A 144,179-nucleotide genomic window follows, 5' to 3' on the forward strand; every position below is an offset into this window, starting at 1 on the left:
CTCTTCACGAACTTAACGATGCACTTGAACACGATCTGTCAGGTAGCGAGCGGACATCATTGCGCCCTACAGAAAAGCGGAACGATTCGGGTCAAAACAGTAACAATGGACATTTCCTCAAAGCGAGGGAAGAGCCCCGCCCATTTCCAAAACCAGCGAACTACCCGTTTGCTCCCAAGATTCGGCCTTAAAATATCAGAAAAATCTACAAAAAACAAAAGAAAGTTTCCGGAATCCCCTTCCGACTAAGGCCAATTAGAAATGTTTCCTACGCTAGGGCTGTCAGACTGATGAACCCCTGGAAGAAAAGGGGGAAAAAAAAGCCCTGGCAGGACTGTACCTGTGGTTACACCCACAACGTAGCTATCAGGCCTTGCACCGTTGTGCCGATTCACGGATTCTGGCAAAGTGGGTCAGCAAGTGACGCCAGGAGTTTAGCGAAGGACCTTAATCTCACAGTCAAACGCCACCTAATGGGATTTGCCGTTCAATTTAAGATGGTATTCACAAAGGTTAGGACGGGGACATGCTCGCCTTGGACACGCCTGCATCATCGATCCCATAAATCTGGGTCCAGTCCACAGAACCCAAGCACTCTAAAGTACTATCCGCTAATATCCCTCGCTAAGCAGCGAACAATTGTGCTACAGGATTCCATTTCTACTTAATATAAGCATCACATCAAGTTCACTGGGCTCAGAATCAAGGTAGCGAATATACAACACCGACTGCACTCACCTGCACCCTCCGCCCTGGTTTCTCACTCTTCCTGGAAGAAACTCCCAGCCGCCAGCGCGCGCCACGCTTCCGCCCGGCTAGCCATTCCTTCGCCTTATAAGGACAGGCGGCGCAAGAGGCTACACGCGTGCGGCGCATGCTCTGTGATTGCGGGGTTGAACTTGATGCTTCCCGTACTGAAAGGTTCTGCGTGTGATTCGCGTCTTTTGTGTGTGCAAGTGTTCAAACTTGGGTCCACTGAGTCGAACTGGTACCAACAAATCGCTGAGGGCTTATGGCTGTGACCCTCCGCACGATACAGTTCCAGCTTGGGAACATTTTCATTATGATACAACAGATGTTGCGCAATGCTAGGTGGTCAGTCTTAGCCAGTCATTGTAATACAAATCAGCAAATATAAACGGAGAACTGTACTATACACAGTAAACGAGTATAAATAATGTATTTACTAAAACAGTTTATAAAGCCTTTATTTGTAGTACTTTGAAGTTGTTATAGAGAAGTTAATAGTGATTTAACCTGTAAAATGAAAGACGGGTTTATCCACCCATTTTATACTCCTAAATTTTCTCTACTGGTTGCTGAGCCTGCCCTAGCAATAGTGGATCTAAGATATCATCCATGGATTGGCGATGCAGTCCTTTGCACAATCTTAACCACACTGGATCAAATTAGGGTCAGCATAAATAAAGCAATAGGTTGTGAAAATAATAATGGAGAAATGTACAAGAACATGGAGAGAATGATCATGGTAAGCACTGCTTCACTGTAAAAAATAATTAAATATGAAAAAGACAAACATGGAGCTACTAAGGAATTGCATTTGACATACAACAAATGAACCAAAATCATATTACCATATTTTAATCTGATTTAGTGAGAGATTTGTTGCCCTTAAAATACAATTATTATATTAAGCCTGTAGATTTATTAGCTGCTTCATTGTCCAGCCACAGAAACCTAAAATTAAGCAAACCCTACTGCAAATATTAAAACATAATTAGAAAATAGTTGTTGACACAATAAAAAAGTTATTGTCAGTGCACTGTTGAGTTAAAAGGTGTACAATCGTGAAAATGCAAGTACAACCCATGCTATCTTTTTATTTTTTAACACGTGGACATATCAAGAGTTGATGTTCATTTAAACAGTTTCTATAGATAATCATAATACAATATAACAAACATCATTCTGCATTAACATCCATCCATCCATTTTCCAACCCGCTGAATCCGAACACAGGGTCACGGGGGTCTGCTGGAGCCAATCCCAGCCAACACAGGGCACAAGGCAGGAACCAATCCCGGGCAGGGTGCCAACCCACCGCTGGACACACACAAACACATCCACACACCAAGCACACACTAGGGCCAATTTAGAATCGCCATCTGCATTAACATTTTGTAGTCAATTGTATAATTTAAATTAGCAGTAATGCAATTTTCACAAATTGAAAAAGTAAGCTCACCCCTCCATTTATCATTACCAGAAATATCTCAAATTAGAATGGGGCGCAAATGATTAGAACATTATTCGAGACAATCTGGAAACCCATCTAATTTCAATGTCAGAAATTTAGTTTGGTTTGCTCTTTGTAGTTGAAGTTTGCATTATCACTATGCAGAGATTGAAATAGAGTTCTCCAAGTTCTTCCACAAAAGGTTAGGGATGCCTTAAGAGTTTTGTAAAATGATCTCCAAACTGGAAATCAACCATTTCACTGTCTGGAAGATCATCTACAAGCAGAGAAGATTTCAGACAACTGCTAACTTGTCTAGGCCAACCCAGTTTGTTCAGCCCATGAGCAGAGTGTGAGATGCTGAAAGAAGTCTCTGAGAACCCCAGAATTTCAACACTGGACCTACACAAAGCTCTTGCCACTGCTAATATCAAATATCTAAATTGGAGGCTGCACAAATTGATTTACATGGGAGGTGTGGCAGGAGGAAACCCTTGCTTTCTAGAAAGAACATCAGGGCAAGACTAAAGCTTGTCCATGAATGTCGAAGGGAAAGATCAGGACTTCTGGAACAATGTGCTCTGGAAAAACAAGGCAACAATTTTATTTCGCATTTGACTGGAAGAAACTGATTGCAACTGTAGAACATAGTGGTGGAAATGTTATGGCTTGGGGCTGCTTTGTTGCATCAAGGTCAGGGCAGCTCACCATTGAAGTACTTGACGATAGTGTGAGACCATCTGTTAAAAGACTGCTGCTTAATCACAAAGTGGACCCTGCAGCACTAAACATACCAGTAAATCCACCAAATATTGGCTTATAAGAAAGAAATGGAGGGTTCTGGAATTGCCAAGTCAAAGCTCTTACCTGAATTCCAGTGATGTGTTTTCAGGGACGTGTTTTGAAATGGGCTGTGCAATCAACACACGCTTCAAACATCACACACATGAAAGAATTCTGCCTGGAGGAGTGGGAAAACTTTCTCCCAATGTCAGACACTGCCAGTTATAGGAAATGACTGCCTGAGGAGGCAATACCAGCTATTGTGTTACATTCACATTACAAGCCTCATTGCTCAATTCTGATTTTTTTGCTCAAATTGAATTTGCTTGGTGAGACAACTCGTGGTACTGAAGAGGACAAAATGAATGCTCTAGCAACCAGTGTATGCATCACATTTTGCTCCGGAGGATGAAAAACAGTAAGCCCGCTGTACATGATTAGGTCAAAGGGTGGAAAAAAGACAGAGAGCTAGCTTTTGCTATTTTTGCAGCCATTGCTGGCACTGCTGTATTAAAGAAATGCATGGATGTGAGTAAGGAGCCAGCAACTGTAGGAGCGTAACTATTCTCAATGGATTCCTCGATTATTGTTTTGCTGTGCTGCCCGATGATGACAGCACTCCGCCCAAGTATATAGGCAAAAACACATGAACTCTGATCTGACCATTCATGTTGCATGGCCACAGAGTATACATATCCGATCTAGGACCACATATTAAAATGATTCAAATCTGATTGGAAAAGATTAGATTTCTGTGTCCACACAGCCCTGAAAACATCAGGTTTGTATCACGTTAAGGCAAGTAATCGGATCACTTCAGCATTGTAATGTGAATGTATAGAGTCAAGGGTGGACATAATTTTTCCACATAGATATATGACATACTTGTTCATTTTTCACTGAATAAATTATTGCAAAGTCAAATCTTCATTATTTTTTTCAAGTACAAGATACACTTTAAATGAAGGTCAAAATTTATATCCAAATACATTAAAAAAGAAGGACATTTCATGGGATATACTTACTTTTTCACATGACTATATATCAGAAGATGATTCTTTACAGTGCAAAATCAGCACCAGTGTAGTTTTTATTTAAAATGAAGTAGAATTTAGGTAATTAGATATTGATTCTCAATTATATATGCCCTCTGTACAAGTAATGAATTGGGCAAGAGTACAATATATGGATCAAGGGAAACAACAAAAGAATAATGAATGAATACTGGAAAGATATTGCAAAAATAAATGAAAACAAAGTAAATCATTATTTAATAACATTCATTTTAATTAGCACAAATTTGGTTGCAGAAGAATAATTACTAAGAATCTCTCTTTTTCAGACGACCACCTTTTCTCCCAGTACCTGTGGTACAATGCCTTCCCCACTCTGCTGCAGCACCCTATATGTATTTCTATCCGCCATATCTCATAACCACTATGGGGTTCATAGGAAAGTCTGAGGTGGGTACCTGATCACAGGGATTCCCAAAATGGAAGCAACAAACAAGGAGTTGTAGCACATAGGAATCTTTTTTTCAAAAGACTTGTGTTTTCATAAAGCTCATCTCATTAGAAGAATGCTACTGTTATGCCACATCTCTTAAAAAAAGGAAAATTCAGTAGACCACAAGCACTTGTGATGCACACCATGTCATGCAAAACACAAAGCCAGGCCTAAACCCTCTGAATGGTAAATAAGGTTAGCATTACTCTTTGTAAGATTTTACACTGAAGTAAAACACGTACTTAGGGACACCATCTTGTAAGGACACGTGAACATACATACGAATCATATCTCTGCCTGGAGGGTGCGAGGGACTGTCCTTTAGTCACTTATTTCTTGTTAACTTTCAATGTGCTCCTTCATTTGCTGCCCCCTCCAAACACTTGTCATTGTGGTCTCTCATTAAAGATCCTCCCCGGGCCCGAAACTGATAAAGGTCATACAGCCTCTCTGCCCAATGCTCTGTTTCTTCAAAACCTTCACAACAATTTTTCCAGTCATCTGGCACTTGTTCTATTCCATAATGTGCCCCAGCAATAGCTGCTGCCATGGTGGCAATGGTGTCAGTGTCCCCACCCAATGCCAGGCTATATGCAATTGTTCTCTGAAGGCCATTATAGTGAGGTGGTAGTTCAGGGAGTGGCTCCAGACAATGCAGGAAGCAAAAGATGGCTGTAGGGACTGAATGAAGAGCAGCAATACCATTTCCTGAGAAAACAGGAAGAAGAAGTAGCTGAAACCCAGTTATGTGTTCAGAATGCTATTAAAGTCAGAGAGACTATCACCCCCTACTGTCTGAATATTGCTTGTTAACATCATACTTTCAAAGAGGATAAGCTATACCTAAGCCTAAACAAATGAATGCTCTATTCCAATGAAATGATTGTAGACAGACACTTAACAAACATCAACCCCAACAACCAAAAAAAAACAAAAAAAACACATACAAGAATTTCTGGCTTGGATAATGGAGAGCCGCTACTGTCAATAACAGACTTGCAGGTGGTAGTAAGGTACTTTGAAACAGTTTACACACAGTTACTGAGCGGCATTTTCTGAAGAGTATCACATTTTGTATCACAGCCTCAGCCTCATAATTCTTGTCTATATTGACATTATAAACAAGATGGGTAACACTAATGTACAAGAAGCAAACCTTGAAAAATATTTAGATATTTAACCTCTATAAAAGCACGGAAGCTATTAATAAGGCCAATGAATGATCAAGTTTCATCATAAACATTGCAGAATTAAAATCAAGGATGTTCTAGTAAAAATAAATGGGTTGATCACAAAGTTTGGAGCCTGGACTTGAAAGGGGTATTCTAAGGTGCTGATTTTCTAAATTGCTATAGATTCATTCCTGTGTACTAAAATACAGTGGGGCAAAACAGTATTTAGTCAGCCACCAATTGTGCAAGTTCTCCCACTTAAAAAGATGAGAGAGGCCTGTAATTTTCATCATAGGTATACCTCAACTATGAGAGACAAAATGAGCAAAAAAATCCAGAAAATCACATTGTCTGATTTTTAAAGAATTTATTTGCAAATTATAGTGGAAAATAAGTATTTGGTCACCTACAAACAAGGAAGATTTCTGGCTCTCACAGACCTGTAACTTCTTCTGTAAGAGGCTCCTCTGTCCTCCAAACAGGTGCCATTAATACAGGTAACGAGTGAAGTCGTTATCAATATAAAAGACACCTGTCCACAACCTCAAACAGTCACACTCCAAACTCCACTATGGCCAAGACCAAAGAGCTGTCAAAGGACACCAGAAACAAAATTGTAGACCTGCACCAGACTGGGAAGACTGAATCTGCAATAGGTAAGCAGCTTGGTGTGAAGAAACCAACTGTGGGAGCAATTATTAGAAAATGGAAGACATACAAGACCACTGATAATCTCCCTCGATCTGGGGCTCCACGCAAGATCTCACCCCGTGGGGTCAAAATGATCACAAGAACGGTGAGCAAAAATCCCAGAACCACACGGGGGGACCTAGTGAATGACCTGCAGAGAGCTGGGAGCAAAGTAACAAAGGCTACCATCAGTAACACACTACGCCACCAGGGACTCAAATCCTGCAGTGCCAGACGTGTCCCCCTGCTTAAGCCAGTACATGTGCAGACCCATCTGAAGTTTGCTAGAGAGCATTTGGATGATCCAGAAGAGGATTGGGAGAATGTCATATGGTCAGATGAAACCAAAATAGAACTTTAGTTTGGAGGAGAAAGAATGCTGAGTTGCATCCAAAGAACACCATACCTACTGTAAGGCATGGGGGTGGAAACATCATGGTTTGGGGCTGTTTTTCTGCAAAGGGACCAGGACGACTGATCCGTGTAAAGGAAAGAATGAATGGGGCCATGTATCGTCAGATTTTGAGTGAAAACCTCCTTCCATCAGCAAGGGCATTGAAGATGAAACGTGGCTGGGTCTTTCAGCATGACAATGATCCCAAACACACCACCCGGGTAACGAAGGAGTGGCTTCGTAAGAAGCATTTCAAGGTCCTGGAGTGGCCTAGCCAGTCTCCAGATCTCAACCCCATAGAAAATCTTTGGAGGGAGTTGAAAGTCCGTGTTGCCCAGCGACAGCCCCAAAACATCACTGCTCTAGAGGAGATCTGCATGGTGGAATGGGCCAAAATACCAGCAACAGTGTGTGAAAACCTTGTGAAGACTTACAGAAAACGTTTGACCTCTGTCATTGCCAACAAAGGGTATATAACAAGTATTGAGATGAACTTTTGTTATTGACCAAATACTTTTTTCCACCATAATTTGCAAATAAATTCTTTAAAAATCAGACAATGTGATTTTCTGGATTTTTTTTTCTCATTTTGTCTCTCATAGTTGCGGTATACCTATAATGAAAATTACAGGCCTCTCTCATCTTTTTAAGTGGGAGAACTTGCACAATTGGTGGCTGACTAAATACTTTTTTGCCCCACTATATGTTAATTACATTTTTCTATCATTACTAGTTTATAATGTATGTGTTTTGTTTCAGAATAAACAAGAATGCCAAAAACTGATAAATCAAGTACTGTATAATCTTTGAATTTGTAATTCTACAGAACAAAAAGCCTTTGGAGATTCATTCTCACCCAGTTACAGTAATCCCTCGCTACTTCGCGGTTCACTTTTCGCAGATTTCACGATTTTATATGTAAGCATATCTAAATACATAACGCGGATTTTTCGCTGCTTCGCGGGTTTCTGCGGACAATGGGACTTTTTACTTGCTTCCTCACTTGGTTTGCCCAGTTGATTTCATACAAGAGATGCTATTGGCGGATGGCTGACAAGCTACCCAATCAGTTAAGTTGCAGTTAAGTTCCTGTGTGCTGCTGATTGGCTCAGCGACGGAGTGTTGCATTAACCAGGAAGTCTCATCTCACTCATTCATCATTAACGTGCTAATGCTTCAGGGGCCGTGTCCAAGCACCAACAGAAGATGCAAATGATTGCAGAAAAGGTAAAAGTTTTGGATATGTTGAAGGAAGGGAACAGCTTCACCGCTGCAGGACATCGATCCTTTTTATTTAAAAAGGAGGAAAAGCATATAAGATCTACGGCCGCAGTGTCCTTTAACCAGGGTGCAAAACGAGTTGCAAGTGGACGTGATAAGGCAATAGTCTGGATGGAATCTGCTTTAGGAATCTTTGCAACAAGGTCGACGACGTCATTACTGCCTACAAGCTGCTACGTGTACTTCGCTATACAGTAAGTGTAAACTTATCTACCGATTTCATATTGCTTAGCAGTTGTCCCTGTTTTTAATAGAGTAAATGGTGGGTTGTAAACAATACAGGGAGGGTTTAAAAACGTCCAAATACACGTTAAATAATTAAATAAATATAGTGTCCCTACTTCGTGGAAATTCAGTTATCGCGGTCGGCCTTGGAACCTATCTCCCGCGATAAGTGAGGGATTACTGTAATTTGTATCTAAACAGGTAAACTTCATATAACACAGTCAAGAGATGGGCTGCAGAGTTCTGTCATGGAAAGATGTTTATGTTAGATGAACTCAGATCTGTCTGACCTTTGATGACAACAACAGAAGAAAAGGGTGCCATCGTGGAGCAAATCGTAATGGAACCCTTGAGAATGTGTGAGGTAACAGACTATAGGCGTTAGGTATTGGTTCATTCTTCCTAAAGAATTAAACAGGACCAAGGTTTGTGCAGATTGGGTGCCCAGAATGTTCACTCCTGAAATGAAGCACCGCCACATTCAGTGTTCCGAGAGAGACTATTGAGCTAATGAATTCAGACAGCAATAAATTTAAGAAACTTTTCATAACTGAGAATGAAATTTAATTGATTGCTATCGTCCACTTAATCTGAAGTGATGCTACATCCTCCCTCTTCTTCATTCCTGGCACCATATGGCTATCACTTCCCCAATTGAACAAGATAACTCTGTAACACAAGCTGTGTGGCTAAAGTCCAACACCCATTGTGATTCCTACTGTACTCTATCACACTCTCTCTCCTTCTAGGACTTTCTAGGGGGCACTGCTGAAAATACACCTTTACTTTTTGTAGTTTAGACCTGGTACCTTTGTTTTTTTTTATTTTAAAACAATCTGTTGTACCTACTGTACTGTGCTGTCTTTTAAATTGAAAGAGTGGTTCTCAAACTCAGTCCTGGGGACTTCCAGTGGCTGAAGGTTTCGTTTCAACCAGTACCACAATCAGTGAGTCCATTTACCTCTAAGTGATCTCATTTAATGAAGTGATCTGTTCTCTTATTCTGCATTCCGAAAAGCACAGCAGTGTGATTTTTACATTTACAAGACATTACAAATATTTGCATTTTTACTATTGCTTTAAATGCTTAACTTTCTTTTGTTGCTTTCCTATTCATTTGCCTTTTTTCTGTGAAGTTTGCTTCCTTAACTGCAATGCCTGAAGGGGGTAAACAAAAAGTGCCAGAACCTTATGTAATAGTGAGTTTCGAGCCCAGTCGATGAGCTTTGGGTCTCTTGGTGTTTCAGAGTGCGCAATCCTATCAACATTGATCAAATAGCACTGAGTGGCTTTTCCCTTTAAGTTTAAAGCAATGTAGTATATTTAAGTTCAGTCACAGAGTGTGGCTTTGGAGTTTTAAATGGTGCTATTCACTGACACTTGTTTGAATTAGTTGTGGGGAGAGAAGTTGTACACTCATTCACTGTTAGCTGTTGGGTCGCAACTGCACCAGTGAGATGGGTGCATACTGGCCTACTTCAAGACCTGATTAACTGTATCTTAGTAATGACAAATAACAACAAGTGGAGCAGATACCCATGCCAGTGACACTGAATGCTGAAAACCAGCAAGTACCATTAACATAATCATTAGCAATTAAAACATTAAATAACTTGAACACTTGGAAAAGTAGACTGAACATCATGATTATGATGATGAAAATCTTAAAATTATCGCTATCTGATATACATAAATGCTTGGTCCACTGTAGTGTACAAATTTTCCCAATATATTTTTGTAATTTTTACACTGACTCCAAAACACAGAAACTGGGTAGGAACAACTTGCCTAATTAGACTAGAAGTCCAATTAAAAAACACGTTAGTTGGAAGAAAAACCTAATTCTACAACTTTTTGTTATTTTCTTCAACCTACTGCAAGGATTTGTGCAGACCCTTCCATGTATCTCAGTAGTTCATTGTGATTATCCTGTAATTCCCACTGTTAACTGTGTTTGCTTTGTATCCTGTTGCATCACAATTTATTAAAAGTACAGTATAAATAATGACTGGTTGATGACAGCTATAAGATCTTCCTAGATTTTATTTCATTATACCTGATAACTCCTTCTTGATTTTAAACGACTAGGGGGCTCCACCCCCTGCTAACTTCGCTCACTCACCCCTGGGTTTGGTTTACCGGATATACAGTTTAAAGAGATTGCTATTTTCATGGAAATTGGTACAAATGCATTATTTTCACTTTTACTTTAAAACGTTTGTAAAAACAATACTTGGCTTTTATTTCCGGCCCCGGGCATGTTTAAATCTTTCTCGCAGGACGTATAACGCTGCTCGCACTGTGAAGGTGGGGCGGCTGAACGCACGCTAAGGAGAAGCGGTTGGATTATCTGCTTGCTTGTTGTTGCTGCTGCTGCCGGCGAGCTGCGTCTTCTGCTTGTTGCGCTGCACGTTGATCATTTAAAAGCCTGTACAGCAGCTGTCCTTTGGACAGTTCGCGTCTCTGCCGCTTGTGTTATGAAGGGGGGGGGGGGGGGGGGCTGAACACACGCTAAGGAGAAGCGGTTGGGTCATCTGCTGGCTTCCTGCTGCTGGCGAGCTGCGTGTTCTGCTTGTCGTTGTTTTAAGAACTGGGAGCTCATGAAGTGTGTCTGCCAAAAGCATTCCAACAACTGCTAGTTTACATGTCTGTGAGCTTGTTTTAAATGTTGTCTCACTGCCTTGTCTCACGTGACGTTAAAGTGTTTCACGCAGGATGTCAAATTGTCTTCCGAGAAGATCACGTCTCGTCTCCCTCCTAAGATTTTTTTTTTTTATAAGAGAGATTATTACCAAACCCTCTGTATAGCAGATTGTCCAGTCACCAGCACTTCAACATCACTCACCAAGTTCACTGACCACCTCCTCAATTGCTACAGAGTTCCTCTGAAGAAATTCTTTCACTTTCCTCAGCCGATTTGAAAAAGGATAATCTCCTTCATTGAGCCTTAAAAAAAAAACAGTACAATTGTGTATTATCATACCACACTTGGCTTTGATTGGTACCATTAAGCGCAAGCTCAGTCTCCTGATGAGTCTATCCTAGGCTATACTCACTCACGAGCATCACTCAGTGACTTTTGTTCTCCCTCCACAACTTCCATTTCTTGAATAAGAACTTCCAAGAACTCGCTCCAACACATGACGCCCTGGAGAGCAAGGTGTACAGCCAGGGCTTGAAGGACGGCTCCGTTGTAGCCAAGAGAGGAAGCGTGAGTCAGCTGCGCACATCGCCTGGCATACTAGGAATGAAAAAAGAGGTTAGATTGTTTCCAGTTGGATCTCTTTATGTGGTTAGTCCTTTAGTGGTGACTCACTTTTTCCAGCACAATTAACTCTCCATTTATTCACTAAAGTCATAAATAGGTTAAATGAAAATACACTTATATAAAACAGTGTTGGAACTCTTTGCCCTCATAAAAACACCTTTGGTTTTCAACTAGTAAATGGCAATTAAAAATGATGGGCAAAAGCAAAATTGAAATTTACATATAGACACAGTCTAATAATTACTGTTCTTGTGATGTTTTATTGGCCTCTCTTTGTCCCATTAATGGCAAGCCATTGTAGGCTATCCCAGGTAACACTGGCCCTCAATGTCAAGTTGACAAAAGGTTTACAAAATTGGTTCTATTAAAAGAAGAAAGACTAACATCTTTACTGTTGTACTTTTGACTGAGTTTTGTATGCTGGGTGCTCTATGTGTTCACTTGGGTTTCTGCTACAGTCCAAAGACATGCAAGTTAGGTGAACTGGTGTTAGTAAACTGGACCCTGGTGTGAGTGTGTGTGTGTGTTCAACATGCAGTGGACTGGCACCCTGTCCAGATGTTGCTCCTGCCTTGCACCTGGTGATTGCTGGGATAGGCTCCAGCATCACCGCAAACCTGCCCTGGATAATAAGCAAGTCAAGGAAGTGGCTGGATGAATGTATATAAATAAATAACTTACACAATTAGTTCCACTAAAACTTACATAGAAAAAAGTTTCAGAGTATATATATATATATATATATATATATATATATATATATATATATATATATTGTGGTGGATGGCCGGTTTCCCATTCCGGCCCTAACCCCCAGGAGGAGCTCTCCCAACAGCGTAGACGTGCCCCGAGTTCCAGCAGGGCCTCATGGACTATGTAGTTTCTACACACAGCCCTGCTGGATACCTTGGGGGCCACCAGGCCTCGCTGTAGGGGGGCTCGTGGGCTCTTATGTGCCCTATAACAAGGGGGTACGTCATCATCACGTGACAGGAAGAAACGACGTGCTCCCGGGTTGAGGAAAAGGACTGTTTACCCTGACCCGGAAGGAATAAGGAACTGTGGACTGTTGGACAGGAACACCTCCGGGTCAGGGGGTATAAAAGGATTGTGGGAAAGCCCAGACACTGAGCTGAGCTGGGAGGTAGGAGGGCTAAGTGTCTGGGCGAGGAGGAAAGAGAATTGTATTGAAAGTTTATTGTGTATGAATAGTGTGGTGTGGAGAGTGCTTGGTGCATGTTGTAATTATAATAAAGAGTCTTGGACTTTTACCTGGTGTCTAGAGTGGTACCTGAGGGTTCGAGAGGTGGAGCAATACCTCTACTGCGACAATATATATACAGAATTAAAAGTATACATCGATGACAAAACTGGCAAACTTTATATTGGTAATAATGTGCAGTAAGCCAGTAATAAAAATGTCTCTGTCCTCTATCTGAATGGCTCCTACAAACATCAAACAAGCTGGATTTTTGAATATTAGAAATAAGCTTAACAGAAACACAGCTATATTCTGCCATACTAAACGTTTAAGCAGCATCTCTCCAACTTCTTACCATGAAAAACAAAAGAGAGTTACAATGCACTTGAAAAGCAAATCCTTGGAACTAAAGCTGTCACGTGAATGAAAGGAAGCACCATATGCACATTATCTGAGCATATTTGCTGACAGAGCATCCTTCTGCAAAATAACAAATATCCTTCATTTTCTAACTGGATAAACGACCACAGAGACCACAACACTGCCAGCATCATTTTTATATGGCAGGATATCCTGCTCTGCTGTCAATTAATTCAAAGAAAAAAAATATCTATAAATATCTGCGAGGAAATGTTTCTCTTTAGATGGACTGCACCAGATTTATTCAACAAATTAAAATAATTGTCTCTTTCTATAATTATTTAACAGGCTTCTAGCGCTCAATCAGTTAATCCAGCTAATACTCCATTGTATGATGGAACTACAAAATCATCACATACAAGGTCATGGGGGAAGTAAGGGCAATGGTGTAAAAAGTGTCATTGCTTTTTAAAAATGCTGCTAAACTAAAAGTTTTGTTTTCTGTTTCTTTTTTTAAGAAAAAGTTAAGAACATGAAGCTCATTGCTTAGCACTTCACAAAAACACAAATTTGTTTAAATCAAAATAACAAAATTAGTATTAAAAGCTGTGAAGCAAATGCACAAAAAGCCATTTAATTTTGACCTTGGCATAGTCAACACAGCTCATGCTAAAGAGTGGAGATTCTACAAAATGACACAATGGCAGGATAGACTCCAAGATACACAAATTACTACACATTTCAACACCAGGGTGGCCGTTAAGATCATATGGTGCCGCCAATGCCGGAGTCATGCAGTCCCAGCATTTTGATTTGCCTAAGACTTCTACTCAGGAATTTCATAAAATATCTTAATAGGTCTTGATTTGAACACCATTTACAGTTACACACATTTTGGGGAGGTATGAATGTAGTGTGCCATCTGGGTGGGCAGAGAGTAGTTCTTCTTCATAAATGCAATCATTTTCTAATAATGCTTTATTTTGTTTCCAAGTGACTTCATACCCGTGTTTTCCTCTACTGGTGTTAAGTAATCACTCATGAACGCCACAATTCAACTAATACTACTGCAATATTAGAATCTCTCAAGACAAATCTGGTAAAAATATTTGATATTTTTGACACATTTTATTACTAAAATTATTACTTATCTCAGATTTCCTGAATAATCAAGCTTTGAAATCTTAGGAATGCCTTTTCAAAAACCCTAAATTTATTGTGCCATAAAAGAAAGCCGGCCAGACTCAAGAAGACTCATTTAGTACAATAGCATTTCAGACAAGTGGATTCAATTTCTGTTTGTTACTGAAGTCATGAGATGATGATTGCACGGCTTGTTGTGGTGAGGAACAATCATATGTACAATGCTGCTCTCAATATTATGTACTGAACAGTTTCAGGTGACCCTACAGAAACAAAACATACATACTGTACATTGCTCTCATTTTTTCATGCGTCACACAGTTTAATTATGTTGCTACCTTCTTGACGTCATGGATATCAGGATAGGCAAGTGCGAATGGTGCTGCCCTCATAGCACCACCATTGCCAAAGGAGCCCTTTCCGTTAAACTGTTCCCGTGCCGGCTGGAAAACATCTGAACATTTGGGGTTCAATAGCTTCTTAAAAACACGAATAACTCCAGCCCCATAGCCCCTGTGAGGAGAACGCCGATATTCTTCTGCAAACCTGATAAACAGGAAATGAATATTTATCATGGACACCTATTCAGTGAGAGGCTGAAACATGAAAAGATGGAAGTTTTCTTTTGCTGGCCTTACCTTCTTGCCATATCCATATCATCAAAGTCAGAGCGGGAAAGAAGAGACTGTACAACACAGCGTGTCATGGCCGTGTCATCAGAATATTGCAGGATACCTGTGGGAACAAACAGCTAATTAAGCAGCTTTACAAGCCTAGTGTCTCATCGATTTCTAAGCTGACAACACTCACATTTGCTCAAAAAGCCTAAACGTTTCTAAACACTTTATTACTTAAGGGGAAGGTTTCAGTTTTACTCCATTGTTTAATGTGAACAATATGTAATGTCTCTCTAAACCCCCTGGAGAATTTTAAGAAAGCTTAGAACATTACAATAATACCGAATTTCAGCATAGCCTTCACAACAAATTTAACTATTGCTCAAACACAAAAATGTAATTAAGTGATTCTGCACAATCCTAATCTGACATAGAACTGAGGATGACTGAGGTCAAGAAATTTTTGCAGACCAACCAAGCCAGTGTTTGAATTGCTGAAAGACCAAATGAGTTTTCCTTGTCATAATAATATGCACATTACACTGATTTGTGTTTATACTGGTTATGAAGGTTAAAATAAACAAAAAAAAAAAATCTCATAACAACATAAATATTTGTTTATGAATTTACATATATCACATTGTTTCGCTATTTTTTGCATTTTTCATAGGACTGTTTCTTGAATATTTTGATGAATTTCCATTATTTTTAAATTTACATATTTTCATGATAATATCCACATAATAAACATCCCACATCCATCCATTTTTAAACCCACATAGTTCGCCTGGGATTGCATTTAGCCTGAACTAATAAAAGCCAGTTAGTAAATGACACCTGACTGCATGCCAGTCAACCACAGGAAGCATTTTGTCACATCCATGCCAGGCCAGTTTAGAATCATCGATTCACGGAGTCTTTGTGAAGTGGGAGGGAGAACCTCAGCATACCAAGAGAAAAAACGCTGGTAGTGAACAGGCCAAGTATTTGGATCTTTTCACCTAAATGTATATTGCATGTTTTCAGCAATATCAGCAGTCAATTCACCTCACTCCTGCCAGTTGGTCTGCTTCCTCCTGAAAACATCACAACATTCTCCTCTTTCTCTACTCTCTCCACTCTTGATGTGTCCAACCTCCTCTCTAATCACCCCACTAACTGTCCACTTGACCCCATCCCCTCTCTCCCTCAATCATTTCTGCAGTTACACATGTCATCAACACCTAACTCGGCACAGGCACTTTTCCTACATTGTTCAACCAGGCCCTAACTCCCGGTCTAAAGAATGTCACATGCGACTCGACTCGAATGGGTGATCACAGACCAGTCTCTCTACTCCCCTTTCTATTCAGAACATTGGAATGTGTGGTCTCTAACCAAGTCTCTTCATTTCTTCTAGACAACAGACTGCTCGATCCTCATCAGTCTGGCTTTAAGAAATGTCATTCCACCTTGACAACACTACTCACTGCAGTTGATGCATTACAACTGGCTAGACATACCAACATGGCATCTGTCCTCATCCTGCTAAATCTCTGATCTGCCTTCAGCAGAGTCAACAACCACACCCTCCTTGCCATCACTGGAACTATCCTCAGCTGGTTTGAGCCTGATGTCTTGGGCAGATCCTAACATGTGCCCTGGCAAGGAGTGATGTCAAGGGTGTACCGGGGGTTCCCCACAAGGATCAGCACTGGGCTCTGTCCTCTTCTCTCTAAATATATATCTCCTCACTAGGCCCTATCACCCTGTCCCATGTTCTTCCTTATCAGTGCTATGCCTATGATACTTAGCCGTACTTGTCATTTCCTCCAGAGGACCCACACGGTGCAAGAACATTGACAAACAAGAGGAGACCATTCAGATCATTAAGTTAACTTGTTCAGCTAATAGTGAAGATGTCACAGTATCTCATCCAGATACTTCTTAAAGGTTGTCAAGTTTTGCTTCAACTATATGACCAGGTAGTTGTTCAAGATTCCCACAACTCTTTGCATAAATAAGGGCTTTCTGGGTTCAGTCATAAATGCAATTCCCCTAAATTTCCATTGGTGTCCTCTAGTATGTAATTCGCTGTTGAAAGACGAAATCAATGACCTTGAGAATGTCGTAAACCTGGATTAGGTTTCCCCACGGTGTCCTCTGCTTCAGACCAAACAGGTTTAATTCTTTGACTCTGTAGGAGAATGTATGACATTGTCTTTAAGTCCTGGAATGCACTTGATTGCTCTTCTTTGCATAGCTTCAGGTGTCAGCTTCTCACTGATATTGCAACCTGAATGATGAAACACCATCTCCAACTCAACCTGGCTAAGCTGGACCTTCTTGTTATCCCTCCATCTATTCAGCACACCATCTCTCTTTACCTTGGCTCATTATTACTAACACCTGCCATGTATGTACGCAACCTTGGTGTGGTGATCGCTGACCAACTGTCCTTCAAGGACCACGTGGCTAGGGTTTCTGTGTCTTGCAGATTCACTCTATACAACATTCACATTATCAGACTAATATATGACCAGAGTATGCTGCACAACCCCTGATCCAGACTTTGTGATCTTGTCACGTTTGGACAACAAACAACACTCTGCTGGCAGGAGTTCTGCCATGTGTCATCAAGCTACTGCAGTGGCACATCAGGTGTCCAACCAAATGTCAATTCTTCTTTTTCAGATCAGTACATTGACTCCCTGTAGCAGCACATATTGAGATCAAATCCTTAATGCTTGCCTACAGAGCAGTCTATAGGTCAGCACCTATATTTATGGAGATACAGTACTTGCACTGCCCTATCCTCCTTCTACAGGACTCAGGTCTAATGAGGAATTGCGTATATTTTCATATATAGCTCTTAGCGGGTTGAACGATCTGCCCAACCTCCTTTTGAAATTCTGACTCCCTCAATGTGTTTAAACAGCTTTTGAAGACTATTGTTTGGTGAATGTCTAACAGTAAGGCAGTTTTTGGAACCAGCCAGTATTTTATTCTGACGTCTTCACTTGTGACGATCAGTTTTGAACATTTGTCCCCAAACAGTCCCCCAGGCTTATGTTCCCCTCTGTTGTAATCGTTTCGAATAAATCGTTTGCTGATAAAGTGAATGTAAACGTAAACTGCGCTAACCAGTGTTTATCTAAAACAAAACAATGGAGATAGATTCATGACGCAGGTACTCAAGCGCCCTTCAACTTCGCCCCGCATTGCATGACGGGATTTGAAGTCCCGCATTTTCAGAATACTGGCTCTGTTAGGCCTGGCAGGAGATCAGTACGAAGTAAAGCGAAAAGGCGTTCAGAACAGAATTTACAAATGATATCAGGTCTCGGGGACCAACTGCTCACCATCTCCACGGTTCTCCTCCAGGCTCCCGAGATGCTGTATGACTCTATCTAACGGCACCTCCTCAGCGCCCTCAAACTCCGCTCCCAGACAATCGCCGAGCAAAGCTCCAGTCAAAGTACCACGGAAACGAGAAAGAGATGCTGGACCCACCGCTCCGAGACGACCCAGAACAGCCGACATGCCCTCGATTCGTAGAGCCGAACCCGACTGGATGGTACCGCTGAGGCCTCGTACCAGAGGGGCTGTTCGCGCGTCTGCTACTTGACAAGACACTGGCGAAGCGCATACGGCTTCGGCGGCACTCTGCGGCCGCGGCGGGTATTGCAGCAGCATAGAGACGACAGCGGTCAGAGGGCGTCCTGTACCTATTAATAAAACACCAAGGTGAGTGACGACTGTCGTTTTCGTGTTTTTAAAAGGACGAGGACGCAGTCGTGGTTCGGGTCAGATGTGACGTTTGGATTAATACTGCTGGGGAAACAACTTGAAGGATCAGTCACCAAGGATCTCAGCTCGACGTCAGGGGTCCCGGAGAAAGGCGTGAGTTCTTCGTACATTCAAAACAGAAATGCGTGTGTGTGGCTCCTGAGTCAACATGCATGATCCGTAAATGTCAATATGGCGTTAGCGGTGCATTCTGGGGTACATGAGCCGTACCACCTGCACTGGACTGCTAACGTGTGAGTTGACATTCTTGCGGATACTCAGTCAACCTGATAAAAGAAATTTCCAGTAAAACATTATGGAGAGAAGAGGGAAATGTTTAATTCAGATCACATAGCGAGTCTATTTGTTATTGTATGTTCTTCAACACCAATACTTATAGGTGAATATACTGTAATGTGAACTACATCTTCTTATAAGCATTTCTGTGTATAAAGTTATACCAAACTTGTGATTAAATTGGGTCACCTTCAGATTTCATAACAAATTGGTCAAATTAGCACACAAGAGAGCTCGATATGTTTCTACAAACAATAAAACATTAAGAAGTACCCCTAATTAGATATCATACTTAATTTTACTAGCACTAACAGCTTTACCAACTGTATATTTTAAAAATGTTAAGCAAAGCAAGCTTGCATCCCAATTAATTTTCTTTGATAAAGTCAAGATGTTTGGTTGGAGAAGTGTTTACTGTGTTGCCACAATCAGAAAGCACTAGCAACACCCTAACCCTAAAGCTATGAGTAATGATATTCTGTGAACCTTAAAGATGGTCAACAACACTGTTGTGCAAAAAATTAAAAAGAAAATCACTCCTGTTAAACATTATGAATTAAAAACCAGCAACCAAATTACTCTACCGCATCCAGTTCTTTTAGAGATGTTTCAAAACGATAAAACACTATTTAAAGAAAAATGTAATATATTTTTTAAATTGCTTATTTAGACTTGAAAAAAAGATAAATTACACATATAATTGTTTACTTGACTCACACAGTTACCATCTCTAGCGCTCCGTCCATGTCTGGCATACTAAAAACTCTCTACCTCTTTCACAGCTCCTTTGACTCTGCCAGCTCTGCAGTGTTGAGGGTGACGTCTGTAAAGAAGACCTCAGAATGAGGATGGAGGGTGCCTTCTCATGTTGTGGGCATGACCCTCAATCAGGCCAAGAATAGACCACATAACATCTACTGTAAGAGGAACCTCAGTAATGAACCCGTATCCCGCTGGTCCTCATTTAACAGGTCATCCATTTAAATGTACCCATTTTGCACACTGATCCTTCCACATGAGCTTTTTTTCCAAACCCTTTCATGTCCTCCTCCTATTGACCACCTACACTATGCAAACTTGTCATCTGCAGCTCACTTCACAGAGGAGAGCCACATTCCCCATCAGGGACTTTGAGCTGTATCAGGAGCCACTGTGTCACTTGCAAATACAGTTAGGTCCATAAATATTTGGACAGAGAGAACTTTTTTCTAATTTTGGTTCTGTACATTACCACAATGAATTTTAAATGAAACAACTCAGATGCAGTTGAAGTGCAGACTTTCAGCTTTAATTCAGTGGGGTGAACAAAACGATTGCATAAAAATGTGAGGCAACTAAAGCATTTTTTTAACACAATCCCTTCATTTCAGGGGCTCAAAAGTAATTGGACAATTGACTCAAATGCTATTTCATGGGCAGTTGTGGACAAGTCCTTCGTTATGTCATTATCAATTAAGCAGATAAAAGGCCTGGAGTTGATTTGAGGTGTGGTGCTTGCATGTGGAAGATTTTGCTGTGAACAGACAACATGCGGTCAAAGGAGCTCTCCATGCAGGTGAAAGAAGCCATCCTTAAGCTGCGAAAACAGAAAAAAACCCATCTGAGAAATTGCTACAATATTACGAGTGGCAAAATCTACAGTTTGGTACATCCTGAGAAAGAAAGCAAGCACTGGTGAACCCAGCAACGCAAAAAGACCTGGACGTCCATGGAAGACAGCAGTGGTGGATGATTGCAGAATCATTTCCATGGTGAAGAGAAGCCCCTTCACAGCAGCCAACCAAGTGAACAACAATCTCCAGGGGGGGGTAGGCGTATCGATATCCAAGTCTACCATAAAGAGAAGACTGCATGAAAGTAAATATAGAGGGTGTACTGCAAGGTGCAAGCCACTCATAAGCCTAAAGAATAGAAAGGCTAGATTGGACTTTGCTAAAGAACATCTTAAAAAGCCAGCACAGCTCTGGAAAAACATTCTTTGGACAGATGAAACCAAGATCAACTTCTAGCAGAATGATGGCAAGAAAAAAGTATGGAGAAGGCGTGGAACAGCTCATTATCCAAAGCATACCACATCATCTGTAAAACATGGTGGAGGCAGTGTGATGGCTTGGGCATGCATGGCTGCCAGTGGCACTGGGACACTAGTGTTTATTGATGATGTGACACAGGACAGAAGCAGCCGAATGAATTCTGAGGTGTTCAGAGACATACTGTCTGCTCAAATCCAACTAAATGCAGTCAAATTGATTGGGAGGCGTTTCATGATACAGATGGACAATGACCCAAAACATACAGCCAAAGCAACCCAGGGGTTTATTAAAGCAAAGAAGTGGAAAATTCTTGAATGGCCAAGTCAGTCACCTGATCTTAACCCAATTGAGCATGCAATTCACTTGTTGAAGACTAAACTTTGGACAGAAAGGCCCACAAACAAACAGCAACTGAAAGCCGCTGCAGTAAAGGCCTGGCAGAGCATTAAAAATGAGGAAACTAAACTTCTTTTTTTATTTCAAAACATTCCAATATATATCAGTAAATCGTTTTTTAAGCAATTAGACTCAACAATAACCTCATTCATTTGGAACTCAAAACACCAACGTATCCGAAGAGCGACCCTACAAAGACCTCAGACAGAAGGTGGCATGGCTTTACCTAATTTTCAGTTTTATTACTGGGCAGGAAACATACAAGCCATAAAAACCTGGACACAAATAAATGAACATACACAGGCTTGGCTCACAATAGAAGTAAAATCCTGTAGTACTTCTTTATACTCCCTGCTCTGTGCTCCAATAAATGCAAGTTATCGCAAATATACTAATAACCCAATTGTGCTTTACTTACTCAGAATATGGAACCAAATTAGAAAGCATTTTAAGATGGAAAATCTTTTATCGGTGGCACCTCTGCAAGAGAACCACCTCTTTCAACCCTCGCAAACATATCCAGTTTTTAATACCTGGAAAAGTTTTGGGATTAAAATGTTCAGAGATCTTTATATAGACAACATATTTGCATCTTTTGAACAACTGCGTTCCAAAATCAACCTCCCAGCTACACATTTCTTTCATTATCTTCAAATTAGAAATTTTGTTAAACAGAAACTGCCCGATTTTCCTCACCTCGTACCCTCCACCATGCTGGAAAAAATACTGCTCAATTTCGAGGAATTAAACACCATTTCCGCATTATATAAAATCTTATTAGAGTCCCTACCTTTCAAAGACCCAAGAGGACATTGGGAAGAAGATCTCTTAATCAATATGTCAGAAAAGGAATGGAAGGTAGCAAAGCAGAGAATTCACTTGAGCTCCATATGCGCAAAGCATAGAATTATTCAACTAAAAATTATATATCGAGCTCATCTGTCTCGCTTAAAACTGTCCAACATTTTTCCAGGGCAAGATCCAACCTGCGAACGCTGCAACCAAGCTCCTGCCTCACTGGGTCACATGTTTTGGGCCTGCACCAAACTAACATCATTTTGGACCAAAATTTTTAAGTGCCTTTCAGACAGCCTTGGGGTCACAATCCCTCCTAACCCATTAACAGCTGTGTTTGGTGTTCTTCCAAACGGACTTGAAGTGGAGAAGGACAAGCAAACGGTGATTACATTCACTACACTTTTGGCACGCAGATTTATTTTGTTTAATTGGAAGAATCCTAAATCTCCTCTGATAAGTCAGTGGGAAACCGATGTTTTATATTATTTGAAATTGGAAAAAATCAAATTCTCAGTTAGAGGATCTGTACAGAATTTTTTCAAAACCTGGCAGGATCTAATCAATATTATTTTAGAATAAGAGAAATAACTATTACCGCATTTATTTTCCTTCTCCATTTTTTACTTACCTATATATATTTCTTCCTTTCTTTTGTTTATTGTTGCCTTATTAAAAAGCCCTAAGCAATTCTCCTTTGGCTAAGCTCTCCTTCTCAGGGGTGGGGTTTGATTTGTCTTCAATTTTTTTTTTTGTTATAAATTGATCTATTTGTATGGAATGATTACAATAAAATTAATAAATAAAATTTAAAAAAAAAAAAAAAAAAAAAAGGAGGAAACCCAGCATCTGGTGATGTCCATGAGTTCAAGACTTCAGGCTGTCATTGCCAGCAAAGGGTTTTCAACCAAGTATTAGAAATGAACATTTTATTTCCAGTTATTTCAGTTGTCCAATTACTTTTGAGCCCCTGAAATGAAGGGATTGTGTTAAAAAAATGCTTTAGTTGCCTCACATTTTTATGCAATCGTTTTGTTCACCCCACTGAATTAAAGCTGAAAGTCTGCACTTCAACTGCATCAGAGTTGTTTCATTTAAAATTCATTGTGGTAATGTACAGAACCAAAATTAGAAAAAAGTTGTCTCTGTCCAAATATTTATGGACCTAACTGTATGTCACGAACAATATCCTTGTATTTGGTCCCTCTGATAAATTCAATATTAAACAACAGGCCACTTGCCAGTCTAAAAATCTTGTTTATTGCATTTCTTGCAGGAAGTGTCCAGCCATCTACATACTAGATGAAACAGGGACACGGCTAGCAGGCCATTTCAGGGAGCACATCTGAGCTATTAAAATTAAAGACCTTACGAAGCCTATTGTAGGACATGTCACATCCCTTGGTCTTAGCCACACAGAGCTCTCTGGTTTGTGTTCTTTCACAGGGCATCAAAGACACTTTTCAGAGAAAATCAGACAAAGTTAAGCTCATTCTCATCTAGGGATTACATTTGTCTCCAAATTTTTAATTGCTGCATTCATCTTCTCTAATGGCAGCTTCTTGTCACCCACTGTCACCTTTTCTTCTTTCATCTGCCGTGGTTTTTGTTCCCCCCTATATATATGTTACATGTTCTTTCTTTTTCCTTTTCACCTGATGAAGATTCTATAGCTGAAGCATTGTCGTTTTTCTTCTTCTCTTTTCAGATGTTACTTGTAGCCTAATTGTTTTAAATATAATTATTACTTACAAAAAGAAGTCACATGGAAGTTTTTTTCCACTTATATTCTTCTGAAGGTATTTCACGGTGGAATATCCAATTGAGGTCTGGTAACATAACATCACTCCACTTTCCACTATAGTTTGTCTCCATTTGAGTGATGTCATGGTGGATCCTCTTCCTATGTCCATCAGAGATGTTCTTGGGGGAAAAAAATCCAAATGAGAGTGTAAAAATTTATTTTTAAAGACAAGTTGCACTCAAGTACACCTCCGCTGGTTCCTCAAAAGCTCAAAACGCAAAACATCCAGTGCATCACATTAAGATTTTCATGTAGCCTACTGGTGGAAGAACTGGAGATCAGATTTCATTGTTGCCAGTTTAATTACCACTGACAGACAATTCTACAAGTAGGCATGGTGGCGCGGTGGGTAGTGCTATTGCCTCACAGCCTTGTTATTCATGGTGGCCTAGTTTTTTTTTTCCACTCTTGAAAAATTGACAAATCTAAATTGGTCTTGCCTGAGTAAGAGTGGATATGTGTGTGTGTGTGTGTGTGTGTGCACCCTACATTGGACTGCCATCCCATTCAAGATGGCTTACTCTGATATGCTGCGGGTAGCCCCTGGCGCTTACAACCCAGAACTGGGTGAAGCCAGTTCAGTAATGGATGGATGAGGGTGGTAGTCATATTTATTTTAAAAAATGGAGCTGTTTCAACTACCCAAGTGAAATATTACTTTCCCTTTCAGTCCACTGTCAGTAACAGCGAACAGTCACTGCTAAAAGATTAGTTGTTTCTTGTTTTAATTTATAATTCATAATCCTATTAATAACCTCTGCTCAAACAAAATATAATGTGAATGTATTTTTGACTTCCTCCCACATTCACCATCCTTAACCAATGCATCGATGTTTAAGACAACGCATTTATCATTTTACAAGGTCATTATTGCAAATTGTAAAGAATACAGTGAGCGCTCAGGTCCATAAAACCCCGTGCAGACTCGAGGTGAATATGTATACTCTGTGTGGGCAGTGACCCAGAGCAGGATTTGAACCCTGGGCACTACATCCATGAGGCATCAGTGGTAAAGGCTGTGCCACCCCATGCAAAGAAACTTACTCAAATGAAAAAAATAGATGACATCAAATAAAAAAATAAAATGAACATTAGACAGACATTCCAGCACTGTAACATTCTTTGGAGTATGTGAATTTCCCCTTGGGATTAATAAAGTATCTATCTATCTATCTATCTATCGTGTAGAATTGACTATCTTCCTCTTTCTTTTTACAGAGGCACAGACATGGCTCTTCAATCATGTGTGTAATTCGGTCAAAAAAAAAAATCCACTCCTCCAGAGCATTTTGAAAAATTTTCTTTTATTTCTTTTTTCTGTCAAGTGCATTGTAGTTGTAAATACTGTATATGCAAGTCCAGTCAGCCAGTACTCACTGAAGAGCACTAAACATAAAATACAATTTCTTTCTTTTGTAAATGTTAATGCTGTGTCTTCAGGACAAGGTCAGGCTTAAAATAAGTGATAAAGGCCTTCTGACCATTGCTTAAGTATTAGTCATATGACCTGTTTAAGTATACATGTACTTCACAGACCGAATAAGACGTGTTAATCACAGCATTCCTCTCTTTGGAAAGCCAATTGTCTGTTATTTCTTAAATATTTAATCTTTCTGTTCAGCCTTCAGTAGGAGTATGAGCCGCCTAACAGGTACTGCAACTTGCAGCGCTGGTGCTTTGTTATCCAGCTGTCCATGTTGACATGAATCTAATGTGGCACAGACTGGCTTTGGCACACAAATCCTTCTTAAGGAGCAGTTGCAAGACTATTTTCATTGACATTTAACTTTAATTCAAGTGTCAGTTTGTCCTCACAGTGCCTCTCTTCGTCATGCAGTTTCTGGGTCTCCTCTGATAAGACTGATCAATCACAGGCAAAATGATCTCCAGAGATGTCTTCATGATGTACTATTTAAACACATGGTGAACAAACAGCCAAAACTCCACGCAAACTTGATGGACCAATTGTCAATCAAAAGGTTGAGCTTATGTGCACCCAACAAACTAATAGCAGAACATCAGCTCCCTTCTTTTACAACCCATTGCAAGCACTAGATCTGTGGTCTCTATGGGCTTAGTGCTCTCAGCCTGACCATAACTTATGCTCCATATCAGGTGTGGCCGTAACAAAAACTGGAGAGATCCCATTTACTCCGAAAAGCAATCTGGTGCTGGACTGGACAAGTGGAAGACTGTCTGTAACAGAGTTAGACGAGGGTGTCACAAGTCCAAACATTGCTAAGGTAAAGCAAGGTGCACAAACAAGAGAGACCTATGTAGAAGCAGTACCTCCCGCAAGAAGGTGCAACCAAATTGAAGAAGGAGAGGAGCTTCTTAACAAAAGAAAGAAAAAGAACAGCTGAACATCCTTCCATGCGTGCCAGAGGAAGCTGACCCAGAAGGATTGAGACAAAGCATCACCTACAGCTGGTGTCAACAAAGACCAAACCATAAATAGACCTACTTAAATTCTGAGAACTGCTGTGACTTAGTAGTTTGGATAAAGTCAGCTAATGTATTCTGGGTATTGGCATCCTGGGCGAAGGGTATGTTTGTAGTGGTTAGTTCCTGTTTATAAATTCAGTAGGAGGGCTCAGACCAGCGTCTCTCTCTCTCTCTCGCGCACACACACACACACACACACATACACACACACACACACACACACACACACAGAAGAGTTGTGTGTAGAGGGGTAAACCAGTGCAAACTAGTTGTGAGCAAATCAACACCACCATCGCCGTGCAAGAGCTACAAACTTAATGACTGGCTAAAAACTCATCCTTCTTGACCAATTAATTGAAAGATCAGAATTCATAAGTTTTGTACCTTTTTCTATGGAAGAGAAAAGATCTAACTAAGCTAGCGTTGATTTATGTTTTGTGTTGTTTGTTATTGTCCTTCGTCTGTATAGATTTGTATATATCCATCTTCTATTATCCTTTTGTCACAAATAAACTATCATTTAGTTTATTGCAGTAATTGTTCTTGGGTTATTTGTTGAAATATAATCTATCACAACATCATCAAGTTCTTCCATCTGAAGCCTGAAAACCACGAAGACCGATTGAGATCATTTATGTTAGGTAGAATGCCTAGTGGGGGCTGGGTGGTCTCGTGCCCTCGGACCCCCTGCAGATTGTTTCTCCAGCCGTCTGGAGTTTTTTTTCTGTCCTCCTTGGCCATCGGACCTAACTTTTATTCTATATTAATTAGTATTGCCTAATTTTATTCTTATATTTTGTCTTTTTTTCTTTCTTCATCCTGTAAAGCACTTTGAGCTACATCATTTATATGAAAATGTACTATAGAAGTAAATGTTGTTGTTGATGACATCTGGACCACACAGAAAGTGAAAGTGATTCAATGTGGACTTTTGCCAATTTATGAATTATATTCATCTGTGTTTTCATAGTCCTGGAATCCCTACTGGAAGGCAAAATGGAGATCCTTCACACACACTGATCAATAAAGTTGTTTCCTGATTCACCTACCAAACCTGCGTGCTTAGCAGGTTTCTTCCATATTGATTAGAAAGAATAAAGAGACAGCATTGAAATGGAATGCAGTCAACTTCCAAGAAGACAAAGAGGAAAAAAAGAGGTCATTCAAAAAAGCATATCAAACATTCTTTTAATTAGCAGAAAATACAATTCAAAAGCAATAGCTTTAAATTCTGATTTGATCACAGTAACACGGACATTCGTCATTAAAAAAGGGAAACAAAAGAATTGTGCTGGAGATAAATGGAGTGCAGATGAGAGAAAAATTTCCAGTATCTTCAGTAAACATCTCCTGTTAACAACAGAAGACACTAATTCACAGTTCCTTAAATTGTCCAGTGAATGCAACAATAATGATTTTCTTTCATTTTTTTAAACATAAAAATATAAAATCACAGGTTATTTCTTTGCATCTGCTGTTGCAAAGAGAACTGAGATGTGCTGCTTGGGTGCGACAAGCTCCAGGTCAGAATTCACAGAGTCATGGTCTGCAAGCAGATTCTGGCAGGATGGCTACTGAAAGAAATTGAAAAATTCTGATGGCTTCTCCAAAGTGGTAGAAGAGTCTCCGTAAAATGAAAGCCAAGTGTCATCCAGCAGCACACATCAGCTCTCTCATTCAAGCACAATCTGAGTAATGGTTTAACATTGATATACATTTTACTGTCTTTTGCAGCACATGAAGTGTACACAGCAGAGAAGACCACTCTTGGGGAAGAAACTGTATTAAGCGTCAGGGGGAAATGAAGAGTCCTGCAATATGACTGCAACTTACAAGAATGGTCAGTGCATTGCAGTGCCCTCTCGTGCACAAAGCATGTGTCCAAATGTGTGTGTGTGTGTGTGTGTGTGTCCCTGTGTGGACACATCCAGTTATTTAAATCCAGTGATCTCAGACCTGCTCTCCTTTTTCCAGTTCAGGTAATCAATTCTTTCAACAGTCTAATTAATATCCATAGCAGCTTTTAAAAGTCCAGTTTTGCACTAAAACACATTTCTCTCAAAAGTGACACAATTGCTACATTTCTGATTGCTTCCTGCTTTCTAGAAAAACAGCTTGAAGTAACTTAACTTAGTGTTTTATTCTTGTGTAACAGTAGAAGAGACAGAAATGGCAACTGAGTCAGTAACATTCAGTAGGGGTCAATTAAAAATGTAAAAAAAAAAGAAAATACCCTGATTATTCAAATAAATTAAAAGCATATGGCAACTAAAACAAAAGCAACATGGGAAATGCTAAATTATAACTTCAAAATAATAAAGGTGCAGACAACACCCCCTGCTAAAATGCAGGAGCAACAGGGAGGAACCAGTCACTCCATATATGCAAGGTCACAACGAAAGCAGTGGAGGCAGGAAGGGCAACCCCATGCATTCATAAAGCCTCTTAAAAATGTGGAGAACAGAGAAGTGCGCTGTGACCCGGGCACCTTGCTGCTGGCTCCCCAAATATGCTGTAAAGCCAACGGTGACTTGACTACTTCTCAGATCTACACTGGTGAACTAGAGGCTCCATGTCAGTTGACACCATTTAGTCCAGAGCTGGGGTTCAGCAGGTGTCCTTTCTCTGTTAAACTTTCCACTGTTGTCCCAAGGATCCAAGACAGGTGAAAATGCCGAGCTCCTTAATTCAGCACTTCAGACCTGACAGTGCATTTCAGGAAAGGTGTATGCAGTCAATGAGGCTTTTTCACCTTGGCAGGCCCCCCTTTGCTGGTGTCCGGCAGTAGTCCTGTGCGTAGAGGGGTGCCATTCAAGAGGCTATAAAAGCTCTTCCCTGGTCTGTTTTATACCCTTTAAAGGTCCTTGTCCATTCCGGACTGAGCCATTTTCGTTTCGAAGTAGCTTGCCCTTTTCGCGGTCAGGCCAAGTAAAAATGGTTTCATCACTGTCCAACTCTGAATCAGAGTGCATGAGGCTTGTATGCATTTGTGTTGGAGATTTCAAGCGGCCTCCTGTTGAAGAAACAAAATACAAAGTTAACTTGGCAACCTGCTGCACAGTTAAGTGTACAGTGCTGAAGTGGGGTCACTGGGCTTCAGCCACAGCACATGCACAGTGGCCCCAAAAAATGGACCATGGACCAGACAAGCTTCCTGGATCTTTCTCTCTCTTGTCTGTCACTAGACTGGCTTTGCACTGAACCCTCAACCTTCATGTTGCATGTGGTAAACCCACATACTGGCTCCTCACGGCTTTTTCAGGCCGAGAACCACTGGGCTACATGAGTCACCCTGATACTAGCTGGTGAACAGCTCACTCAGGCCTGTTTGCAAGGATTGGTCCTATTCTCCCAGTTTTCTTAGATACATGTAACTAGACAAAGAGCCCGTTTCGACAACGGGCACGAGTTTGTGTCAGCAGTGTATGAAGAACAAATGATAAGTAATGAAGTTGTTTTGTAATGATTGTAGTCCGCTTTACTCATTACTGTACAGGCTTGTACTGTTAGTTGATGAATTTTCCAGGCCTATAGTATAATATTGAATGATGAATGTTCCAGCACAATATGGAATAGTAATAAGTATAAGCACCACAAACCTGATATAGGTGTATTGAAGGAATGCGTAATTGAATCAGAATGTGTAATTAGGCCTCGAGCTGTAGTCGAAATCGTCTTTCAAGCCTCTAGAGCTTTAATCGAAGTCGCCTTTCTCTTTGAATTTTTGCGGCCGTAAATCCGCCGCCTGCCACAATGTTGGGGTTGGATGTCGGTCTCGTAAAGTTTTTCGGGCAGCTGCGCAGAAGGCAACTGCGCCTTCGGCTTTGGACGGATGTGAGTGAGTGAGGAGGCTGGCGAATTATGTATTAAGATTAGAACAATGATAAGAGTTATTTATCCAAGATAGTGCTAAAGATTTACCGAGACACCAGACATGGCAACGTCACAGTCCTTGAAGAGACAAGTCAGTCTGCATCTCCATCCTCTGCCATGGTGAGAACTTCTGGGTAATGGCCAAAAATATGAGATCATAAATACAAGTGATCAAATTTACATTCCAGAGTGGGCTGTTGAGCATTGTGTGTGATAAGATGCAGAGCCTGACAATGTGGGAGGATTTCCCAGGAGAAACCCTAATTTTCCAGAATAAGAGAAAGACAATCTCTGGATGCCTCCCATTGTGGGTAATCCTGGAAGGCCTGCTGGGATAAAACCTCTGGACTGACTTGGGACCATCTGGAAATTCCCCATGAGAACCTTTGTAGCACTAGGGTGTTGCACCATGTTAACCTTTATGGATGTAGTGAGAAGCTAACCAAAATGATACCTTTTATTGGCTAACCAGAAAGATTACAATAGCAAGCTTTTGAGGCAACTTGGACATCTTCTACTCTGTCTGTTTATCCTGGCATACTGCTACCTCTGAAGAATAAGTTGAGTGAAAATGAAGTAAAGTGAAATGAACAAATAGGATAATGAGGTTAGAAATCGGATGAGTGGGTGATATTGATAGATAGATAGATAGATAGATAGATAGATAGATAGATAGATAGATAGATAGATAGATAGATATGAAAGGCACTATATGATTGATTGATAGATATGAAAGACACTATATGATTGATTGATAGATATGAAAGACACTATATAATAGATAGATAGATAGATAGATAGATAGATAGATAGATAGATAGATAGATAGATAGATATGTATGGCACTATATGATTGATAGATAGATATGAAAGGCACTATAAGATAAGAGATGTGAAAGGCACTATATGATAATGGCATATAGGATAATGAGGTTAGAAATCGGATGAGTGGGTGATATTGATAGATAGATAGATAGATAGATAGATAGATAGATAGATAGATAGATAGATAGATAGATAGATAGATAGATAGGACTTTATTTGTCCTTTTATATTAGATTTATGTCCATGAACAATGCCCTACCTCCTTTAGATGCTGGCTTTAACTGCATGCTTTCCTGGTCATCTGTCCCATTCAAAATTTTGTATTTACTTTTCCGCTTTGACTTTCCTTTTCTCCTGAAAATACAAAAAATTGATAATTAAGTCCAGACTGCTTTCATTCTCACTCACCCTCTCCCCAAATTTGTATTTTTTCTCAAGCTGTCCCCTCACCTGCGACAGCAGCACACAGCTCCCCAGGCCAGCACCCCTGCGGTGACCACAATGAGGAAAAAGGCGATGGAGACATAAAGCACACTCCAGTCTGCAGAACAAAAAGGACAGTAGGAATACAGCAGTCAGTTTGTCGCTTCTCTAAAGTCTGTACAACACATCCTTTCTTCATTATTTTGAGCCATTTGCCTCCAGTACAAGGTCCCATGGTGACGCAAAAATGGGCACGAGACAGGATGCCACCCTGGCTGAAAGGCCAGATTAACAGATGATACAATTATATGGTGACTGAAGCAAGCCTTACTGAAGTTTTTTTTAATAAATGTTCTGACTCGCTATACTGAACTGTAAATTGAAAAATACAACAAAATTAAATCAATTAAAATGACTGATTAAGAAGCAGCTACTTGTCAACCAATTTGAATTAAACTGAACTATAATAAAGAATAGGACTGAATAGCCAGCCACAGTCAGCACAACCTGGACGATTACTAGCCTTGTCATTTTCTAACCCGTTATATCCAGACCAGAGTCATGGGGGTGCTGGAGTCTATCCAAAACTAGCATAGGGCGTAAGGCAGTAACAAACCCTGGACAGAGTGCCAGCCCGTCACAGGCCAAACACATACCCACTAGAGCCAATCACTAACGCAACTAACCTGCATGTGTTTTGGAATTGGGTTGAAGCTCACACAGACATGGGGAGAACAAATATCTCCGTGCAGGAAGAACCCAGGACACAAACCCTGGTCTCCTTATTATGTGCTACCCCTAGTCGATTACTTTTTGACAAAATATACTGAACTCTGTAAGTATTCAAATAATCTCTTGTGATATTTTGCATGTTTTACTTGACAAAAGTGCAAACTTCTAGGCATTCATTTAAACTCTGAATCTTTATTTTATCCTTTTAGAATTCCAGATAGCTAGGAATGTCCAAGAACAACCTTTTTACTAGCCTGTGGTAATTAGGATTGCCAAGGGCATCAGCCTGGGAAAAGAGCACAAACATGTTTGGCAATATAAATATGACAGAAGTTTTAATATTATCAGTCATTGTTAACACCATGAGGAGAGAGGCCTTTAAGGTTACTTCCACACTACATTTTTATTTAAAAATGTCGTTCATAAACGAAAAAACAACCTCTGTCCACACTTTTCATGTCATTTATGAAAGCATCTTCATCCACATCATTGAAAGCTCATATAACAAACATTCACCTACACTTGGCATGAGTACACTGGCAGAAAATCCTTGTTGGGATGATAATATGGCCAACTATGGGATTTATCACAAAATTTCAGTTTGTTGAGCCAATAGCCTCCAGCACAAGGTTACATGGTGGCGCAGCAACACGCACGAGGCAGGATGCCACCCTGGCTTAAAGGTCACCTCAATAGTGACAGGTAAATTATTTGCCTTTTACACATTTATGCAGCGTTCAGAGTAGATGAAACACAACTTAGATGCATACAGGTAAGTAACAATAGCCATGGAAAGCAACTCCTGTGTGTCTGCAATGTCGGAGGATCCAGTCAGGGAAGGTCTTTGTAATAAGCACAAACAAATCAGAACACGATTATAGCCTGCATTTTCAAAACTTTTTTTTTCACCCATCCATTCTGGAGAGCATTTTTAAAAGTCTCTGGTTTCAGGGGTTAAAAATGCTAGGGCACATGTTTTGGGCCTGCACCAAATTACCATCACTCTGGCCAAAAATGTTTAAATGCCTATCAGACAGCCTTGGTGTCACAATCCCTCCTAATCCATTAACAGCTGTGTTTGGGGTACTCCCAGGTGGGCTTAAAGTGGAGAAGGACATACAAACTGGAATTGCCTTTACTGCACTATTAGCACATAGTCTTATCTTGCTCAGCTGGAATAATCCTAGCCCACCTCTAAGTCAGCGGGTAACTGATGTTATATACTATATGAAATTTGAAAAAATCAAATTCCCTCTTAGCGGATCTGTTCAAATCTTTTTTAAAACCTGGCAGGATTTAATCAATAACATTTTAGAATACACATTTATATTGGGGAGAAAGACTCCATTCTTGTCACAAAGCTCAAATCATCTCAGACTGGTTTCTTGAACATGACGATGAGTTCACTGCACCCAAATGGCCTCCACAGTCACCAGATCTCAATCCAATTGAGCACCTTTGGGATGTGGTGGAATGGGAGATTTCCATCAAGGATGTGCAGTCAACAAATCTACAGTGACTGTGTGATGCTGTCATGTCAAAATGGACCAAAATCCCCGAGGAATGTTTCCAGCACCTTGCTGAATCTATGCCATGAAGAATTATGGCATTTCTAACGGCAAAGGGGGGTCCAACCTGGTAGTAGCAAGGTGTACCTAATAAAGTGGCCAGTGAGTGTATGTCTGTGTTTAGTGGAAGGTCCCAGGAGCAATAAACTCCTTCTGTGAGCTTCCTCCAAAAACTAATCTCTCCCCCAACCCCCAACCCAACAAATGAATTAAGGAGATCAAATTTCAGTTTGGAAGAGGCCGAGGTGCTATGTGCCAAACACTCACCACAGTTACTCTCGCCATCGCCAAGCTGTACGCGGAGCAGATTCTCCATCCAGAAGGGATCGCACACACAGTGCTTGGTGAATGAATCGCAATGGCCGTGCTCAGAGCAGTTCCGCTGGCAGGCTGTAACACAGACAATATGTTAACACAATTAAAATATGGGAGATAAATTCAGTGGCCATAGGGGCAAGCTTTCAAATCCAGCTACCATAAAAACCCAGGAATGAAATATGTAAAATATGTATTTACAAATATTTAGGGTTCGTGGAAATGTCTCACCTCTTACTGCCAAGTATACATTCAGTTTACTTACCCACTGTGTCAACCTGCCGAGCTCGGAATATCAAAAAGTCTGCTTTTTGTTTCCAAAGTTTACTGCGAAGCATTAAAGCAATTTCTGATCCCTTCAGAGGTGGATGACCTGGGCCATTGTGTACAAAAAACACAATTTGGGTGCTGCTTGAGAGAAAGACAAAAAAAAAAAAAACAGTCTGTAAACTTCTAAACGCCCCTCAACTCAACACCCAGGCCTTCCAACGATGTGCCAGCTCATTTGCCACTTCACCTCTGTTCCGTAAATGCCTGGATTATTTGTACAGTGATGTCACTGTCAAGGACTCCCAGCAAGACCCCTATCTGACGGATTAACATGCCCTTTTGCCTCTCTGTCATTTGACCCACTGTCACGTCCAGAATCATCTCCACCAAGTCAGAGTGGTGAGGGTCTGAAACAAAAGGAACTGAATCAGTCTGGACATTCCATGGCTGGGCTATGACAGACTGGTCCTTCTGGACTTTCCGGAATGGCAGATACCAGTTTCATACAAGTCAATCATGGAGCCCTTCATCTCACCTGGGCGAACTTCTATGGTTGCCTGGTCAGTGCTACTTTCCCTCTTGGCATCAGTCACTTGAAGTTTAAACCTGTATGTCCCCTCCACGAGATCAGTCAAGAACAATACTGCCTGGTGATCTGAATTGTTAAGCACTTTCTGCAGGAGGGTTAAAAGTTTTAAGACTGTAAGTATAAAACGTACCCAAACTTGTGGTTATTTTGTTCCGTTAAAGTGAAATCCATCAGCAGCCCACTCACCCCAGCAGCAGGACTTGCTTCATCCCGGGTCCACAAGTAGCTTACTATTCCCTTATCATCTGCTGATTTGGAGCCATCAAGAACAGCTGTATTGACAGGCAGGGTTACCACAATGCTACCAGAGATCTTTGCCACTGGAGGCTGATTCAGCTCTGTGGAGGACATACAAACATCAGAGGCCTGGAGATATCAAGTAGCAATTAGTACAAAAACAGTGGACGCCGCAAACCAAAAGCTGCTCTTGCCTTCTTTGACAATGATGCTCACACTATCTGTGCCCTGCAGGTTGCGCTCATCTCGTACAGTTAATGTGAACGTGTATGTCCCCACTTGCAAGCCGGTCACCGTAGCAACAGCACTGTCTGCATTCTCGATTTTTGCTCCTTCGGGTCCCCTGAAAGATAAGATGTACTGAGCTCTGCCCATTCTGCTTTATGTTCGTGAAGAATGTACTCACGGGCACACTGTCCATACCTGGTTTGTTCCCAGTGGTAAGATACAATCTTTTGGTCATCGTGACTTTTGCTTGCATCCAGTGTGGTGCTGTCCACAGGTAAGGTCAGCTCTTTCTCTGGACCAGCATTAGCAAGAGGGGGTTTGTTATTTTCTGAGAAAGAAATACAACTGGAATAACAAGTCCAAATACTCACAGCTGACATATTTTATAATTCAGTTCCTCCGATTATACCTGGCTGGACAATTACAGTCACCTCTGCTGTGGACTGCTGCCCAGCGGAGTCTGTGACTGTCAGCTGAAATGTATAGTCTCCCTCCTGCATAGCTGAGAGTTGCAATGTGGAGGTCCGTACACCCTAAAGGATATAGGAGATATAGGAGTTTGGGTTACTTCCATGGCTACTAACATTTATTGACTGAATATGTCTTGATGCGGCATGAGCTAGATTCAGTAATAAAACATCTGAACATTAGAAGCAATTTTTGTGTGTTGTAGTATGTAATGTCAATCAGCTGTAATTAGACCATTAGAAAAAAATTAGATGAGAACAGACCTTTCAGCCCAACAAAGATCGGCAATCCTATTCAGCTGGATTCCCCAGCATACATGGGTAAATTAAAAAGTAAAGGCAACAGACAGTAGCTGACACAATACAACACTTTTCAGCTTCGCCTTTTAGCCAAAGTTAGGATCACAGAATGCTGCTGGTTTTTTTTTGGGGGGGGGATTAAGGGTAAGAAAGTCTGCCTCTGTATGCTGTGTGTGCTCCCACCTGTTTTTCTGGGTTGTGTGCTTTACATCAGCCATCCAGAGAGCTTAGGTCAGCCGGTCAGTCATCTCTTGTGGTCCCTCATACTAAGTGTAAAACTAAGGGGTGATGGGACTTTTGCAGCTGCTGCACCATGTTTTTGGAATTTTTTACCTTACTACATTAAGGGCGCACCTTCAATTGATCTGTTTAAATCGAAGCTGAAGACTCATTTCTGTTCTTTAGCTTTTCATGATCTTCAGTGATAACTGGTAATCCTAATTTCTTACACAGTGGTTTGTTTCACTTTACTGTTGATTGTTTTATGTTCTATGTAAAACACTTCGGCTGCAGCATTAGTGATGTTTGTATTAAATGTGCTGTGTAAATAAATTGACATTGACAACACTTCCTCTGTGACTGATGGGTAGTTTGAACATGCACAGCACAACACTCTGCCATTGGTCTTTTTGAAGCCAAGGTCAAAGAATGTCCCAACGCTCTGCTGTGGGATTGCACCATTATTGAACAATGCGCTCTAGTGAGATTTCTTTGGGCAAACGGAGTGAAACTTTCTGAAATTCACCAATGGATGAAGATCAGTGAGGTGTTTGGAAACCCGTCTTACGCAGACTTTACAGAACCCCAGGTCATCACACACTATGACATGTGCAGATCCACAGCTGATATCTGAACGTGCAGCAACAGCAGACAATGTAATCCATGTTGGTCTTCTCTAATGAAGACATTCACCATGTTGATGTGGGCTTGCGTGCTCAATGCTGAATGGATTCATCAGATTTAGCTTCATTGGTTACACTTCTTCCCACTTTAAATCTTTCTACCCATTCAAAAACTTTTTGTTGAGTCACATTGTTTCCACATCCATACTGAGCCAACCTCGTTCAGTGAATTTCAGCAGATTACATTCCCTTTGGCCAAACAAATGTCACATTAATAAACAATGTATCATTAATAAACAATGATACAATCCCGCAGCAGAGCGTCCATGTTATTTTGAGCTTGGGCCTTAACTAGAATAACTGTGGAATGGTGTGCATGTTCAAACGACCCATAAGCCATTGCAAATATGTTGTATTGTGTCAGCTTTTATCTTTTAATCCTTACTTTTTGATATGTCCATAATATATACAGTCATGGCCGAAATTATCGGTACCCCTGGAATTTTCCCAGAAAATGCACCATTTCTCCCAGAAAATTATTGCAGTTACAAATGTTTTTGTATGTACATGTTTATTTCCTTTATGTGCATTGGAACAACACAAAAAAACTGAGAAAAAAAGCCAAATCTGACATCATGTCACACAGAACTCCAAAAATGGGCCGGACAAAATTATTGGCACCCTTTCAAAATTGTGGGTAAATCGTTTTATTTCAAGCATATGATGCTCGTTTGAACTCACCTGTGGCAAGAAACAGGTGCTGGCAATATAGCAATCACACCTGAAGCCAGTTAACCCTTTGCGGTCGTTAGGCCAGAAAACTGGCCTTAGTAAAAAGTGCGCTATAGGTCGTCAGGCCCCCGCTGGTGGCCCTGCAAGTTTCTGACCGATTTGCACAGTCGCCTGGTCGAGAAAAGTGGCCTGTGTTATTCCTACGTGCTTGAAAAAAATAACTGCTGTAATTATTGGCGTATTTTCAATAATTAATTACGACTAATGTAGCGTGACGTTGAAAATTAAATACGACTGCAAAGGGTTAAAATGGAGAAAAGTTGACTCAACCTTTCTGTTGTGTGTCTGAGTGTGCCACACTAAGCATGGAGAACAGAAAAAAGAGCAGAGAATTGTCTGAGGACTTGAGAACCAAAATTGTGGAAAAATATCAACAATCTCAAGGCTACAAGTCCATCTCCAGAGATCTTCATGTTCCTTTGTCCACTGTGCGCAACATAATCAAGAAGTTCACAACACGTGGCACTGTAGCTAATCTCCCTGGACGTGGACAGAAGAGAAAAATTGATAAAAGACTGCAACGAAGGATAGTCCGAATGGTGGATAAACAACCCCAATCAACTTCAAAACATATTCAAGCTGTTCTGCAGATTTAGGGTGCAACAGTGTCAGCTCGAACTATCCGTCGACATCTGAACGAAATGAAATGCTATGGCAGGAGAGCCAGGAGGACCCCACTGCTGACACAGTAACATAAAAAAGCCAGACTGGAGTTTGCCAAAATGTACCTGAGGAAGTCAAAATCCTTCTGGGCGAACGTCTTATGGACAGATGAGACCAAGGTAGAGCGTTTTGGTAAAGCTCATCATTCTACTGTTTACAGAAAACGGAATGAGGCCTACGAAGAAAAGAACACAGTACCTACAGTCAAACATGGTGGAGGTTCTAAGATGTTTTGGGGATGTTTTGCTGCCTCTGGCACTGGATGCCTTGACTGTGTGCAAGGCATCATGAAATCTGAAGACTACCTAAAGATATTGGGGCGCAATGTAGGGCCCAGTGTCAGAAAGCTGGGTCTGCGTCAGAGATCATGGGTGTTCCAGCAGGACAATGACCCCAAACATACCTCTAAAAGCACTCAGAAATGGTTGAAGAAAGTGCTGGAGAGTTCTGAAGTGGCCAGCAATGAGTCTGAATCTAAATCCGATTGAACACTTATGGAGAGATCTCAAAATTGCTGTTGGGAGAAGGCGCCCTTCAAATCTGAGAAACCTTGAGCAGTTTGCAAAAGAAGAGAGGTTGAAAATTCCAATTGAGGGGTGTAACAAGCTTGTTGATGGTTATGGTTTTTGTCCAGCCCGGTTTTTGAGTTTTGTGTGAAATGATGTCAGATTTGGCTTTTTTTCTCTGTTTTTTTGTGTTGTTCCAATGTGCATAAAGGAAATAAACATGTGTATACCAAAACATTTGTAATTGCAACAATTTTCTGGGAGAAATGGTGCATTTTCAAGGAAAATTCCAGGGGTGCTGATAATTTTGGCCATGACTGTATATATATATATATATATATATTATATATATAGAGAGAGAGAGAGATATGACCTCAATTGCATAACTGCATAATAATGGCAGTCTAGGCCAATGTTTCTCAACCCAATTTTGGGTCGCAGGTTGCCAGTGGGTCACTAGTTGCTATTGTTTATATTGGTAGTGGTTCTCATCAAGTTGCCACTTCAACAAATGTACTTGACCCCTCCATTCTGATGATTACAATTGATTCACCAAGAATAGGGTTGTGAAGACACTTAAATGGGAAAAACTAGGTCACGACTCCAAAAAGGCTGAGAAAAACTAGTCTAGGCAAAATGAATGACACAGGACTCAATGTAACCGAGTAGTGGTTCATAAGGATCATCTGTTATACACTAACTGAGGAAGGGCTAAGCAGTGGAAGGCACGCTGCATATTTTGAGTAGATGTGGTCAAATGGCTGACTTGCTGTGTTCTGTAATGAAGGAAATGAATGATAAGTTATATGCTACAACTGAGGAAAAGGTACGGTGGCACCATGCCCTGCATTGTCAGAACAGGTTTTGATGGATATCTGCACTGAACTGAAGAAGAAACATCTGTGTTCTTTAAAAATAGAATAGGGCAACACCAAGTCTTCATGTAAACTTGGATGAGAGGGTAATAAAACGCTTACCTGCATCTCCACCACCTTGCCTTTACTTTGGGGACTCAAGGACCACTCATATGCCACTAACCCATGGTCATCTGTGCTCTGGTTGCCATAAAGTGTTATCGAATTCTGGGGTAGAGTGATCACTTGATTCGGCCCAGCATTGGCCACAGGAGGGTAATCCACTGCTTTGTTCACTGTGAGACTAGCCAGAGCAGAGTCACTGGCACCATCGGAATCGACCACCGTGAGACTGTAAAAAGAGAAAGAGGGCGAGGGGTAGGAAGCAATTAAGCACAAGGCACATACAGTGTCCACCATAATGTTAGGGAGAAAGACACATTTTCCCTTGATTGACCCCTCTGCTCCAAAAGTTTAAAATTACAAATCAAACAATTCAGACATTGTGATTAAAGTGCGCATCACAGACTTTCGTGTAAGGGGATTTGCATACATTTTGGTCACATCATGTGGAAATGTCAATACTTTTTCGACACGGTCCTGCCATTTCAGGGCGCCATCATTTTTGGTACATCACAATGGCGGGTCTATTAAAGCAGACATATTTAGTACTTTGTTGCATATCCCTTACATGCAACGACTACTTGAAGTCTGTGATTCATAGACATCACCATGTGCTGAGGGTTTTCTATGGTGCTGTTCTGTCAATCCTCTAATGCATCCATTTTCAGCTCCTGCTTGTTTTGGGGACTTGTCCCCTTAAGTTTTCTCTTCGGCATACGGAAGAGGTGACTGGCATGGCCATTCAAGAATTTTCCATTTTTTTCCTTTGGAAAAACTCCTTTGTTGTCTTAGCTATATGTTTGGGGTCAACATTTAAAAAGTTCAGTGAAAAGTTAAAAATGAACAAATCACAAAAATTCAGAAAGAAAAGTGATGGAGAGCAAAAGGGAAAAAAAGGTTTCTTCTACAATTGTGGCCTTCTCATGTTAAACTTCAGTTACTTTCTGTACTTACAGGTTGTGACATTTTTCAAAGGCAAACTTACATAGGCTTTACTTAGTTCATTTAGTGTGTTCTGTACATACGGTTTGAAACTGTTTGCCCTTCATGCCTTACCAACTGCAAGGCAAATCATAAACCAGAACTAGAGGTCAGAGGGATAAGAAACAATTAGAATGTTCCATTTATAATTTAGCTTGTGGGGTTATAATACAACCTCCCATTGACTATGTGCCTTATAGGCATACATTTCAACATACTGTAACTAAGAAAATACTTTTATCAACTTAACCTAACCAGACTAACTGACAAATGGCTCTTACAGAGGCAGACCATATAGAAAAAGTGTTGTCATTTACACATGGAATGACTGAAATGCATGCAAATCCCCTTAAATGAAAATCTGTAATGTTGACTTTAACCATGTCTGCATCGTTTGATTCATAATTTTAAATTGGAGGAGTAATCCATCCATCCATCCATCCATCCATTGTCTCCCGCTTATCCGAGGTCGGGTCGCGGGGGCAGCAGCTTGAGCAGAGATGCCCAGACTTCCCTCTCCCCGGCCACTTCTTCTAGCTCTTCCGGGAGAATCCCAAGGCGTTCCTAGGCCAGTCGAGAGACATAGTCCCTCCAGCGTGTCCTGGGTCTTCCCCGGGGCCTCCTCCCGGTTGGACGTGCCCGGAACACCTCACCAGGGAGGCGTCCAGGAGGCATCCTGATCAGATGCCCGAGCCACCTCATCTGACTCCTCTCGATGCGGAGGAGCAGCGGCTCTACTCTGAGCCCCTCCCGGATGACTGAGCTTCTCACCCTATCTTTAAGGGAAAGCCCAGACACCCTGCGGAGGAAACTCATTTCAGCCGCTTGTATTCGCGATCTCGTTCTTTCGGTCACTACCCATAGCTCATGACCATAGGTGAGGGTAGGAACATAGATCGACTGGTAAATTGAGAGCTTCGCCTTGCGGCTCAGCTCCTTTTTCACCACGACAGACCGATGCAACGCCCGCATTACTGCGGATGCCGCACCGATCCGCCTGTCGATCTCACGCTCCATTCTTCCCTCACTCGTGAACAAGACCCCGAGATACTTGAACTCCTCCACTTGGGGCAGGATCTCGCTACCAACCCTGAGAGGGCACTCCACCCTTTTCCGGTTGAGGACCATGGTCTCGGATTTGGAGGTGCTGATTCTCATTCCAGCCGCTTCACACTCGGCTGCGAACCGATCCAGAGAGAGCTGAAGATCACGGCCTGATGAAGCAAACAGGACAACATCATCTGCAAAAAGCAGTGACCCAATCCTGAGCCCACCAAACCGGACCCCCTCAACGCCCTGGCTGCGCCTAGAAATTCTGTCCATAAAAGTTATGAACAGAATCGGTGACAAAGGGCAGCCCTGGCGGAGTCCAACTCTCACTGGAAACGGGTTCGACTTACTGCCGGCAATGCGGACCAAGCTCTGGCACCGATCGTACAGGGACCGAACAGCCCTTATCAGGGGGGCCGGTACCCCATACTCTCGGAGTACCCCCCACAGGATTCCCCGAGGGACACGGTCGAATGCCTTTTCCAAGTCCACAAAACACATGTAGACTGGTTGGGCAAACTCCCATGCACCCTCCAGGACCCTGCTAAGGGTATAGAGCTGGTCCACTGTTCCGCGACCAGGACGAAAACCACACTGTTCCTCCTGAATCCGAGGCTCGACTATCCGACGGACCCTCCTCTCCAGGACCCCTGAATAAACTTTTCCAGGGAGGCTGAGGAGTGTGATCCCTCTGTAGTTGGAACACACCCTCCGGTCCCCCTTCTTAAAGAGGGGGACCACCACCCCAGTCTGCCAATCCAGAGGCACTGTCCCTGATGTCCATGCGATGTTGCAGAGGCGTGTCAACCAAGACAGTCCTACAACATCCAGAGCCTTGAGGAACTCCGGGCGTATCTCATCCACCCCCCGGGGCCCTGCCACCAAGGAGTTTTTTGACCACCTCGGTGACCTCAGTCCCAGAGATGGGGGAGCCCACCTCTGAGTCCCCAGGCTCTGCTTCCTCATTGGAAGGCATGTTAATGGGATTGAGGAGGTCTTCGAAGTACTCCCCCCACCGACCCACAACGTCCCCGAGTCGAGGTCAGCAGCGCACCATCCCCACCATATACAGTGTTGACACTGCACTGCTTCCCCTTCCTGAGACGCCGGATGGTGGACCAGAATCTCCTCGAAGCCGTCCGAAAGTCGTTCTCCATGGCCTCCCCAAACTCCTCCCACGCCCGAGTTTTTGCCTCAGCAACCACCAAAGCCGCATTCCGCTTGGCCTGCCGGTACCTATCAGCTGCCTCCAGGGTCCCACAGGACAAAAGGGTCCTGTAGGACTCCTTCTTCAGCTTGACGGCATCCTTCACCACCGGTGTCCACCAACGGGTTCGGGGATTGCCGCCACGACAGGCACCGACCACCTTACGGCCACAGCTCCGGTCAGCCGCCTCAACAATAGAGGCACGGAACATGGCCCATTCGGACTCGATGTCCCCCACCTCCCTCGGGACATGGTCGAAGTTCTGCCGGAGGTGGGAGTTGAAGCTACTTCTGACAGGGGGCTCTGCCAGACGTTCCCAGCAGACCCTCACAACACGTTTGGGCCTACCACGCCTGACCGGCATCCTCCCCCACCATCGAAGCCAACTCACCACCAGGTGGTGATCAGTTGACAGCTCCGCCCCTCTCTTCACCCGAGTGTCCAAGACATGTGGCCGCAAGTCAGACGACACGACCACAAAGTCGATCATCGAACTCAGGCCTAGGGTGTCCTGGTGCCAAGTGCACATATGAACACCCCTATGCTTGAACATGGTATTCGTTATGGACAATCCGTGACGAGCACAGAAGTCCAATAACAAAACACCGCTCGGGTTCAGATCGGGGGGGCCATTCCTCCCAATCACGCCCTTCCAGGTCTCACTGTCATTGCCCACGTGAGCATTGAAGTCTCCCAGCAGAATGAGGGAGTCCCCAGAAGGTATGCCCTCTAGCACCCCCTCCAGGGACTCCAAAAAGGGTGGGTACTCCGAACTGCTGTTCGGTGCATACGCACAAACAACAGTTCGGACCCGTCCCCCCACCCGAAGGCGAAGGGAGGCTACCCTCTCATCCACCGGGGTAAACCCCAATGTACAGGCTCCAAGTCGGGGGGCAATAAGTATACCCACACCCGCTCGGCGCCTCTCACCGGGGGCAACTCCAGAGTGGTACAGAGTCCAGCCCCTCTCAAGGAGATTGGTTCCAGAGTCCAAGCTGTGCGTCGAGGTGAGTCCGACTATATCTAGCCGGAACCTCTCAACTTCGCACACTAGCTCAGGCTCCTTCCCCTTCAGAGAGGTGACATTCCACGTCCCAAGAGCCAGCTTCTGTAGCCGAGGATCGGACCGCCAAGGTCCCCGCCTTCGGCCACCACCCAACTCACACTGCACCCGACCTCCTTGGCCCCTCCCATAGGTGGTGAGCCCATGGGAAGAGGGACCCACGTTGCCTCTTCGGGCTGTGCCCGGCCGAGCCCCATGGGTGCAGGCCCGGCCACCAGGCGCTCGCCATCGAGCCCCACCTCCAGGCCTGGCTCCAGAGTGGGGCCCCGGTGACCCGCGTCCGGGCAAGGGAAAACGGCGTCCAAAGTTTTCATTCATCATAGAAGGTTTGAACCGCTCTTTGTCTCATCCCTCACCTAGGACCAGTTTGCCTTGGGTGGAGTAAATCAAGGAAAAATGTGTCCAAAACACTACGGCGGGCACTGTACATGTTGGGAAACACATGAGTTTGTAGAGAATAATGTGTGAGACAGTTGGAGGAAGAGTACTGATTATTGGTATTTTCACTTAATTCTATTATTACTGCCTCAGATTAACTGAATCTACGCACTGGAGATGTTCTCACCATTACAATGTTAAGATGCTGCTTTCTGCTTGGGGAAATTTTGCTTTTCAGTTTGTCCCAATATTGACATTGAGCACAGAATCAAATGAGCCAAGGCACGGAAGTAAGAGTACCTGAAAGTGTAGTTGCCTGGCACTAGTTTGACCAGCTCGAGGATAGGTGTCTCTGCAGAGACCTTTTCTTCCCTGAGTGGACCCTTCACTTCTTCCCAGTGGTAGGATACTATCTTATCATCGTCAGTACTCTCTGAGTGAGAAGAAGAGAACAAAGTGAGACTTTTAATTGGCAAACCAAACAAACTAACTGTTAACATGCAATTATTATTATTTTTTTTTTTGTACAGAGGTGACTGCAAGATAGTTAATCAACAGCAACCAGAGAACTAAATTTAGTGGATAAAAGGAAATAAAATGCTGTCACTCACGACTGCCATCGATGACTGTCGAGCTGGTGGGCAGAGAGATTTCCTGAAACTTGGGTGAGACGACAGCTTTGGGAGGCTGATTTACTCGTGGCTCTGGAAGACGAGATAAAAAGTTCTATATTGAAATGTATCCATCCATTGAAGAAATGTTTGCATTCAGTTTTTACAAAAGAAGGTTGTGAGGGTTCATAACTTGTTCCTATAATAATGGATGAAAGGCAAAACAAACCTGGGCAGGACACCAGTCTGTCACATATTCATACATACACTACATGGCCAAGAGTTTCTGGACAACTGATCATCACACCTATATGAGCTTGTTGGTGATCCCATTCCAAAACCATAGGCATTAATGTAAAGTGGTGTGCGCCTGTGTGTCTATAACAGCCTCCACTCTTCTCTTTCCACAAGATTCTGGAGTATGTTTGTGGGAATTTGTGCCCATTCACTCCAAAGAGGTAAGGTACCAATGGTACCATTTCCATTCACCCAAAGGCGCTATGTAGGGTTGAGGTCAGGGCTCTGTGCAGGCCACTTGAGTTCCACTATCTCTGGCTTTGTGCACAGTCATGCTTGAGAAAATGATGCACAATTGTCTGAATGTGTCTCTGTCTGCTGTAGCATTAACAGGACCCTTCACTAGAAGCAAGAAGCCAAGCCCAAACACCTGCCATTATCCCTCCTCCACCAAACCTTACAGTAGGCTTTATGCAGTCCAGGAGGTAGCGGTTCTCCTGGCAGCTGCTAAACTCAGAGTTGTCCATCAGACTGATCGACAGTGAAGCCTAATTTATCACTCCAGAGGACATGTTTTCACTGTTACAGTGTCCAATTGTGGCATGCATTACTCCAGACAACACTTGGCATTGTACATGGTGATCTTAGGCTTGGCTATTGAAACCCATTTTATGAAGCTACTTCTGCACATTCTGGAACCCTGCTGCAAGTGACGCTGCGGAGGAGAGTGGATTTTAATGGTCTATAAATGGCGGCACTTGGCTTCCCCGCTCTGCGAGTTTGAGTGGTCTACCACTTTGTGGCTGACTATTGTTGCTCCTCAGCTCTTCCACTTCACAGTAATAGCACTTCCAGCTGGCCAGGGCAGATTGAGTAGAGCAGAAATTTCACATAATGACTTGTGACAAATGTGACATCCTATGACAGTGCTGAACTCTTCATTCTACTATCCAAAGGGCATTGCATGGCTGTGTGCTGATTTTTATGCACCCAATCACAATGTAACACCTGAACAACTCCATCATTTAACGGGGAGTCCACATAAATTTGGTCATATAGTGTATAAGGGGGTGATAATTGTCTCTTAATCCAGACAGATATTCTTTAATATAAATATATTACTATTGATTAAGTATCACATTTTATATCTCTACAAGTTAAATTTCTTTGTTAAGAGGAAGTTCCAACTGAGTAGGTGAGGACACAAAGTCAAACCAGCGGTACCCAAGGATTCTCCAAAGAGACACGGTACTGAAGAAGTCCAGTCTTCATTTCAGCTCACCTTATAGCCATATAGCAAAACAGGAAGCACCAGGACTGTAAAGACTTGGACCTTCATTCTTTTGCAAAGATATTGGGGGTGCCACACACCCCTTTGCAGTGACCTCATGACTCCCCCCACCACCCCATGCTCTCCCAATCTATCTACTGACTTCATAGGAAGAGTCACCAGAGATATGAATGTCACTGTCGAGGTAAGTAAACCTCTTGACAAGGTTGACATTCACTCCACCGACAGACACACGATTGATAGCTATGCCCAAGAGGTCATTAAAGGCCTGGATTTTGTTTTTTATTCAGGACACTCGCAAGCCCAGACACTTAGGCTCCTCACTCAGTCTCTCAAGCGCCCTGATGAGAGCCTGTTTTCCTCCATGCTTTGCTCCATGAAGATCACAGCATTGTCAGCAAAGTCAACATCAGTGAATCTTTCTTCACCAACAGATGTCTCATAACTGCTGGTGTGAATGGTGAATAAAATTCATGACGTAGTGGTAGACGGTCCATTTACTGTTTCCGGTGCATTAATGCACTGGTATAGCTGCGTCTCAGTATTGTGGAGATGTTTTTACTGTTCTATAGTAATTGACAATGGTGTGTTTTTAGAATGAAGGAGGACTTTGTTCACAGAAGCTTATTTCTTCAGTTTCTGGCACTTCTAGTGTACCTCTCGCAGTTTTCATGCAGACTTCTGCCTTGTGCGCCACTTGTGCAAGAGTCAGGATTTTATTGTCCTGAAGCCACACAAAACATCCACTGAGTTACATAGTTAAGTGCACAGTATATCATATATTTACTCATCTTTTTGGAAATCAACAACGGGTGGATTGTGCTTTGGATAATTTAATTATATTTTTGTTAAACTGGCAATGTAGCATTTTGCTTTTAAGATAACTAGCTGGGTAGCCGACATGGGTACAAAAAACATACACAGTCCAGCATTTTCAAAGTTTGCCTGCTCCAAGTATACAGCCAGATTAGAGGAGCTCGCCTATCAGCTCTTGCTGCAAGGAAGCCACTTCTGAGCCAGATGTTGGAGATTTGTGGGAGACCACCAGCAGTTCACCACAATGCAAACCTTCAGACTGAGATGCTTTGTGGTGCGAGTCCACGGCAATCCAATACCCTCCAAAAATGGGGCGGTTAAGACGGTTTTGTAATGAAGAACGGCCAAACAAATCCTCAAAGCTGACATTACAGACTGGTTAGTAATGATAGCAAAGTTTGGACGTTGCCATCAATGCTAAAAGTTGTGTTGCTGCTTACCAAATTAAAAGGATGTTTTAAACACAGTGCACTTTCCTCCCACGTACCAAGGACTTGTGTCTTATTTTAATCGGCAACTGTAAACTGTCCCCGAGTTAGTGTGAAAGTGTGGGTATGTGCACAAGCGGGCCCTTCAACAGACTGGCAACCTGTACTGGCCAGGCTCTGGCCTTGTGCCAGATATTAAGTTACGTTAAATTAACTTGCTTTGTTTAGTACTTTATAAAACAAATTGCCACACTACCTGTGTCAAGGGCAAGTAAAAGAATGACTTAAAAATATTTGCTATCTCTTGTTTCACATGCACCTTCAGCATATTTTGTCTGTATTTGCATGTGTGAACGTCTCTTCGCTGCTGTTCCCGTAAAGCCTGCTTCTCAGACTCATTATTGTCATTATTTGTGAGCTGCCTTTCTTGCCTCCTTTTCAGTTTTATACTTTTATACATTTTTTACTTTTAAACTTTTCCACCTTTGAAGGTGACTCTCTCAAGAGTGTGCCTTTACTCCTTCTCAAGTGTCTCACTTCGCCTCTTCTGTCATGTCACCAAAGCCAAACTGACCAATCAGTTTGCTCTGAGGGACTGGACACACAGACTTTAGTGTTTTATTATATAGTACATATATGTAGGTTGCATGTATGAATATCTTTATTTAACCTCCTTGGCTTTAACCCTGGGCTCAGAATTCTATGTAAATACGGTTAAGCCCGATTCAGGATGACATGTAATGATCTGCTGCCATCTAGTGGATGAAATAACATCATGATGCAAAAGAATCATGAATTTTCTATCTATTCTGACACTTTACAGTAACTCATCAATATTTATGACTGGGGCAGATCCTTCAAGTAAAACACAATGGTGTGTAAATAAGAGCAAGCTGAAACTGAACCATTAGTGATGACAATGTGAATTGGTCATCAGATGCTAATAAGGACGGTGCGCTGTACGACTGAACCGCAGTGATATGGCTGGTGAATTTGGTCACCTGAAGATTCACCATGGTGAAGAAAGGCAAAACGACTGAAAACATGAAGAAAGACAAGAAAGACGTTAGCCCCCTAAGCACTGTTCACAATGCAGCAACTGTCATTCGTGTCAGGGGAAATGTGGAAGTCACTAAGAGTTTTGTTGTGGCAACCTAAAATAACACAATGGGTGCATCAATTGTGTGGGTCAGGTACTGATGTTCTAAACTCGCATACACAAGCAACAGAAAAAAATGTGAAAAGTATGCAAAGAAACACGCTTCTACTGTCTCGACCACGAAATCGGGCTGTGTGTTGGTGACTGTCTCAAAAACATGTCACATGAAGGATGTGTGCTAAATCTGCATCAGTGCAGCAGCGAACATTAGGCAGACCTTTCCTACTGTATTCATGTTGACGTTTTGATATCTACACGTTTCCATTACACGTCATAACATTTTTTCTTGAAATAAATTCAACATTTATGACTCATTTATTTTCCCCAAAAAGTTAAAGATAACGCTAAGAGGACTTTAAAAAAGGAAAGAGTGCTGGACAGGGTCAGTCCACTGCAAGGCCCACTCACGCACGCATCTCCAGTCACATAGGGCCAACTTGGAATCACAGGGTTAATCTAACCGGTGCATCTTTGGGGATATGGGAAGAAAACCAGAGTAGCTGGAGGTAACCCATGCAAACAAGCAGAGAATGTGTGGGCTCGATGGAGACAACGACAATGACAGGGCACAGGATTCAAACTTAGGACACTGCATCAGTGAGGCAGCAGCTGTGGCCACCATGTCACTCTCCATATTAAATTTTAGGGGTTGGAAGCATGAGCTGAAAGCGCATTGCCGCACCCTCCACACGTGGAACCCAAATGCAGCAGGTGACACCTCAGCACCACACTGGCACGGAGTTTTTTTTTTTTACGGTGGCTGGAGTGCCAATCCTACTGCCAATCCCCAAGTTTTCCCTGTAATTTGGAGCACCTGCTTGCAGGGCTGGATACAGGTTAACATCATACCCAGGATGAAGCAATTGCAGGTTAAGGGCCTTACTCCAGTAGATTAGAGTCACTTCTAGCATTTTACGGGATTCGAACCTGCAACCTTCCAACTGCCAGTGCAGGTCCCTAGCCTCAGAGTTTATATTAATGAAACATTTTTAGATTATTCCTCTATAATGTATAAATTGATGGGGCCCATACTTTCAACCAACACACACACACAAAAGAACAAAACATGCACTCTACATCAAGTAATACAATGACAATGTAATAAGACAGAGCTAAGATGTCAAGAGGCCCCACCTGGATTCACAGTTACGTTGACAAAGCCTTCTCCTCTGGCTCCATCACCTTCTGCTATCACTTTGAACTCATAAAGCCCCTCAGTCAGCTGCAACAGAGAGGTGATTATTAACCCAGCAGCCGGTCAGTGCCCTGCTCCTGAAGCCCCTGAGGTTCTGCAGATGCTCATATTATCCTCGAGACACTGCTTAGCATGTTCTGCTTGCCTCACCTTGCTCAGTTTCAAGGTCTTGCCATGCTTGCCCTCCATCACACCACTGTAATCTTTGGGATGGGTGATCAATCGCCAATCAAATGTATAAGTCATTCCTGTAAGTAAACACTTAAGAGTGAGTGTCCCAAAAAGAGATGACCATTTCAGCAAAGAAATGTATGGATTTCAGCAAGCTGGGCATACCTTCTGTAGGCTCTGGGACTGCAAACGCATTGAGTTCCACTTCATTTTTGGGTAAAGTGACCTCAATGTTTTCACCTGCAGACACAATCAGTTGCCGAGGGACTGCATGGAGAGATAAAGGAGAAGAAGAGCGGGAGATCAGGAACTGTAGGCCATGTAATCCTAAAACACCATGGCGGGCCTGAAGAAAGCATCACTCACCTGGCTGAGTGGTAGCTCCAGCAGGGGTAGTAGTGGGAGATGAGGCTTCAGTAGATTCTCCAGTGGTAGTGCTAGTGTTGCTAAATGGCCCAGCAGCAGCTGAGTCTGACGCAGTGGAATTATGATCCAACGGATTTGGAAGATCTTCTTTACTCCCACCGGGTGGGAGGGGCTGTGTGCTGTTGTCTGACAAACCAAGGGCTACAGGACTGGATGACAGCACAACACGAGTTGGCTTTGGCGAGGGAACTGCCTATAGAGACAGACAGGTGCAAGAAGTTATGCTTTTCCAATTAAGAAGATTGACAAGCATTCAGAATGGAACCCACCTCTTTAGAAGACTTGCCAGCTGAGGGCTGTGATGAGCTGGCATTTCTCTTCATTCTTTTCATCTTTTTTTCTCCCGTACGAAAATTGTGAAAAGCCTTTTTTCTGTACATGCTGCAGACAGAGACTTTTGTTTAGTTTCAGGTATCCCATTTATTAGAGATTTCAATTCACCCTAATAGTGTTGATCTCCATGATGTCCCACAAGATCAGGGTTCATTACAGTTGTGTACAATATTTTGTAGACCTGGGTGATGGGCAAGTTAAATGATTTGCTCATAAGGGTCATGAGGCCAATCAGAAATGGGGTTTGAACCAGCACTCCTGTGCCATACAATTAAACTGCTAAATTGCCCACCTCTCACAATGAAAACTTACCTGCGGGACACCATTTCCACCAGGGAGTACTGGTGCCAAGTCCTTTCTGGTTCACACTGTCCTGGATTTAAGCATGCTAAAAGAACACAGCGCCCTCTAAGGGTCCATGCTGCGTCACAACCTGGTTTCTCACAGCAAGCCTGGCTGCACAATCCATTCCCACTAGCATGTGTCAGTTTCAGAGAAGACAGAGGTCGCCAGTTCCCACCTCTCAGAGACGCACCAAACACAGCTCTGTTCACTTGGCACCATGCTGCATCTAGGGATTAAACAAATAAAAGATGTCCTTATTTATCCAAAATGGCATCATATTTTCTTAAATACAGTCATGTGAAAAACTAAGTACACCCGTCAAATGTTTTTTGTAACATATGTAGACATATCAAGATTTGGATAACCCTAATAACTCTAATCTTCATTTAAACAGTATCACCTTTATCTATAGATACAATATAACAAACATCATGTCACATTTATATTTTGTAGTCCATTGTATGTATAATTTAAATAAACATAAATGCAAATGTCCGATATGAAAAAAGTAAGCCCATCTATATGTTTATCAATACCTAAAATACCATAAATTAGACTCGGGTGCACCAGATCAGGTACAAATGATTAGAACGTCATTAGGAAGGACCTTGGAAGAACCAGTCTTATTTAAACTGCAGACATTTAGTTTGGTGGGGTCTTTGTTGCTGAAGTTTGTGTTATTACCATGTTGAAATTGAAAGAGCTCCATGAGGCTTCAGAAAGAAGGTTTGATATGTCTAGGAGTCTGGGAAGAGATTCAAAAAGATCTCCAAACTACTGGACATTAACCATTCCACTGTCTAGAACATCATCTAGAAGTGGAGAAGATTTCAAACAATTGCTAACTTTTCAGACCAGGTTGTCCCAAAAAGTTCAGGCTGTGAGCAGAAAGCAAGATGCTGAAAGAAGTCTTTAAGAGGCCCAGAATTTCATCACAGGTCCTATAGATAGCTTTTGCCAAGGTTGATGTTCAAGTGCAGGAGTCTATCATTAGAAAAAAGGCTACACAAATCAGATCTACATTGGAGATGTGCCAGAAAAAAAAAAAAAATCTTACCCCTAGTGAGCGAAAATCAGAGCAAGATTAAAATTTACCCATGAAGACCTAGGCACAGACCCAACATCTGGAACAATTTGTTCTGGACAGATGTCTTCTGGAACTTTTTATCTACATGTTCGGTGAAAACTAAAGACAGAAGAACCTGATGCCAACTGTAAAGCATGGTAGTGGATATGTTTTGGTTTGGGTTATGTTTCTGCATCAGGGTCTGGGAAGCTCACCATCTTGGAATAGAATCTGTATTCTTCATTGCGCCAGAGCATGAAGATAATGTGAGACCATCTGTCAGAAAGACTGAAGCTCAACTGAAAATGGACCTTGCAACATGACAAATGACCCTAAATATACCAGTAAATCTACCAAGGAATGGCTGAAAAGAATGAAATGGAGGGTTCAGGAATGGCCAAATCAAACCCTGGAACTAAATCTCATCAAGATGCTGTGAGGGGATTTAAAAAGGTCTGTGCATGCAAGACACCCCTCAAACGTCACATAGCTGAAGGAATTCAGCATGGAGGAGTGGGAAAAATCTCAACCAGTCAATGTTAAGAAACTGCTAGGCAGTTAGAGGAAATGCCGACTTGATGAGGCAACATATAAGAGTCAAGATGGGGCTTAATTTTTTCCACAGAAGGAAACAGCACATTTGTTCATTAGTTGTGGAATTAATTACTGCATATTAATATCACCTTTATCTGTAGTACTAAGGTATTGTATTGAAAAACACATTGGAAACTTCAAAAGACTTTGTTGGACAGTTATCTTATCCAAAGATCTTGACCATACATTGTTCTTCTCTCTTGTTAAATGAACCCTAGCCTGAAGGAGTCTTAATTTTTACATTTAAGATTTCTCACTTAAAGATGTACCAATATTGTTTCTTGTCCTAGTGTGCATATAAACAGAGGGAACTCCAGTTTCTGTATTACATCTTGCCTGAAGAAGGGGCCCGAGTTGTCTTGAAAGCTTGCATGTTGTAATCTTTTTAGTTAGCCAATAAAAGGTGTCATTTTGTTTGACTTTTCACTATCACCTTTATCTAATGACTGTTTAAACGAAGATCAAATCTTACTCTGTCCACACATGTAGGAAAAAAAATTTCGGACGTGAGCATCAGTAGGCTTTGTGCCCTAGGAACCAAGTTACCCAAAATATTCTATAACATTTCAGGAATTATTTACCACTCTCATGCTGATCTTTCTGATCATAAAACAGGTCATTATTATAGCAATTGACGAGAAGAATTCATAAATAATTGCAGAATTATGGGATTTGAGGGTTCCTCCTGAGTGCCTCTTTCTCTTGCAAGATTTGGCTCAAAAACTAAACCACATTGTCATCTCATAGCAGGTTTAAGTTTCGAGTTTGGTATTTTTCCAAAGAGCCATTTTAGCTCTACAAAATGTGACACACACACACACACGCACACATCATTGGCATACAGCATCAATATTTTTGGTATCAGGAGACCCGAAAATATCAAGATCCATCGAAAACCCGAGACTGAAATTCTTGACGAATCTAAAGCTTTCGCTCCTCCCCCATAGATGATAGGTTATAGTGGGGGAGGGTGCAAAGGAAAAATGATTACTTACTTTTTCACATGCCTGTATATGCATAATTACATGCTTTTAGTATTAAGAAAGAAGACGTGAGAACATTACACTGCAGATTTCTGACCACAGATGAACTGGCAGTGGCCATCTACTTGAGGCTGCTTGTACAGTATGTTTATTACATGGGTGTATGTGTATACGTGTGTTTTCATGCGTGTGATGGAGACAAGGAGGTGCGCATGGTTGAATGACTTCCAACTGTGCAAGCTAAAATGAAGACACTACAGACAGAAACGGTGCAGGACTGGCAGAAACGCCTACAGGCCAAGCTCCTGCACGTCTGAAGACCATCTGCATTTGGCTGAACAGGATATTAAAATTTGAAAATATCCGCTTCAGGCGGGGTCTGTCTGTAAGGCTCTGATATGCACCATCAAACAGGGCAGATGGTCTCCAACTGAACCTTCTCCGTTTGTATCCTGCATAGAATACACGTGTACAGACGTGGACAATTTTCCACAAACAAAGAAGAACCCACAAATGTCTCTGAAAGAACTTGAAACTGACAAAGCTCATTGGCACCCATCATTGTTTATTTCGTATTTAAAAAAAACATTACTTTGGAGTTTTGATTCAAAAGAATATTTCAAATAGTAAAAAAAAAAAAAAAATGAAAATAACGTGGACAAAAATGATGGGACCCTTAACCTAACATTTTGTTTGCTTAACTTTTGGAGGCCATCACTGCAAACAAGCGTTTCCTGGAGATCTCCATGAGATCCCTTCATCTGTCTGCAGGTAGTTTGGCCCAAACTTCTCCAGCTGGGTCAGGGTTGAAGGGGGTCTTTTCCAGGCTGCATGCTTCATGTCTTTCCACAGATGTTTGAATGGATTCAAAGCACGGCTCACAGAAGGCCACTTCAGAACAGTCAATTGTTTTATTCTTTGCTGTTCTTGGGTGTTTTTAGCTGTGTGTTTTGGGTCCTTATCCTGTTGGGAGTATCCATGACCTGCAACTGAGGCAGAGCTTTCTGACACTGGGCAGGATGTTTCACTCCAGAATGTCTTGATAGTCTTGAGATTTCATTGTTCCCTGCACAGATTCATGGCAGCCCATGCCAGATGCAGCAAAGCGGCCCCAAAAGATAACCAAGCTTCCTCCATGTTTCACAGCAGGTATGGCGTTCTTTTTTTTGAAAGCTTCATTTTTTTCATCTGTGACCATGCGGTTGATGTGACTTGCTACAAAGCCTCAGTTTTTGTCTCATCTGCCCAAAGAACATTTTCTTAGAAGACTGTGGCTTGCCAGTATGCAATTTAGCAACTTCCAGTCTGGCTTATTTATGTGAAGTCCTGCTGGGTTACTTCTTCCACTGAGCCCACTGTCACTCAATAATAATATTAATATATAATGCCTTTCCCATGCTCAAGACACTCAAAAAGCAATGGATGGTGCAATCAGACACTGGACAAGCATTTTAATGGCAGGTGTAAATGTAATCCAGCTCAAGTAGTTAGGTCCATAAGTATGTGGACGGTGACACAATTTTCATAATTTTGGCTCTGTATGCCACCACAACAGATTTGAAATAAAGCAATTTTTACGTGATCGAAATGTAGATTTTGAGTTTTAATTTAGGGGGTTTACCAAAAATATCATATGAGACATTTAGGAATGACAGTTTGTGAGTGGGATTTTGAGGCAGTCTTCCAGTTAGTAGGCAGAGGTTAGTCTGCCAAACTCAAAAGGGAAGAAGGAAGGAAATTGCAAGACGATGGCCGATCTAAGCCCAGGCATCATCGTCTGATAAAAGGAGAATTAAAGAGACGGACTCCATTAACGCCGAACTGGAAAGGTATAAACGACTCACCTGTTGTCGTCATGGACATGGTTGGTGAGGTGGCCACCTGCCCGCCTTTTTAAAACTGCCCTTGAGTCCTGACTAGCTGATCATCTCATGAAGGTGAGACCTGAACCTTTTCTGTCATGAGGATAATGCTGTCTTCTTCAGTAATGGTAGTGGTATGGGAGGCATGTCCTTAGAGGGACTGCTGTTAGGTGCTGGGATGAAATCCTCAGAGCCATTGCAAGACCTTACGCTGGTACAGTGGGCTATGGGTTCCTCCTGGTGCAGGACTATGCTAGCCTCATGTGACCAGAGTGTGCAGGCAGTTACTCGATGATGAAGGCATTGTACCATTGACTGGCTTGCACATTCCCCAGACATGAATACAATTGAGAACTTCTGGGACGTTATGTATCGGTACATCCAACACCACCAAGTAGCACCACAGACTGTCCAGGAGCTCACTGATGCCCTGGTCTAGGAGGAGATCCCCTCAGGACACCATCCGCTGCCTCATCAAGAGCATATACAGACACATTGGTGTCATAGACACTACCGAGTCACATTAGGAGTTGCTGTGATGAAATTCATGCAAATTGGATAAGCCTGAGATTTCAATTTTGGCCTTTGATTTTCGGTCTGATGTTTAAATCAGCCCTCAATGGGTCAGTGATTTTGGTTTCCATTGACCGTTGATCATTTTGTTCTGAACAAATTACATAGAATTACTCAGTAGAGATTTTCCAGTTGAATATTTTGTTCATCGATATCCGATGTGTGATTTAATTGTTACCTTAATTTTTTTGACCAGTATATACATATCCTCTTTAATAAAACCCCTGTGTTCGTCCATGTGTCCGTGTGTGTGTGTGTCTTCTGGTGAAGTGCACATGCGCGGGGCACGGTACGATGCTTCAAAGCAGATGCTTCAAAGGCCGCCTGACGCGTCACACAAGACAGAGAGGGCGGGACCTATAAAATATTGCGCGGCCGATCCAATCGGATTTCGGTAAATGAGGTACGACCTAAAACATAACACACGAAAAATCCAATCGGGTACTGAGACGCGGAGAGCAGCTTCCCCAAAGAGGTGGGATTAGTGTTTGTTGTTGTGCAAGTGTTCACTCTGATGATGTCAGATTTGCGATTAACAAACTTGGCCCGGTAAAGTGCCAGTCGTTGAAGGGGTTTTCCTAAATATACGAATTTTCATGATATTACAATAGGATGACTTTTAAAAGTAGATTTATTTTCACGCACATAAAATACGTTGCTGGGGAGACGCCACACATACAATAATCAGCTGCACGCCAGCACAGATTAAAATACTTGCTGGGGAACTGCACAGTACTTGCTGGAGAGACGTATTACTGAGAGAGAAAATTAAAGGCACACAATACAGTGACGCATATTATAGCCACATATAAGCCAGGATTACTGTAACAGAAAACAGACGGTCCCTTGCCATTTAATGTAGACTTCCTACTAATGTTTATGCACTACTGTTCTAGCGCCCGTTATTGTAACGGGCTTAATGTCTAGTATACAGTATATATATTTTTGTCCTTTGGATACTGTTGCACTTTTTTCTTGTCTTTTCTGTGACTGCAAGTTTTGGAAGGAGAAAGTCAGAACAACCTAGCTTCATCATTACCAAAAGAACTTCAGTTAATACTCAACTGTCATTGTAGCATTTCTTGCCTTGAGCTTTGGTGGGATTGTTACAATATGAGGAGATAATTTTTAAAAATCTCCATCAAGTGCTCAATGATCCCACACACCCACTACATTGCAAATGTCATTTTAGCTCTGTGGTAATAAACAGATTCTTACCATTTTGAATAAAAACACCCAGATAAAGGACAACATTTGTACCCTGAACAAGTAGGCAATTTAATGAGAACAGGCAACTGGAATACAGCGCCATTATTGATTTGGCAGATTCATAAGGGCCACTGTGTAAATGGGTGTCAAGTTTATTTAGTAAACAGCGCCTTGCAAAAGTATTCATCCCCCACCGTGCTTGTCTTGTTTTGTCACATTCTATCTTGGAATTAAAATGGATTTTTGCAGGGTAAGTACCATTTGATTTACACAACACGACTACCACTATGAAGGTGCCAAAATAATTTTTTATTGCGACACCAACAATAATTAAGACAAACAAACGGAAATCTTACGTGTGCATAGGTATTCAAAGTAAGCCAAGACTTTGTAGAGCCACCTTTTGCTGCAAGTCTCTGCCAGGTTAACACATCTCAGCACTGGGATTGTCACCCATTCCTCAAGGCACAACTGCTTCAACTCCTTCAGGTTCGATGGGTTACGTTGGTGTCCCGCGACCTTCAAGTCATTCTGCAGATTCTCAGTTGCATTGGGGTCTGGGCTTCGACTCGGCCATTCCAAGACATTTCAATGTTTCCCTTTAAACCCCTCCAGTGTCGCTTTAGCAGTATGTTTAGGGTCATTCATTGTCCTGCTGGAAGGTGAACCTTCATCCTAGTCTCAACTCTCTTGCAGAGGGTTACCTTAAGAATTATACTGTATTTAGTGCCATCCATGTTTCCTTCTTTCCTGACCAGTTTTACTGTCCCCACAGCACTATTCTGCCACCACCATGCTTTAATATGGGAATGGTATTCTCGGGGTGATGGGAAATGTGGGGTTTGTGCCATACATGCCATTTTCCATGATGGCTAAAAAGTTCAGGTTTAGCCTCATCTGACCAGAGACCCTTCTTCCATGTGTTTATGGAGTCCTCCACATACTGTGGGCCAAATTCTGTACATGTTTTCTTGTTTTGGTTTTTTTTCAAGCAATTACTTTTTTAGTGGCCACTCGTCCATAAAGTCCCGCTCTGTGGAGTGTATGGCTTAAAGTGCTCCTATGGACAGATGCTCCATTCTCTGCCATGGATCTTTGCAGCTCATTTAGTGTTATCCTTTGGGCCCTGCTTGCTCGGTGTGACCAGGTGGGGCTGCTCCAGCCACCCAATCACAACTCGAGCAGACACCAGGACACAAGTTCCAGCACAGCACACATTTTTATTCATGTGGACAAGAGCTTTCCCTTCACTCTCCACAGCAGCACAATACAGTTAAGCACAAATCACAGTACCACCAAGCACAGAACTTTTCTTCTTCTTTCTCCTTCTCTCTTGTTTCTCTTCTTCATCTCTTCCTCCCGACTCTGGCTCCCACAGTAGTGGTGGCTGGCTCCTTTTATAGAGCACCTGTAAGTGCTCCAGGTGTCCAGTGATAAACTTCCGGCAGCACTTCAGGATGTGGCAGAAGTGCTGCAACAAAGGGCTCTGCCGTTCTTGCCAATATGAGGCACCAGTACATCCTTTTTGTGTGTGTGTGTGTGTGTGTGTGTGGGGGGGGGGGTTATGGAGGTAATGCCATGAATTTGCACTCTTCCCCCGGTCCATCCATAATCTTCGCATCCTGGTGGGTGGCCTTCTCTTGTCAGGTTTGTAGTGGTGCCATATTCTTTCAGTTTTGTTATAAGTGATTTAATGGTTTGCTGTGGGGTATTCAAAGTTTGGGATATTTTTTTTTGTAACCCAACCCTGATCTGTACTTCTCTCCACAGCTTTGTCTCTGACCTGTCTGGTGTGCTCCTTGTTCTTCATGCTGCTTACTTAGTGGTGTTGCAGAGTCAGGGGCCTTTCACAACTGGTCTGCGTATACAGACATCATGTGACAGATCATGTGACACACAGGTGGACCCTAATTAAATAATAGTGTGACTTCTGAAATTCATTGGATGGACCAGATCTTATTTAGAGGTTTCATAGTAAAGGGGATGAATACATATGCACTCACAAATTTTCAGTTTTTACTTTTTTATATATATATATATATATATATATATATATATATATATATCTATATAGGTACAAGGTGTTTTATTTTCATTCCACTTCAAGAATTTTGACTTTATTGATAAGTCCATTACATAAAATCCAAATAAAATTCCATTTTAAGTCCACATTGTAATGCAACAAAACAGAGAAAACACTGGCACTGTATGTACATTTGATTTAAGTATGCATGTTGGCGTTCAGATACAGTATACGTGGTTCTTTGTAATGCATTTCTCCTTCAATGTCTTTTTATTTTTAAACATGTCCATGTTAAGTTTTTGTTGATGCACAAATGAAATGAATTTCTCTTAAAAGGGATAACAAAGTTAAAGTTAAGATAGATTTCCTGTTTTTGATGTGTGCAGATGATTTCAGAAGCTTATATTTCACAACATTTTAGCAACAAATGCATGCATGACAAATGACATGTGGATTATGCAAGAGTAACGGGAGATTGTTTCTTTTTCTGATGTTTTTTACATTATTTACTGTTGTACCGCATTGGTCACCATTGGCTTCTATTATTTCACAAACTTCATGAGATTTACTCAGCTGTCACTTCTAGCTCCATGGGTATATCTCTCTATTATATTAAAAACGTGTGTCCGCGTTATTCAGCCTTGACCACTCCCCTCCACACCTCTCGCCCAGTCATTGCTCCTACTGCGCACATCCTCTCTCCGTCCCACCCCGTGACACACTCAGTGCTAACTCCCCCATCAACGCAGTCAGTTATAATGGCAAGGCAGAAAAGCAAATTATCTATTTAAGAAGGTCGAATTTTAGAGTGTGATAGAAAAAGAGTGGCAAGAGCTGATAATTAGTGTTGCAAAAACGAAAATGGACAAAGAAGAGCTGAATATAATAAAAATCAAGAAGAAAGAGCATTATCCAATAAATGAAAAAGATAAAAATATCCTGAACAATATGCAAATAGAAATGCAAAAAAAGCAACATTTATAAAATGTAAGTTAGAGGATAAATTCATAATATTGTTTTTGACGAGGTGTTAATGTAATTTAAATTTGTATTTACTTTTTATTACACTTTACTTCTATTTTTACTCTTTTACTTAAAACTATGTTTAATTATCCATTGGTATTTAAAATAGACAGTTGTAATGAAATGCTCAAGTAGCTGTCTGTAATAACTAAGGACCAAAACTGTCTTCCTCCCGCGCCCTGCATACTCTTCTGTATAACAACTTTTTAAATACATTCGCTTTCTCTAATGACGCCCTTTGAGACGCTCAGCCGCGAGATAGTGGCGCTTGCCCCGGGGGGTTGGTGAGTGAAGCGAGCAGGGGGCAGATCCCCCTAGTAACATATATAAAACAAGAAAAAATGTAACACCAGGGTGGAGTATCCCATGAAATTCTTCACAGGGTCTGTTCAAATGTAGCTAATCCTAAAGGGCTGCCCCCAGTACACTTGCTAGCTGTCGGTGTAATTACCAGTCAACTCGCTGAGGTGTCAACACTACTTCTGCCTGTCGCCATTTCTCCAGATTGGCTTCATTAATTTGTAGTCTGCAGCTGACACTAGCTAGGAGTGAAGCCTTTTGCGGCTGTAACTTTTGATCAACTGGTTTTTGCAGATTTTTTTAGTGACAACTGGATTTAGAACTGAAAACAAAGTAACTAACAACAGTTAATACTTTGCCAAACAGGTTTGTAATGAGGTGACAAAGGAATCTGTCAAAGAAACTGGAACACATCTCTGTGCCGCGCTACATATTCAGACTCATTTTCCTAAAAAATGCAGATTACGAACTTCTGTCTATTTGGACAAAAGCGTACGCCTCTAACAGTACCGATAGTATCCAACACCCTCATGCATGAGCAGATATTTTAATTCATAAATGGAGCATTTCACTGAAAAGTTTGCAGATGTTATTCCAACAAAAACCATGACTGTCCCGACATTTTCCCGAACAGTTGATCAGCCTGCACTTGGGTTACCAGGCAGGAACAGAAGAGCTCAGTTCTCGGGTTCAAACAAGATGGGCATTGTGTGCAGACACCTCACCAACCCCCCCCAAGAAATGCCACGGGTCTCTCTTTACAAATGAAATCTGTATGGATATTCATGGAGCTTGACAAAGCTCTGCTTTATCACAACAAAAAAAAAGTTTTTTAAAGAATGAAACAACGTGGGAAAGGTAAAATAAATGAACTTCTCTATTAGAAAATGACTCAGAGGTTGACCTGGGGAAACGTGACCAGTTCTGAGTGATGTACAGGGTAAAAAAATGTATTTAAAATATAAAAATAACCACATTTAAATGAAGTAAAATGCACTGGTCATTTGATTTAAAAATAAAGACTGATCTGATGGCAGTATGGCAGTGCAGTGGTAAGCAGAGACCATTGTGTCTGGGGTTGGCACGATCTGCCCATTGCTGTAGGGGTCTCTCTCTCAGTACTCCTCTTTTCCTCAGATGTGTGTTAGCTCAATTAGCACGTCTACATTGGCCCAGCACTGAGGTGTGCATAATTGTGCCATGTGGTGATCTGGCACTCTTGCCCATGCTCGGGCCCTGGCTTGTACCTTAGGCTGCCTGTGACCTTGAATTTGGAGTACGTGGGTCCATACATGGATGGATGGCATTCCAATGTTCACTCACATTGCTCTATGTTTCTTTTTATGCTTCCCTTGCTGATGTTCAATTCAGATTTATGCCTTTAATTTATTGTGCAGCTACATATTTCATCTTCACACTGTTGTACTTCTCTTGCCAGTGACCCTTTATTGTTTACTTGTCACCAGTTTATTTCTGGACTACCACAATATACTTTTCATTACTACTCTTATCATCATCAATTACTTTTTTCATCTTTTTCACCCTGCTGTCTCCAAGGCAAAGCATTAACTTCCCTTTCTTTCATTATCTGTATGCACACATAATATTCTCAGACCTGCATAACCTAACTGAAACTTCCAGGGGGAAGGAGTCTGTTCAAACATCATCCACCTTAATAAAAGTATAGGTATCTGTGTTTCTGTCTCTGTGTCTGTCCGGTTGCCATGTCTCTGTCATTCCAAAAGGCACATCACAAACATTTTTAACAATAAAATGTATTGCATTTGTCAATCCAACAGATGGTCCAATACAAACATTAATGCTGCTTTTGCAAATCCCATAACAAATAGCATACAGTATAACTGAGCCATACACATTGTGTTTGTTATTCCAACAAATGGCGCATCACAAACATTAACACTGATTTTACAAATCCCATACCAAATGGCATATAACAGAGACATATGCATTGCTTTTCTCATTCCAACAGATGGTGCATCACAAACATTTTTAGTATAAAATGCATTGCATTTGTCATTATAATAGATGGTGCATCAGAAATATTAATGCTGCTTTTGCAAATCCCAAATGAAACGGCATGACAGAAACATATGCATTGCATTTTTCATTCCAACAGATGGCACATGACAAACATTAATGCTGATTTTACAAATCAAATGCCAAATGGGGGCAGCATGGTGGCGCAGTGATAGCACTGCTGCCTCACAGTAAGGAGACCTGGGTTCGCTTCCCGGGTCCTCCCTGCGTGGAGTCTGCATGTTCTCCCTGTTTCTACGTGGGTTTCCTCCGGGTGCTCCGGTTTCCTCCCATAGTCCAAAGACATGCAGGTTAGGTGCATTGGCGATCCTAAATTGTGCTTGGTGTGCGTGTGTGTGCGTGTGTGCCCTGCGGTGGGCTGGCACCCTGCCTGGGATTTGTTCCTGCCTTGCGCCCTGTGTTGGCTGGGATTGGCTCCCTGTGACTCTGTGTTAGGATATAGCAGGTTGGAAAATGACTGACTGACTGACAGACCAAATGGCATAGAACAGAAACATATGCATTTAATGTCATTCCAACAGATGGTGTATCACAACCACTTTCAGTAATAAAATGTGTTGCATTTGTCGTTCCAAAAGATGGCGCATCACAAACATTATTGCTTCTTTTACATATCCCATACCAAATGACATATCACAGATATATATGTATTGCATTTGCCAATCCAATGGATGGTGTATCACAAACTTCAATGCAGCTTTTTTCAAATCCCATAGCAAATGGCATATAATGGACGTATGCATTGCATTTTTCTTTCCAACAGATGGTGCACCACAAACTGCAATGCTGCTATTACAAATCCCATACCAAACTGCACGTAACAGAGACATATGCATTGCATGAGGCACTGTAAACATTAACACTGAGGTCTATGTTGATTGCTTAGATTTCAACCCATCTTAGCTGGGTAGCACAGTCAGTTAGGTTTAAGATGTTAGGAAGCCCTGTATATGATGGCATCCACACATCCATGTACCCAAAAACAGAATTACACAGGGCCAATTTAGAATCATCAGCCAACCTACAACACACATATTTGGCAAAACCCAGAGGGGAAAAAAAAGAAACACAGAAAGGGGAAAAAATACAAAGTCCACACAGGCCATGATCAGGATCTGAATATAGGTTGGTGGATCAGAACCAACCACTGTACCACCATGCCACCTCACATCACCTCTAATCCCTTATGGATCTCTATAGCTCTTGCTCTGCTCCACATTCCCACATCACTCTTCTCTGTAGCCTCCTCTTGGAAAACATGGAATTTTTTTTCACAGTTTTCTGAAGTCCTTTAGGAAATTGTGAAAGTAAACCATCCTATCCCATATCACTTTTTTTAGTTATGTTCTGAACACACTATTCCCATAGCTCCCTAAATATGTTGGATTCGCTGTTAGAACGACAGGCTTACCTGTGGACAGCAGAAAGAGACCAAGACAGAGAAGGAGAAGAATGGCTCGAGCAGCTGCCATGTGGAACACACCGAGGAAGACACTGACCCTGGAGGCTGCCATACAATTGAAATTCTGGGCCACCTCCATCAGAACCTGTGGAACAGGACAAGTGAGAAAGTGTTAAAATGCCACCTAGCACACTGTGGTCATAAAATGCTACACCCCATTCCTGCGAAGACAAAAAAACAAACTTCAAAGACATTTCCAATAATGAAGATGTTCACATTTCTGAGCCGCCCTGCACTTCCTTGAACCTTTGGAGGCTTTGCATACATTTGATTACATTTTCATTTTAAACATTGATAGGCCACATTAGTATTTCAGGATGGGGTTCCAATTAATCCAACATGGACAGCTTTGGGAGTGGAAGGAAACCCATGTGGAGAAGTCGCAAACTCCACACAAATGCTGAGTAGGCCTGAGAATTGAAACTTGGTTACATGTAAGCCAGCAGCAATGAAAAAGGCACTGAGCAGGTTTATGTAAATTTATTTCAACAAAGTCAGTTGTCAAAAAGTCATAGAGTAACGTCACTCTAATCGAGCTTGTATCCAAATTTATGCAGAAACAAAGGCAGAGCATTAAAGAGTGCGGCCACACACATACACCTCCATACTCACTAGCAACTCCCCATGAACCTGAACTGCATTAGAGATTTATTTTATATATACACTAAATATTTGTTTTCTTTTAAAAGAAAGAAATAAAAAAATTAACTTCACAGATGGTGACCCCTGTGCGGGGTGGGGTGTCAGCATGATGCTTTGATAGTTATATTATTGCCCCACAGGTGACTCCTTATTTAGTGTTATATTTTGTAAACATATCATATTCTATTAGTTTCCATCTATACATTTTCAAAACCCCACTTTATACTGCAGTAGACATTTGTGGAGAGCTGGAGCAGCACCGGCCAAAAGTAGCAAACCAAGCCTGGACAGGACAGGACAGGACACCATTCTATCAGAGGTCCGTCTAACAGCGCCATTCAACCCAATCCATGTGCCGGTGGGATACGGAAGGAAAATTCAGCACTGGCTGAACAAGCAAACACCACGTAGACATGAGGGGTCTGGAATCAAACCCAACATCCCGGAGCGTTGTGACTGTACAGTACCTGTCTGCTGTCAGTTACAGAAACCTACTACATACTCAGTGGCCACTTTATTAGATGCATTTGATTTAATACAGGATAGGTGCCTGTGATGTCCCAGGGAGTCTTCTTGAACCTGGGTCATCGATAGTCATGACCGAGATGGAGTAGTGCAATGAGGACACACGACAACAAGAATGGTGCAAAAGTACATTGTGCATTTTATTCAAAACAGGCAGTGTGAAAAAAAAATGAGTGCAGTGCAGAGTAGTCATTAAATAAAAAATCCATAAAAACAAAAGTTTGTGAGAGATAAAATCAATAAATAAACACATTTCAAATAAATTGGTTAAAATCCAAAACAGTGGAGAGATATAAAACCTTCTGCATGCACTTTTTGTCCTCGTCAGGACGTTGGGGTTCACCTCAGTGCACCACACACCACCCGAACTGCGACCTCAACCAGACACCACTGCTATGCACCTCTCACACATCAATTGTGGTTTAACAAGCAGATCCAAGCCGTACCACCTTGAGAGCCTCAATTCCCAGGGCGTCTTGCCCATCTAACAGATGTTGCCATGTCTTTTAATTCCCTCCTCCAAACAGCTCCAGTGGATTCCCCTTATCTCACCTGACAAGAACGCTGCAGCACTCACTCAAACTCCTTAACAAAATGTTCCGTCAAGCCCATAGAACTCCTTTCATCTCACATCAGCGCTTTCTTCCCTGTTCTCCATCTCTTTTACTTACACTATCCCACCCTGTCCTACTCAGGAGCTTTGACACTTCACGGGTGCAGGTGCTTTGCTTAATGACCTGCAGAGTGTCAATGAGGAAACCAGCTGAGCTGATCGTGCCTGCATGTCCCAATTGCCATCGCACTGCAGCGGCACACACCCACGCCGAAAAGCCTGAGCCACACCGTTTTTATTTAAAAACTCCTCACCACCATACACCCCCAACTTGCTTCACTACAGAGCCCCTTCTAACTTCAGAACAGCCTAATTTATTAAAGCCATGGAGACATCCTTTGGAGATATTGCTTCATGCTAACTTAATATCATCACAATGTTCCTTCTGATTTTGCACCACACAATCACACCATGAACATACTTTTCCACCTCATCTCATGGACTGAGATCTGAGGACTGTGCAGGCCAATGGAGTAAACTTGAGGTCACTTGTCAAGGTTGAAGGACCAGCTGGAGAAAAAGGTGCTTTGTGGTGTGGCGTGGCATGTTATCCTGCTCAAGTATCCACTTGAAAGAGGGTGGACTGTGGCCATAAAAGGATGCACACGGTTATCAACAATCCTTAGGTATGCAGCTGTGACGGTCAACTGACATTTAATTGATATTAAGGGGCCTAATGTGTGCCAAGAAAATATTCCCAACTCCATTAGACTACCACTACTAGCTTATACTGTTGACGTAAGGCAAAACAGATCCATGGACTTACGCTGTACAAAGTTTTGAAGTCTACCATTCAATCGCCTTTGTAAAATCAGAAACATGCCACACTAGGTAACATACAGTATTTCCAATCTTTAAGCGTCCAGTCTTGTGTGTATTTAACCTGAGGTGGCCTTCTGTCATTGCAGTCCATCTGCTTCAAGGCTGATGTTTTATGAATTCAGAGAGGCTCTTCTGTAAATGTTGTAAAAGGCTGTTACAAATATATATGGCCTTTCTCTTTATTAAAAGCAAGTAACACTTCATACAAACAAGTCAAACTTAACAAAACTAAATTCAATTCAACCCCCACCCAAGAGAAAGAGAGGAAGACCAACAGATTAGAGTAGAAAAGAGGGAAGAGAAACTTTTTTTTCTCCAAATATATTCTAAAATGTTATTGATTAGGTCCTGCCAGATTTTGAAAATGTTTTCAACAGATCCTCCAGTTTCAAATAGTATATAACATCAGTTAACTACTGGCTTAAAAGTGGTGGGCCAGGATTCTTCCAGTTGAGCAAGATAAATCTAAATGCTAACGGTGATGTGAAGGCAATTCCAGTTTGTTTGTCCTTCTCCACTTTAAGCCCCTCTGTGAGCCCACCAAACACAGGTGTTAGTGGATTAGGAGAGATTGTGACACCAAGGCTGTCCAATAGGCATTTAAAGATTTTGGTCCAGAATTATGTTAATTTGATACATGCCCAAAACACGTGGCTCAATGAGGCTGGAGCTCGACTGCAACATTCATAGGTTGGATCTCGCTCTGGAAACATTTTGGGCAATTTCAAATGAGACAGATGTGCTCGATAAAAGGTTTTAAGTTGAATAATTGAATGCTTTGCGCATATGGAGCTCGAGTGAATTCTGTGCATGATTGCCTTCCACTCCTTTCCCCACTGTACTCTGGGATCTTTGAAAGGAAGGGACTTACAAATGTTTTTATATATTATAGAAATGCTGTCTGCGTCCTCAAGACTTACATCCGGTATAGAAATGGGAGGGAGGTGAGGAAAACTGGGCAGATTTTATTGAGTGAAGTTTCTAATTTGGAAATAGTGGAAAAATTGTGTTGATGGGAAGCTAAGTTTGGAGTGTGATTGTTCGTACCATGCAAAGACATTATCTTTGTACAAATCTCTAAGTGACTTACCCCATACGTTTTCGAAACATTAAAAACTGTCTCAGTTTGAGAGGGCGGAAAAAGGTGGTTATTGTGTAGCGGTGCCGCAGATAAAAGCTTCTCTGTCTTGAAGTACTTCCTACATTGGTTCCATATTCTGAGTGAATGAAGGAGAGTTGTGTTGTTAGTATATTGATGATAACTTGTATGTACAGGGGCACAAAGCAAGGGATATAAAGAAGTACTGCAGGATTTTATTCCAATTACGGACCAAGCCTGTGTGTGTTCATCTATTTGTGTCGATGTCCAGGTTTTTGTAGTTTGTATATTTGCCGCCCAGTAATAAAACTAAAAGTTAGGTGGAGCCATGCCACTTTCGGCTTTAGGTCGTTGTAGGGTCACCCTTTGGATGCGTGGATGTTTTGAATTCCAAATAAATGAGGTTATGATTGAATCTAACTTCTTAAAAAATGGTTTGTTAATGTATATGCTGATGCTTTGAAGTAAAAAAGAAGCTCAGGAAGGATATTCATCTTGACAGTGTTAATTCTCCCAGCTAAAGTGAGATGGAGAGCAGACCATCTATGCATGTCTTGTTTAAGTTTTTCCATGCAGACAGCAAACTTTTGTTGAAAAGAGCTTCATATTTACTTGTGATGTTTACCCCTTGGCATTTTAACTGATCAGCAATGATAAAAGGGAAGGTGTCCAAACTAATGTTGTGTGCTACCTGTGGCCTTACTGTTAGTTTAAATAGAGCTTTCAGTTCTCCTCTGATCTCTCTCACTTACCCTTTTTCTTAATGTTATCACTACCAGCAAACTCACGAGACTGCATTATTTTATATTCCCAGGAGAGCAGCTGTTTCTGAGATGCTGCGACCACCACGTCAGGCGCCCACAATAACAAGACAGTAAAAGTCACTGAGATATCAGGTCGGGTCTATTCTAACATTTGGTCAAACAACAACTAAATTTCTTGGCCAGGTCTGCATGCGATAGGTATGGAGTTGAAACGAAACGACTGGCTTTTAGACAAGTAGATTGCTTGTATTAGCCTCCAGGTATACCTAATAAAGTGGACACGGAGGTTACCAGGTGATAAAAACAGAGCCAAACCTAAACAAACAGGGTCTGGAACATTTCATCATGCTTGTCATGCTTAAACAGAAATAATTCAGTTTTTGGATTTACAAACAAAAGGTATATATTGTGAAAGACTGGTATGTGCAATTAAAATGGGAGTTTAGCTAAGAGCACAAATTAGCTGCACTGTCTGTGGCCCCCTAGGATCAGGTTCTCCTGCTCACCCTCTGTGGCCCCCTAGGATCAGGTTCTCCTGCTCACCCTCTGTGGCCCCCTAGGATCAGGCTCTTCTGCTCGCCCTCTGTGGCCCCCTAGGATCAGGTTCTCCTGCTCACCCTCTATGGCCCCCTAGGATCAGGCTCTTCTGCTCGCCCTCTGTGGCTTCCTATGATCAGGCTCTTCTGCTAGCCCTCTGTGGCCCCCTAGGATCAGGTTCTCCTGCTCACCCTCTGTGGCCCCCTAGGATCAGGCTCTTCTGCTCGCCCTCTGTGGCCCCCTAGGATCAGGTTCTCCTGCTCACCCTCTGTGGCCCCCTAGGATCAGGTTCTCCTGCTCACCCTCTGTGGCCCCCAAGGATCAGGCTCTCCTGCTTTATTATCATATTACATGTGACACCCCATTTCGTCAATAAGCATGTTATAGGAAGACAGAGAAAGCCTTCTATCCATCCATCCTCTAAACTTGCTCAAGCTAATGCTGTGATCAACTTGAGTATCATCAGGTGCCAGTCAAACACATGGCTTATTCACTCAGACTGGGACAATTTAGACTCAGTTTAAAATTACCAGCCTGTTTTGGGGATTTAGGAAGAAATGGGACACATGAATTACACCCGTAGACTAGAAGAGAATGCTCAAAGTCAACACAGACAGTGATTGAGCTGGGACTCAAACCCAGACGCTTGGACTTGAGAGACTACATACAGTGCTAATCATTGTACCTTCACTGCCACACAGGCAAACATTCATTCAACCAGTTCCGGGTTGCAGAGGTCAGAATCACCTGGCAGCATGAAGTGTAAAGGAGGAACCCGTTCTGGACAAGGTGACTGGTACTATGAGGCAGCAGTGCTGCACAGGTAAACAGAATAAGGCAAATGAGTATAACGGACACTTGTGTGCGGCCTGGGTAACAAAACCAGGAATATTATAGGACTAGCCCACACCCACCGTATCATACGGCGGTGTAAGAATAGGAACGGAAAATGGTGAGAAAGGAATTCAAAAATCAAGAAGAAATAAATACTTCTTGAAAGACGCAGTTGTGCATAGGTGTTTTGGTGGAGAAGACAGATAATGAGTCGAAAGATCTAACCCTAGAAAAAGCCACGGACTCCTGACCGTGGCTGAAGACTGGTATCAGGTCTGTGCTCTGCTCTTTGGGTATCCGACAGTGCATGCAGAATTTCATGCAGAATTTCCGGCCAAGCAGGATTACATGTGAAAGTGATAAATAAATCAGGCTTTCCGAATTTACGTACTATGGCCATGGCATCCTGATTGTTTTGTTGCATGTATCTTGGACTTCCTGGAAATGTTTACGGTAATATGATCATTTTGCCTACACGTGCGTTGTTATTTTCAGCGTTTGCTTGCAGTGCGTCTGATAGTCCTTTGTATTGTTCCACGCGCAGATCTTGTTGATCTAATCTGAGAGAGTTAAGACGCGTGCTCTGTAATTTAACATACGCATCTACGACGTACTGTTGGAATAGTTTGCCACTGCAGTGCAAAATACTAAATGTATTCCTTATTGCTAATCTGTATGCGTAAAATTGGCATTGAGTAAGCCTTATTCGCTTGGCGGTTCTTTTATTGGGAACATGTTGTAAATCTTTGTGCCAGCCAATGTCTCCATAAGGGAATAAAAGTGGGTAAACCATAGGATTGCAATTCATATTGAGCATGGAAATCGGTTTACAGGAGTTGCCTATGGGATAGATGCAAATATCCCTTTCAGCAGGCGGTTTGCCATCTTCTCCAATGAAATTCGCTGCAACATCGGTCTGCCATGTCGGGGCATTGTATCGTCGTAAATCCTGCCTAGGGTTTTCCTTGAAAACCATTCATACAGAGGCTGTTGGATTGGACTGAGCGATTTCATGCATGTGTTTGTATGATTTAGCGAAGGGGTTGATGGTTCTGAGCATGGAATCTAGCTGGAGAAGTAAATTTTCACTGCATGCAGAGTTTGCTTTATTTTGTAAGCGTACTGCAGTAGCTTGCGTTGTGTCAAAAACATACAACTGTCCATATCCTGGAGAGGCAGAAGTGTTAGCGTATAGTGGAGAGATTTGGTGATAAATTTGCCCATGTATTTTAAAACAATATGGTCCGTGGCCAGGAGGTTGAGTTATCTGTGCACTCATGGAATCAAATGCTAGAGAAGAGTTGTATTCTCGAAAGTGTTCACGATAATTTTTAGCTTCTGATGTTTGCTGTGTAAGAATCTGTTGTAAAGACACAGGAGCCGCAGGCAGCATGGGGAAGGGTTTGGAGGAGGACGAATAGGAATGGAGAAATGCCGTGTCGGCTGCGTGTGGGCTGGACCGGTTTTGAAGTGGAAGCAGGACAAACCAGAAGAGAAATATATATAAGAGATTCTAATTTAAGTAAGATAGAATGGAAATAGCAGGCAGTTCTTTCAGAAATAGAAAAAAACAATCGTCTAAGAAGAATTACAGGGACAAATGCCTCAGGAAATCCATCAGAATAAAATCCATTTGAATTTTACCAAAGACAAAATTTATAAGCGTAAATAAAAACTGAGCAATTTGTACTACTGCATCATTTCATTCAAAATCATTATTAATATTATCAAGAGGAGTAAGACTGGAGGTCAAATAAAGCAATTCTTATAACTGGTGCCAGGGTGGGTGGGTATCAGCCTTGCATCTAATGCCGTCAGGATTGTCTCTAACACCTGTGACCCTGAACTGAATTAACTGAGTTTGCTGAAGTGAGGATGGACAGATCAATAATTATAGAACTATAAAAAAAACTTCCCGCCCAGCATCATCTTTCAGTCTGCCTTCGGGCTCTAATCTTTACCTTCTCACTATTTCTTACTTCTTGTTCTTCCTGATTTTTCTCTTAGCCTGCTCTCAGAGTAGCCTGAGGAGCCCTAATCTAATCACTGCCCTTAGGTACCGAGTATGATTTATGATTTGTACAAGAGAGGGCAAAACAAGATAGGTGATCTCCATTCAAGATACTATGTCTGTACAAGTAGAAATAAAAATTGAAAGGTTCACACGCTCAAAACAAATGTCAGGGTGTCACAGTTGGATGGGTGCAAACACATGCATGCACTTGCACATGGGAAAACACACACACACTTTTTGCTCAGATAAAATTAGGGAGCTTCCAGTTGTCTTTCATTTAATTTGCATTTCTAAATCCTAAATCCCACTAACAAAACAAGAGTTAGATAGATAGATAGATAGATAGATAGATAGATAGATAGATAGATAGATAGATAATGAAATCCACTAGATACTAGCTAGATAAACAGATTGACAAACTGGTCATTTGATATTTATAGCTTATTACAGTTGATGTAAAAATTTTTTTTTACAAAGATGGATCGTTTTATCCAAGATGTACTGCAACTCAAATTTATAAGAACATTTTCTCGATAACAAAACCTGCCAACTGACACACTGCCTGTGCCAATGGCTTCACCCTCCCACCTAACAGCATGTCTAGACATTCTACTGGAATCCAGGAAAATGGTTCATGCCATAACAGTTAGCACAGCACCAAAAGGAAAAAGCCAAGAATTTGGGATAGAATCTCGAAAGGTGGCACTGTCAAACACACATTTACACATGCCCAGGTCTGACCTTCCATGCAATATTTATACTCACTGAAGCCTGGTCTTCAATTGTTCAGGGGAACTACCCCAAGGTATCAAAGTCTGACAGTCAAAGCTGACAGGGCACACACCACCCACAGCAGACTCTGCCCCTTGATACAGTTTAAACACTTCTTCACTGGCATCAGGACATCAGCCTAGGATTTGTCCATCTTCACAGCTTTAGACATGGCGGAGAGCAGCACCACAGGTGTCCCTGCATGTGTAACTCAAGAGGAGCACCCTGCTAATCTTTAAAAGGGCTGCAAACTAGGCTTGGCTGGGGCAGGACGCCCATCACTGATGTTCACAGTGAAGAAGACAGATTTGACATGTTGCTTCCATTCATGATGGAACAACACAAAGTCTGCAAGGCAGCTGAACTGTACCTCCTACACCAGTGGCCTCCAACTCCAGTCCTGAGCGCTCGTGTAGCTGCAGGGTTCTGTTCTAACTACTTTTTTCATTACTGATCAGTATTAACTGCTAATGTAATCTTTTGCCTTCATTTTAATTGATTTGCTATTTAAGACTCAGACCTCTTGTTTCTTTTTCCATTAATTAGCAGACAAACAATAATGAAATACACTGTCCATCATATAATATCTGAAAATAAAGAAATGTGAAGGTCTCAGTGATGTTGATCTGCTCACGTCCACAAAACATTTTAACGGTATTCTTAGAAAGAAGAAAATCAACAGTTTTGGAAATGGCTGCAGTGGCAGATGGAGAGCACCAACAAGCCATGGAATTTAATAATGGGTTTAATTAACAACAAGAATTGGCTTCTAATTAATAAACTGGAGTCAAATTGGTTGGAGTTTGAGGTCCTGACGTATCTGGTCATTTGTTCATCGCAACTCATTTCTGTTTAAGGAAAAAAATTAAGCAATTTATAGAACCGAATCCTAGATAACAAGTCAATCAAGATGAAAGGAAAAGGCGTTAAGTATCAGGAAAAAGTGGTCACCAATTAAGAAAAGGGTTAGAATGAAAACCTGCAGCCATAGTAGCACTCCAGGACTGGAGTGGGAGACCCCTGTGGTAAGGGGTCCAAGTCTTAAATACCAAAAAAAAGAAGTTAATTAACAGCAAGAACTGGTCACTAATTAGGAAAAGTGTCAGAATGAACCCCTGCAGCCATAGTAGAGCCCCAGGACTGGAGATGGAGACCCTTGGCCTACACTGACCAACTTGCTCTTAGACTCTGAAGACACAGAGCTGTTAATAAGCCGCAGTGTGTAACAGTCGACCACTCTAAAACTTTCACTGGTGTCCCGCACTTTAACTTCATCAGACCCAAGACTGAATGAATCAAATTAAACAACACAAAACAAAGAAGTGAACACTTGGCCAAGGTCAAATGGATGTGGACTTCCTCATTTCTAAACTATGACTACATTTTGTTATCACTTTAGTGTTTTTGTCCCTCGCCTTCTTGATTTAATTTTATTTTATCTGTTAAGCCATTTCCTGAATCTGCGTAATCCAATTTAAAATTGCATAGAGGCAACACCGGAGTGGAGCCGGTCCTGCCAGCATCATGTGAACCCTAGGTGTTTTATCAGTCCAGTGCAGGGTATACTCGCTCACACACGCACGATTCACAGTTGCCAATCATACTAAAGTGCACCTTATTGGGATGTTAAAAGGACATCTGGCTTTAATGTATGTGACTTTAAATCTATTAGAAGTCCTAACCCAGAATCACCATGACATCTTATATATGGTGGTGAGAAGCTGGAGCCAATCCTGGCAGTACAGGGCTCAAGGTGGGACACAACTCAGAACAGAGTGCCAGCCTGTGACAGGACTGGTGCCAATATGGAACTGCCAATTAGCCTAACTTATCTGTGGAGGATGTGGGAGACAAACAGATGTGCAAACAATGATCAAGTGTGAAATTCAGACCTGGGAATCCAGATCTGTTAGGCACCAACAACTGCACCACGGTGCCGACCAAAGCTGGATCTATTATGCAAAAAATAAAGCACAATGAAGTGTTAACCATAAATTGAAAGGGGAAACAATTACCCTAAATGCAGATGTTATCAGCCCTCACTAACCTGTTGTGTGCCTAGGGCACTTACCATAATGTATCATGCCACAACTACTCCTCCACACCCTTCCCAACCACAGGCCTCCTCTTCCTACTACCAAATGAACTCCTAGCACCTGCCCTGTGGATTCTAACCTCACTTGATCTTTGGCCAGAAAAGCCCTTTAAGTCCTATTTTAGAGTTGCTTCTAGTTTGAGCACTGGGCCACTTCTGTCAGGTCAGGTACTCATTCTGGAGCCAAACTCTTAAAACTGCCCCCACTGCAGCCCCAGATGTCTGCACAGACCTGAACCTCAACTGCAATTAAAAGAGCCAGACAATACTACAGAGGCCAGAAGAATTATAACACACAGGAGGCACACCCTGCTGTCACCTGTCAGCCTGAGGGTCTCCAGCTACATTAACTGATGTCACCCACTCTTCCTTGTGTTATATTTTTGGTCCCAGAACATCTATTTCTGAGACTTCTTCCATTATGGAAAGGACCTGATCTTTCAGACAATAAAACATTCAGCAGAAGTGTGAAGAAATGCTGCTTAGGCTCCTTAATAGCTGCAGCAATATGCCTGTATAGTACCTCACAGTGATTCTGAGTCCTCTTTTTATCTTTAGCCAAGTCATTCATTTTAGTAATTCTGGTGGGTATTTGGGGAGTGAGTTGTTATTGCTTATTATAACATTAATTTATTTATTGAGCTTCTGTAAAAGACTGAATTTCCCCCTTAAGACAAATAATTTCAGTAATGGCCCCTCCTTTATACTGGCACGCTCCCCCAGAGGTGATATTGCCAGTGAAATACCCATTAGGGCATCTGACAACCAGCCCTGTATGGCTTAAAAGAAGTGTACAAATTTGTTGAGACCCTTATAGCTCACTGAAAAAGTATTTTATGCCCCCTGAAAAGTGAAAAGAAATGAACAGCAATTACCCCCTGTATACCTCCAAGCCTTTGTGTGAAAAGAGATCAAGTTTTGCTTATCCCACAAAGATCTTCTAAAATGGCCTGGACACATTCGTTGGATTTGAGTGATTTTTCAAATTAACCACTTTCTTGAATTTGTATCACACGTCTCCTGTTATGCAGTCAGTCATTCAGCCAATTTAAATTGAAAAAGTCGTATTTGATATAATGGTGTGTCCCACACTGAACATGGCCCACACAAAACAAAGGAGAAAGTTGTCTGAGGAGATCAGAATGAAAATTATAGCCCAGCATATTAAAAGCAAAGACCATCTTCAAGCATCTTGATACTCCTGTGACAATAGTTGAAAATATTCTTAAGAATATTCTTCTCCCTTCTTTCCTTTCTACAATATTCTTACTGATGCCACACTGCACAATGTCTCCCGCATATACCATGCACAGCAGTCCTGATCTATTTATTCCTTTAGTAATAACATCCATAACTAGAGTAAAAAGATGAAAACATGAAAACATAACAAAAAGAAAAAATGAAGTTGAAATGAAAAGTAGCTCAAAAAGAAACAAAAATGAAGTATGGAGACATAGTGGGAATAGTGGAAAAGGTTTGACATGAAGAGAAACAACGCTCTACAAATACAGGCTGCTGCACGAGCATCAGGCACAATACAGTAAGAACAAGTGCGAGTGTGAACGGTGGTTCTGATGAACAGACAATAGAACACAAATGCCTGTCTCTGTGCCCCAGCAGCGGTGCCATCGGCGCCCCAGGCGGCCCTCTCTGCTGTTCGCAGATCCGGTTTGCAGATCCGGCGTCGCCGCTAAGCTCAGTGCACTTCGAATTCCTGACAGATGTCAGGCGTCTGACTCCTCCGGCAAAAATACACAACACATCTATAAATAAAGAGATGTGTTCAATATACAGTATATGTCATTTGACTAAATACACACTCACTGGATTTAGAGGATTAGAAAAACGGAGGATGTATCCTGTCCACAAAAACACCATGTCGCGCGAAGCCCTGCTTTTTGCTCTGGGGTCAATCGCGTCCCGTACAGCCGAACCCGGCGTGGTTCCAAAAGAGTTCTGCCAAGCAGGACTCCGTTCTCCTTAAAGAAATACGTGTCGTTTTATAGCATGGTTGCACAATCACCTCGAATCGCACACTTAGAGTGAAATTACTTATGAAATCTCAAGGCTCTGAAGGTTTCCCACGAGCCAAGCCAGCGCCCAAGTTACGCCTTCTCCCCTCAATTAAGGTTTAAAATAAAGCCGACAAACCCTGGCACACATTACGATTTTCACTGCACTCTTCCCCGACTGCCACCTGAGTACCACCTCGGAAGGGGGGGTCGCTGATTTTTAAAGCAAAAGACGCTGTATACCTCGGAGTGGAGAGAAATCGCGACGGTGACGGCTGTTTTGCTAGCTACAAGTCTTTACCTTACCAACGGGTCCAACTGTCACCTTCTCCAACCAAAAACGAGTCAAAATTTACAATACAAACCGATCACGTTCAGAACTCTGGAAATTTACCGTTTCAACTTCGCCTTGGCAACGGGTCCATCAAAAGAAGGTACTCGGCCAGGAATATGCGGACACCTGCAAAGAGGCTCTCGTCCAAACACGATCTCCGTTCTTACGGGGTCAGCAGAGCTGCCTGATCCAACTGCCTCTGCATGCCGACATCAAGACTGAATTATGGCCGAACTAGGAAGGCTGAGCAGTCCTGTGGTCGTCGCTCCTCCCACCCTGCACCTGTTCTGCAAGCGAACCTTCATCTTGCCCTGAAGATAAACTACAGTACGTGCACTGAAATCCCACCCTTTCTAATCGACAGAATACACTAAATCATGTAAACGTTGGGTAACACGGGGTGTTCGTGATCGCTGCCCTGAAACGGAAAGCTCAATCTGGCTGTTTTCCCGAAACTTTTCTTTTTTTACTACGCTCGGTAAAAAGCGACTATTTCTAAATTGCGTACCTACTGGTTTGTGACAGGCTGTTAAGTTCTGAGCCCCGAAGGGGAGTGGAGGGTCCTGTCCCCGTGTGGTTCAACACGAAATCCAGGTTTGCCTGTCACATAAGCTTTCCTTTCACCCGGAACCAACAACAGGCGGGGCCAGAGACGTAAGCCTTAGTCTTCCGCCCCCTTCACAGCAACAGTCCGACAAGAAAATATTCCGAGTACAACATAAAAAGAGAGAAAAGAGTTCCCATACAAATACAAAAAGAACATATACTATATTACCATTTTTCTAATATAACTTCAAAAACAGAATTTTCAAATGCAAATAAAACCTCTCTTATTTGGGTGGTGATTGATGACCAGCTGTTCTTCAAGGACCATGTTGCTATGGCGTCTTGGTCTTGCAGATTCACTCTATGCAACATTTAAAAGATTAGACCATATCTGATGGGAGTGTGAAGCACAACGCAGCACAGATTAAAATCAAATACTTGATGCGTGCCTACAAGGTAGTCAATGGGACAACACCCATATATATGGAAACAACTGTGAGGTCCAACGGTCCTTCTCGCTCTCGCAGGTCCCCTGATGAACAGCATCTGGTGATCAAAACTCAATGCAGATTAATATCAACTCCTAGCTGGTTGAACAAACTGCCCACCTCCATTCGAAATTATGAGTCTCTCATTGTGTTTAAGAAACATTTTAAGACTCTTTTGTTTAATGAATTTCTGTCTGAGTGATTTTGTAATCTAGGAATCATACCCACTTGTACTTGTTCAGAGCTCTACTTTTGTGGTAATCTATTTTGTCACCTTGTCCAGTAACATGTGTTCCCAAACAGTCCTCCAAATTGATATTTACTCAATTGTAATCTTTTTCGTAAGTCATTTTGGATAAAACAGTGTGCTAAACAAATACATGTAAATATATCCCCCTTTTATGAAATTTTATGGATGGATATAAATGTAAATACAAGCATAATTCAATAATGAACAGATCAAAAATACATACAAACAGCATCCATAGAGTTATAAAATGAAAAGGAGTCCAATTGATACATTTCAATAAAGTTATCAAGACTTCTATCACTTTTTATGCTACTTAACTTTTTCCAAGATAATTTTAGATTGAATAAACAGGTGTTTATATTTTAAATTTGTATCCACATATCGACTATTTCCCAAATAATCTTTTAAAAGTACTAAAGAAAAAAGGGTGGTTAGTGATGCAGTGTGAGTCTGGAATTTGAGTTTGCAGGTTCTCATGTAGGTTTCCTCCAGGTGCTCCAGTTTCCTGCCAGTTGCTTGCTAACCATTGAGCTTTGCATCTTTCTTGAGCTTCGCTGAACTTTCTCTTTCATTTTGAACATCATCACGTCTCTTTTTTCCTGTCCAGGACACTTCCCCATTTTTAGTTGTCTGTCCACTCTGCTGGTTAGCGATGTTTGTCATGTGTACTGTCAATCTCTTCTGCTGTGTCCTAAACAATACAATACAATTTATTTTTGTGTAGCCCAAAATCACACAGGAAGTGCTGCAATGGGCTTTAACAGGCCCTGCCTCTTGACAACCCCCCAGCCTTGTCTCTCTATGAAGACAAGGAAAAACTCCCAAAAAAACCTTGTAGAGAAAAAATGGAAGAAACCTTGGGAAAGGCAGTTCAAAGAGAGACCCCTTTCTAAGTAGGTTGGGAGTGCAGTGGGTGTCAAAAGAAAGGGGTCAATACAATACAATACAATACACAGAACAGAAGAAATCCTCAATACAGTATAAAAATAAAAATTTTAGAAGTACGAAGCAAAATTTAACAGTAGATGATATTACATAATAAGGTTTGGATATGTTTAGAGTCCTGGAGACCTCATCCATCAAGCTGCCTCCCCCATTTGGCCATTCCACGGCTGAAACAGCGCTGGGTCAGCCAATCCGATGAAAAGACCCCTCTTTCTCACGATTCCTGCAATCCTCCATCAGGGATAACTTTACCTTAGGCAGGCAAAACAACTTGGCCGGTGGGCCGTGGTACCAAGTGCCACATTTGAGTACCGAGAAGAGAAACAGAATAGGTGAAGGTTAGAAATCCAATTATAACTATCATGTTAATTATGTTTTAGTGCTAATAACTAACAACAGAGATGCAGTCTGTACAGTTAATCAGCAGCTCTAGTCAGGATATGGTAAACTGAAGTAGTGAGTCTTCAGCCAGGATTTAAAAGCTGAGACCGAAGGGGCATCTCTTATAGTAGCAGGCAGACCATTCCACAGTTTAGGGGCCCTGTAACTAAAAGCTCGACCTCCCACTGTTATTTTATTAATCCTTGGAATCATAAGCAGACCGGCATCTTGAGATCTTAATGTGCGCTCAGGTTTGTAAGTCATGATAAGTTCAGACAAGTAAGCCGGACCCCGGCCATTTAATGCTTTATATGTTAAAAGGAGGATTTTGAAATCTGCCCTAAACTTAACCGGGAGCCAGTGTAAGGATTTAAGAACTGGAGTTATGTGTTCGTATTTGCTTGTTCTTGTAATAATTCTTGCAGCCGCATTTTGTATTAACTGGAGGCTGTATAAAGAACAGTTTGAACATTCAGTGAACACCGCATTGCAGTAGTCAATCCTACTAGAGATAAATGCATGAATTAATTTCTCAGAATCCTGTTTATTTAGAAAGCGCCTTAATTTCCTAACATTTTTAAGATGGAAGAAACATGTTTTGGACAACTTTGTAATATGCGCTTTAAATGACATGCTAGAGTCAAAGATAACTCCTAGATTGCGGGCTGATTCAGTAAAATTAATGGTGATTCCAACTGAGTTAAATGGTGACAGAATATTGTTGTGATCAGCGTCATTCCCTCCAACAATTAACATCTGTTTTATCTGTATTTAAAGACAAGTAGTTCTCATTCATCCACTCCTTTAATTCTCTAACACAACTAATTAAAGACAACATCGGAGAAACTTCATTTGATTTAAATGAAAGGTATAACTGGGTGTCATCTGCATATGAGTGAAAATTAATATTATGTTTCCTAATGATAGATCCCAGTGGAAGCATGTAAAGTGAAAACAGTAATAGTGCTTCTGCTTTGCAGTAAGGAGACTGTGGAAGATTGTGGGTTCGCTTCCCGGTTCCTCCCTGTGTGGATAGTGCTTTGAGTACTGAGAAAAGCGCTATATAAATGTAATGAATTATTATTATTATTATTATTATTATTAAAGGTCCCAGTACTGAGCCCTGCGGGACACCATATTGAACTTCTGTGTATAATGATGGAGTACTTTCAGCACATTTCTGCACATATGGGAATCGATTTGATAAATAAGAACTAAACCAAGCGAGCACGGTGCCTGTAAGCCCAACATCATTTTCTAGCCTGTGCAGTAAAATAGAATGGTCTATGGTGTCAAATGCTGCACTTAAATCCAACAACATAATAAACAAGAAACTCAATACAGCCCAGAGCATGACAATTATCACAACATTAACAAATGTTATGGGCAGGTTTTTGCCAGATGAAATTTAATGTAAGTAAATATAAAATATTACATGTAGGAAGTAAAAATGTTAATTTTGAATACTGTGAATGCTAGGTGGCATTGTTGCCCCTTTAAACCCAACAAACAGACACTCAGGACAGAAGGTAAAAGCACTGAGAAGTATTTTAATTCTTTTCTCTTCTCAAAACAGTGCTCCCTAAGCACCACAGCCATGAAGAACAGGCAAATAATACAATAATAAATCACCAACAAAATTCTTCTCTTCTCTCTTTTCTTCTCCACACCTCCCAGCAAGCATTGTCCACCTCCTCCCGACTCAGGCTCACTTGCTGAGTCTTCAGCAGGCCTTTATATAGTTCTTGGCCCACAAGTGCTTCTGCTCTTCCATCCACGTGACTTACCAGCACTTCCGGGTCAGATGGAGAATCCCAGTTTTTTAATCAGCCTGGAAGGGAGGCAGCCTCCCTGGGTGGTGGTACTTGTGCAGATACCTGCAAGGCACGCTGGATGTTGTAGTGTTCAAGAACAGCCTTATCAGGTTCAGTGGGGGCTGCCAGGGGGTGCTACAGGGATTCCTCATTCCTGCTTTATAGGAATTCCATTTGACCCAGAAGTACTTTCATCAGACTATGTCCTAGCACCTGAAGTACTCCCAGGACCTGGGATAAAATAAGTTGTTTGACCTCATCCAGGCATGTCCAAGTTGGGTGGAAGTGGACAAAGTTTGCCTGGGAGGTGGGGAGGAGGACAAAAGAAACAAGACAGTGTGAAACAGATTTGTGTTTATTGCACTTCTGGAACCTTTGTGGAAGGTAGCTGTAATAATAAAACATCTTCAACAGGACTTGTGTCAGTGAGGTTATGTCTGGGGTTGGGTGATTTCTGGTGCCCTCTTGTGGTCACAATATATATATATATATATATATATATATATATATATATATATAGTATAGTTCAGGGGTAGGCAATCTCGGTCCTGGAGTGCCACAGTATGTGCAGGTTTTTGTTCCAACCCAGTTCCTTAACGAGAACTCAATTATTGCTGATGAAGCACATATTGCTTAAGTGACATTTTAATGCTTCATTTTAGTGGTCTCGCTTGTTAAGGTTCTCCAACCTTAATTGCTTATTTCAATCTTAAACTGCTGCATTCAGTGTTTTAATTGCTCCTTATTAGCAATAAGATGTAAAAGACAAAGCAGCCAGCAGTTCTCCAGCTAGCTTTTTTCCAATTACATCTGTGTGTGTTCATCATGCACGGTTTGATTTAATAAAACACTTAATAGAAAAATGTGACAGACTGAAAATGATCTGTTTTAGGCTTCAAATCATTTGGATGATATCCTTGGAAAGGAAAAAAATCTACGATATAAAAGCCTTACATTGCACAGACTAACAAGCCATAAAATTAAATAAGGTCTGAGATTGGCAATGATTGGTTTCTAATTAAGCAATTGGGTTGGAATGAAAACCTGTAGCCACTACGGCTCACCAGGACCGACATTGCCTACCCCTGTTTTACATCTTATTGCTAATAAGGAGCAATTAAAACACTGAATGCAGCAGTTTAAGATTGAAATAAGCAATTAAGTTTGGAGAACCTTAACAAGCGAGACCACTAAAATGAAGCATTAAAATGTCACTTAAGCAATATGTGCTTCATCAGCAATAATTGAGTTCTCGTTAAGGAACTGGGTTGGAACAAAAACCTGCACATACTGTGGCACTCCAGGACCGAGATTGCCTACCCCTGGTATAGTTTACTGTCAAATAAAGCAAAGAGTACGCGACACGTGTTTTGCCCTCATTTGGGCTCATCAGGCATACACACCCTACTGCTCCCCTCTCGAGGAATCGAACCTCGGATGTCAGCGTCAGAGACAAAGCCCCTTTACGCTGCGCAACGGCGTGTGGTTCGTTTATTTGACAGTAAACTATGCAACATTCCATGATCTGCTTCTCGCAACTGAAAGAGGGCACCGTGGCGGATGTTTGCCGAATGGCAGACCAACCACAAGCGTTACCTGGTAGGTAACCACACACACAATTCAGGTCATCAAGACTCAGACTATGAATGCAATGAATATATATATATTGGGGGAAATCATTGCATTCATAGTGCCCATGTACTCTATATATATATATATTGTCACACATGTGTGTTTAGGAGCCAACTAAGGGGTTTGAGTACATGTAATTCCACGGTGGACCAGGGGGTGATGAAGTGCACTAATTCTCCCTCTCGATCTCTTACAGACCATTCTAGGGAAATCCTACCTGGCTCTGGGGCAGCCAACGACGTCACTTCCGGTTGCGGTCCTGATGACCTCACTTCCTCCACTGGCCTTTAAAGCCATCATCTTGCTTCCAGGTGATCAGTTCTGTTTTGGACTCAGTTGTGGGAACATGTCTATTATTTTGATGCAGTTTTGCAGCCGGGAAAAATTATACGGGTGGCTGCCCCAAACCTTTTCCATGTCTTATGGTCGTTTTTTGTGACAATATATATACACACACACTCACACACTGTGATATGTGGCCGGTCGTTCATCCCAGCCAATACCCCCAGGCCACCAGGTGGAGCCCTCCCTGCAGCATGGCGGTGCCCCGAATACCAGCAGGGAATTCTGGACAATGCAGTTTTTATCCCCAACCCTGCTGGATGCCGTGGGGGCCGCTGCAGGGAGGAACAAGGATTATTTGCCCTACGCCCCGGAAGTACATTCAAGTCACATGGACAGGAGGAATGACGTGCTTCCTGGGTGAAGAAAAGAAGGATTTTTTATCTGACCCGGAAGTGTTCCAGGTCACATGGACAGAGAGGGTGAAATGCTTCCGGGTCAAAGACTATAAAAAGGACTATGAAAGACAAGAGCGTTGAGCTGAGCTGGGTGGAAGGGTGGCAACGCGTCTGGGAGTGGAGGATTGTTTATTGTATTATTGATTTATTATATGAGTATTGTGGAGTGTAGGTGCTTTGTGCACTTTAATATTGTCCAAATAAATGATTATTGGACTTTTACCTGGTGTCTGAAGAGTGGTCAGAGGGTTCAAGGGGTTGAGAGGACCGCAAACTGTCACAACACACACATATATAGCGGCCACCAGGGGGCGATTCAGCTCCCCAAACACCCAACACACACAGGCTCTGGACACAAGTTTCTAATACAAAGAGGATTTTATTGTGGGAAACGTTTACAAGAATTATTTCCCACATAACAACAATATACAGTTCTCTGTGTCACTCTGTCTTCTCCTTCTCTCTGTCTCTCTCTGTTTTACTGTCTCCTCTGCTCCTCCCAGCAAGCTTCTTCTGCATCCTCCACACTCTGGCTCCCTGAGCAGTGGCAGGCAGCTCCTTTTATGTGAAACCTGGGAGTACTTCCGGAGCTCCATAATTATTGCCTGGGAGCATTTCTAGGGTAGGTTAGAGTCAGACAAGATACGGCTTGTTAGCTCCCACAGCACCTCCTGGCGGTGCCCATGGAACCCAACAGGGCTGAACCTAAGAACTTTAGTATCCATGATGCCCTGTGGGACAAACTGGTGCAGCTGTAACCCAGTGGAGCTACCATCTAACAGTATATATACACAGTGTGTCGCGAACCATTGCGCAACTTCCGACGTCCAATCCCTTTAAGGGGAAGCAAACGGACATACATCTGATGAGCCCTGATTAGGACAAAACGCGTGTCGTGTACTCTTTGTATTTTTTGGCAAGTACTGTATCATATATATACTGTAAATATAGATGAAATGACTACTGGGATAAATCTGAGGAGAAAATAAATTTGAAATCGAATAGTGTGAACATGAAGAGCTGTTAGTGTTAGCAAAGAATTGTTAAAAAATAACCAGAATTTCTTATTCTTGACACTGATTGTGTTCTTGGGCCTGGGGACTTTGTGAGGGTACTGGTTTTCATCCCAACCAGCTTCTTAACTGGAATAAGGTAAAATATCGGACAGTAGAGGAGAGGAAAACATAATCCAAGTTGCCACAGCTTGCTTGTGATAAATAAACTAACGTCCTTTTTACGATTCGACCCTTTTCTTGTTCCCAGTGATCCCTGGAAAAACTGAATTGATATAACGGAGAAATTTAAATGGTTACTTGGTGTTCTATTTTTAAAAGTCCTAAACATTTAACTTTTATCTACGGCATTTTTTTGCGTCTAGTTTATTGATAATTACAAATTCCAATCCTAGTTTGATGCTTCTCATTTAACCTTATTTTATTGAAAATTTAGGTGTGTGGGGTGGCTTTGGACGTCATGTTATTTTATCTGATGACATAAAGACTTCGCGCACGGTGCATTGCACTAATAGTCCACTGGTATTTCTCGTGACCGCTGGATGCTATTAAGATACAAAGATGTATTACTGCCACCTACTGGGCTAAGAAAGAAAAATAAACATTAAACCGATTGTAGACGTTTATGTTCGAATCAATAAATCCGCTGAAACCTTGAAAACATCGACCGCACATAAAAGTGAGAAAAGAGAAGAAGAAGAAGAAGAAGAAGAAGAAGAAGAAGAAGAAGAAGAAGAAGAAATCCAGCTTCTCAGTTCTGCAACTTAACAGAAGGGAACTAATCGATGTATACTAATGAGAAAAAAACAGATTGTTTCCAATGTAACAGGATGAGTTTGCTTGTTCTTACACCTGTGTTATCAATTCGCAGTCTGGTCGTTGTCCTACATAATCCTCTTTAAAAATGAATGAGGTGTCCTCTGTTGGATCGCTGTTTTCTATCCGCTGCCCATGTGGTTCAAAAATATTACTACCCTCTAAAAATCAAGGTGCCTATGTGGTTTTCAGAATGATTCCATAGGGCCTAAAGAAACATCCACATGAAAGCTAAAACCTTTTATCAGTTCTGTTTCATATAAACAACCATGAGTATGATAACAGATTTCTGAAAAACCAGTGGGTGTAGAAGGTCTCTTGCAGTACACAATCACATAGGCTAAGTTCAGGTTTTCATTATTTCCAAATTGCCTATAAATTTACATTAAAGATTTCTGTTTTGTCCAAATATTGGGACCCATTACTTTCAAAGCCCAAAAAACCGAATGCAGGTGCAAAGAACCCTACATGAAATGAAACGATTCTTTGTCAAACAATGGAGCTATCAGAAACCACAAAATCCATGAACTAAGTGCCATTACAGAGCTGGTATTTTTAAAAGTGTACTCACTATATTTGGAAAAAGTAAAAACCAGCAGTAGTTTTTAAGTAAACACTTGTGCAGTTATTAATTCTGAAAAGTTCCTTTCGTTTGTTACAAAGTATGTTAAGACTGTTTTTTTTATTATGTGTTTTACAGATGGACCCACGTCCTAATAAGTCATCAAGTTTGCCTTTTATACTTGTAAAGGGCGCTACATTACATGATGCTTGATTGACAATGATGAACCAAACCATACATTTTCTTTACTGCTTATCCCGTTCGGTGCCAATGACACCAGTGCCTATTACATCAGTCGTATTATTTTTAAAAATCACCCAGTATTTTTCTGCATCTCCTTTTCATTTTATGGCATCCTGGGGAGCTTGTTTATCCTGGCGTTGAGGATAAGCGGGTTAGAAAATGAATGGTTGGTAGATTTTAATTCCTATTTAATTGTCTTCTTTACATTAGCAAATTCTTTATGTATTCTATCCTGCTTTTAAGTTTTTGATTTATTTTATATTTAATCAATTAATTTTTGATAGCTCACGTAAGAGTAAAGCTTGGCTTTTTGGAATCGGTTTAGCAACCTGTTTTAAGTGAAGCATCCATCGTGGGATACATGCACACCCCTCTCTGCAGAGAGGTCTATGATAACAGAAGTTATGTACAAAGTAAAATCAAAGTAACATCAGTCTGTTAATTTTGTATACTTTCTTCATTACCTTCACAAGGCTGCGCACTTAATCAGTCTCAGATTTTAGACAGTTTGTACTGTTGCCTCTGAAATAAAGAGAAGCTGTGACAACTGTGCGGAGATGTTCAAGTCTGTCCGTGTTCACATGGATTTTTTCTCTGGTTGTTCTGGTTTCTTTCCACGTCCCAAACACTTACCTGGCTAACTGCAGTGGTAGCGAGTGTGTGTCAAAGCATTACTTGCTGATATGACCAAAATGCAACAAGTCGCTACTCTAGTTTTGGGTTTTATAAGTGGAACATAATAACAATTTAAGATTGGGTACATTTTACAAAGGAAACTAATTAAGACAACCTTATTTTTTAAAAGCAAACTTGAACTTGACATAATTCATACAGCTACGCTACTTTAAGTCTGAGTATACCTCTAAAGTTACTTGCCAAGTATTTGATAGGGATGGGACGTTTGACACCGATGTTCCTGGAGCTTGACTTCCTACAATGGAGCACAGTGTATTAAGGTTTCATTATCACATGACTGAAGACATCCATTTTGAACGCCACAGAAGCCCTGGGAGCTGCCTACCTGCTCCGAAATTTTGCTATGCCCCAAATGCTATGAAAGGGGATATGAAAGTACCAGTCGTATTTTAGAAGATATTTAAGCAAGTTTTGAGTCTAGTGGAAATTGTTATAATAAATACCTGGCTATACTGTTCTTCTGTACTGGAGCTCATAAAGTGTCATTAACACTCTGGCAGTGACTGTGAAGCACGAAATGTTATGGGGGCCCCTTCACAACCAGCAACAAAGTCTGAATAACCACTGTTATATTTTTCAATGGGGTTGTTCAATAATAGATCACCACTTTTGTTTTTTTCTTTTAAAGTGTAACCACTACATGTAGGAATTAAAAAAAAAACCCTTCTCAAACAGTAGGCAACATTTTTAAGCAATGTGGGCTAAAGTTGCTTCTAGGGCCCCTCCAGGATTAGGGGCCCTGAAGCTTAAGCTTTGTTGGTTTCATGGTAGATCCACTCCTGTACTCTAGTCTACTGTCTGTAAGCACTTTCTGTAAACCCCCTTATTTGTGCTCATTTGAACAAGCTGGTTACCTAAACCCCAATATGATTGTCTTTGCCTTTTAGTGCAATTATTCCCCACAGTGCACTTAGCGATGTCGCACAATGGCATGGTGGTGCATCATATCCTTAGGACAGCAGATTTAAGCATTGTTTTATTATAGGAAATTGTACACCTATTGCAGCATTTTAATGTCAATATGATTATACATAACATCAAAATAAACACACAGACCACTCATACGCTTTTAGTCCACCTGTCCAATGTATGATTTCTCCACAGTCTGTCTTGAGCTCATGGCTGCAATGATTTCTGTAAATCATCAGATGTAAACCACCAGATTTTCTGTAAGCTATCAGATTTTCGAAGCATCATGTCTTTTTTCAGGACACACAGATTGTGAATGAGCCAAGATATTTCTTAGGGATCAGAGAGTTCAAAAGAGCTGTGTAATGTTTGAAATCTTTTTCTGGAATGTCTGGTCTGACCCTAAACAATATAAATGTGAATTATGTGCACTTAGGAACTGTGAAACTGAAAATATTTGTGAGATTCCAGTGTAAAAAACACTATAATGTATCTCAGAGTGAAACTCTGTAAAAACCAAAGGAGCACGCCATACTGAATTTTTCCCCAATTTTAGATAAAATTGATAGAAGGTTTAATAGCCTACTTGGCTTCTAAAAGAGCTTTCTTTGAATCAATGAATGCTGTTGTCTAATTTGGAAGATTTACCAAGATCAATATACATGTCAAATGTTCTGGATGTATCCTTGTCTGTGATCAAACTAGTAGATACCAAATGATTTAATTTTATGGAAAAACAATCCTCACTGTTTAAAAAAAGACAGAATATGTGGGCACCAGAATAAGGATGGGTTAAATGTTCTTGATTTTAAAACTGCTAATGTTATATTCCACCTTAATAAAAGGAAAAGTGTTGTGTGTGTCTGTCTGTATGTGTGTCCAGTTGCTATGTCTGTCATTCCAAAAGACTGTGAATCTTTTGTGGTATAAGCATTACATGGTGCACTACAATTGTTAACCCTGAGGTCTGCATTGATTACTTAAATTTCAACCCATCTTAGACAGGTTACACAGCTAATTCAAAATTAAATGGTTACAACATCTTCCTAATAATAAAGCACAAATTTGGCGCATATACTCTAATTTAATCTTTCAAAAATGGGATGCTTAGAATGTCTTATTAAATGCAAAACTAGTAAAATTCCTCTATAACTCTCTGTTTTCATTAGTAGGTTCTTGCAGTTTGGACATTATTTTTGTTGAGCTATAAAGAATTTATGAATAAGTACAGTGCTGCAGTCTGAGCTTTATAAGAACATCTGATCCACAAAAGGTTATTCAGATGGATGGTTATCACGGAATCTCAACTGTAGATGTCATAAGTTTCACCTCATCCCTTCCATTAGATGGAACTGATATTAGAAATAACAAAAAAAGTAATGATAAACACATCAGGAAAGTTTGCTGCCAACCATCTACACCTGTTGCAGTTTTGAGATGGAATGCTGTGTTTTACGTGATATTATCTGGAATAAAATATAATTATTACCAATTCAATATTGTAAAGAGGTACCTTTTAAATTGATAACTAGATTTTATCCTGTTAACGTTTTTCTTACACTTTGACTTAGGGTTGATGCTGATGTAAAATGTGTACAGTATATTGTATGAAGGATCCAGAAACAATGTCACAATATTTTGGGAGTGTCAGTAAGGTGTACTAGACCGTTATACAAAATATGCTGAATTACTCTGTCAATTTTGCTTTAAACCGGCATTTGAGAGATATATTTCTGTGCTTTAAAAGAAATGAAAATTAAATATATTAACCTGTTAATAATTATTGGACGATATTCATAATCTGAAATGCCCCAAGGGAAACCCCAAAAAGTAATATTTAACGGTTGAACTTAATCATTGCTTTCCAGCTCTAAATGCTATGGAGACACCTGATATTCAATGATGAACTGAAGTTTAAAGTCGACATAACAATATCATCTGCCACCGTGGATTATTTTATGTATATATCGCACCGCATTTAATTATAGCATATAAAAGATACATACTAATTATTATATTTTATATATTTGTTTAAATGTAATAAACTTTTACCATTTTAGAAATCTTTATCAAGAAGCTTTAGAAGCTGCACAGTGATTTGTTCGCCGATCAGGCCGAGCACTTGACACCACATTCATTTTCCTCACTTCCGTGTCGTCATTTCCTGTTTTGGCGCGCCTGGACTTTTTACATTCGTGTGTCACATTGTGGAAGTTCGCTGCTGCTGCTGTGCTCTGGGTGTGCGTAATGATGTGATTCTTATTTACGCGGTTTGTTCTTCTTGTGCCCGTGTTTTTCCGACCTAAAGTTATTTATTTTTCCTGGACACTTGCTTCTGTCCTTCTGAGTACGTGACTGCTGGAGAACAATCAGCGTTTCAGCGTGGGCTGATTCTGCTTCGGTTCAGCGATGTCTCAGAGCAGTGGAGCCGCGCGTGATGATAACAAGACAGAGGCACCGGAAGAGCCCGACACTACCATATGCCCTCGTATCATCAAAAGTCCCGGTCTTCACGAAGAAGACTTAGGAGAAGCAGTCCGAGATGCCGAAGCCTCAGCTACTGAACATTCTGACAAACTGGCCTCGCAAAATGCAATTTTGCAGCGCTGCTTACAGATTTTAAAGAACCCCGCCAATGACAGCGAACAGTTTGCTGCTCTGCTGCTGGTGAGACACTTGTTAGTGTGTAGTCCTGAAATGAATGTAATCCCCGTCTAACTTCTTACATGTTCTCTCTTGTATACCTGCAGGTGACCAAAGTGATTCAGGCTGGTACTGCCGACCCCGGCACCCGCCGTCAGATTTTTGATGCCGTTGGTTTCAGCCTACCCAATCGATTACTGGCAACAATGAATACAACACCCGACTGCCCACCCCAGGTGCTTTGCTCCTTGGCTGTGTCCCTGCTGGCAGCCTTTAGTACAGATCAAGACTTGGTATCTCACCCTCAGCTTCTCAACAAAGTGCTTCTATTTTTGGGTTTAGCGTCTGGACAGAGCCAGGTATCTGTGGACCAGGCTACAATCCAAGATAGTTATCAGTGCTTGCTAGCAATTGCCTGCACTCCCGAGGGTCCTCGCATTCTGGAGGCCAGAAGTGCAATACCACTGCTGTGCCAGGCGTACTGCCAGAATATGCAAGGAAGTGAGCATGCACTAACTTTATTAAACAGAATTCTAAATTGGGAAGCAGGTTCAAGAGCCTGGAAAAAGTATCCAGCTGAACTTACCCAGCTGCTACAACAGCTTAGTATGGAATTCAGCAGAGCAGAGGATCAGCAAAAGTTTACACTGTGTGAGATCTTGCCATATTTTCTCCCTCCTCCGCAGGAATTGTTGCCAGCCAACCTTCAGCCCAGCCTCGCTAACCTTTCAGGAGGTCTACAGTCAATTCTTGGTTCTAAACTCAGCATAGCCCAGCGTGATCCAGCTCTTAGGCTTGCTGCCTGCTTGCTAGATAGCTTTGGACCTGAATGGGCTGTTATGAAATACCCTGGAATGATGTCTGGTCAGTTTTTGGCCCTAATGGTAAATCTTGCATGTGTGGAGGTACGCATGACACTTGAACAACCTGCAGACACATTTTCTAGTGGCGGTTTGCCATCCCGCACTGATACTATCACAGCCTGCTACCGCATACTGGAGTTTGCAATGGAGACGTGTAGCCAGGATCCTCAAGAAAGGGGTCTCACATTGGAGCGCTGTCGTCAAATGATTCTAATCTTGGGGGAGGCCATTTCTGCAATTATCTTTTACCTGATGCAGGTGAGAAAATGTTGGTTGTAGTAGTAGTCATACTGTATGTTCAGAGAAAATCTTGTCTCCAGTGCCATGATGAAGAAGAATTGTTTTCTGTTATTGCTACTACCTGAAACAAAAAAAAATTGTCTGTTTACAATGTACAGTATATTAAGGTGACAGTACTTTATTTGTTTCAAATGGGAAATTAAAAGTTTAGAGAAGCTCAAGAAAAATGTAAATATTGTAACAAACCACAACCCATCAAACACATACAAGAACTTCTGGATTGGATGATAAGAGAGCTGCTGCCATCGTAAGAGGCTTGCAGGTGGGGATAAGATGTATTCAGATCTGCCCATTTGTGCCACAGAGTTTACATTTAAAGTAATTCACAGTTGGATAGAGCAGGTCCAGTGTGTTGTGTCCACAAATGGAACACACTGATAGAAGTTTGGAAGGAACAAAATTCCCTAAGTTTAATGTCACCACTGGTCCAGGGTCTGAATGATTCTTCATTCTGATAGTGTTGGTAACAGATTGAATCATTTCTATTGCTGAGGTAATAAATACTAAAAAGGAGGCTGTAACTTATCTATCTAGGCAGTAATTTGGATGATTTCAGTCCATATTTCTTAGTCTGGATCACACATTTTAGCCGTTTTTTTTAACCATTGCTCATTCACATACAGTAGATGTCCAGTCCCCCTCCTGCCTTTTCCATTCCGTCTGATTGTACCGTATGAAACCCATTCCTTAAAATAGAAGTTTAAGCAGTACCTGACAACTTCATTCAACTTATTTAAAAGCAATTGAATGTTCCTCATTATATGCAGGCAGGCCAGATCTGACTCCTTGCCACCTTACTATTGTCCTTGCTTCATATCTACACCCTTTCCATCCTAAGATGAGCAGCTCTTCCGATAAGGTGTAACAGAGCTCCTTAGGTGGTAGTGATCACTGTGCTATCAGCTGAGAGAGGGGGAGCGGTTGGTAGCAGGAGAATATTGAAATATTTAATATATCTCACTTTAGCGCTGCTGCCTCGCAGTTAGGAGACCCGGGTTCACTTCCCGGGTCCTCCCTGCCTGGAGTTTGCATGTTCTCCCCGTGTCTGCGTGGGTTTCCTCCGGGTGCTCCAGTTTCCTCCCACAGTCCAAAGACATGCAGGTTAGGTGCATTGGCGATCCTAAATTGTCCCTAGTGTGTGACCTGCAGTGGGCTGACGCACTGCCTGGGGTTTGTTTCTTGCCTTGCGCCCTGTATTGGCTGGGATTGGCTCCAGCAGACCCCCCGTGATCCTGTAGTTAGGATATAGCAGGTTGGATAATGGATGGATATCCCATTTTACATTTCTCAGAGTCTCTTACATTCTCAAATGTTGTAGAAATGAGAAAACATTTGAAGTCAGATCCTCTACGCACACCCTGTGACATGTTAAGTTTTAGCTTGTCTGAAAGGCAGTTAAGATGAGCTGACACTTGGGTTTGCGATGACAGCAGCATATTTTCAATATAAAAAACAATTAAAAAATTTATAGTGACAGGCCAGATGCCAGTTCACATCTAATCTAACATTTAATAGTTAATAATCAATAAAAAAGTATCAAAAACTAAAAGAAAGAGAGCTTCTATAAAAGGCTGCTGCTGGTGCGGTGCCCAGAAGTAAAGTACGTAATAAAAATGTGAATACCCCACACCACTGAGAACAGCTTTCTTAAATCTAATAAGTAACAGCATAGTCTTTTCCAAGTAACACAGCATATTATTTTATCTTTTGTGTCATCTTCTTGCAGGTCACCACAGCTCAGTATCATGAGCCCTTCATCTTTGCTTCTGTCCGAGCTCTCTGTGTCTGGTTGGCAGAGGAGACTTCCTCACTTAAGCAAGAAGTGTGTGCTGTGCTGCCCTTTCTCATTGACTACAGCAGAACTCTGTTTGAAGAAGGAAAAAAGAAAGAGAAGACAAAGGAAGGCACAGCGAGCCCTTTTGTAGGGGATGTACTCAGGTATGTTTAGAACTGACTTGTGTGGAATTGAGAAGGTTTTGGTGAAATGACAGATAAACTGTGACCATGAGCAAAATGAAATTACAATTCCATTTAATTTATGTTTGTATAGTGCTCATCAATGAGTGCAGGCACAGAGTGCTGTGACAAGTTCTTGGGTAAAATGCAAGTATAATGTACACATTATGGCACAGATGTGTTTAAATACACAGTTAAACAAAGTAGTTTGAACCTTATTAAAATAAACGGATCCCAACGCTATTTGTCTATTAGTTAATTGTCTAACTATGGCTAGTTGACAATAGAGGAATGGAAAACATAAACTTCATCAGCAGTATCCCTGGAAATCTCTGAAAGATATGAGGTCAGTTGTAAAGTTTTATTTGACGTTTGCTTTAAATCATGCCATTGGACTCCAAATAAATAAAAATAACATTGATATACAAAAGGCACTACCTCATAAAGGGCTCACTATTTACTACTGTACATCCAAACTGGATAGCAGAGAGGTGTTGAGTATGACATACAGTACTGTGCAAAAGTTTTAGGCAGGTGTGAAAAAATGCTGTAAACAAAGAATGCTTTCAGAAATATAAATAATGATTGTTTATTGTTATCAATTTACAAAATGCAAAGTGAGCGAACAAAAGAAAAATCTAAATCAAATCAATATTTGGTGTTACTACCTTTTGCCTTCAAACCAGCATCAATTCTTATAGGTACACTTGCACAAAGTCAGAGATTTTGTAGGATTCTAGTCAGGTGTCTGATCAACCAATTCTACCAAACAGGTGCTAATGATCATCAATGTCACACGTAGGTTGAAACACAGTCATTAACTGAAACAGAAACAGCTGTGTAGGAGGCTTAAAACTGGGTGAGGAACAGCCAAACTCTGCTACCAAGGTGAGGTTGTGGAAGACAGTTTCATGTCATGGCAAGATTGAGCACAGCAACAAGACACAAGGTAGTTCTACTGCATCAGCAAGGTCTCTCCCAGACAAAGATTTCAAAGCAGACTGGGGTTTCAAGATGTGCTGTTCAAGCTCTTTTGAAGAAGCACAAAAAAATGGGCAACGTCGAGGATCGTAGTCGCAGTGGTCGGCCAAGGAAACTTAGTGCAGCAGATGAAAGACACATCAAGCTTATTATCCTTCGAAATCGGAAGATGTCCAGCAGTGCCATCAGCTCAGAACTGGCAGAAACCAGTGGGACCCAGGTACACCCATCTACTGTCCGGAGAAGTCTGGCCAGAAGTGGTCTTCATGGAAGAGTTGCAGCCAAAAAGACATACCTCCAACGTGGAAACAAGGCCAAGCGACTCAAGTATGCACGAAAACATAGGAACTGGGGTGCAGAAAAATGGCAGCAGGTGCTCTGGACTGATGAGTCAAAATTTGAAATATTTGGCTGTAGCAGAAGGCAATTTGTTCGTCGAAGGACTGGAGAGCGGTACAATAATGAGTGTCTGCAGGCAAGAGTGAAGCATGGTGGAGGTTCCTTGAACGTTTGGGGCTGCATTTCTGCAAATGGAGTTGGAGATTTGGTCAGGATTAATGGTGTTCTCAATGCTGAGAAATACAGGCAGATACTTCTCCATCATGCAATACCATCAGGGAGGCGTATGATTGACCCCAAATTTATTCTGCAGCAGGACAACGACCCCAAACATACAGCCAAAGTCATTAAGAACTATCTTCAGCGTAAAGAAGAACAAGAAGTCCTGGAAGTGATGGTATGGCCCCCACAGAGCCCTGATCTCAACATCATCGAGTGTGTCTGGGATTACATGAAGAGACAGAAGGATGTGAGGAAGCCTACATCCACAGAAGATCTGTGGTTAGTTGTTTAGAACAACCTACCAGCTGAGTTCCTTCAAAAACTGTGCAAGTGTACCTAGAAGAATTGATGCTGTTTTGAAGGCAAAGGGTGGCCACACCAAATATTGATTTGATTTAGATTTCTCTTTTGTTCATTCACTGCATTTTGTTGATTGAAAATAAATGATTAACACTTCCATTTTTGAAAGCATTCTTTGTTTACAGCATTTTTTCACACCTGCCTAAAACTTTTGCACAGTACTGTAGTTTTCATTTGATCTTAAACATGATGTTTGGAATGTTGTATTAGAGTGAATTTTTGTGTAAACTATCATTTACTTATTGTAATGTGATATATACCTTCAGTAAAATACAAAAGAATATATTAAAATAGCATAACTTGCTATTCACAAATCAATTTAAACAAGTTTTCCCAGCAACATTGGGAGGAAGTTAAGAACCAACCCTAAAATTTAAAACATGCTTTTGAAATAAAATAAGAGTTTTATTTCCATATGTGTGGCTTCATTTTATTATAGAAAAATGAACACTGTGAAAATAGTACAAGTGTTTGGAGTATAAAGAGTCAATTTAATTTTGGAGCTGTTTAAATTTGGTATTTTATAGACCATATTAGATATATTTTATTAATCCCCAAGAGAAAAATGTGACGTAACCCCTCTGCACTGTTCTGTAACACTTGTTTACAAAACCATCCTCCAGACTGATGTTTACTTGATTATGTTGAACTCTTGTGTAAGTGTAAGTAGACTTGGGGTTATAATAAGGTCACCATCCCTCTTGTGTGTTGTGAAAGGCAGCTAAAGGAGGTTGGCATCATGAAGAAGGGCGGTTGACTGAAAAAAAAATGCCTGCTGTAATACCTCGTTTGAGGGGACAAACTGACTAGCATGAGTGAACCAGAATTTAGCAATAAAAGTGATGGAGAGACTGTACATGCAAGTCCTCTGTTTATATGCAGTATTTACACAACTCATTTGACCAAATGTGAAAAAGCCTATCAAGGTATTTCCCGGCACTTTAGCTACATGCAGTCTACAAATAAATGAACTTACTGGTTTAAAGTTTCAGCTAACAGAGTTGTGGATAAGCTGACTGTAGTGACTGAGGGTTCACAATCAATTTTTTTATGTGAGCAACTATACAAGAGGATAGCACAGATAGCACAAGATTTAAACCTCGATAAGTGTAGAAACCAAAAAGAAATGAAGTTGTTAGAGATCTTGAAGAAATTTAATTTAAAAAATTAACTTGAGTCAGTAAGTAATTCACAACTGATGACCAAAACAAAAAAAGCCCAATTTTTCAAACAAATAGACTGCAAAGGCACACATTCTGATTGCCCATTAGTAAGATAAAGTTCTAAAAATGTATACGTTTTACACTTTAACTTAACTTTAACTTAATGAAAGGTGTTAACTTCATGCTGCACTCTGCTATGACATATGTTTGAAAGATTGCTATAAAACAATGTTAAATATGAAAGCAGAGAGATATAAACATGATATGTGTGTTTCAAAGGGCAGTTACTATGATGAACAGGATTTTAGGAAAAGTAAAGAGTGCAATTTAGTAAAGTGACCTGGGCAGGGTTCCAGTCAATCGCGGGGCCGACTCCTGCACACACACACACACACCCGACCACACACTGAGACAACCTGGAATTACTCATCAAACTAAGCAGTATATCTTGATTTACACAGGTTTGAAAATGTTAGGTTATATTGTGAAAATGCAGCAAAAGTAAGTTCCCCTCCTTCAAAAGTAATCATCTACTGAAATACTTCTTGTAAATCAGTTTAAATGAATATAAGTCTGCAGCGTGAAATCTAAGCACTAAAATGGATATTTGGCAGTATAGCCAGTGAAAGTGTAGTGGAAAATAATTTATAACCGAATACACAGTGGTTAGTGCTGCTGGATTTGAATCCCTTTGTCTGTGTGGCATTTACACATTCTCTTGGTGTCTCTCCTAGTGCTCCAGTTTTCCTCTAACATTCGAATCAAGGCAGGCACTAATCAATCACAGGAACTATAAACTCTCCTCTTTGTAGTACCAGTTCCGAAGAGGCATGCGGAGTACTTGTAACTGAATCTGACAGTTTCCACACAAACAATGACCGAGTTAAGAGCTGAACCCAGCACTCTAGAGTTGTAAGGTAGCAGGGCCAACCATTGCATCACCTTTTAATATTTGTATCCAAAAAAACATGGAACATTGACAGCTTAAAATGTAAACTCCTTTTTTTTTGGATGACGGTTGATAAATTGGTGATCATTGTGGCTTTTAAAATCGGTTACCTCCCTATTGATATACTTTTATCTCTCTCAAAAGGTTCCTTCTGCCTGGACTTTGTCATCTGACAGCTGAGGAGGCCCCACGCAGGATTTTGCTTTCTTTGAACCTATCAGCGCTCATCTATGAGTATATCGAGTATCTGTGTAGCAGACTCAGAGACAGCCAGAAACAAGTGGAGGCCAGCCTTCAGACTGCTTGTAGTGTCTTTTTGAATCTTGTGGTTACAGAACCTGACCACACCAGGTATTGATATGATGCAAACAAAATGTCCTTTTATTATGTATCAGTTATTGCAGCTTAATCTTGATTAAATGTGTGCATTTAAATGTTTGCATATTAGGTCACTGTTTTGCAGCAGTGACTTGATATTCATTTGTAAATGAGTTATTAATATGGTTAGCCTGTTTGAAACTTGATTCTAAATTTGATTCCTTTAAACAAGCAGCTAGGGAACATCAGTTCAACCAATAAACTCCACCTTGTCCTTCTTTCTCTCCTCCAGGACAGATACTAGTTCTTCTTCCTTACTGAATCTAGTTATGGAAATGCTACCAAAACTTTCCCAAAAACATAAGCTTGTCCTGACTGCTAACTTCTGCACTCTAGGGTTGTTACTTGCCAGACTACTGGCAGGCACACCAGGTAATTACTGCTTGTAGATCATGGGGATATTAGTCAGTTTGATTGAACATTTTCTTTATTTATTTATGCACCTATTTTATTTTCTTGCAGGTGTTCTGGATAGTACCATTTCCCGCCTGTTTTTTCGAAGTGCTCTGAGTTTCCTTTCACGAGCTCATGTTGCTCATTCTGATTCTGCATTTGGCATTGTGAGATCTCCATCATACAATGAGTGCTGGGAGGATATATCTGAGCTTTGGTTCCTTGGCATACAAGGCTTGGCTGGCTGTTTGATGGTCTTGGACTGGCTTCCGACTAGAATTTTAGAGACTGGCTGGTTGAAGGAGACTCTCGGTCTTCTTGAGGGCTGCTCTATACCTGTTGACTCCAGTATAGCAGAAGCACTTCAGCCCATTCTTATTGCCCTTATATGCAGTGACCCATCTTGCCGAGAATTTGTCATCCAGAAACAAGGAGCACAGATTGCTTGTCGACACAGAATGTCTGAACTGCAGGAAATCCTTCACGTGGGATGATTTTGGAAACATCAGATTATTAACATGGTAACCATTTTTAGTTTGGGTTTCCAGTTTCATATTCTACAGAGACTACTTTTTCTACAGACCAAAAGACCACACTGTGCTGTAAGATTTGAAAATTCTATCCCAGCACTGCTAGAAACCTGCCTTGTTATTTTTTTTACATGAAGACCAATTTGTTCCAAAGAGATCCTGATTCTTTTTTACAAAAAGCAAAATAAAAACCATTGTGTATAAATGGAACAAAGTTAGCAGTGTCCCCCTTGGTTCAGACCAGTGCATTTTATGGTCATAGAAAGCTGCAATTGTGGCACTATGGGCCAGGCTGTTGCAAATTAAGCTTTTAGGAATCGCAGTTTCAGTCTGTTCCTTTTTATCTCTGAAAGATTTATATAAACATTAAAAAAGCAACAATTAGTTTTGTGTAAAGAAGCATCTCTCTTGTTCAAATATAAAATTAGATTAAATGCTTCTTCTTTTTAAGCCTTCTGACTTGTTGCCATGATCACATTTGCCTTAAGTTGTAGCGCAGTGTTTGGGTATTTGGGTGTGCACTGCCATCTCTTAGCTAGGTGTGCAGGTCTTCTAAGTGAGATTTTCTGTGTCTGTAGATCTACTTTTAAATTACTTCATACATACTACTGAATCCTGACACAGTGAATACACCTCACCCAAAGTTATATTGAAACCACACCTTAATAGTTTTAATCAGTGTTTGAATGGAAGTTTTATCATCTGAAGAAACTACAGTGCCCTATAGGTATACATTTTAAAACAACAATCTAAAAAAAGCTTAGTTGATAAGTTTTAAATAGGTGTTAATACTCATAAGATACTCATAATACTCATAAGATAGGCATCTGGGTTATGAAACCATAGCTAGTATAAGCAGTGTGCTAGCCAGAAAGGCAAAATCCACCTGTGTGCTGGAACCACCTGATGACGGGTATGCTTGGGGTATGAAAGTGGGCAAAGGCTCCGCCTGGGTTATAAGAAGGTCCAGGCTAGTAAGGCCATCTCTGTACTGTTCCTGCAGGTTACTGTGGGTACTTATTGGTATCATGGTACTGGATTGGTGTGGTCCATCAACAGTATCATCTGGTGGTTCAGCAGTACTAGCTAGAAGTAGATTAAGAGAGCTGCTTTGCTCTGGTCCATCAGTGCTGCTTCTCTGTCCCAGACCTTCTGTGGTATAAAAGGACTTGCTGTGGTCTGCTTTTATAAGATCACTTCCATTGTTTTGCACTTGTTTGTGACTGGTGGTTGGCAACTCTTCTGTACTTCTGGAAGTGGTGGGTAGGATGATCGTGGAATGCTCACTGGGGTGGATTGTGGAATAACTTTCTGTGGAGGAAAAAATGGGTAAGGTGTTAATTATGTTTGTGTAATTTGTAAAGGAGAACACAGCCACAATGATAAAGAGCAGAGAAAATCTCTGGAGTAATTCTTTCAAAAAGTTCTGCTTACCTGGGATGCAATGAGATCCGACTGCTGTGTAACCACTGCAGCAGGAAGTGACATTGACCATTTGTTCAACGGTGACCATTCTGTAGGCAAGTCTATAGCGGGTCCTCCAGCAGTTGATGAAAATAATCCAACTCACACAGGGCTCCTGAACCTGGTATCCCTGGAAAAAGGCCCTGCGAACTGTGACATTGACAGCCGTTTCTGTGGTGCAGCATCCTGGTCCATCACACGCCCCTAGAAATACACATCAGCCTTATGAGAGATGAGCTATTCGGGAACGGAAATGCAGAATACACCCTTACTTGTGGTCAGATTGTGGTCTATATCTGCCATGAACCACTATTCCGAGTGTGCTGCCTGTGCCATTATTGAAACGATAAATTTAAAGTACAAAGGTTTGGATAGGAGTGTCTACTAAACAAATACAAAGAAAACTATTTTGAACTGCTGGCTTTGTAGCAAAATGGTTAAAGTCAAATGAAAATAAAGGCCTATAAATTCTTATAGGGAAAAGTCGCTACTTTAAATTTAGAACAGATAAACTCCAGTCCGTGTGACCTTAAACTAGATGAAGTGGGTTTGGAGAGTTTATATTGCTGTGTTATGATCTGATGGATCATGGGGCATACTTATTGTGTATCTTCAAATACTAGTAACTTGAAAAATGTTTGGAAATCTATTGCCAAAGACTTCCTCAAGTGAAAGTTAGGATTCTACAGTGTGCAATAGTAGGCCAGCATTAATGGATTCTATGCATCACTTTGCTATTGTTGCAGTGTATCGGTGAACCCTTTCTCCATGTTCATCACTGACTGCAGCAAGAGTAGCAGGGAAGAATTCCAAATGTAAATGCAGAAAATTAAGTTAAATTAGATTAGATAAGGCATCCTTATTTGTTCCCACGGGGAAATTAAAATTTTACAGAAACTTAAAGGAAGAATATACAGTATAAATGCACAGTGTATGTGAGTATATACGAGGGACGTTCAAAAAGTTTTTTTTTTTTTTTTTAGTTTTTTTTTAACTCTGTTTATTAAGAATTTCAAACACAAATTACATCACTTTTCTACGTAGTCACCTTCATTTACGACGCAAAGTTCCCAGAGTCATACCAACTTGTTAATGCCCAATTACTACTCCCGCCTTCACTGTTTCCAACGAAAATATAAAAGTGCGGAAACTTTTTGAATGTTCCTTGTGTGTGTGTGTGTGTGTGTATATATATATATATATATATATATATATATATATATATATATATATATATATATATATATATATATATATATATATATATACAGTGGTGTGAAAAACTATTTGCCCCCTTCCTGATTTCTTATTCTTTTGCATGTTTGTCACACAAAATGTTTCTGATCATCAAACACATTTAACCATTAGTCAAATATAACACAAGTAAACACAAAATGCAGTTTTTAAATGATGGTGTTTATTATTTAGGGAGAAAAAAAAATCCAAACCTACATGGCCCTGTGTGAAAAAGTAATTGCCCCCTTGTTAAAAAATAACCTAACTGTGGTGTATTACACCTGAGTTCAATTTCCGTAGCCACCCCCAGGCCTGATTACTGCCACCCCTGTTTCAATCAAGAAATCACTTAAATAGGAGCTGCCTGACACAGAGAAGTAGACCAAAAGCACCTCAAAAGCTAGACATCATGCCAAGATCCAAAGAAATTCAGGAACAAATGAGAACAGAAGTAATTGAGATCTATCAGTCTGGTAAAGGTTATAAAGCCATTTCTAAAGCTTTGGGACTCCAGCGAACCACAGTGAGAGCCATTATCCACAAATGGCAAAAACATGGAACAGTGGTGAACCTTCCCAGGAGTGGCCGGCCGACCAAAATTACCCCAAGAGCGCAGAGACGACTCATCCGAGAGGTCACAAAAGACCCCAGGACAACGTCTAAAGAACTGCAGGCCTCACTTGCCTCAATTAAGGTCAATGTTCACGACTCCACCATAAGAAAGCGACTGGGCAAAAACAGCCTGCATGGCAGATTTCCAAGACGCAAACCACTGTTAAGCAAAAAGAACATTAGGGCTTGTCTCAATTTTGCTAAGAAACATCTCAATGATTGCCAAGACTTTTGGGAAAATACCTTGTGGACTGATGAGTCAAAAGTTGAACTTTTTGGAAGGCAAATGTCCCGTTACATCTGGCGTAAAAGGAACACAGCATTTCAGAAAAAGAACATCATACCAACAGTAAAATATGGTGGTGGTAGTGTGATGGTCTGGGGTTGTTTTGCTGCTTCAGGACCTGGAAGGCTTGCTGTGATAGATGGAACCATGAATTCTACTGTCTACCAAAAAATCCTGAAGGAGAATGTCCGGCCATCTGTTCGTCAACTCAAGCTGAAGCGATCTTGGGTGCTGCAACAGGACAATGACCCAAAACACACCAGCAAATCCACCTCTGAATGGGTGTAGAAAAACAAAATGAAGACTTTGGAGTGGCCTAGTCAAAGTCCTGACCTGAATCCAATTGAGATGCTATGGCATGACCTTAAAAAGGCGGTTCATGCTAGAAAACCCTCAAATAAAGCTGAATTACAACAATTTTGCAAAGATGAGTGGGCCAAAATTCCTCCAGAGCGCTGTAAAAGACTCATTGCAAGTTATCGCAAACGCTTGATTGCAGTTATTGCTGCTAAGGGTGGCCCAACCAGTTATTAGGTTCAGGGGGGCAATTACTTTTTCACACAGGGCCATGTAGGTTTGGATTTTTTTTTCTCCCTAAATAATAAAAACCACCATTTACAAACTGCATTTTGTGTTTACTTGTGTTATATTTGACTAATGGTTAAATGTGTTTGATGATCAGAAACATTTTGTGTGACAAACATGCAAAAGAATAAGAAATCAGGAAGGGGGCAAATAGTTTTTCACACCACTGTATATATGTATATATATATGGGAGAGAGAGATCCTACTTTGAGAAAAGGATAACTGTCTCTTTCTGGCTGGTTGCAATGTCACTGTCATTCCAATAGATGGCACATCACACACTTGTAATAATGAAATGAATTTAATTATCATTTCAAGTGATGGCACATCATAAACATTTGTATTATTACAAGTGTTTGGAAAGTGCCATCTGTTGAAATGACAAATGCAATGTATTTTTTTACTACATACATTACAAAAGACTTCCCAATTGATGGTGCACTGCAAACGTCTACTTCATTTACTTAGACTTCAACTCATCTTAGATGGATACTGCAACTAGTGTGTGGTATATACAGTATGTGTGTGTATATATATATATACACACATATACAGCATGATGAACAACAATCCCCCAACTGAACTACTGTCTTGGATATTGAAGAGCTTTTGCTGTCAATAATAGGTTTGTAGGTGGCAATTAGATGGTGAGACCTGTCCAGATGTACCACAGGTTTACATTTAAAGGGACATAGCTGTTGCACTGTGTGTGTATATTTATAATATGAGAGGAAGTCACAAAAACCAGCAATTGCAATAAAATGGTATGCAGTAGAAAAAATACATTTTTGTGATCACCAGGCCAAAATCCATTAGATACACCGAAAATATTCTTTGTCCAGTTTTTTTACATGCAAGCTTCAAGAAGTACTAAATAAATAAAATTGTTATATAATTATAACTATTAGGAAATGTTTATGTGGTAATAGTCATCCATGGGACAGTTTATCAAGATCCATTCAAAATGATCATATCCTCTTGAATAATTACAAGTCAAAGCCGTACTACAATCTACAAGTAGAATGAGAAAAGGAACAACATAGACAAAAAATGCAATCGAAGATGCATTGAAAAAGTGTGGCAAGCATGAATGCTGAAAACCTACCCATGTGTAAATATCAGAGGTTGGAAATGATGAGAAACAGTCTTGTCAGCTAACGGTCATGTGGCTCTTTTACAAACCGCCTCCTAGTATAGGTGAAGATGAGTTAGATTGGATTGAAATGAATAGGACTTTCTCAGCCATAACAATTTATAATATAGATAACAATTGCTATGTTATTTTCTAGTTTCTAACACTCCAATCAGAAAAGGGCAGGCTCAGTTATACAACACACTTTGGACCACCTGGAGGTTCTAGCAAGGAGGGAATTAAAACAAAACTGAGTGCCATTATGAACAATTCTGCACATCCTCCCTCTGACACGCTAACACTGAGGACTTTCAGTCAATGAATTATTCAGCAGAAGTGTGTCAAAACACAACCAACAACAATATCCAACAACAATAATACGCCTGCATCCTGCAGACTGAAACTGCCAAGTCAGACGTTTTGCTTTATTTTTAATTTTCTTCCTTTTCAGTCATTCTGGTGTGTCTTCAGACTATTGTATATGTGTGTATCTATCTAACCAAAATGTATGGATTAACTTTAACTCAATCTACACGATCTGAAACACAGCCAAAGAAATTATTAGTGGACTTGCGAAAAAACACAACTCAGAAATGCATCTTAGCACAACCCCAAATCTCATTATTATTAAACTAACTGTGCTACCCATTTAGGACGGGTTGAAAACTAAGTAATCATCTTAGACTCAGCGTTACCGTTATTAGTGCACCATACTGTACAATGCAGAAGTCTCTGTTATATGTCATTTGGTTTGGGATTTGTAAAAGCGGCGTTAATATTTGTGACGTGTCATCTGTTGGAATGACAAATCTAATGTATTTTATTACTAAAGATGTTTGTGATGCAGCTATTGGAATGTCAGAGACATGACAATTGAATGCACACACAGATACACAGACACTTATCTTTTTACCCTTTATATTAAGGTGCACGATGTTGTTAACAAGAATTCTCCCGAGGAATATCGAAAGACGCGATGCGCACTGAGTTATGTTATGTGAAAACTTTAAGGTCGTGTACGTCGTTGAACAATTACACTTTTTACATTTTTCAAAAAAACTTTCATTTTCACGTAGATTAAACACTGACATTGAGAATGTTAAAATTAGAGACGTCATTTTATTCAGGCAAATGAAACTGTCTTGGTGAATTTACAACAAACAACAATGGAGTAATAAATAAGAGCTTGTCTCGATTTCTGTGCGTCGCACTCTCTATCACTGTAACGCAATCAAGGCTCGAATTTACTTCCCAGAAACAAACTATCGACTTCGCACTTTCTGCTCTCATGGGTCGTCCATCACAATACAAACGTTATTGTGTATTGTTAATGTTATAAATTTAAAAGCAATTCACGCCCCGGTTTGGTGCAGCACTGAAGGAAATGCACGCTTCTAAAAATAACGGTTCTTTTATGGCAGTTGGCTGAGCTCTGCGGTTCTCCGTAGAACCATCACTTGACAGAGAGCCATTTCGTTCAATCGTCTGTGAAAGACTATTTATTGAACCAGTTACGGATCTAAGTAAATAAAGATTCTTTCATGTGGTTGTAAAACTCGACATAAACTTAGCGCGTAATTAAACAGTAACTGCAGTTTGCAATGCATCATGGGTACTCGATACAATCCCAGCGGTCCGCTGCAAGTTTCAAAACAAGCGACGAGCCCACCTACAGGCAGGAATATACTGAAGTTCATTTAATATTTAGTTACTAATTTTACAGTATATTATTAACGACATTTTTGACAATTATTTACGTATTCGTTTATTTATTTACTTCAGGAAAAACAGCGCAGACCTCGAACGTCAATGGGGATTGTGTGGAGAGGGTCCCAACCATCAAATTCTTGGGTCCCTTCATCTCTGCTGACCTATCTTGGTCAGCAAATACCAAAGGAATCGTTAAAAAGGCACAGCAACGACTTCACTTCATGAGACTGCTTAGGAAGGATAACCTGGATCAAAAGCTGCTTGTGAACTTTAACCGCTTCTCCATATTGAGCGTGCTGACATACTGTATCATAGTGTGGTAGAGAAGGGGGCTTCAGGACGGGGCTTCAGCATTTCATCGATGCAGCTCAGAAGATTGTCGGCTGCTCTCTGACCTCTTAACAAGACTTGTATACTTCCTGCTGCCTTGGCATGGTAAAAACATTTTGAAGGACCCCTCACCTCCTGGTTTTGACTTGTTTGACCTGTTGCCCTCTGGTAGGCGATACTGGTCAATCAAATCAAGGACAAACAGACTCGGGTAGTTTATTTCCCACCATAACTACATTGATTCTTAGCATGCACCTCTCTCTGTGTCTCAGTCCGTCTCGCTTTTCTCTTTCCTCAGTATTTACTCTGTCTGTCCTATTATCTACATTTTATTATTCCTTGTGTAATATTTTATATCATTGATAATTCATTGTGCAATAATCACAGCCTAGTGCAATATTGTTCTCTGTCCTATGTGCAATATCTTACGTTATTAGTATTATTTGTATAATATTCATATCATTGGTAATTCAATTTTTGTACCTGCATGATCAGTAATATTCCATCCATCCATCATCCAACCCGCTATATCCTATAACTACATATATATATAGGAGAGAGAGCCAATCCCAGGAAACAAACCCCGGGCAGGGCACACACACACACACAAGGGACAATTTAGAATCACCAATGCACCTAACCTGCATGTCTTTGGACTGTGGGAGGAAACCGGAGCACCCGGAGGAAACCCACGTAGACTTGGGGAGAACATGCAAACTCCACACAGGGAGGACCCGGAAAGTGAACCCCGGTCTCCTAACTCCAAACAGCGCCACCCAAGTATTATTTTATTGTAAATTATTTTACAGCACATGCGTTGTCCATCGAAAGGCATGCACAACTATTTATTGGCAATAATTGTATTTTACATTAATTTCCTGAATTTTTACATGTCATCTGTAATATTGCAACTCAGTAGCCAGTAATAAACTGCAAGCTTACTATCACAAATTTAAAGAAAATGTTTTTCATCCTAGTAAGATCATTGATGCTCCACTGTAAGAAAATGAAGATGTTATCTAACGGCTGTATGATCAGCAGTTCAATCACTCAACTTTCAAAAATTATTAAATATATTGACTAACAAAGGTGGGAGATTTGATTTGTATTATGTGCTGTGTAAATACATTTTTTTTATGAAAATACAAGGTTGGGTTTATTTACACAAAACAAAATACTAAACTTTTTTTGTTCAATTTTCTCACCACTTACATTAATACTCTCAAAAGAATTGCAATTCCAGACCCCTGTATATACTGATATGCTTCCAATGTTTTATAGTTTCTTTATATCGTACGGTGGCGAAGGAAAGGTTGCGTTTGTGATGTGTGTTACAGGTTCACCATATTTAACGAAAAAAAAAACATAAATCGGTTTCCATAACCACAAAAACACCCTCAGCCACACAGAAAAAACGAGTTGGCTGGCCATCTTTTAAGTCTTTCTTTCCCTCGGTGAAAAGATGTGGGGGCCATCAGGTGCAACTTATAGAGACATTTCAAAGGGGGCGTTCCTTATACAAATATACAAACTTTATGCAAACGTAGCATTCTGTGCCATTCTGACTTTACAGTAATACAACATTTAAAATCGTCTTACACAGTGAAACAATGAATTAATAGACAACTAAACATTGCTTAAATGTAATGTTATCTGAATTGATCTATGTAAAATTAATTGTTTTTGTATTACAGTTTCTGACTGTGAAAATCTACAATTAATGTGATATGTTTTACGGATTTTGTTTTACAGTGTATTCACATAATTTCTCCAAAACTGAAATCAAGTTGAATTTTGAAGGTTCCTAAAATTCTTCTCCTGCACACCTTGGTCACATATTCCTCGGGTTCTCTGTGTGAATGAAAACTATTTTTTTACATTCTAATATTGGTACAATATGAAACACGTCTCCGTCATTGTCTCTGTAGGCAGGATATGAAAATGCATGAACTGAAAATGTCCCACAGTGCAACGCGGACCAATCCAAGAACTGTACAATTTTATAGTAATCTGTTGTCTTTTTTCTCAAGATGGCTTAGCCTGCTGTGATTACACAATACATTTCTACAGTACTTTATTGTGAAAAATTACCATTAACTCCTGTGAAATGCAGACTCTTTTTAAAAGCGTACATGAATGTCATAGGGAGGTACGAGAAGAGGAGAACGTGTAAACTCCACGCTGCAAGTGTTTTGACAGGAATTACGACAGGGAATTCTGGAGGTGTTAGGCAGGTTAACTCCTGCTATGCCCTATCACCCAAACTAAAGTTTTATACGCAAAGAAATGCGGTCTCCAGCTAACGCTTCCAAGTGGGCATGGAGCCCCGCCCATTGCTCACCTTTGTTTATCTTTCCCAGTCCTTAGTGGGGACTGGACACGCGAGGTAGAGGACACGAACACTGGGAGCTTGTTCATATACGAAGGATATGTTTTTTTCCCCAACAAACGAGTCCATCTCCAGAAAAATGTAACGAAAAAGAAAGCAGAAAGGCGAAAAAGATTGACCAAACTTCCATGAATTATTAAAACTTAGATATGGATTTGTGAACATGAGGCAAATTGGGCTGGAAAAGCATGCGTATATGTTAGAATATATGCTCTAGGAAGCGCTTTAAGAAAATGTAATCTGTATCGACCTCTAAATTATAAACAAATTGCTTTCAAAGTCCGAAAACACTAAACATTATAACGTTTATGAAGTGCATTATAAAAGTGGTGGAAAATCAGGTGTAGAGAAAGAAAACAAATGCTAGCAATAAAAATAAAATATGGATTAAAGCACTCCGACGACGTCAGACAGGTGACGCGTGGAACTCTCATAAAAACGAAGGTTCTCAGATTGATTCTTCAGATCGATGCCATAGAGGTTTCCAAAAGACCATCCACATGAATGATCTAGAAAGTATATTTAGATCCATAACAAGGTCCATACACTAAATAGATGAAAACAGATTTGTGAAATACCAATGGCTCATGATTTCAAAAGGACTTTTACTGCATACGTACCGTAACACAGACTAATTTCAGTTTTTCTAAATCTGTTACTGTCACGCTAGGTAGCCTGCCATCACATTCAAGATTTTTTTCTTTTTTTTCTTACATATTAGGAAGTTTTTCAAAGCAGAAAGAATCAACTTCATGTGCAAACAATTCTTCCCAGAATGAAATGGTGCAGCTTGGTCAAGCAATGGTTCTTTCAACAACCATACAATCCAGTAAAGAACCAGTATTTTTACCAAGAATATGGACGTAAACAATAAGCTCACCAGTCTCCAAAAAGATCTAGCATGGAGATGTGGCCATGGTATTTTAAAAACAACTCTGGATTATTCAGGATTTTTTTAAAGAAAATATCAGTAAAGGGCGCAGTGGTAGCGCTGCTGCTTTGCGGTAAGGAGATTTGTGGGTTCGCTTTCCGGGTGCTCCCTGCGTGCGTGGAGAGCGCTTTGTGAGAAAAGCGTTATAAATATGTAAAGAATAATTATTAAAGACCGAAAGATAAAGTATGGGTACAAATAAACAGCTTAAGAGAACTATATGTAAAGTGCGATATTTGGTTATTAAGAAAAAAGGTGTATCCTCCGAAGGTGTAATCCGAATGATAAAAGCAAACAAACCTGCAGGAGGAAGGAAAGTTTTGAATAGAGCAAGGGTGTAATGAAAAATGACGGTGCCAGAGTGGTTCTTCAAAGTAATGCCACCTGGGGGGGGGGGGGGGGGGGGGGGGGGGCGTGGTATTGGTCCGCAAAAGAACCATCCATATAAAAGTTCCAGAAAGAAAGACCCTTTAATTTAGATCCGTAACAGGCCCAGTAAATAGCCATGAATATGACAACAGTTCAGGTTGCCTTAATCTTTTAGTATTGTGTTAGGCAGTCAATTAAGGATTCTGTCATGTTCATTAGTAATATTTCCAAAGCCCAAAGAACCAATTTGAAATGCAAAGAACCCTTCCCATAATTTAAATGGTTCCTTGTCAAGCAACGGTTCTATTAGCAGTCACACAACCCAGTAAAGTGCCATTACAGAAGCATTGTTTTTAAGCGTACATTTTTATCTAATTGGTTAACGTCATATAATTTTATATCATATTAATGAAGGAGGAGCCAGAAGAGTGAGAGCTTTTAAAATATTGTATTTTAAGTGAAGAAAGAATAAAGCAAAATCTGACAAAAAAGAGATTTTTTTTATCTCTTCATTTTGCAGCAACACATTAACTCAAGGCTCATTTGCGATCACAGTTAGCTCCACACCATATGTGTATATTTATTTGAATAATTTAACTGTTTTTTGTCTGTGCTCTACTGCCGCCGATTTAGGAACCTATGCGAAACATAATTAGTTTAAGCAAGGTAAATAATTTACATATTTATTGGGTCAGAACTGGTTTTAACCAGTGACACCGTGGCACAATATTTAGTGCTGTGGCTTCATCAATCCCTGCTTTGAATCACGTGTCCAGATGGGCAAATTGTAGATTTTCCCCGACTTTCTTTCTCAGTTTTCTTCTCATATGTGCTGGTTAGGTTAACTGGCCTCCGAGTGCGATTGTGCGGGAGCAGACCCGGCGATGGGCCACCGCTCTGACCAGAACTCCTTACTGTCTTGAATTTGATTAAGCGATTTACTGTAAGAATGTTATAATATGATGATGGTGATTTTAATCGACAGAGTTGGCGAGAATGTCTAGTCTATGAGACAAACCCTCATGGACGTGACGAAAAAGAGAGAAGACTAAACAATCGGCATTGGCACTGCATGGTAAAAAAAAAAACAAAAACAAAAAAAAAACTGCCAGCAACAACAAAAAAAACTTTTAAGATTATTACGTCGACACTGTGCTCTTCTAATCCCAAACTGGAACAAGGCTCCTAAGGTCTTTACTCACCCGATGTGCTACAATTCGCAGATAGCAAACAGATCAGTGAGACTGCAGTCGCGTATGAAGCTCGCAGTGCTGCGTTCATCTTCTTTGCGCCGATGTGCTTAGCTGGAGAGATTCGATCGAAACCGCTCTAATATACCACGATGGGCTACTCATTGACCACACGATAACTCTCAGTCTTGATAGAATTCATCTTTTGCGTAGCGTGATAGATTACTTGAAGTTGGTAAGCAGGCAGCCTTTCTGGTTACATTGGGATTTGTTCTCATCCAATCTGATTTGCAGGCGCTATCTCTTAAAGTTCGACTCCGAGGATCGCCGGATTATCTAATCAAGGTGTCGCCGGCATCAGTCCTCTCAGCATTTTGATGAAATCCTCATTAATCAGGACTCATCTTCCTATCTAGAGATGTAATGAACGGCTAATCAAAAAAGTCCCCATTTCAATAGAGAAATAAACATTTAAAAAACAAAAATCTTGTGACAATATTGAATTAGTGGTTGATTGATGCTTTGAGTGCTTTATTGTATTCATAGTTAACCGTAACGTTACGTTCTTTGTACAGTTTACAGAAGGGATTTGAACCTCATTTCCCCTCTCTCATTCCTTGAAAATACAGTATGCCAAGTGTAAACATACGTTAAGATACTGCAAATAAGAAAAAAAGTGAACGCGTTTACAGATGTGTGTACTTTAAGCCGATCACAAACCAGTAAATCATTAAAGGACCCGACGCAGGGCAACAACAATATGACCAGGCAACAATGGGCCCACGTGACTTTGGCGGTTTTTATTTTTATTTTATGTATCTTTTGTTTCTCCTCGTTCTTAATTTCGTCCTCAAAAGCACCTTAAAATATATGGATATGTAATGTTTTGTGCTCAGAAGAGACGTGGCACAAAGAAAATGTGCAAGAAAAAAAGGCAGCGCTGATGGGGGAGTAGCGGGCAGATTCACATTAACACATCAAATCGAAGGCTTCTAAAGTGTGCAGGCTCTAGAAGGGATGACAAAAAAACTATTATGAATAATTAGACGAGAGTAATAAACCACCTAACAGAAGGTGACATCTTCACACTGTAGCAGAAACGCTTCGTGCGAGCAGGAGACAAACAAACCGAGCGACGATGAGTCGAATCACATCATTCTCAGGGTTCAGGGGTGGTTTGTGTCGTTCATCTGCTCCTCTAGCCATTCATACTTAAGCCAGAATCCAGTAATGTTACGTTCTTCTTAAAAGGTTTGCAGAAGGGGTTTGAAAATTTAAATTGAACGTCATTCTTCCTCTCTTATTCCTTGCAAATAATTAAGTAACTTACAATATAAATAATCAACCTTATTGCCGATAGAATGCAAACACTAATCATTCCAACAAATACATAATTTAAATGTTAGGTCTTGATGTAAGCATTGCTAAAGCACTGGCAATGCCAGGAAGTAAAATGCTAAGGATGGGAAACGGATTGTTTACAATAGAAGATGCCAATGAGGCAGATTCCTCTAGGATTAATTTCCTGGAACATGTAAGACACTTAAGAAATGTTGACTATAAATGGTTGACATCTGTTAAATATTTTGACAGACATAGGTATTGTTAAAGATCGCGTCGATTCAACGTGTCCAGTGTATTCGCTCACGGACACCTTCAACGACTCGTCGCTAGAGGGAGCTCCTCTCCTGCTCATCGCTAAGGCTCCGGTATTCTAAACGTCAGTGTAAAGTTTGGCCAGACACGAGTTGACGCTCTTATTTAAACACGTGACAGGTCGCGTACACTGTATCTCAATTAAAACGTGAAATAAAAGAGGAAAATACACAAATTTAATGTTACTTGCACGCTGAATAAATTGCTTTCTTGAGAATGTACATTTGAACAAAATCATAAGGGAGATAAAAGTAATTCAGTTATAAACTGTCGGAAAATTTTCCCAATCCTGACAAAAATTTCAATGTTATCATATATAACAGTTATCTATCTATCTATCTATCTATCTATCTATCTATCTATCTATCTATCTATCTATCTATCTATCTATCTATCTATCTATCTATCTATCGCCGCAAGAATATAATTTAATAATCCATTGCCCTCTTACATTCTCTTCTACAGAACACAATTTGACACACCAGCCCAACCCCCAAATCCATGTTATGCTAATATTGCTTTTGACCACGGTGCCCCAAGGCTTTTGGGGGTTGGGTGCTCGCAAGGCGCCGATAGTATCTTATGACCCATATGATACTAGCGTCATAGGCGCACATGCTTTACTCCAGCATTTTATGTTTTTTTATCATAGGGGGATGATGTACATGAGCATATATCACACTGCTGTAACACCACCGTTTCCCCCTTAGGATAAATAATATCTATCTATCTATCTATCTATCTATCTATCTATCTATCTATCTATCTATCTATCTATCTATCTATCTATCTATCTATCTGTCTGTCTGTCACTTTCTGCAGCCCGAAATAACAGAACGTCGCACTTAACAATCTGCTAGAGACTGTTAAGATCTAATTAGAGCTTTACCAATAGAACGACCCTCCAATTATATAATGAAAATTCATTTTAAGCTATACCCAGATAACGTTAAGTACAGCAAATCCCTTGACTGCTACGCTCTTCAGGAGAAGTTCGCGTTAAATATTCATTATGTATCATATACCGGAGAATCCCAAACGGCACAGGCTGACAAGCAGACACTGCAAGGCAGCCCGCCGGGTTTGATACCCATCCAGCCCCCACCACGACCACTAGCAAAGGGGAACATGAGGAACACGCGTCTCATTAGTAAGGTCTTAAAACATGACCCAGAGCAAAATCGCTGACGTATTTTATTTTTATTTTGTTCTAATTTTAATTCTTTTAAATCGCGATTTCATTCTGTAGAAAATAGCGCAGTCAAATACAGTAGGTTAGTATTTGTTACATCGAATATACTAAGTGGGAACTTTGGGAGGCAGCGTTATTTATTAAACTATCTATCATATATTGAATAGTACCTTTCATATCTATCTATCTTATACTGCCTTTCAGATCTATCTAGCTACACTTGAAGGCGTACTAGTTAAGGCTTGGGACATTAGACTCGTTGTGTTCAAACCCGCTAATAATACTGTGTGACCTTGAGCAAGTCACTTCATGTGCATGTCTGTGCTCTTTTGTCTGGAAAAACAAAAGGAACGTAATGTCAACTGCTTCAAGTCACCTTGGATAAAAGTGTCAACTGAGTAATAATATTATATTCACTTAGCAAAACGTGTCAAGAAACGTTACTGAGGCTCCCGTAAACAGCAATACACCCAAAGAACGACTGCGACTCAACCTGACAAGTCAGAATTTTTCTTTCTTGCTTTTAAGTGGTTCGTTGTTTGTCATAATATCATTTATTTGTTTATTATTATTCTTCTGTAAAAAGCCAGATTTACCCATGAGGAAAAATAATGTTCTGTGCACAGTGCCTTTCTGATCGATCGATCTGTTTTGTGCCTATCCGAGTGTTCATGGACGATTTACATCTGGTTATCATATAGTATACCCCAATACTTCGTTTCCACCAGGAGGCGTTGCTAAACATAATTCGAGAAGAGCGATGTATTTCTTTCTTTCTTTCTTTCTTTCTTTCTTTCTTTCTTTCTTTCTTTCTTTCTTTCTTTCTTTCTTAATCAACCCGGATAATTTATATAATAATATTACTTGTTTGTCCAGCCCATTTAACAATTAATAAGGACTGACGCACTGCGGTTGGTAGATCTGTAATAAGAACATGAAGTAGATCTTCTACACCATACGCAAATTCAATGGCGAAGTAATAATAAAAGAAAATGAAAAAAAAGTCTTTAATGAGCTTCATTAATTAAAACTGAACACTGAAAGTGTGGAGCGGGATGGGAATTAGAGACGAATGAAAAGAGCCTGACGAAATTGTCTGGAGGCCCAGGAAAGCAGAAATTAATGATACTCGCATTCGCATCCACGTCCACTTAAAGCTCAAAGTCGAGAACGAAGCCGAATTCGCGCTTTACCACAGTTCATACACGGGGTCAGATTGATACAAATTGTATTCCGACGACATGCCCGTTAAAGGAAATTCAGATAGAATGAAATCGAACTTTTTTTTTCTCGATTCCGGCATAGAACTGCGTGTGCGTTGAGTGCGTGTGTGTGCGCGCGCGTGTTTGTGACGTCATCGCACCCATTCACTGCGGGGCCAAATGCGCCTCCCAAACTGTTTATAAAACTCCCAAACTGAGCCGCGTTGACTCCAGGCAGAGACACTGGCTGTTGCCAGAGAAAGAAGTTAACTGTGTTTTCCCCCTTTGTCCGTTCACTTCCTCGGCGGTGACAATGCTTTGGAAAACTAAGGAACAAGTCAAAGCCGAGACCTGCTGCCTCCAGGTGAGACCAGACCTGCTCTTGTATTGCTCTCAGCCTGGAGAGTAATATCTGGAATGCTATATAATATTTGAATACAGCGTAGGACAAACCATTTAAAACGCCATGCACGTCACGCTATGATGCTTTCGAGTTCATACGTAAGGCAGACGGTCATAGTTTCGAGGTCTTCGGATTCTACAATTTATGTATTTTGCACAGCGCATTGTGCATCTCTAGTAGAAAAAAAGGTTTCCCGGAACTCAAAAAACAGCGGTTAGCAATGTGATGCAGGCGTCAGGTAACAAGTACTCGTCCCGCAGGCGTGAAACCAGATTAGAATGGGGCTGCTTTTAGCTAAACGCATTGACACACGCGACCGGGCTTTTCACGCGGGCATCTTGCAAATGCCATCAAAAACAATGCTTTCGGAATCAACGCTATCATTTTCACGGATTATTTCTAGCTGAGCTGGGAAGTGATGGCCACAACGTCTTACTTGATATTTTTTATGTATGTATTCATTCGCTTTACACTTCAAAGATTTATTTTAATCCGACCGTAACATTTTCTGTAAAAGCTGCACAGAAGCGCTTTGGGACTGCGGCAAAGCTCCATAAATGTTTTGCTCCATATGGTATCATACTCACTGGGCAATCATTTTTTATATAAATAAAAATGCTTTTATATGAACAGCTGCTGGGATGTTTTATTATATATTCAGTCAGCTTTCAGACGCTCCATGTGGCATTATACACATTGGGAAATATTTTTAATTTGAATAAAAAATGCGTTTATGTGAATAGCTAATAGAGCTAGCAGATTTGAGATGTTTCATTATATATAGCGCCTTTCAGCTAGTGCTCAGTTGCTCCATGTAGTATCTTACACATTGAGCAATATGTTTAATATAAATAAAGTGTTAACTCCAGTCGCTTTTTACGTAAACACATTTGAGATGTTTTATTGTATATAGCGCCTTTCGCCAAGTTTTCGGTTGTATTCACTTCTTTTTTCTGGATCAGGTTCGTCTTGCTCTTGGAACTGTGTTAAATAACGTTCTAAATTACAAATATCCGGGTCATGAGGCCCTGCTCGTGACTTTCTTTGGACAACATTAAACAGCAGAGATCTCGCGTGATGTTCTGTACTTACATCAGGCTTTAAAGAGAGATAAAAATAACTTCAAACACTGAGAAGTCAAATTCACTCGGGCAGTTCATTTATTCCTGCGCTGTTATTTTAAACAATGACACCTACATGGCTGAACTGTAAATTGAATTTACTGCCATTTGTCAGTGGTAGTGTGAATTCGTGCATCTTACTTTATATGAATTATTACCATTTGCTTTTTTTAACGATTTCGCGAGTTTACTGCTGCCCGTATTATGCATTTTACAGGTCTGTTTAATCGGCAAAATATTGGTTGAATAACATGATTTAAAAAAAATTAAAATGTCACCACATACTTGTAGATGTGTACGGGCGACAACGACAATCTACATTCGGCCCTCTTTAACTGCTATTTTCGCACGTATGTGTCTGAGGAGTTTAAGTAGGTATTTGTTTTTCTGTCAGTTCATCCACGCTCTTTTTCATCCAAGTTTTTTTAGGACGACCTACTATAAGGAATTAAATGACAGCGGAGCAAACGTAAATATTTGGAGTACAATACAGGAGCACAGTCAGAGACAGCGAGAGAGAGATCGAGTAATAATAATGGGAGTTTATTTATGTATTAAGGTATATGTATTTGTTACGTTTGACACCTGCGATGAACGAGGCAGCAGCGAACTGACTACAGCTCCATGCAGTCCCACGAGCCGGCCTGGTTGGGGTCGTAGGTCGCGCCGCGCGGTGTCGCGTTGTCTTTAAGAGCGGCCCCCTCCTAATGCGCGCTCCCGGTACTATATCTGGCGTGCATGGAGGAGCGCAGGTCACAGAGTCTGGCACGCCGCTGCACTGAGGACGTCTCCTTCAAGTTGGAACGACCGCCACTCACCTCACCTCTCACCCCGGGACAGTCATCATCCCTCTCATGAAGTGTGGATTGCTTGTTTGCCGGCTTGCGTTTTTCCCTTTTTACTGCGCCAACGGGGTTGTTTCTTGCATTGCTCCCGACTCCAGATGTTAGTGCACACTTTCCCTGCGATGGTGAGTCCGTTTTTTATTATTTAGATGCTCGTTTCTTTTGTTTTCAGCGGAATAAGTGGACCCGCAGTACGTGGAGAGGCCTTTCCACACAGCACTACTATACTCACGACTCTGCCCGAGTGTTTAAATAGTTCAGAATTGCCTTTTCCAATCTACTGTAAATTCACTTCCGAGGATGCCGAGACGTCGGCTCTGGAGTTGTAGTTAAGTAATTAAGGGCGAGAGAAAACTGAGATGCTGCGATGTGCTGAAAGGGACGCCTTCGGGCAGATAGTTTTTAACATTTTTTTGATGCTGAGGGGCAGTTTCGAGACTCAAACTACCCAGGACTATGAACCGTTAAAAGGATTGGGAACCAAAATGGACATCTGTGCACATACACGCATAAGCTAGAGTGTTTGCTGCCGTATAGTAGTGTCTGTTTATTCATTTTTAGACGTCTGTGACTTTACACGATGCGTGCAGCATCTGGTATCCTACAGGTAGGTAATGGTGTCCTGGGCAGCAGCACGCAGATACCAGATACTCTTTTTATGTTGCAGGACCGTGCAGACGGAATAAATGGAACCACCGATGGAAGTCGACTCTCCCAGCTCTCTCTGACCCAGGCAGCCTACTCTTCGGCACCCCCGCTCTGCCACACCCCGGCCTCCGACTTCCAGCCGCCCTACTTCCCGCCGCCGTACCCGCAGCCACCCCTCTCCTACTCGCAGAGTCAGGAGTCCGGCTACCCGCACCTGTCTGACCCGTACTCGTCGCTCAGCCAAATCCATCAGCATCCGCAGGCCGCGTGGCACACCCAGCGAGCCAGACAAGAAGAGGCCAGCATTCTGTCGCAGTCACATCGGGCCCTGAGTCTTGACCCTCGCAGAGACTATCCAGGGGTCCCACGGCTCATCCATGGACTTGGAGATGGAGGTCCTGGACTAGGAGATGGCCCGCTGGGCATGCACGGTTTAGGGCACCATGGTCTGGATGACATTCAGGTAACTAGAGGGTTCAGAAAGGGATTGGGGGAGGGGTGGGTTGGTGAGGGTGTGAGGTTTTGAATGTGTGTGTGTGTGTGTGTGTGTGTGTGTGTGTGTGTGTGTGTGTGTGTTGGGGTTACTCGGCTGTACAGACAGAGACCGTCTTACATGTCTGTTGCTTCCAGGCAGCCAGGCCCTCATTCACTACATAAGTTTAAAGATGGATGTTCATAACTACCCACCTAAGAGTTCGAAGAAATCCACCGGGCAAGCGCAATTAACACTTTGAATATTACTTTTATTTTTATTCTTGTACATCAGCATTAAATAACTCTGATAATCGCTGACTATAATTAACCTGTAGCAAGATGTGTAAGTTTCACGTGCTGCTGTGTATTTTGAAATTGTGTATTTCATAACTGGCTATAAATTCGTTAAGCGTATAATGTATAAATAGTTCTGAAGTGTTTTTACACCAAAATAGAATTTATCAAACGAAATATATTTTTCCCCCTAAAAACAAGAACAGCGTTTAAATATGCATGACAAATTTAGAAACAGTTTTCATATACAGTTTCTATAGAGAGCAGTTTTATATTTCATCTCAAAACTTAACGTAAATGTATGACATATATAGTAATGGATACTAATAAAAAATAAGCCCTTCATTAAGTTGTATCCTTTAACAGTTTAACAGGGTTAATGTTAATATCTGTAAAACATTTAAATGCAGTTTATTTCATAGTTGAATGTTTTTATTTCTTATCAATACTGTACCTAAATGTATGGCATACGAAGAAATTACCTTCTTTCTACCAAGGTGTATCTTTCAACAGCTTAGGCTTTCAGTTGTGTCTAGAAAGTACAAAAACCCCTAGAATACAAAGGACATTTTTTAAACTTTTAAAATACTGTGTTTAATTGTATCTTTTATTTTCTACTCCTTAAAAGAAAATTGCGTCGCGACTACCGGCCTGTTTCAGAGTATTTGTTTTTTTCATAAATTGTTCGTTTTTATTACTGGGATTATCGTTCAATTTCGCCATGATCTTAAACAACTGTTTTTAAAAGAGGAATTATAAAAAATATTTTACTTTCAATTCTAAACCGCATCGCATTAGTTTGCGAAGGTCGCCCTTGGAGTGTACAGCAACTGAGCGCCATGCTCCGCTCTTCCTGACACCTGACAAGTGGCTGTTTAATTGCATCACCTTTTACCACCAGTTTTTGTTACGCAATTAGAAGTGCAAATGTGACAATTCTGATGAATCGGCATTGTAATGGACTTTTAAAGTGTGTCCCGATTCTGATGAAATCGTTAATATTTGTTGATGTTTTCCGTTCATCTTCTTAGGGAGTCGATGATTCTCCGGTGATGGGACTGCTAGACCACTCTGTCATTAAGAAAGGTAAGCCGCCCTGCTCCTTTTTATCTTCCTTCTTATTACGCATTTTTGACTGAAAGATATAAGTTGGTCGGCCGTGGCGTTCTCGCATATTACAAGACTGACCAAATGCCAAACCATTTAGGCGCATAAATTAAATTTGGCAAATCGGGAACACTTTGAATTGTTTCATTCCTTAATCCGAGCAATGAATAGGCCGATACTGAACAATTGTGCTCGCATGAAAGGAAATCTAATTGTCTCCGTGTCACCATAAACTGCAGCTACATATGCGGTTCATCAGCTCGAGCGAATCTGTGTGTCCGTGAGAGAGCTGCAAATAAAAGGGGGGAAAAAAGTTGAGGATGGATGTTTACCAAAAAAAGAGGGATTTTAAGCTGTTATTATAGGAGAAGATATCCGGTCTGCCATCACACTCATTTCCGGCCCGGAATTGATGAAATCTCCGGTCTCTTGGTGAGATGCGGCTTTTACAATTTAATCTAATTAGGGGATGCCGGGTTTATAGGAAAATACTCTTTTCCTTTCGGTGGGATTTATTGCCTCGTAAAAACAACCGGGTCAGTAGTGTAGGAAATTAAATAAATAAAAAGCTAAATAAATAAATAAGTGGAACTACTTGTTAACCCCTTTTAGGTTTCCCAAGCGTGCACTTTTTGAACTGTAAAGAATTTGCTATGCGAAACGTCACAAAACTTCGGATCTGAATCGCTTTCATCATTGTGATCTGAATCATTTTCAGCAAAGATTCGAAACGGGACCGAAAACTGTCAATACCAAAGCTCGCCCGCCTCGCCCGCCTTGGTGTCCCGTGTGGACCGCACCAGGCTGGGGCTGTAATGAGGCCAGGGTACCAAGGTGGGGCCGGTCCCATTCTTCTATGCACAGCAGCACACTCTTATTTTCTGGCTCATTTAAAATGAAGTCGGTAATGCTCTTATTTAATTTACCCACTCAAAACTTTTTTTTATATTCACTCGATTCCAGAGTATTTTCATTTATAGAAGTTTACTGCCAGCGCTATGTATTTAGCCACATGACGTGGCACTAATCCACTTGTTCACATTTGGAAGCGTTATTTAAAACAACAATCGGAAACCATTCCCCCACATTGTCACTTGGTCCGGTCCAGCAGTATATGAGTCTATAGGATACTAATTGAATACTGAATAGTAGAATCTAATCGGCGCATTCCCTCAATGAAGTGTCTGCAGATCAGCGATCGATATCATGATATTCCTGAAATAACAATTAATGTCGTTATTTAAAGAACGATTTTATCTCACTTACGAATATGGAACCAAATTAACCCAGAACTGTTTTGTGATTATTCGTCCTGTTCGAGCACAATGCCTTCATCTCTAAATCTAAGCGCCTGCAATTTAATTCATGGGTGAGGTGAAAATGGTTAAAGAGATGCTTGCGTCAATTTAATATTATGTGCTCATTAAATACTATTAAAAAATGAACACTTTAGTACTGTGACACAATTAGCCTTCATTGACATTGACAAACGAGGTTATTATTTGCATATATGATCATTTGTAAATGTCGCAATTATAACTATGGTGGATTTAGTTAACTAACTTGCAGTCGCCCAAACGGATAGTTTCAAGCGAATTGTCACGGAGTTCGTTTTTCGATTTCGCAGAGAAAGACAATATCGAAGGATAAGCATACAAAAACAACGCAACGACTTTAATCTCCATGATCGTGCGCGCGTGTGTGTGTTTGTGTGCGCGTGGGTACTGGTCCTTCGATTTCGCCGTTGTCTTCTGCAAACCGATTCCCAGAAGGCGACTTCTTTAGTCGTGATTATCTGTAAAGATCCTGCAAATCCGTCTATCTGTCAACTGGAGGAACAGCAAGACTTCGTCTTTAACCATAAAATTGTCACCCTCTCCCGTTGTCGAAGTAAATATAAAACGGCACGATACACTAGCACTGTCTGAACGACGGTCAGACCATCAATATGGTCGGAGACCCGAATGTTTCAATTAATGCCACACAAACGAATTCTCTCCAACCCAGAAAACTGGCGCGTCTCAATTTTTGGACAGTAAATACCAGCGCGGAATTCACAGCTGCGTTCGTTCCCGTTGAACACACGAACTAAGTAGGCCAGTTTGGTACATTTGCGTGTATTGTCATTAGTTAGTGTCACTTAACGTTTGATAAATCTATAGGTGAACTTGCGTCGTCCTCTTTAATTGTTGAAACCGAGCATTATAGTGCATACACTCACTTGTTTAATTTCCATTTTGGTCTTTGCAAGAACACGTTCTGTCCTATTGTTTTTTGACATAATGGATCACCATGGCTTGAGATTTTCTTAAAAATGAAGCTTTTTATTTCAACCGACGTTAAGTTTATTTTCTGTTTTAAACCCTGTGATATTTAATACTGCGTTTTAGACCGGACATGACTAATAGGCCTACTTAAGTGACATTTAGAAGCTCTGTGGTGTATTGCGTAAGTCGATGATTGACTGTGTATTTTAACCCTCGACTCGACCAGCGCGGAGTTAACGAATTTCTCGGTCAATTCCCCCCACGTCCCAAAGACTCATCTCCCGAAAGCTGAAATCTCAAACTGGCCCGATGTGACTGTGCCCGGTATACTCTAAAGTCCCGTCCAGAATTTGTTCCCAAACAACGGATTATATTGTTTTTATTTATGTAGCCGACGCCTTCATCCAATGCTACTTGTGACATCTAAGGTACAAATGGTTACATATCATTTAGTTTTTTTTTTCTTCAAATGAAGCACAGGAAGGTGAAGTGACTTGCTCATGGTCACACAGTGGCAGTTGTACCCTCACACAACCTCAGGGTTTGAAGTCCGAAGCCTACGCGGTGTTTCCAGTATTGTGTTCCCGCTATCAATGAAAAGGCAAGGTGATCATTTTCGTGTCCTTGGTAAAAACTGAACAAAAATTATATATTATAGAGATAAGTTTGACTAAAACCACATTCAATTGGGTCCATTCATCAGCTTTGTCTCGCTTAAAAACCGTTTAATTTCCAGTAGATTACTGAGGATGACGACCAGATAATCAATTTGAACATTAGTTCAATGTGTAAAATCAAATTAGTAAAACCATGTCTGTCCAGCTCGTGCAGCAAATCTCGTAATCCATGCATATTTAAATAAACAATGCATGGAATACCTAGTTTGATTCTTTAAGTTCCGAACAAAATCAAAATGAACTAGGGGATCGACTGAAGCTTTCTCAGCCTCGCGGGGCGTTCTTGACACGAAGAGTACTTACTCAAAAAAAATCAACAATTAAAAAAATAATTCGCACACCTACCACCAGTAAAGGGAAATTTCGAAGCACAAAGTGACCACTTGTGGTGTCATCAAAGCAGATGAAGCGCTTTTAAGCGTGGAATTCGCAGTGAAATGGATTGCGTTCCTTTTTTCACTGGGGGCCGTCGCTGGATCCGCAAACTCGTTACACTTTATAAGGGCCCGCATATTTGGAACATTTCGTAAACGTAAATTGATTAGAGTGCCACGACAAACGATTTACAGCATTCAGTCGGACTAAAGCCAGTGTTTTAATAAGTGGGTACATAACGCCACCCTCTTTCTCCAAGTGATGGGCTACCGACCCAGCCGTTCATGGATGGCGTCTGCCTTGAGCTTGTTGCTGCCGCTGGGATAAGCACCTACACCCAGCGATTCTACACTGGATATGCGGGTTAGAATATGATCGAACGCAAATTTACGGGGGCACTGCTGTGGCGTAATGTTTAACTCCTCAACTTCACCGATTCATTATCCTGACAATATTAAAAATAAAGGTGCCATAGTGGCTCTTCAGGGTTGATGCTAAAAGTGGAACCAACCGTTTCTCAAAGAACCATCCACAAGAAGATTCCAGAAAGAACCTTTATTAATTTAGCACAGTATTGTATCCGGGTCCAAGAAATAACGACGAGTATCTAGTAATAGGTGTGTGACATGACACTGGGTTCCTGATTTTAAACGGATTCTCCCTGAGTACAGTCTCGGGTTAAGCTCCGGTTTTGTTGACCTGTTACTATTCTAGGTTGCCGACTACACATTAAAGATTTCTGTTTTGTCCACATGTTTAGAACCTTTTCAAGGCTCGATTTCATAAGCAAATCTCCTTCTCAGAATGAAACGGCTCTTTGTCAAGCAATGGTTCAGCACGCTACCCAATAAAACTGCCATTAAATAATTGCCATTTTAAGAGTGTACGGTTCCGATGTCACAGCTGCACGTTCTCTTTGTGCTGACGACTTGTCCAAGCACATCGTAAAGACAGCGGTGTTAGCTTTATTGGTGATTCTGAACAGGTCAATTGTGATCCTGTGTGTGTGAGAGAGAGAGAGAGTGAGTGAGTTGTCCATGTGATGGTCCAGGGTAACACCGAAGCAGAGCCCGAATTGAACCAATTGATCGCAAAAGTCGCACTTTGTTTTATTCCAATATTAGCACGCCATTTACAGCATTAATAAGCCTGTTGTTGTAGTTCAGAGTAAAGGCAATACAACTAGAAGAGTACTCGCGATCAAGGGTGCCTCGTATGTGAGTTGCATCTTTTATAACTGCATTCTGAACAATCGCCTGGAAGTTAAGTATTTCCACAAAGGAGCTGGTACATACACTGTGTTCTCTCCACCCAGTTACGGGCCGTGTTTCCTCCCCCTTGGAGACCTCGACGATCTGCTCTCAAGTGCCTTCAAACAATGAGAGGCGCGCCCCCGTCAGTCACCTGTGTGCTAATCCCAGGACGAGGCGCGGCAGATGCGAGGTGTCCAGATCGCGCGCGCTGTCCGCCAGGACGCCGTCTGTGTGAGCGCGTGTGAGCTCGTGCACGTGGCGCGCCCCTGGAGCCCCCTTCCCAGCCGCTAACAGGCCCTGTCTTGCTTTCTGTCACATCATCGTAAATAGCTTTTATTTGGCGTAACGAGGCACCCCGAGCTGTTTTTGTTTTCCCCCGGATCTCGTCACTGTCCTCCAGGTAAACGAAATGAAAGCGGGCAGATTGGTTGGGCCGGCCCCCTCACAAAAGATAATCGGGTACTTACATGGCAGGCCAAGTGCTCGTGGCACAGTGGGACAATTTGATAGCATAGTGAAATAGGAAAAGAGGACAAGCTTCGCCATACACCCGCTTGAAATGGCAGAGTTACAGATTGTTTCGACAAGCGCTATCCCGCTGTTGGATGTTTCCTGCCAGTTGTGTTCTTGTTTGCCTTGTTAAGCATCTTCCAATGGCGAATGCCCTTAAAGTGCTATATAAAACTGCGACTGATTTCTTCAAGAGGAAGAGGTTGGTAAAGGACATATGAAAAAAAGCATTTGGGCGACAATTCAGTGGTACCCTTTCAAGCAAAGGTATTTTGAGGTCAGAGCACTGAGGGTCCAGAAGCGAGCATGACGGGAATGGCCGCCTGAACAGATGAGGGGAGTGGGCAGCGGCCGGTCTTCATTGGCTCTGCATCCCAACTATACACTGCGCCATCCAGCGCTCTTCTTACTGGCACATTTTGTTAGTTTCTCGGTATTCATGAGTCATGTTTTATTGGTCCCTATTTTTGAGGTTTTATTCTTTGATGCAGATAACTTTAATTTCCTGTGACACATTTGTATTTTTTTCCTAAGGCACATGTTTGTCTTCGTATTTCTTTAAATAGACCTTTGGCTCCGTTTTCTTGTCTTTAATGTTGCTGTCCATCATTTATTGAAGGCTCAGTTTATTTGATTATACTTGGAGAAGCCATTTGGAATGTTTCTGTTTTTTGAGGCTCATCCTTCTTTTAGAGGTGCCAGCTGTCTTCAGCTATGTGGAGACTGGTCACTTCGTGTCTTTCAGTGACGGTTATTTTTTGCTCTTATTTTAAACACATGAATGTGTTTAGTTGGTGCTTATAAATAAAAGAAAGAACATTTGTTAATTCACTTAATTTTTTTTAGCCCTGGTATTTTTCTTTTGTTGTCATTTCAGTTATTTTCTGAGGCAGTTCTGAATGTTTTGTTTCTTCAAGGCACTCATTTTTGAGTCCGTTTGGGATTTTTTTTTTAGTGAAATCAATGAAAAATAATTAAATGAAGCTAAAGTTCTGAAACAGAGTCCATTATGCTGAGGTCTGTTTTCACCAATTTATTCTGATGTGCTCTCTCTTTGTGGCACAGGGGGCAATAACCTAATTTTTTTTCACATTTTAGATTTTTAGTCCTTTTTCAAACTTTTTTCTGAAGTAGGTTTTTTTTTTTTTTTTAAGTTTTGTTCACACCATTCTGGCATTATGTTGAAGGCTCTTTTTTTCGTTCTTTCTGTTCAATTTTGGATCTCATTTTTCAGTAAGGCCATTATGGTCCTTTTAGGCATTTTTGTTTTTTTTTACTGTGCCACTGTGCTACCGAAAAATATTTCCATACAATTAGTTCTGTTTGCTTCTTAATCCAATCCAAATGTTCCCTGTGTGCATAATGATACTGAGTAGACATTTTAACAGACACTGATGCTGCGTGCGACATACTGTGCTAAAGACGGACGTCCTGTACTATGCAATTGTGACATGCAAGTATGAACCGTTCTAATCACGTTATTACACTTCTGTAGTAAATAGCAACACTTTGATTCTTGTTATATGTGTATGTGTTTGTACCTTGTTAGCATTCTTAAGAAAATTATAATTGCTGTTATAAGTATGTTTGGGATTGTTTTTTGTCTGCTGTTCTAACTCTGATATTTCCTTTGGGATTAATAAAATCTGTCTGACATAAAAGTAAATCTATCTATCTATTATATAGTGCCTTTCACGTCTATCTAGCTAATTCAGGACTTTGGCTTTCATGTATTTATAATTGATTTGGTGTTTCATTTTTGATGTCACTTTGTATATTAATGTCACCTTTGCTTTTATCCTCCCATTCCATGAATCTTTGTGAAACACTTTGAGCATGGTAAAGGCACTATATAAATGAAATGTATCATTACTCGTTTCTAAGCTTGCGTTGTGTTCTCATGTTTTTATGCTTTCACGAACATTTCTGACATTTTTGTGATAGCAATTTCACAATAGACAATGTTTTTTAAGGCACATTCTACTTTAATCTTTTACATTTTTTGGCACTTTGTTTAATGTGAGGTTTGTTTTCTGAGGCACAATTTTATTTTCTTTCCCAAGATGGAGTCTTGCGGCACGTTAGAGACATCTTATTTATTTGAATTTATTTTGAGTATTTTTTTTTGGGGATCATATCCCAGTTTTGTGTAAAAGTCTATTTTCTATGCAGTATTTTTTTCTGTCCACGGATTTTTGTTTTTTATGAGCATTCAGTAGGCCCTTTTCTCTCTCCTCTGTACTTCTCTTCTTCGTCCTTTGTCTAATGTCAGCCATGTTTATCCTTTCAGGCCCGTTTGTTTTTTGTGTCCTGCCGAGGGTTCTCACTGCCGTATTTTTATTTTTCCTTTGCTAGTTTCAATGATTGACTAAAGACGGGGCTGAGAGTGTCATGTCCAACGTGTTGCTGAATGGTCCCTTTTGTGGCTATTGTTCCGTTTTTGTCTTTATTTTGTCAGGCTGGTATCTGCAGGTATTGCAGAGTATTTTATACTCGGTAGTTCAGGATTTAAGGATGATACTCCAAGTAATAATTCTATTTGTGGATTGTGGTCTGTATATATGACAAAGCTTTGACCTGAAGGATGTCAGAGACATATTTCTGCCATTTTTCCGATTGTATCTGTTGTGTGTTCTCTCCGAGGTCTTTATTATTGCTTATTATTTGGCTGATGCCTTTACCCAAGGTAACTTAGAGCATTTGAGATGCACTCGATTACGGGTTTCCAGTTGGTGAAGACATTTTGCTTGTGGTCTCATGGTGTCAGTAGTGGGATTTGAGCCCATAAGCTCTGAATGTTTTAAACCTGCTTGCCATCTGCTGGTCGTGCAGTTCCCAGGTCTTTGAAGCCCATTTTTGACCTCTCTGATGTGCCTTTGCATCTTTTTTTCATTTCAGTTCCTTTGCCATCGAAGATGAATGGCAGCTCCATCTCAGCACTCTCCCTCAACAAAGACGGCCTCATCGGTGGCGTTTCAAACCCCAGTGAGGTGTTCTGCTCGGTTCCCGGCCGTCTCTCCCTACTTAGCTCCACTTCCAAATACAAGGTGACCGTTGGGGAGGTCCAGCGGCGGCTTTCCCCACCCGAGTGTCTCAATGCTTCTCTCTTGGGGGGCGTGTTGCGCAGGTGAGGCGGGAGAAGGGACGGGCTCCAGCAGTCTTGCGATGCTTTAACGTCTCAACATTTTTAAAAAGCAGTGCTTGTTTGTCAACTGTAGGGCAAAATCCAAAAATGGAGGCCGGTGTCTGCGGGAAAGGCTGGAGAAAATTGGTTTAAATCTGCCGGCGGGACGACGCAAGGCTGCCAATGTGACTTTGTTGACGGCACTCGTGGAAGGTAAGCTGTTTTTGGAGAATTCCTGTCTTCCCGGGATTGGGGGGTGGAATCCAGGTTCATCCTAAGGTATCGTTGATCTCCCCTCTCTCTTGTTAGGCGAGGCTGTGCACCTGGCACGAGACTTCGGGTACGTGTGTGAAACGGAATTCCCTGCCAAAGCCGCCGCCGAGTACCTAAGCCGACAGCACGCCGACCCGTCCGATCTTCACACCCGCAAGAGCATGCTGCTGGCCACCAAGTGAGTCCCCACTACAGGAGCACGTTGGAGACGAGGCTTGGGGTCCTAAAGTTTGTCTGAACTGAGTGATGCTTACGGGTCTTTTTTTCTGTTTTTTTATTTCTCCCCCCCCCCACACAGGCAGATTTGTAAAGAATTTGCAGACCTGATGGCTCAAGACCGGTCACCTCTGGGCAACAGTCGGCCATCACCAATTCTGGAACCGGGGGTGCAGAGCTGCCTGACGCATTTCAGTTTGATAACGCATGGCTTTGGGACCCCCGCTATCTGTGCAGCTCTCACCGCCTTCCAGAACTACCTGGTGGAGGCCCTCAAGAGCCTGGATAAAACTTTCTTGAGCACCAACGGCCATAGTGAACCAACGGGGAAAGTGGGCAGCGACAAGGAGCTGAAACACCGCAAATAGCACCCCTGGCAGGCACAGCTCAGGACTGATTTATGAATTGGGGGTGGGATGTGGGGGGGGGGGTGGAAACGGGACTGGCAGAGCACTCAAGTGACAAGGGGGCGGGGGGGGGGGGGCTCATTTTAGTTGTTTTTTTTTTTTTTTTCTTTCAGCCACTCGGGATAATCGCATGGAAATAAAACCCTGAAGGGGGTGAGTCACACTAGGAGTGAGCGGGATAGTTAACCTGCAAATAAAATGCCCGTTCAAGTGGGTGGGTGGATGACGGTGGCCATGGTGGATGTGGCATAGGACAAACATGCCAAGGCACAGGAATAGCAGTGCCCCCTCTTGTGCCCATGTACAAAGAGAACTCTCCCCGCTGCTTGTTGCTACATGCCACGAACGGACCACCACGGAGGTCAAAGCGCTCCGCCAAACAAATCAGTATTGAGCTGGCTGGCTGTTCACCAAGCACAAAGAAAAGGTTCAGACGGAGTCGCTGGCTTCCATGAGATGGCACTCCAAAAACACAAATGTATTACTATAAAAGCACATGGCTGAGGCTGTTTTAAGTGTAAATGTATTTATTGAGGCTTCCTTTCCAGGCCCGCTGGAGGGAGGCGCCTTTGTATGTTTTATACATTGGGGGGGGGGGGGGGGGGGGGGGGGGGGTGCATTTTTATTGAGTGGCACTTAAAAAAAAAAACAAACTCTGCAGTCTTTGGAGGAGGTTTGGTGCCACCAGGGCCAATGGACATTTGCTAAAGCTGCCGGCCGCGGTCACCAAGCAGAGGTGGTCCCACCACCGAGAAGCACTGCTTGGCTGGATAATGTTACTGTTGTAAATCTAATCCTTATTATTGTATTACACAGTAAAATGTAATATATTATTAAAAGAATGGCCACAACCTTCTGTTTGTCTAAACTTCTCTCGTGCCCACTTCATCGTGTCGAGGAGCGGAGGGGGCTGTTGTCAAAAAATGGATTTGTAAATCACCTTTCAGTACTCTTAGAGATTTGCATTTGCTTAGCAGGCACTTTTACCCAAAGTGACCTACAAAGATGTTAACGTAATCAAGTAAACATCGGGGGGGCTGTTTGGCTGATTTTCTAACTTTGCCTTACTTTTTCTTAACTTTGCCTTGTAACATTTGTTCACAGACAAATCTGACCGGTTTATATATTAACAAGAGTTTGGATTTATGCTTTCTTACAGAAATATAAAATATGTGAAATATTGAGAATACATTCACTGTAGGTCCTCAGATGGGGCTGGGTGGCAGCTTTCTGAATCCTGTAGTGTCCAAGCACCGCAGTGACTTTTTTCAAAGCTGCACTTTCCAGTTGCATGGCTGTAGGAAGCTGGAGCCTACTGTGGCAAAATTGGGGACAAGGCCAGAACCAGCCTTGGATGGGATGTCACTGCCTTGCAAGCCCCACTCCCACACGTCGGGACAATTTAATCTCGTTAGAAATCCTGAGATGCTTCAGGATGCAAGGAGAAATTTTACACACACACACAAGAACCGGGAGCAGGAGCTGACCTTGCAGTATCTGAGGTGGGAGTACTAAACACTGCTGGCCAGCATGGCAGTATAAATGGCAACTTCTTAAAAGGCCAATCAGTTTGGGCGGTTTCTCTAATGTTAAGTCACAGGGCCATCTTAACGTGTGGGCACAATGGGCACTGGTGGGGGTTCCCAGGAGCATAAGAGCACACAATGTTTCTGTTGACTGTTTTTTCTTTTGCTATCAAAACAAGGGCCTCAGTGCACTACTTTGCCTGCAGACCTATGATGCTGTTAAGATGGCCCTGGCAAGTCGCTTTGGATAAAAGTGTGTGCCAAGTAAATGTAAATAGAGGTGTTTGTCATGATGTCGCAAGTCCATTTTCAGCTGCTTCATCAGCAGCATTGTAGCCGAATGAGCAGGGGATGGATAGGGAGTGCCACATGTGGGGAATGGCAAAGAAGGCCTCTTACTGGGCATTGAGTGATCAATCGATGGGTAGATCTGGAAGGTAACTTATCAGAGGCAGTCAATTGTGACTTCAGATTTTCAGTCTCTTACTGAACACTTTTCACTGCTAACTTGTTTTGTCTTTATTTTAATTGGCTTACTATTTAGGACTCGGGGCCCCTTGATTGGGGCAGCACAGTGGTGCAGTGGTAGCGCTGCTGCCTTGCAGTTAGGAGACCTGGGTTCACTTACCTGCGTGGAGTTTGCATGTTCTCCCCGTGTCGGCGTGGGTTTCCTCCCACAGTCCAAAGACATGCAGGTTAGGTGCATTGGCGATCCTAAATTGTCCCTGGTGTGTGTGTGTGTGCCCTGCGGTGGGCTGGCGCCCTGCCCAGGGTTTGTTTCCTGCCTTGTGCCCTGTGTTGGCTGGGATTGGCTCCAGCAGACCCCCGTGACCCTGTAGTTAGGATGTAGCGGGTTGGAAAATGACTGACTGACCCCCTTGATTGCTTATTTATTCCTTAATTACCAGCTAAACAGTAATGAGATACAAAACCAGCCAATACATCACCAGCTAACCTGTGTGTCCATCAGAAAATATCTGAAAATAAAAAGTGAAGGTCTCAGCAATGCTGATCACCTCAGGTGCACAAAACATCTTGATGGTGTTCTTAGGAAAAAGAAAACCCAACAGTTTTTGAAATGCCTGGTGTGGCAGAATGAGAGCAGCAACAAGCCGTGGAATTAAATAATGGGTTTAAATAAATAAGAATTCTGCTTCTAAGAAACTGGTTGAAATGAAATTGATGCTCGAAATTCCAACTTAGCAGGTTATCTGTTAGCTCTCTCCACACCTCATTTTTGTATGGTTGCCATTTAAAAAAGCAGTGATCCAGAGGACAGAGTCTTAGAAAAACAAGTCAATTAAAATGAAGGGAAAAGTTGTTGGCTAAACTGGTTACTGACTGAGAAAAGGGTTAGAATGACAACCAGCAGCCACTGTGAGCATCCAGCATCAGAGCTGGACACCCCTGCACCTTATAATAGATTGATTGTATAATAGACTTAATGAAAGGTGCAATATGCTAGATCTGGAAGGCACCATATAATGGATGGATGCATGGATATGAAAGGCACTATATAATCTTAATATATAATTCGCCTGCCTCCTCACTCACCCACTCACTCACGTCCATCCGAAGCCGAATGCGCAGTCGCCTTCTGCGCAGAACCCGAAAAAACTTACGAGACCGACATCCAACCCCAACATCGCGGCAGGCGGCGGATTTACGGCCGCAAAAATTCAAACAGAAAGGCGACTTTGATTAAAGCTCTAGAGGCCTGAAAGGTGATTTCGACTACAGCTCGAGGCCTAATTACGCATTCTGATTCAATTACGCATTCATTCAATACACCTATATCAGGATTGTGGTGCTTATACTTATTACTATTCCATATTGTACTGGAACATTCATCATTCAATATTATACTATAGGCCTGGAAAATTCATCAACTAACAGTACAAGCCTGTACAGTAATGAGTAAAGCGGACTACAATCATTACAAAACAACTTCTTCGTTACTTATCATTTGTTCTTCATACACTGCTGACACAAACTCGTGCCTGTTTCATCTTACGTTGTTGAAGCAGGCTCTTTGTCTAGTAGATATATGAAAGGCACTATATGATAGATAGATAGACAGACAGACAGACAGATATGAAAGACACTATATAATAGATAGATATTCAGGGATACTGTTGGTTGCCTCCTCTTATTTGTTTTCAATTTACTGCTGGTTGTATTGTTTATTTATATTGCATTCTATTTATTCTATTTATATTTATTGTATGGTTTAATACAAAGCACTTTGGCTACAGCATTACTGTTTGTTTTAAATGTGCTCTATAAATTGACAGTGACATTGATACTATATGATAGATACATAGACAAGACAGATAGAGTCTTTCCTATTTATCTAATAGATAGCACAGTATTTGTCAAATTAACTTTTACAGAAACTCAAGAAATATAAAAACAACAGCACCCCCCCCCCCCCCCCCAATACAAAATACACACCAGAGTTACTAAAAAGAAAATGTCGGACTCGGCTAATGATGAGGGTGCAGTCCCAGTGAGGTGCATATCCGACTGACAGCCCAACCAGTAAGTGAGATATCCAAAGGTCACAGGAGCAGCCAAAGACTTTGCCGTATTATGCGTGTGTGAGAAATGGGAGGTTGTAAAAGATAAGGATTCAAAGAGTGACCCAGACATCTTTATTTTGAGTGTGTATAGTGGCAGTGTTGGGTTCAAGATGAGAACCATGCCATCTTTATGGGGGAGAAAGTCAATCGTAATCATTAGGGGATTGAAGGAGGGAGCCATTCATTAACAACATGGAGATACAGGCAATGTGAAGTGTACATCTTGTCATTTAATGGTGGGAAATTAAAAAAAAAATGGTAAAACCATTAGTTATATGGAGGTGTGTGTGCCATCCTCACTGTGGAGTTTGTGGCCAGACGGTGTACCCTACATGTGACACATTCTTGTATCTGTCAGATTTGTACTCAGAGAGGGAGTCTGCCATATTGGACAGAAAGCATACTTGGGCCACAAAAGAAATTCACACCAGAGAGCTGGAGAAGCTAAATTCCTTGGCAAATTTGGGAACCACTTAGGAAAATCTGAAGCTGTCACTGCTGAGAATACCAGAGTCTGTTCACAAATGGCCAGTCGGGGAGTGGCCTGGCAGACTTGTCACTTCACAGCTACATTGGTGGATTTGGCCATCTAATATTAAAAAGGCACCCTGGATGTGCGCCATGAGCCTCATGTGATATAAAGTGGGCACACACACACACACACACCTGAAGGTGAAGTCTAAGCTCACTTGCAGGAATCTGACAAAGATGTGCCATCCTTCCCAGCAGAGTCAGACAACTGGGATGCCACTCTAACAGCTCGCTTGAACTGGCATGGCAGGAAAACTAGAGGGCAAAGACAGAAAAAAAAAAAAGAAACCTGCAGCACGAAATCCAGTGAGACGCTTTTGCGATCTGTCAGTCAGGTTGGTGTATGAAAGCTGTGGGCGCCCCACGTGTCTGCCGGGGTAGATTTAGGCTGCTGGTGAAGACGAAAACGTGAGCACCGCCTGCAGAAATCACAACGCGGATAAATCCGAACATCTAGGAGGCTTGTAGCTTCACATTTTGGTCAACGCAAGCTCCTCCATTCGCACGTTGGGGCAAATGTCACCATGCAGGCTTGACAGCACGGCCACCCTGACCAGCGGCGGAGCGGGGAGACGGTGAGCGAGTGTGATGGCTAAGCAGCGGTTTTTGATTCTCTTTGCTTTGCTTTCAGCACAACCGTGGGTGACAATCTACATTCCAAAGGCCCTGCTCTCAATGTGACCCCCCAGCACCCCCCCCCCCCTTCCCCTCCTCTCCTCTCCTTCCACTCGCTATATCGCTCAGTGGGGGATTTGGATTGCTCTCACACTGCCCTAAGGCTAAACATATGTTCTTCTTCCAACCTGATTCCTCTCTCTTCCCAGCTCGGGAAGGAATAATTGTTTAATGTTTATTAATCACCTGCTTGCAGATGAGCGCAGAGACAAGTCATCGCTCCGGAAAGTAAACAGCCACTCACTCATGAGGTTAAGCTCCTCGGTCTGTGTCACAGTCACACAGAAACACTGTACCCCCCAGGGGCCTGACGCGCGCACACACACACAAAGAATAAACCAACTTTTACTTGAAAACAAAAACAGTGTTGCTTTCCTTCCCTTGGTCACACTCTTCTTGTCATGCCCGTGCAATGCTGATACCCCAGGATGGGGCAGACATCACACTTTTCAAAACACAACCCGCCCGTCAAACAGAACAGGGGATCTGCAGTGTTGATCTGCCGCTCCGTAAAATGACAGGCGTCACTGCAATGCTTTCCCTACAGGGCAAAACTAAAAATACAACTGTAAACACAAAGGCTTCATAAGCAGCACATTACCGCTTTAGGACAGCTCAAACAGGACTCCATATTAGACTGTGTGATTGGTGTCCCCGCCAGGCTCACAACTGGGTGTGCAGGGAGCAATGCCCGCCCGCGCTTCTGCCTTTGGGATCTCCGAAGAAGACAACCAGTTGGTCAAAGCAACAAGCTAAACCTTAGCGCGTTTACCTACACCCTTCACTTTGTACACATTTTACGTTGCAGCCTTATGCTAAAATCATCAAGCGACACTTGATGACCCAAAACGACAAAGCAAAACCTGAATTTAAAAAAAAATAGCAAATTTATTCAAAATGAAAACATCACCTGAATATACAGGTATTTGGTCCTTTTGCATTCCATTCTATTGATTATCCTTGTTTGCAGTCCACCTCAGTAATGGCACACACCTTCCCCACAGCCAAGAAAAACCAAGCCATGAGGTTGAAGAAAATGCCGTTAGAGCTTAGACACACAATTTTGTCAAAACACAGATTTGGGGTAGGACATCAGAATTTTTTTTTTCTGCAGTTCTGAAGGTTTCCAAGGGCACCCTGAGCTCCATAATTCTTAAATGGAAGAATTTTGGAACACTCACAACCCTTTCTAGAACTGGCTGCCTGATTGATTGCGGGACAATAGGTTTTGTAAGGGAGATGACCAAGAACATGATAGTCATACTGGCTGAACTCCAGAGAACCTGAGTGGAGATGGGAGAAACTACCAGACGGACAACCATCACAGAAACAATTCATTTGATCTGTGGCCATACAGAAGCCCATCCTCAGTAAAAGACACACGAAAAGCCCACTTGGAGTTTGCAAACAAGGCCTCTCAATCAGTGAGGAACAAAAATTTTCCAGTCTGATTAAATAAACTAAGATTGAATTGCTTCGCCTTAATTCTGGAGGAAATCAGGCACCGCTTATCACATGTGCAATACCATTCCAACAGTGAAGCATGGTGGTGGTAACATCAAGTAGTGGGAGGCTAGACAGCATCAAGGGAAAGCTAAATTGAACAAAGTACAGAGATACCCTTAATGAAAACCTTCTGCAGAGAACTCTGGATCTCAGACTGGCTGAGGGCTCACCTTCCAAAAGGACAAAGCAAAGACAACATAGGAGAAACTTAGGATCAACTCTGGGAATGTTCTTGAGTGGCCCAGGCAGAGCCCAGACTTGAACTCAAGCCTCTCTGGAGGGACCTGTAAGTAGCTGGCCACTGACGGTTTCCATCCAACATGACAGAGCTTGAGAGGATCTGTAGAGAAGAATGGCAATAACAGACTCGAGAGGACTCCAGGCTGGAGTTGCTGCCACAACTCTGTGCCAGTAAGAGAGTCTGAATACTTACGTGAATATTATGTTGCAGGTTTTTTTTTTTTAATCATTATGCAGCATTTCTGCACTCCCGTTTTTACTTTGTCATCCTGAGGTATTGAGTGTCACTTACTGAAGGGAAAAATTAATTTAAAATATTTTAGCATAAAGCTACAACACAAACTATGATAAACGTGAATAGTCTGACTGCACTGTACATCCACCAGTTGCAGAGGAGCACACAAGTTAATCCCTTGGCTCTTCAGTTAGGGTTCAAGGCGGAGGTCCACCTTCAAATGAATACTGGCAAGAAAGAACGTGCATTGGCAACAAAAAGTCCATCAGTGCCAACCAATGCATTACGTGATGCTGCAGAGACAAAGACATGCCTGGTGTCAGCGTAAGAACCTAAAAACTAAATGGTTATCAAAACGTAATGAACACATCCAACGGGTGATGCAGTGGCTAAAGTAATTAATGTCAAATCATTTAATGAGTCTGCTTTTTCCAACAAAAGGCTAAATGGGAATCGAAGCCTATCTAGCAGGAAGCAGGTACAGGTCAGAAAGCAATACCTGGAAGGGACCTTGGTTCATCGCACTCAATTTTGAAGGGCAATTGAACTTAACAGACTTGTCTCTGGAATTCGGCCATCCATTTCTGAACCTCCAGTTCAGGGTTGCCGCAGCTTTTGGAATCAAACGGGAACCAGCCTTTGACAAAGCCATTACAGGTCTAATTCACTTACGTGGGGCCAATGTAGAATGTCAAATTAGCCTAACCCTTCACATCCTTGGAATACAGACGAAAGGTCTTGGAGGCAATGGAAGAATGTGTAAATGGTGCACCTCCATTGATTAATTAAAGCAGAGTACAGGTCTGAAGTTGAGAAGCTTCATTGGTATTCTGTGCACCATCCTAGGTTTTCAAATCAAAGGTCATATTTAGACATTCACCTGCTTCAGCTAAAGCCTCTTAACAAAGTACATACTCTTCCAAAGTTTGGCTCTTTTACCCAGTGCTGCCAATATTAGCTCCAGTATGCCTGCACTGAATAAAGTGGACTAGAGCATTAGAGCAATTGTGACTAGAGCAGGCCATTCAGTTCAACAAGCCTGTCCACCATATTCACCAAAGTAACATCAAGTCAAGATCTGAAAGTCCCTAAAGTCTCACTCTCCACCACACTACTTTGTAATTTATTCCATGTGTCTGTGATTCTTTGCATGAAGAAAAACTTTTGACATTTGAGCAAAATCTGACCTTAACAAGTTTCCAAATTTCAGGTTTACAGAATTAGTGGACATCCATTTACTCTCTGGGCATCAGCATTTGTTTAAACTTCAGTGACTTTGTACTTTCGTTGCAGAACCCTGCTCTTCAGCAATTTGGTCCACCTATTGTTATTTCATGTGCACAAAGCATTTAATACATTTAAAATATGAAATCCTTCATCAGGGGTTTAAACTAATCTTGCAGACTGACTACACCCTCGTCATATAAGCAAGTCTATGGGCCTTCCCTTTTAGTTACATAAGCTACTACTGTATACGTCTTCTGCACAATTATTTTAACCCGATTCCTCCGTACCAGGATAAACAGGTTCAGATCATGGATGGCTATATAGTAAGGTGCCTTTACATTCGACATGGTGAACACTAACTAATCCTAAATCATCTCCCTTCTTACATATTTAACATATCTAGAGGATGTTTCTACACACCCATTGCTTTCCATCTGCAGGTGACATGCTGGCCTTTAGTGCCTAAACAGGCCCACACTGAACTCCAACTCAACCCAAGCAAAAATGTACACAGTTTCAAGAATTAAAATCACTAAAATAAAGCAGAATAAGCTGCTGAAAGAAAAAGCATTATTTCCATTTAGATTTTAATATTTGAGACCAATGTTTATAACTAGCAAATAGGAAATACGATAGCAAATGTGGGTGACACCAAATTACTCAATTCAACGACTGCTTGACTTTGGAGGATCTCAGCTATACTGCAAGGTTATATGGGGCAGACAACTAAAAAGATTGCGTTAAACGTTTTCTTTGCAGGTGAGAATTACGCATTTAGGATACTTAATAATCTAAATGTTTATATGCCACTGTCCATTGCATTCTGGGTAAGGAATGATTAAACAGGCCTTTCATAAAGTCACACAACAGGGAAGTGTGACAAAGCCATTTGTGTTTCAAAGATGTATACTTTGCCAAAATGGTGTTCTCAGGAAGCGCTCCAAAACTCAGCCCTACATGTCTAGGATATTATAGTCTTGTTTCATTATTTTTTTACTGCAATGTCACCGATTTATCCTTGTTCACACTTTACACTTATGTTCTTTTCTCCCACTATCATAACATTTCTAAAGGAATCTATTTTTATGGCTATCATCCATCTGTATATTTTACCAACCAACATATCCAGGGCACAGACTCCACCAATGGGTGACATGGTTATCATTTAAAATTAAATTTCCTTGTTGGATTTTCAAAATGTATTCAATATTCCAGGGCGGCACATTGGTTAGGCTACTGCCTCATATAAACAGCATCCTTGCTTTGAATTCCACACCTGATCATTGTCCATTTAGAGATTTGTACATTCCTAACATGTCTAAAAGGGTCCCAGATGTGCATTCTAGGTTAAATGGAGACCCGCGACTGGGCCTGGCTTTGTGGAAGCTTTGTGCCCTGCCAGGGCTGTTTTCTTTTTTTGAAAATGTTATGTAGTCACTATTCCTAAAGCTATCTGCATTGTAATTTTACAACCTTCTTTGAAATTAATGGTAGTTTTATGCCCTCATTCCAGTAATGGAGCAAGTCCCTTCCTTTATTTTCTTTATCCAGACACAAAACATAATCCTGTATGGTAAGCATTGGCTAGAAAAAGAACATTAAGAGTTTTTATTTTATTCTGGTTCACAAGAAACTATAGGCAACTAAGTATAAAATAAGAAGCTGGCCAATTTCAAAAATCAGGAAGTGCTGGTTGTGGCAAGGGGAAGCTTTTCTAGGTCCTTAATACCATGTTTATCGATGAGTCGAACATTAAAAGCAGGAAGGTTAAGGATGAACCTCTTGTTCAACTGAAAGAAAAAAAAAACAAACAACCAGCGATAAATGTAAAGGGATGAATACACAAAGTACAAAGCACATTTCTAATAAACTATACAGACACAGCAGTGCTCTGTGCGCGCCCAAACGGTACCCATAAAACAAAGATGAGACTTTGCCTTTCAACTTTGGCAACCACTCAGAATGTTATAAAGCATACCTCATCCACACATTTTTTCAGTAGCTCCACAGCCTCTTCACGAGTTAGTTCTGTAAAGAATAGGGATATAAATTGACTGCAGCAAAAATATACAGCCCATTAGAAGCAACAATATAGACTCCATCTAGTGATCTCAACCCAGGCACAAACGTTCTCCAAGTATAAGATGCTACCTATATACTATTTGCAGTATTGCAAAGAGCAACTCTGTGCTACTTTACCAAAGAACAAAAAATGTTCATGTACAAAACTCAGCCTCATTAGAATAAGAGGGGTAGTTTAAAACATTATTACTGGATCAAGATGTTCTCATATACAAAGTAACTTGCTTGTGTTAATCAACATGTGACATGTCACCACCCTCCAGCACCACGATTCGCAAGTACAACAAACTTGCAAACCTCGATCTTCCTTCCCTATTATATGCGGACACCAACAGTGTCCTTAATCTCCAGTTTTTGCTTAATGTCTTCTTATACTTCCATCTCCAGACACTTAATCCTGCGTTCTGTATGATGCTGTGTGTCTCATTTTTGACAGATTCACAACTGCTGTTCAATTCTAAAAAAATCTCTGCCAGCATGTCAGTCATTCACATGGTCACAGTTGCTGTCTTTGCAGAGCAGCAAGGAAAATTTGTTCTTGTTTTCCTTTACCTTGTATATAGTATGATGGAATGCCTAGCTTTCAAGAGTTAACAGGGTCAAAGAAGAGCTAATATAACATAGGGAAGGATCAAGTCCTACAGCAAATGTAAACAATGCCATCCATCCAATCCAAAGGTGAAATCTGTATTATGCCAGTTTGTAAAGGCAGGAACTGCTAGAGGCTGGGAGTTCCTGTCTTGTGTGCACTAGGGTCACCAGAATGGGAGAATGGTACAGTTGACAAAATAAGCAGTATACTGAGAGAGAAAAGCCATGGACGTTCTCTTAATAATATAATGGTTTTCACTGATACATGTTCCTTTAAGAAAGGAACAAAGAACCACCATCAATCTTACTCTTTATGGGGGATTAAGGGTTTGGGGTGAATGAACACTGGGCACCTCAAGATGAATTTCTAGCCTGCTGTTAATGTAGCCGAAGAAAGCAAACCCTGAACCTATAAAAGTGTTCCAGGGGTTTCGCTGGAGGCTGCCTTAAACTAGATTAGAAGACAAGAGGAGAGCGGAGTTAAAAAGCTCACAGACTGAAGAAACTGGCCTGGGTGGAGCAGCGATACAAAAGAATCAAACAGAGTGTGTTTTGGTAGTACTGGAGAAATGAGCATGTGGGTGAGCCACCCCATCTTGTGAACAGTTTCAAGAACTTGTGAAGGTGAACCCAATAGGACAATTAGTGTTTTTATTTGTTCAAATAATTTGTACTTTGTTGTCCATTTTGTGTCCCCTTACTTCTGGATTTTATACAAAAAAAATGCCTAAACGAGAGACAGAATTTTTAAAGTAAGGCAGGTATATTTCAAGTAAGTAATACAGACATTTCAAGGTAAAGTAGTCATGGCACTGGTGGCATGTCGTACATTGATTAGCACATGCAAGTTAAGAATTTCACTGTACTCTGTACATGTGACAGTAATGACAATATAAACCTATAAATGTCATAATTGATTCAGGACATAATTCTTAGCAGGGAGGAACACTAATAACTTGCTGCCTCTTGTTACAACATATAAAAATACTTTTTTTATGTGCATTAAATACACAGTCTTTTTACAATTCCTTGAAGAGCAACAAGCCCTACAGGGGAGTTTTAGCTATTATATGCACGTTATTTTCTATTGCGTTTCTTTTAAACCAACTCAAAATATACTCCACACTTTCATCTTTGGGCAAAAAAGCTAACTAATAATCCTCACCTGGTTTGTAGTATCTGTCGAGTATACTGAGAGTGAGGAAAGCTCCATAACCATGAGCAGCAAATGGGGCTTTGGCCAATGAAGACAAGTAGTCCATATAGTAGAGGGCAGGTCCATCATGGTCATCATACCCTGCCAGCAGTAGGTTCACATGATATGGAGTCTAGTCAAACAGAAAATAGAAAGAAAAAAAAAAAATTACTTATGAAACACACCAACCTCTACTCGAACAGAACATGCACCTAATGAGCCCTTCTTCTTTCAAATTGGCCACACACCACAGATGGCCTTGAGAGTTAAATATGTGCCCGCACTCACTCATTAAAGCACTACAACAAAGTGTGAAGTTGTGTTAGCTTCTTATTAAGGAGTAAATGTTTTCGTAAAAGTTTCAGCTCATTTGAAATTACTAAGTAAACATTTTAATAGGGCTGATACTTTCACACTCTGTGCTACATAATAAACTTCATGACACATTCACAGTAGGCAGTTTGTTATGTTGCAAAGAGGGGAGGGGGACACAATAAAAACAACAAACGGGTGTACTCTCACTTTCTGGCTAAACTTTTAACTCCTAGTAGCTACAAACAAAGAAGATGTTTCAAATCTATCTTTACTAAAGACTAATGTAGACAAAAGGTATCATTTATTATGTCTATGATAAAATACACATGCTTTCTCCTCCTCATTGGACATACAAGTTCCTATTTGTAAACAGTTTAGTTGCATTACTCCATGCCAGTTTTCTCCTTTTTTATTTATTTTATCACAACTACCATCTGAGTAGGTTTAAAAAAAAATATTACACATAATGGCAGCTACAAATAGAGTCAATTTTATGTGTAGAGCCATGCTAATGCACACAGTACTGCAAGAAGCTCCATTACTGGATACAGTCCCTGAGGCAATGTCATGAATAGGTGCAGACTCTTGGGCAGTTCCACTTCATTAGGCAAGTGGATGACAACAGGCAGAGAAGAGGCTTAAGCAAAACCACAGCACCACACAGATAGGCAGAAAAGTGATCCACAAAAAGAGCCAATAGAAAACAGTTCGCCAAACTAAATGCTGATGTCAATCAATTACATTATTCTTTCCTAAAACTTTTAAGAAACACTGTTTTTCATTATCAACTCTTCATTTAACAGATTTCTGATTAAATAAAAACACACACATACCAGTTGTAGAATGCGTGAAATTCCAGAGAAGTGCCAGTTAAGGCACAGTTTCCTAAATAAACAGGGGGAGTATGTGCGCGTGCATGTCTGTATGTATGAAGGGGTGGGGGGGCGTGGTGACAGGCGGCAGTGTGACATCTGGCGGGAAGTCACATCGCTGGCGCCGGAGCCCCCTGCCAGGAGAGGGCAGCGCCCGCAGCAATGAGAGACTTTCAGCTTGGAGTTGTGCCAACCAGCCTCATTAAAAACTTTAAGGCAAGACCTTTTATAAAAAAAAAAAAAAAAAAAAGAAAAAAAAAAAGACATTTAAACACAAAAAGAAAATATGTCCTTATAGGGTCAGTTCTACTGGATGAAAGAAAT

The 144,179-nt window shown here is 41.3% G+C and overlaps 6 protein-coding genes and 1 long non-coding RNA gene across 10 annotated transcripts in view; 3 read left to right on the forward strand and 4 right to left on the reverse strand.

Moving 5' to 3' along the window:
• The window catches only part of LOC114665440 (adenylyl cyclase-associated protein 1-like), a 13,355-nt gene extending 12,498 nt beyond the window's left edge, over positions 1–857 (reverse strand). The window contains exon 1 of the mRNA XM_028820010.2: positions 739–857. The gene's annotated coding sequence lies outside the window, so the exon portion shown is untranslated. The remainder of the gene's footprint in view (positions 1–738) is intronic.
• Positions 858–4,243: 3,386 nt separating this feature from the next.
• Positions 4,244–18,792, reverse strand: adprs (ADP-ribosylserine hydrolase). The gene is made up of 6 exons (XM_028818798.2): positions 18,179–18,792; positions 14,859–14,955; positions 14,559–14,766; positions 11,305–11,489; positions 11,094–11,194; positions 4,244–5,194 (listed from the first exon to the last, which is right to left on the reverse strand). The coding sequence occupies exons 1-6, from the start codon at positions 18,510–18,512 to the stop codon at positions 4,833–4,835; spliced, it is 1,287 nt and encodes a 428-aa protein (XP_028674631.1). The 5' UTR covers positions 18,513–18,792; the 3' UTR covers positions 4,244–4,832.
• On the forward strand, positions 18,453–26,698 carry LOC127525863 (uncharacterized). Its single transcript, XR_007933440.1, has 2 exons — positions 18,453–18,563; positions 25,582–26,698. It is a non-coding gene; the product is annotated as an uncharacterized LOC127525863 (long non-coding RNA).
• An 838-nt stretch (positions 26,699–27,536) lies between these two features.
• kiaa0319l (KIAA0319-like ortholog) lies at positions 27,537–78,541 on the reverse strand. 3 transcript variants are annotated; one of them, XM_028820000.2, is made up of 22 exons: positions 78,397–78,541; positions 64,776–64,911; positions 51,641–51,899; positions 51,265–51,376; positions 50,936–51,188; positions 50,735–50,836; positions 50,549–50,646; positions 50,338–50,425; positions 45,273–45,365; positions 44,962–45,094; positions 39,983–40,211; positions 35,845–35,968; positions 35,631–35,763; positions 35,402–35,550; positions 35,157–35,308; positions 34,917–35,055; positions 34,629–34,788; positions 34,377–34,519; positions 34,064–34,186; positions 31,524–31,614; positions 31,333–31,427; positions 27,537–29,388 (listed from the first exon to the last, which is right to left on the reverse strand). In XM_028820000.2, the coding sequence occupies exons 2-22, from the start codon at positions 64,903–64,905 to the stop codon at positions 29,195–29,197; spliced, it is 3,000 nt and encodes a 999-aa protein (XP_028675833.1). In that variant the 5' UTR covers positions 64,906–64,911; positions 78,397–78,541; the 3' UTR covers positions 27,537–29,194. The 3 variants fall into 3 exon arrangements, with proteins under 3 accessions (XP_028675833.1, XP_028675835.1, XP_028675834.1); XM_028820002.2 differs by having other exon boundaries at positions 78,401–78,530; XM_028820001.2 differs by having other exon boundaries at positions 77,949–78,528.
• A 12,552-nt stretch (positions 78,542–91,093) lies between these two features.
• Positions 91,094–100,058, forward strand: ncdn (neurochondrin). The gene is made up of 6 exons (XM_028819272.2): positions 91,094–91,590; positions 91,674–92,687; positions 94,456–94,667; positions 98,844–99,050; positions 99,310–99,449; positions 99,540–100,058. The coding sequence occupies exons 1-6, from the start codon at positions 91,333–91,335 to the stop codon at positions 99,962–99,964; spliced, it is 2,256 nt and encodes a 751-aa protein (XP_028675105.2). The 5' UTR covers positions 91,094–91,332; the 3' UTR covers positions 99,965–100,058.
• A 16,445-nt stretch (positions 100,059–116,503) lies between these two features.
• Positions 116,504–131,132, forward strand: tfap2e (transcription factor AP-2 epsilon). Of its 2 annotated transcripts, none has more exons than XM_028819619.2 (7): positions 116,504–116,648; positions 119,321–119,764; positions 121,101–121,155; positions 129,157–129,385; positions 129,477–129,595; positions 129,692–129,833; positions 129,954–131,132. In XM_028819619.2, the coding sequence occupies exons 1-7, from the start codon at positions 116,598–116,600 to the stop codon at positions 130,237–130,239; spliced, it is 1,326 nt and encodes a 441-aa protein (XP_028675452.2). In that variant the 5' UTR covers positions 116,504–116,597; the 3' UTR covers positions 130,240–131,132. The 2 variants fall into 2 exon arrangements, with proteins under 2 accessions (XP_028675452.2, XP_028675453.2); XM_028819620.2 differs by lacking the exon at positions 116,504–116,648 and adding an exon at positions 118,447–118,778.
• A 9,253-nt stretch (positions 131,133–140,385) lies between these two features.
• psmb2 (proteasome 20S subunit beta 2) overlaps positions 140,386–144,179 on the reverse strand; it is an 18,355-nt gene continuing 14,561 nt past the window's right edge. The window contains exons 4-6 of the mRNA XM_028819088.2: positions 142,639–142,801; positions 140,779–140,828; positions 140,386–140,590 (exon numbers count right to left, since the gene is read on the reverse strand). Of these exons, the coding sequence (XP_028674921.1) occupies positions 140,480–140,590; positions 140,779–140,828; positions 142,639–142,801 (324 nt within the window). The 3' untranslated portion in view covers positions 140,386–140,479. The remainder of the gene's footprint in view (positions 140,591–140,778; positions 140,829–142,638; positions 142,802–144,179) is intronic.

This window comes from Erpetoichthys calabaricus, chromosome 14 (genome assembly GCF_900747795.2).
Source record: "Erpetoichthys calabaricus chromosome 14, fErpCal1.3, whole genome shotgun sequence".
NCBI lineage: Eukaryota > Metazoa > Chordata > Cladistia > Polypteriformes > Polypteridae > Erpetoichthys > Erpetoichthys calabaricus.

Excerpts from the sequence above, each read along its gene's own strand:
- adprs (XM_028818798.2), bottom strand. The coding sequence starts at position 18,512 with ATGCTGCTGCAATACCCGCCGCGGCCGCAGAGTGCCGCCGAAGCCGTA. Across the intron at positions 11,490-14,558 it reads ATATCCATGACGTCAAGAAG|TATGCCAGGCGATGTGCGCA; the intron begins GTAGCAACATAA and ends TTTCATTCCTAG. Across the intron at positions 5,195-11,093 it reads GGAGGTGGTCAGTGAACTTG|GAAATGGTATTGCTGCTCTT; the intron begins GTGAGTGATGTT and ends CTGTTTTCTCAG.
- tfap2e (XM_028819619.2), top strand. The coding sequence starts at position 116,598 with ATGCTTTGGAAAACTAAGGAACAAGTCAAAGCCGAGACCTGCTGCCTC. Across the intron at positions 116,649-119,320 it reads CCGAGACCTGCTGCCTCCAG|GACCGTGCAGACGGAATAAA; the intron begins GTGAGACCAGAC and ends TTTATGTTGCAG. Across the intron at positions 129,834-129,953 it reads AGCATGCTGCTGGCCACCAA|GCAGATTTGTAAAGAATTTG; the intron begins GTGAGTCCCCAC and ends CCCCCCACACAG.
- ncdn (XM_028819272.2), top strand. The coding sequence starts at position 91,333 with ATGTCTCAGAGCAGTGGAGCCGCGCGTGATGATAACAAGACAGAGGCA. Across the intron at positions 91,591-91,673 it reads AGTTTGCTGCTCTGCTGCTG|GTGACCAAAGTGATTCAGGC; the intron begins GTGAGACACTTG and ends GTATACCTGCAG. Across the intron at positions 94,668-98,843 it reads TTTGTAGGGGATGTACTCAG|GTTCCTTCTGCCTGGACTTT; the intron begins GTATGTTTAGAA and ends CTCTCTCAAAAG.
- kiaa0319l (XM_028820000.2), bottom strand. The coding sequence starts at position 64,905 with ATGGAGGTGGCCCAGAATTTCAATTGTATGGCAGCCTCCAGGGTCAGT. Across the intron at positions 51,189-51,264 it reads CTGGCAAGTCTTCTAAAGAG|GCAGTTCCCTCGCCAAAGCC; the intron begins GTGGGTTCCATT and ends CTGTCTCTATAG. Across the intron at positions 35,551-35,630 it reads TACCACTGGGAACAAACCAG|GGGACCCGAAGGAGCAAAAA; the intron begins GTATGGACAGTG and ends CTTATCTTTCAG.